Consider the following 103,907-nt stretch of genomic DNA (forward strand, 5'->3'; position numbering starts at 1 on the left):
GGCGGTGCGAGCCTTGCCCTAATTTGCCGCCGCCGCCGCCATGGTGGAGGGGCGGGAGGGGAGGAGGGCAGCGGCAGCGGGCGTCACGTCATGGCGGCCGCGGCCGCTGCGTCACCGCCCCGCCCCGCCCCGCGCGGCGGGAGCCGGGGGGAGGGCGCTGCCGCTACGTGACTTCCCCCCCGTCCGCCGCCGCCGCCGCCGGAAGCAGCTTCCGCCTCGGTAGCTGTCATGGCGGCGGGGGCGTGGCTGCCCGTAACGGCACGTGACGCGGGAGCGGGGCGGGAGGGGCCGCCGCCATGTGCGAGACTCCCCCGGTAAAACAAATAAATAAATAGAAACAAGCCCGGAAAAAACCCACGGGCATGACAAATACCGCCCAAGAAACTCCTCTGTGATGTGTTTTAATTTCCCTGGTAATAGTACAGGCAGCGCTGAGGAAGATGATTCTTGTTAAGAGCCAATCATGTTGTAGGTTGTGAAGACCACTTAAAATATTCAAATCAGTTGGGGAACAATGAGTGGTAATAGCATTCTTGAAGAATCAGTGCACTTTTGTTTGTTTGGGGGTTTTGGGTGTTTGAAAGTAGACCCAAGCATTTTGTGACTGTAAAGTGATAAAAGGTAATAAAAATAGGTTTTGCATCTCACAGTTTATTTCCGTAATGAAAAGCTAGGGCTGTAACTGTTAAAAACAGAAGTACAAAACCAAACTGAGTTGCTCATCACAAGACTAAATGGTTTCCACCTAAAAGTCCTTGACCTCCTACCTCCCTTTTATTATCCAGACTTTTCCCCTCCCCTTGCTGTTTCCTCTTTGTACTTTACTCTTCATCGTCCTCAATGCTGCCCCTCATCTCATTTGTGTGTTAAAAAAAGCAGTTTCATCACATGCTGCCAATCTAAACATGAAGAAAAAAAAAACAGTATTTTGCAGCCATGTACAATTGACAGCCAAATGTGACTTTGAGATACCACAGTCTCCTGTGACGAGGAGTCTAAGTCGCTAAGAAAACATCCCCTTTAAGGCCTTATGAGCAAATTTTTCTTCACATTTAACCTGAATAGCTAAACGCAACTTTTCAGAATTTGGCACACCGTGCCAGCTAAAGTCCTTAAAACTAACAGGGGAAAATTATTCCTTCTTTCACACTCAGCGCTCCTCAAAGCGCTCCTGACGCCAGCCTTGCCACAACGGCGGCCACCCGTGCAAGCCGAACCCTGCGCCGCCACAAGATGGCGGCCTGCGGGCCCGAGGCCCAACGGACCCCGCCGCCGGCCGGGTTCCTATTGGCCGGGAGGCGCGGAGGGGGCGGGGCGCGATGACGCAGCGGCGGCAGCAACAGCTGTGACCCGAACCGGATTTGATTGCACTCGCTGTCGCCAACGGTCCCAACGGTCGGTCCTCGAGCCGCCGCCGCCGCTGTCATCATGGCGCTCAGCGATGCCGACGTCCAGAAGCAGGTACCGCTTGCGAGGTCGTGCCCGGGCGGGAGCCTGCCCCCGGAGCGGGCAGCGCGGTGGCTGCTGCTGACTCTGTGTGCTCCTCAAGGCCCGGCCGGGGATGCGTGGGAGGGAGGGAGACAACGAGATGGAACCGAACCGAACCGAACCTGGAGGCTCCGGGGGTGGCGGCAGAGCTTCCCTCGAGGCCGCTTCCAGGATGTGGGCAGGGCTGTCCTTGGAAGAGGCCTGGCTGGAGGCAGAGAGATAGTGCCTTCCTTTCCAGCAGCAGTCATTGCTGGGAGCAGATCCCGTGGCTGACTACCGCATTGGCTGCTGAGGAGGGTCTGCTGCCATACTCCCTTATGAAGACAAGGAGAAAGAGGAAAGGCCTTTGCTGGAAATCTTTGGGAGAAATAAAGTCAGCTTCTGATGGAGTTGATTTTTCTTTCCATTAGTGGCTACACATGGAGGAACTTTGCTCATGCGTTTTGGTAATAACTCGTGACGGGCTGTAATGAAAGAGATCACGAATAGCCTTTAGGCAATCTGCGGCATTTAAGCCCATTTAAAGGATATTTAAGGATAAATATGACATTTGTACAGGCTGTTCAACTATCTTGAATGCCTTTCCCCCCCCATTTCTTTTGCTTGAGCAGCACAGTGCACCCTGGTTTCTTTGGCAATGGAAAGCTACAAGGCCAGAGCCTGGACTGTGATGCCTTCTCCAGTTGGGACATTCTGTCCTTATTGACAGTAAACAGTGTTTTTCCCTGTAAAAGCTGCTCTGAGCTGGGTTGAAGGTGATGCAGAGTGTTAAAGACTGCACAAATCCAGTGGAGGCTGGTCAGTGGAGTTTGTTGTGGGCAATGGGCAGATTGGTCAAGCTCCATATGTCCTCTGCATCATCCGTGCTTAGTGTCTCACTTTCTCATTCAGTAAACATAGTCTCTTGGCAAGGAAACATCACATTGAAAGTAAAATCAGTTGATTGCCTTTCTCCAAGAGGATTTGTGACATTATGTTCTCCTGTTCCTTATTTGCAAATGCAGAATTTTTTTTTTTCCTTTCTTTTCCTTGATGATTATAACAATAAAGCGGACTTTGGGGTGGTCTCACTCAATGATCATGTACTAGGCTAGGGTATACAGGTACTCTAAACACATAATGCAAATAGAAATGCACATCTGTGACCTTCCCATAATTGCTTTTCCATGTTGAAGCTACGAGGAACCTGGTAACTGGAAAAGAGAACATCGCTTATAAGCGTGCTCAGTTCTGCTTGTGTATAAATCCTAGTGTGGACTTGGCAAATGATCCTCTGTGACCACTTGCTTAGTGCTTTCAATAATTTTCACATTAGAAATTATATTTGACTAAAATATAGTTTTTCCCATTGATAGGTTTGGTTATTTTCTTCAGTAACAGTGGCTTACAGGTTCTTGTATGTAATCTGGCTAGTCATTTCTAGTTAAAGCCACTCTAACAGCTGAAACCTGCCATGGAAAGGTCAATCAAGCTAGTACATAACTTTTGCACAGCAAAGAGTGTATTAACTTCATTTGAAATTAGCCTCTCATTTAAAAATACTTTTGCTTGCCTTATTAAAATAAGTATTTAAATGTGAAAGTCTCACTTAGGGGCTCTTCTCATTCCCGTGAAAAGAAGGAAGAACATTCAATACAAAAGAAATGATGGTGTTTATTATTACAACACAGGCATGGGAAAATGGATGTCGTATTACTTTGTTGATGTCTTATTCCTCTAATTTATGCAGAGGACATATCTTGAGCATCTGGAATTGCTTGAAGTATTTTTTTCCAAAGTTCAGAAACGAACCTACCTGGAAAGTAGTATAAGGATGACTGCTGTAATTATATATATATATATATATATATATATATATATATATAAAACAACAAAAAACAGCAAAAAACAACTTTAGTTCAGCATTAAGCTAGTCAACAAAATAAATTCTCATATTTTATTGGCCTCTTTTATGATTTGTAAAATGCTTCTTGTCTGGTTTCTAAAGGTAGATCTCATGCTTGGATATACCAGGTATCTAATCAGATGAACAGGGTAAGAAGCTCAAATTGCAGGTGGACATACTTACAAAAATATTGCAAACTGGAGTTAAATAAGAATCTCTGACTTGATCTTAAGAATGGAGATATTTTCATTTACTTCATCCATTGTATATGCTTAAAATCTTTTACTTGTTTGCTAACTTCTGTTTTTTAGGTGGACATGGTACTGCTCTGCGTGTCTGGGTTATCTCCACATTGTCACCCCTTTCTCTCTCTAAAATACTTCATTTCAACATGAGGCTATATAAATAGGATCTTTCATCCAAGTTTGTTCAGATCAGATTGAGAAATATTTCTCCTCCCTAAGTATAAGTAAAAAGTCAGTAGGCTCTTATGGTCCACTAAAGGATAAAGTGTTAATGCATACTACACTTTAAAGCAGCATGTGATATGCCTGATGTGGTCTTGATCAAATAGCACATCTGTCTCTGACTTCTTATTCCCCAGCCCTTCCAAAAAGTATGCAACTACTTTGTGAAATCGCGTAGAGTTGAACTGAAGAATGGAGGTTGTTTGTGTGTTTGTTTTATTGAACGTTTGTGTCACAAGATCATGACCTTGTCGGTTCCTACAGAGGTTTTTACATGTGTCAAGAAAACTTTCACTTGCTTATAAAAGGTACTTGTTCACATCTGCCCAGGTTGGAGCAGCGGCCCCTTTCTTTCCTTTAAACACTCATCTTGCATGGAAGGCCCAGGATATTTAAACTACTGTCTGGCCTGGCTTAGAGCAGGGACTGCACATTTAATCTTCCATGTTTCATGTGAATGTTGTAAGAATTATACTACTTAATTTTGTTATGTGAGGATTTTTTTTTTAAACTCCTGGGGATAAAAAACTCCTGTTCTCATTCAATAAAGAATGAAATTCAATCTTGCATTTGTACAAACTGACTTTAGTTTATTTTGCCTAGTTGTGTTGTGCTTCTAATTAGATTCTTCTTAAGGTATCCAGTAAAATGGCATTGTACAGAATTATTAAAAATCGACTTTCTTGCAGCCTGTGCTACACTGAAGTAATTTTTTGACTTGTAAACTCAATTGAATTTCTTTGAAAGCAATACTATTATAAGAATTAAGGAATAGGTTTGGAGGAGCCTCTTGTGGAACAAAGGAAACCATGAATTCTCATTGAAATCCTTCACAATAGAAACTGTTTTCTTTTCTCTCTCTTCTTGTAGATCAAGCACATGATGGCTTTCATTGAGCAGGAAGCCAATGAAAAGGCTGAAGAAATAGATGCAAAGGTAAAGATGGTAGTTCAATGTCAGTAGGTGCAATAGGAGAGCTGTATCTGCCGTCCTATTTTGGTAACTGCAGGCAGAGTCGCCCTATAACACTTCTGAAAGGTACAACTTTGGGCTTAATTTTTTATCCAGCAAAATGATGCTACTAAATAAATGGGGTGTTTATTAGCTTCTGACAGATCAAGATAAATGAGTTGAAGCTACTTTTTGTCAGCTTTTATAGTGCTTAAATGTGAACTCGTATGCAGCTATATGCAGGGGTAAAATGAGATTTGAGTGTTCATGTGATACAGTAGATGAAGTGGAAGACCCTCTCTCCTCCCCCATGTCCAGTAGATAACTTTGCATCACTGATCTGTGAGCCAGTTCGTAGCTGTATCTAAATTTCTGTACCCATAGACTCAGTTCTAGATATGATTAATGGGCATCACAGGGAAGAAAAGCATAAATTTAAAATTAAGGCATGAGTTGAATTACTTGCAGAGTTGTTCACTTGGGATAGTTCAGAAGGGAATCAGCATAATAGGAACGTGGTGATAGAATACAGATGTTTACTAAAGGAGGATTAATTGTGCCCTACAACCCTACCAATTTGCATTATATAAAAAAACTAACTAGTATTTGACTCGGGATGTGTGTGTATTAATCTTCCATAAACATTTTGTTCTGGACAAATATCTAATTGCGTCTAAAGCAGGTATTTTTGACTATCTCCAAGTCAGAAGTTGAGATTGGATACTCGGTTATAAATATGAAAATTTCCCATGTGTTTTCAAATGTTATATAGCTAGGCTTTCTTAAAAGGTAATGCCTACACTATCACTCTTCTTCCTTAAGCATTGTTTAAAATCATGGAATTCAACGACACTAAGTAGCTTGTTTTAGGTAGGAACTTGTGTAGACTCTGTCTCCTTTATGGCTACAAAAAAAATAAAAATAAAATAAAAGTCAGGCCTGAAGATCAGATAAAAGAGAATTTAGTTTCTTAGCTCTATGCTAACATTTTAGCATAACATATAGAGTCAATCATTATATGCACGAGGACCCCAAAGAGAAACGTGACCCATCAGACACTGATAAAATAAATTGCTTCTTTGCCACAAAGGTTTTAGGAAAAACATACTGGCTTGAAATATTTTGTTTATATAGAACCAGGAATTTTTTTCATTCCATCTTATCTGTGAATGTGTTAAAGCATAGCCATTTCATTTTGATTCTTTTTGTTTGTTTGTTTGTTTCAGCCTGTGGAATCAATTTCCATCTCAGTTATTTAATTTTTACTCTAGGCAGAAGAAGAGTTCAACATTGAGAAGGGTCGCCTTGTTCAAACACAGAGGCTGAAGATCATGGAGTATTATGAAAAGAAGGAGAAACAAATTGAACAGCAAAAGAAAATGTAAGTTGCTTAAGTTAGATGGTCAACTTCAGAACTTGAGCTACCAGCTTGCAACTGATTATACAATAAACTGCTTTTCCTTGGGAAGTGGACAAATTGTAGCTAATAATTGGCTACTAATTTTATTTTTAATATTTCTGGGGGAACTATTAAAGAGGAGTTACAATAGTATAACTGCTAAGAGGTCTGGTGAAAGAATATGCTATTCCATATGCCGTTGCTGTATAAAGCTCTGCACTGGCGTGTCACCTTGGGACTAACGATCCTGTTAGGTTTTGTTTTTGGCGGGCCTTTATTGAAGGAGATGGTTTTGCCTTGTAATCATTTGTGGAAGTTCAGAAACAAATTCAGACAAGTCAACAGACTTGCCATTAAATATGTAGAATTGTTACCTTTAAATGCAAAGGGTGCAGTTAAACATAGTAATTCTAATACCAGTGTTCAGAGTTTGGTGGATTGATTCAACTTTCCCATGCATATTGCAGTCAGATGTCCAACCTAATGAATCAGGCAAGACTGAGAGTCCTAAAGGCAAGGGATGACCTTATTGCAGTAAGTATCTCTGAATTAAAGATACGGAGATTTTTTTTTTTCCTGCTGTGTGTTAGGAATCTTGGTCTTACCACTCTCCAAACAAAAATATGGTTTATGGTCGAGCAATTTGCTTCAATACACAAAAATAGCTTTCCCAGCCGCTCTGAAACTTTGTTAAATATTGGCCATCTTTTTAATCAACTTCAGCCCATCCTCTGTTTCAATGTCCTGTTCTTTTAGGCAAATACAGCTCCCTGCCAGCAGTGTGGCAAGTAGCAGTTATACTTGCAATTTGGGCAATAGTTTATTTCCTCAAAGATCAGGAACTCTCTTTTGCATAACAGTGTGTAGAACTGAAGTGCTGTTTGCCTGAAGTAACAGTTATGCATTAAAGCTAGCGTGGCATCACTTAAGCTGCTTAAGTAGGCTTAAAACATCACAAAGTAGTTGGTTCTACTTCCATTAGCAGTCACTAGTACCTCTGAAGTTATTTCTGATTCTTGCATGTGACAGGTATGGGGTGAGAGATCATTTACCAGTTCAGACTAAATGTAGTCTATGTTCAATGTTACTGTGTTTAACATGGCATGCAGCATATTCCCATTTTGCTCATGATACACTTGCAAGTTTTCCATGATCTCTTTTACAGCTTCCTTGTCCCATCTCAGAAGCAATGTAAATGTTCCCTGTTCTAGCTAGATGGTGCTGTTGAGCTATTGGAGAAGCAGAGAAAAAATGAAACTTAAAAAAAAAAGATTATTTTGTTCATGTCGATGTCCTTTGGGGAAAAAAAAAGGCTAGGAACTTGCCACTTAATTGCTCCTTTAAATCTGGTTTAATTTCTTTTGGTTTGCTTTTGTAGAGGGGAGGCAAGTGGGTGGCTAGAGTGTTCACTCTGTTGCGATAGTCTCTGCTGGGTAGTCTCTTCCTCATTTATCAGCTGACTCAACCTCATGCGTTCTGAATAATGCATAACACTCTTCCTCATTTTAAAACACTTTAAGTCACATGCTGCACGCTCATTTTTCCCTTATCAGATCTTTAGCCTCCTTCATGAACAAGAGAAGAGCATTTCCAGAAATGCCATGTTACTCCAGGAAGGACAATATTGCCAGATTTGACAGTGATGTGGATCAGTGGTACTCTTGCATTTAAGTACTGATTCTGTTAACGTGTCCTCTCCTCTTAGTCATCTGGAGGCAGGGCAGCTAATACTTTTTTTTTTTTTTTTTTTTTTTTTTTTAAAAAAAAATTTTTTTTTTTTTTTTATTTATGTTTTTTTTTTTTAAAAAAAAAAAAAAAGTAGGATTATAATTCCCTTTTTTTTCTATAAATAATTACTTTTTTTTTTTAAATAAACTTTTTTTTTTTAACCAAATAATGCTATTGTTTTGTCTGAAGAAGATGTGATAATAGTTCAGTTCTGGGAGTTATGTTTGAGTTGAATAAAATTTCTTCAAAACTCATACAGATTTCCTGAATAAAGATATTCAAATTAAAGGTATTTGAAGTTAAAACTAACCTTTCACATTTAGGTGTTCATTTACATTTACTTAGATTTAAAAATAAAATGCCTAAACAGAATGGTTTGGATATAAAGACGGGCTAGATGTCTTTGATCACAAAGCTGGAAAATCAGTTATTCAGGCAACTTTGTTAGGCAAAGATTTACAAGATATTTATTTTGTCCATCTGAAATAGTTTTATAAATACTAGGCCTTTACTACTGAGCTCTCACTTTTCCATGGAAGAAGGGATTATTGTCTTGTTACAATGGTCTCAAACCAAGATGAGGGGGGAACTTTCAGAAGAGATATTGTTGTGCACATAGATTAAGGTCTAGCTTGGATGAGCACCAGCTGGAGCGTACCCTTACGTGTTGGCAGGGTGTGATAGCCATGCTAGGAGTACAGAAAGTTGGTAGGCATGAAACCAAATGCCAACCAGATGGGCTCTACTGATCTGATTTCTTCTGAGTATAGGATTTGCTGAATGAGGCCAAGCAGAGACTTGCCAAGGTGGTGAAGGATACTGCCAGGTACCAAACACTGCTGGATGGACTCGTTCTACAGGTAAATATTTAAATCGTAACAAATAGTTGATAGAAGCCTTGGCCTCCTAAGCATCTGTCCTTAGTTGTCAACCAACTCTAGTGGTTACAGTTATTGTATGAAGTCTCGATCAAATATTCCTGGGGAGGTTAATTTTATACACCGCTCAGTTGGAATTTGCACAAGGAAGTCTGTGGCTGTTACTTTGGGTACAAAACTTGGTATAAAAAGCAGTTTGGCTTTTGATATAAGAACAATTGCATACATTGCAACATGCACAAACAAGACAAAATGAGAACACTTTAGGCTTCTATAATAAGCAGTACAAAGAGCTTCTCATACATATCTTTGTTAAAAGCTGTTTCTCCTAACATAGAAGTTGGTGGTCTTCTGCTTTTAAAAACTTTCAAGCATTTGAGACTTACAAGTCCCGGCTTTGACAAAACTCACTGTAGTACAGCATACATTTGCGATAGACATAGAAAACACAGAACAAGGCTTTACATGGACTTGGAGTACCATCTTCTAGTCCCCAAACTTAAATGTTGGCCGGAATCTTACTGCACTTTGTGGGTTTTGTGCCCGCTGGAGCCACCTTCTGGTGTGAATTAGTCCTTTTTCTTGGGACCACATACAAATAGGGCACGAGCTCTACCCCCTTCAGTTTGATGGCAGAGAATTTTTAATAGTGCTCCCTCCCAGCTTGTTTTCAAATTCAGTACTGTTGTTTCATTGCCATATTTAGGTCTGGCCTGCAGTGTTGCTGTGCATCAAACAAACCTGTCTGATCCTTGCAAGCTGGACCCATCTGTCATGGCTCATTAGATCTGATGCAATAAGGGATCAGCTCCTCTTTCAGTGCTTATGTGTTACCCCAGCAGCTGCAAGAGAGGGGTTATTAGAACAGACACATGAAAATAACTGTGTGCCTTAATTAAGGGCTGTTTTAGAGAATGTCAGTTTGGCATTTTGCTCAGTTGAGTTACAAAGCAGCGGTCGTTATGTATATGTGTATGTAACGTGGGCAATTCACTCCTAAGATCTATGCTTGAGCTCCAGGTTTGTAGCTAGTGCAGGAAATGCATCATATGTAATTATAGGTTCTTTTGGGTTTCCCAGGTTTTGGTGGTATCTCTGAATGTCTCTGTAAGGTGAACACCTAACCAAAGAACTAGAGCACCTTTACTAAACAAAAGAGGGTAGTGGTGGCACTCTTCAGTTATCCGTTCGGTCAGCTCCTGTCCTTTCTTGGGGTTAAACAATCCAAAGACGATGAAAATACGAATTTTCTGATACTGTAACGGTTATCTTGTGCAGGGATTCTATCAGCTGCTTGAGCCCAGAATAGCTGTTCGGTGCAGGAAACAGGATCTCCCCATGGTTAAGGTAAGATACTTAGAATAAAATGAAAATATCCATACACTGAGTGCCGAAAATCATTGCAAATATTTCCTGCCCAAATCCTATCTGTGTGATATGTAAATGAATAAAGGACTTTTGCTGCAAATACAGTGGAAGAGGACAAGTATGCTCTTCAAGTTGGGGATCACTTACCTGTTTGATTATTACCTAGGAAGTTTTAGACATTACGACAATATTGAGAATAAAAAATTGTTCAGTAAATAATGCATCAGCACTGAATTAGATGTTTATTTTGTATCTTAGGCTGCTGTACAGAAGAGCATTCCCATCTACAAAAACGCCACAAAGAGAGATGTGGATGTTCACATTGACCAAGACAACTTTCTGCCAGAGGACATGTAAGGAAAATGAAAGTCTTTTATACAGAGCACTAACTTAATGCCTCTTTTTAAGGCAAGGGCTGCTATTCTGGAAGTTGCAGAAAATCATGTATGGAATAATCACATAAAATGTCTAGCACAGTTTGGCACTTCGTGTGAATTCTGCAGATTCTGCAGCTTCCTATAGACAAGTACCCTCTGTCACAACGTCAGTACAGGTTTTGTGCAACCTGTTATGTGAGTTAATGTGAAACAAGCCTGTTTCACATAATGAAGCAGACAGTGAACAACTGTAGGTAGAAACCTTTAACTACTGGAATTTTAGAGCGGGAGAAGACAGATGTAGCTATGTGTTCAAGTCATAAGGAGGAATATATGGTGTTTAACACCATGTTCACTGCATGAGGTTTATGCCACTAGATCTGCAAGGCTTTATTCCCATGTAGTATAATGAAGAACATAGTTACTTTTAGAATAGATACCTTTGTTCTATCTTTTCTTTTATGTGTGAGGAAACAAAACATCTTGCTGGAAATTTTTCATTTCTGAAAATTTGAAACCTCCAAGTCTGAAGTTTTCTTTTGTAATGACAAATTTTGTAGCTCCACTTGTATTTTGAACATGTTAATAAGGACCTTTTTATGCAGCTGTGGTCTCTAATAACTTCTAAGGATGCTTTGCAGTACTGCTTCACTGTATCTCTTTGTACCATCTTACTAAGATGTCCTTTATTTAAAAAAAAAAAAAAAAAAGGGTTCTAACATATACATATATATATATATGTATATATGATGTTCCCTTAAGAAGGGATTTAGGATAATGTCTCTGTTACACTATGGCTTTGAGATGTATTATGCTTGTCGTTTCTTTTATTTTCTTATTTCCTTTCTAGTGCTGGAGGCGTTGAAATCTTTAACAGTGATGGCAAAATTAAGGTTTCCAATACCCTGGAAAGTCGCCTGGATCTTGTAGCCCAGCAGGTGAGTTTGACTCCTGACGAAGGTAAACGAGAAATAATTATTTAGTGCTGTCTTACAGTTAAATGCTGCTGTTGCCAGTGTAGCAACAGTCCCAATACCATGTGGGGTCAGATTTCAACATGCATGTCAAGAAGTTTTTTAGAAAGAAAGGAAACTATCGCCTGTGTTTTTTTTATCACAAATGCAACTTTGCCATGTCAATTTTGAACGCTAACCTAGTTATCACACAGTTATCACATGCAATAGAATGTGCAACAGTTGTATTGCACATTAAATACAGCTCAGATTTACTCTCTCTTAACAGATGATGCCAGAAATCAGAGTGGCACTCTTTGGTGCTAATGCCAACAGGAAGTTTTTGGACTAAACCTCTAGGAAAGAAGGTGGGCTCTGTTCCACTGCCATACTGAAGGGATGCAAAAGCACCTGCTGATTTAAAATCTTGAAGTATAACATTACTGTGTCATCCAATATCTGTTTATCAATGGAATAATTTTGCATACCTGCTGTGCTTAGCCTCTCCACTCATGGTTCATTGCTCAGAGGACATGAAGACATACATACTCATCCAGAAGTGACACTAGAAGGTGGAGGGCTCTTGGCTTGCCTTGCACTGTTGTGGTGCTATAAAGACAAGTGGTCCGCTTAGGGTCACTCTCTTAGCTTTGGCCACGTCTTTCTCAAATTGTCTAATCTGTGAAGTAAATTGCTATGCTGCCCTTGAGAAGTCCCTTTCCAGTTAAGGTCTTCGGTGTTACAGAAGGTGTGCATTCCTTCCCAAGGTTAATAGTTTAATTCATGTAATTGATCAGGCACAGTTTCTGTTCTGTATATGTGATTTAAAGAAAAAAACAAAGCCTGAGCGTGTAAAACTTTATTTATTAAAATAAAAATTCATGTGTGTATGGAATTCTTTGTAGCTTCCATGTGGTTGGTTGCTAGTGACCTTGAAGAAGGGTCTTGTGAGTATAAGAACTTGCTATTTATGGGGTTTGTGTGACAGCTGTTCTGTGAAGGTGGAATTGAAAAGGAATGAGTACTGCCACTGCTCTTTGCTCAGGTAGGTTTAGAACTTAGCTTAGCACTCTAAGTAAGGGACTCCAGGATGAACTTTGTTCTGTGCTAAAATGAGTATGTGACTTTCTATTTAATTCCTCCACTGTCTTTCATAAAATTGTAATGCAGCTGTACTACTTAAAATGAATTGTGTTTGTTGTTGCATCTCCACTGTAAGTTGGTTGCCTCAGGGCAGGAGATCCCAGCCATACTGCTCCAGAAATTGTATTTTAGGATTTGAGGAGCAACAGCAACCTCTTGCAGCTATTCTTTCATCATTAACCTTTAACACCTTAAAGTTTAAGCAAAGCAACTGTTTTCACCACGTAATCTGTTAAGATGTGTGAACACTCCTCCTTTTCCTCCTCCTTTTCCACTGAAGTGTGGCGATATTGTCTCTACCTTGCATGGCATAGGAGTGAGAAACTCCTGAGGTGACTTTCCACACTGCAACTCACTGCCAGAGTACTGTAAGTCCTACTCTTCAGCTCTTTAAAACAAACAAACAAAATTATTTAGTGCTTGAGTGTATTTTAAAGACTGTGTCTGTAAGTACCACAGTCAAGAGCTGGGTTTTCACATTGTGCCATGAAGAATATATGCTACTTGCTACAACTAATGGGCAGTGTAGTAACATTGTGTTACACTGTTTTTAACCCCAGACCTTTTCTTTTCAAGCTGAGGTGAACATTCCTTTAATTGTTAGATAAACCTTTCACTAGCTGCTTAGTCTAAAATGGAGATTAACAGCCAAGGAAATCTCAAATCGCAAGTAATAAAATCTGTTTCTAAAAGAAATGCATTCAGTTCCCTCTTACAAACTATTCTTGCTTTCTACATACATATGATTTGGTATTTTTTTTTTTTTTTTAGTGACTTGTTTTTCCATAGCTTGTTTCATGACTGGACAACAAGTGTACCAGCTGAAGGTTCTACTCGCTCTAGACTTTTAGTTACTGTAACAACCTCCATCACTGCAGGGGCCACTTACCTGGTAGCGTCCTGCCTCTACACAGGATGCTGCTTTGTGACACTGTGGGGAAGGAATAGCCTTCACGTGTGCATGTTTCTGTGCTGTTTACAGGCACTAGCCCTTTGAAATGCAGCTGAACTTATCTGGGAACTTATTTCCTCTATGATTAGGGTTATGTACAGGAATTCTGAACGAGTGTACTGTCTGTGCGTAGAAAATTGAGGGAAAAGACAAAAGGAGGGTCTATCTTTGGTAGGTCATATGCGCTGAGAAGGCTTCACACAAGCCATAACGCCACGTGCTTGTGGTACTGCTTCACTTGGAAGACTACTACAGGTAATGGTACCAAGTATACTGCCAAAGTAACAGAATAAGTTAAAAGCAGCCTAAAAAAAGAGATGCATGGCTCAATCTGATTCCCTTGTAGCTGATTTTGCAATGAGGGGCAATATTGCAGTATAATCATCCAGTCGGTTTAATTTAGAAAATATTTGTGTTCGAGATTATCAAGGCTTTCTCTGGTGTCAGTAACATAAGCCTGCTTAGCTGCCTCAGGGGGCTTCTTTGTACACCGCCTGAGGTCTTGCTCCTTGAAGCTAGAAAGACCTTCACAAAACACATCTTGTGCATTTTTGAAAAGCAAAATAAAAAGTAATGGAGTGTTTGACTGTGGAGCTCACGGTGAAGCATATTGGAGTTGCTAATTATTATATTCCATTCATCTTGTGAACACTTCTTTTGAAGCATACAGGAAGCAGGAGGAAATACCCTCTGTCATCATGGTTCCGATATAAAAGAGCAGCCTTGAGACAGCTTTCAGGTGAGGGAGGATGAAGTTTGCTAGTTAACCACTCGAGCGGCAGTACCTCGGAGCAGGAGAGGCCTCGAGAAAGGGTCTGAGCAGCTCATGTCTGCTGCAGTCTCTGAGCAATGGTGCGGTATCGTCCGCACACACTAATAAAAGCACTTTTGCTTAGTCAGGTGATTAGTGAAACTGCACACCCTCTCAGCTTGAGGCACGTCAGCTGTGACAGGAACACGCTCCTGGGCCAACAATTCCTCTCAAGAAAGCAGTGATCAGCTTTAATGCGGGATGCGCAGAGCAACCAGATGAGAGAATACGTCTGAGATACGGAAATGTGTCTGGGTTGCCTGGAACATCCTTACCCCTCATCCTGGGTACCAGAGGCTCTTAGCAAATTTTTATTGCCTTAGAGATGCAGAGAAAAAGTGGAATATGCAATCCAGGCTTAGCCAATATGGTCAGTGAACTTGCTGTGTCTTCATCCAAGTCTGTCCTCAATGCTAGGACACAACTTTTTATAAAGGATGAGAAACAAAAGGAACATTTTGGGAGGATTTCCTAGTTCCTTGTTAGAGGCACTAGTTCCTAGGAAACTAGTTCCTAGTTAGAGGCACTATTTTGCTCTTCAAGCTGCACTGCTCAAATAAATAAGATGCAGAATTTTGGTCGCCTTTGATTCACCTGATGTCCTCTGCAAATGACTGAGCCTCTTGGTCCTTACCCACCATTTTGCAGGGCTGCAAGTTACTCTGGATGTGGGCAGTACACAAACCCTCAGCCCGACCAGTGCGATAAGAAATGGACCACAAAGCAGAGGAGAACGAAGGAGGCATTAAATCAGGTGAAAGAATTAAGCTGTGGTGGTAGAGGCAGGACACCACTGATTAACGGAGTGTACAGGGTTTGTTCTGTCTAGTGCTGGAGAAGAAATCAGGGAATTGGATAACACCGCACTTGTTCTGCACAGTTGACACTGGAAAATCTGGGAGCTGGTTTGGCACTAAGTAATCAGTAGTAGAGGACTTAAAACGTTACTGCACATGTGAGTCACAACTCCGTTTTTAGCATTGAGTTTTCACACAGGGAAGTATTAGTATTAATCGGAGAGACACATAACTGTGTGAATGGTCCCTGGAGGTGCACACAAGTGTCAAGGTGAGAGAAAGACAGGAAGAAAACAAGCAGAAAGTTCATGAGAACTGAAGGCTGCATAGCTTTATTAGGCCACTGATGGCTGATAGAGCTGTAAGTTCTGAAACAAAACTCTGAACAGGCTGTTGCGAGGCAAGTGCTGCTCATCAGAAAACTGGTACCAATAAAGAGAGTTCTCGAGGAGGCTACCGAAGAGCTCAGCTTGTTTCTCAGAGCCAGTCTGGGATGAAAACGTAGCCGGGTCTTGTTGCGAGTCCACCGTGGGGCTGTGTGTGGGGAGGAGGCCTGCGGCTGCCCGGCGAGGAAGCCCCGAACAGAAGGACGTTGCTCCCAACGGCGGCGGTAGCTGCGCCCGGAAGCCGAGGCCTCAGGGATCCCTGGCAGCCGGTCAGAGTCTGAGGGAAGAGGGAGGGGAAGAAGAAACCATGCTGAGGGTAGGTGAGAAGGGAGTTAAGGGCAGCTGTTGGGAGCCTGGTGCTGCCCCACGTCTGCGTGTGCAGCGAAAGCCTGGCTATGGCCGGGGGGAGGCCCACGATCCGGAGCAGCCACAGCCAGCGAGCAGCCAGCGGTGGAAGGGGACCTTGCGCCTTGTGGTCTGCCTCCGTCCTCAGTGATGACACCAGAAAGAAGTAACAGAAAAATACAATCCCTGTTGAAAATGCCTATAGAAAATATCTTACACGGGCATTATAGGCATCAAAATAAATCCAGAGACATCCACCTCTGCAGAACCAGGGGGATACCCTGAGGGGAGCCACAGCCTAAGGGGAGCCAGGTCGTGCTCCAAAAATAATCTGAGAGATTAAGAGAAAATTATCCTTTCATACTGAAGAAATTGCAATGAAAGAACAGAAATAAAATAAAAAATAAAGAAAAGAAAAGGAAATGGGAGCTCTGCCCAAGGAAACTTCAGCCAAAGAGTCTTCCTTGGCTACGTGAACCAGGGCTGACTCGGAGCGCTCTACAGAGCTCTGTAATTTGTTGAACAGTGTGCAGCCTGGAGCTGGAGCCCGGGCCGGCTGCAGCCTGGCCTGGCTCTGTTCGCCGTCCGCGAGCGGCAGCTCAGAGGTGGAGCAGGGACAAGGGGCAGCCCCGTCCTGTGTTTCAGACACGTCTGCAGGGAATGGGCTGCGACAAGAAGGACCTTGGAGGACAGGGAAGCTCCTTCCCATCGGGGAAAACCCTAGAAACTTCTGCTAGAGGATCCTATACTGCTTCTTTGGTTTTGTGATAGATAAAATAGGAGAAACACTTGTAAAGAGGCGTTTTTCAGGTTAAAAATCATAGTGAACCTACACCAAGCAAAGGGCATTTTGCAGCCTATGTTACACTATGGGAAACAAACCCACCTTGCTTTAGGTACCTTGCACCCAATGTATTGTGAAAGGTTTGTTTTATATAGTGAAACTGGTAAGGTCCCTAGGTCCTTTCCACCATTTCCAGGCCCTGGAGCATCTATTTGCACGAGGCCAGCTCCTTTTCCAGACAGTCCCTGGCCACCGCGGTGCCTCCGTAAGCACCCAGTGACTGCAGAGCCTGCTTACCTGGCATTGCACCCATTGCCAGCACCGTGCCTGGCCAGGATTTTAGATCCCTACCTACCACCTCCTAGTGGCGGAAACATCCATAGTTTTTCAAACGAAAGACTTCAGATACAGACTCAGCTCACAGAGGGATGGGGAGCACAACTGTTTTATTTATTTGAGCAACTCTGGCTTTATAGCATTAGTCTCTAACTCGTCCTGCTCCACAACATTAGTCTTTGGCAGAGCATTTTCCAGATGAGGCTGGCATCGCATTCAGACCTTCCTGTGCAGATGGGGAACCAGGGGCACGGAGCAAAGCCGACAGCAGCACGCAGGCCGTCCCTTGCCGGGTGCCCCATTTCCCTGGCCAGCTCTTCCAGCATGTTTCAAGGCTGCCGGGCGTGCAGCTCCTGGGGGGACACGTGCACTCCGGAGGTGCTGAAGGCACAAGGGCTGCGAAGGGATCCCAGCGCTGGGCTGTGCTGAAGGCTCCTGCTGCGGGATGCTGGTGGCCCACACAGGCTCTTCAGCACGGTGCATCAGCGGGGTTCCCACTCACCCTCCTGCCGACTGCTCCCTGCGGTGGAGTCTCCGTGTCCTTCTCCCCGCAAAGGGCCCTTTCAGAAGGAAAATGGGCTCTGTGCTGGCTCTGCGGAGCTGTCCTGGCACAGCAGCTGGAGCAAGTGGCTGCGTCCCGCTCAGGGCTCCCTAAGAGCTGTGGAGCCCCTCACCGCTCCTTAGCCGCAGCTCAAAGCTGCAAGCTAGGCCCAGCACAACTCCGGAGCAGGAGCACAAGCTTACTAGTCCTCTGGTTAAACGTGACATGGGTATTTTCCCAAACGTACACATGGTTGAGCCAAGAAACATTGCAGCCACTCCTTGCACGCTCCTGCCCAGGGAGTTTTGCTCTCACCTCCGAAATCTGAAAGCAAATGGTGGTGACTCTTGCTGGGACAGCAGGAGCCTGGTGGCTCCTTTTGGGGCTGTCTAGGTCATGTCCCAGACAACCCTCCTGCTGCCCTGAGGCCCTGAGAGTGGCGGGGAGCTGCAGAGACCTCCCTGGGACACAAAGGCCTTATTGAGGGTTGGATCCCTGCACCAGGGGAACTTGTGACCCGGCCCCAAGCAGCAGCCTGGACCTCCCTTCACGCCTCCCATGTCGAACCAGGTCTCACTTAACCCTCCTGGAGGGTTTCCAGCATCTTCAGGGGGCAGCAGCCACCCGCAGCAAGCCCTGTGTAAGCTCCCAGGCACCAGCTCCCTCTTTGGCACCAGCTTCTTGCACAGGACCGCAGGACGGGGAGCACCACGGGGCACAAACACACTGTCCCGGCCACACAGCGCCCTGGCCCCTCTGCTCCCCAGCTCCTCGCCCGCAAGCAGCCGCCCTTATGTTGGAAAGGAGCCTCCAACAGTGGCCTCTGCTGCCTCCGGGCATAAAAACATCCCAGGCTGGTGCTGCTGCTCCGCAGGACTAAAGGAAACAGCCACCCCACTGCAGCTGGTGATCAGCTTCAAGGCATGAAGCTGGCAGAGTTTGTGTTAACGAGAGCTGGGATATTATTTCATGCTTTTCTTATACACAGAAATACTTTCTTGTCAAAAAAAAAAAAAGAGAAAAAAGATATTTCAGTGGCTTGAAGGATCTCCTTACACTGAGTTCCACAGCTTGCACTCTAGTTAGAAAGGCTTCCTATTAGATAAGTCTATTGGGATCACATCATTTTTTTGACATCAGCTTGAGTCATTTAGCAACTATTTAGTCACTTGCTCACTAATGAGTATCCCCTTCCCTTAGCTGGGTTGCTCAAAGGCAGGAGCCACCCGACCCTGTGTGCACAGCTGCCCCACACAGTCCTGCCTGTGCCGTGTGCCCACCAGTGCAAGGAGGTGCTCCAGGGGGAAACCCAAACTTCTCCACGTACCCTTGGCTCCACAGGCTCCAGAAACATGACAAATGTGTGGGGCGCTCTGCTGCTCTCCCCTGGATGTTTGCTAGTGTCAGAGAAGTCCCTGTTATAGGAATTGTCCGTAGGAGGAGGCATGATGTCAGAACGGCAAGGTCCAAATACAACCACTGCAGTTTTGGGGTGGGAACATCCAAACTGGCTAATGCCACTGGGCACTGGTGTCCTGCCTGCCGCAATCACCTGCAAGGAGGGAGCTCTGCTGCAATGTGTGAGAAGAAATTGCCCCTGACCTAGAGCGATGCTCATTACATCACTCAGGGGATAAAATCTTTGCATTTTTCATTTTTTTTTTCCCAGAATAGCTGCAACTACTGCTACAAGCTAGAAAAAAAAGTACTAATCTATAAAAAGAAACAATTTAAAAGGTCCTTACGCCAGCTTTGCCAATACCATCGTGCTGCAGCAAGTTCCCCAGACTCACCTGGGCTATGCAGGGAGGCATGAAGTGTCTGCTGCCATCCCGTTTGAATTGTTCATCTCTTGTTCCCATTGAGTGGCTTCTTGCTGAGTCATCTGGAGTGGTAAAGTAAATTGGAGCAACCAGCCTCTCGCTGTAGCTTATTTAATAGATCACTACCATGTCTCCCTGCCTCTAATCGCTTTTACTGCTCTTTATTAATCGCAGCTTTTTCATCCTGTATTTCCCTTTTCATTAAGTGCCAGCTACGTGGGATGACTGGACGCGATGGCTTCGCGCACCTGAGCACCAGCCGGGTGGGAAATGGGCCTGCCTTTCTGCCCGGGAGGCCACGTAGGGTTGACATCAGGCTGGACTCCTTTCCCCGGGCCATGGCAATGGGAGAGAGCCCTTCAGGCTCCCTGCAGGGACTGGTTGGCCAAGTACGGTGATCTGGATATGGAGTTAGGGGTCCAGCAGGCTGACAGGAAAGGCCGCAGGACCCTCTCCTGACCGCAGATGGGGTCTCCCTGGAGGGCAATGCAGGTTATAAAATGTCCCTTGTCCTCCAGGGCAGACAGGCTGTGTGCATGTCCTGGGGAAACCTGTCCTGCAGGGAGGCATCGGAGGTGCACAGGGACTCCTGAGGCAGCAGAGGAGCCTCGGCAGGATGCGTCCTGAGCTGCTGGGGCTCAGGGAAGGGCTGTGGAGAGGAAAGCCTTTGCTTTTCCATGCTCTACAAGCACCATATGTCTGATGGTGACCGCTCTTCTCCTGTACCAGAGGTTCTTTCTGTAGTGCCAGAGTCCCCAAGGCACCTGCCACATCTCGCTGGGCATTCCCACTTCCCCCCAGTTGACCACAGAACAGGGTCATCCCTCATCTCCCCCTCTCCTCCTGGGCCAGTCCCCAGCAGAGAGGATTGCCTTCCACTCGGCTCAGTGCCCTGCGGCTCATGAGAGCCTCCTGCTTCCTCAGGAGACACTGCCACTAAGGAAAAGTGCCGGGGGAAAAACTGGTGGAGCAGAGTAAAGCTTGGCATTTTTCGTCCCCCTCTACACAGCCCTGGTGAGGCCACATCTGGAGACTGTGTCCAGTTCTGGGCTCCCCAGGACAAGAGGGATGTGGAGTGGCTGGAGAGAGTCCAGCGCAGGGCTACGAGGATTATCAGGAGCCTGGAACATCTGCCCTATGAGCAAAGGCTGAGGGAGCTGGGCCTGTTCAGCCTGGAGAAGAGGAGGCTGAGGGGGCACCTGATCAGCGTGTATAAATACCTCAAGGGAGGCAGTGAGGAGGAGGGGGCGGCCTCTTTTCACTGGTGGACAGCGACAGGACTAGAGAAAACAGCCACAAGCTGAGGCACCAAAAGTTCCACAGGAACTTAAGGAAACACTTCTTGACAGCGAGGGTGACAGAGCCCTGGCACAGGCTGCCCAGGGAGGTTGTGGAGTCTCCTTCTCTAGAGATCTTCCAAACCTGCCTGTATGCCACCCTGTGCTCTGGGTGTCCCTGCTGGAGCAAGGGGGTTGGACTAGATGATCTCTGGAGGTCCCTTCCAACCTTAACCATTCTGTGATTCTGTGGTTCACTTCAGTAATGCAGCATCTGGGCTGAGCTACTGGTAGATGGACATCTCCCCTTGCTTTGGTTTTAACCTTACGACTGCTGACTGAGGTGACTACAGAGTTGCACCAGGAATGCAAACCCTTCCTACGGCCAACACACCAACGCTTGGTCTGTGGCTGGTTTGCTTCTCTTCGCCTGGAAAGGCAGTATCTCCTATTGCCCCCAGGAGGTCATCTCGTGGGGACCCCACCACCCTACTCAGCAGCAGATGCTGAGTGAGGCACCCCCTGCCCCAGGGGAACATTTCACAGCGGAGGGCTCCCATCACCAGGAAACACTTCCTTGTGCTGCTCTGGGTTCTTCCTTATGGAGAGCCTGTGCTCTGCTCTCCTCTCCTTCTCCTAACTGAGAGATGTGCCTCCCGCCTCAGCCAGTGCAAGGATTTCAGTTTAGGAGGTGTAAGAGAAAAGCCCCGTCCCTCCTGCTCTTCCCCTTGCTCCTCAGCAGATCCTTGATCAGTGAAGAGTTTGTGGGTTTTTTTTTCACATTGTGGGCTGCCATGCCTGGAAATCAGCACAAAACTCCTTCTCAACAAATACGCAAAGAAATAGGGATGCTAGTTCCAGCACAAGGGCTTGGGCTAAGGCGGCTGTTTTGGATGTTGGAAGCCCATGCTTGGTGCTGACATGAGGTGCCAGATGACACGCTGCAATCCTGCCTCCTGACCTTACACCTCCTGCTCCCTGAGCTTGACCAGGGGCGTTTGCACAAGAGCGGTTTCCCCAGGGAACCTTTGTGTGGAAGCGGGGAAGTGCTGGTAGGATGCATTTCCCTAGGGAAGCGGAGACCAGCGGGAGGGGATTTCGGAGGCGTGCTGCCAAGGGGAGCGGGGCAGGCCGGTATGCACAGGCTGCGTTTCCTCGGGGCAGATGTGTTTCATATGCAGGTAGGTCTTCAAAGGGGACAGCCGGCCCCAAGGCAGCAGATGCTCTTCTCACGCGTCTCCCCACAGGAGCCCTTGCAGACAGGCAGATGCCAATGGGGGCTATTTCCCAGGGGATGGTTCCAGTTTGCAGCTGATTTTCCTAACAAAACGTAGCGGTGCAGGATCTTCCCCAAGCCCACACAAGTTTAAAACACCAGGAAGGCTCCGCAGCTGGGGCTTTGCAGGCATAGGTCTGCAGGCGTCTCCTGCTGCAAGCGAGAAGCTCTGGTCTGGTGCTCCGGGGCTGGCTTTAGGCACCAGAGAAAGGAAAAATCTTTTATGGCTGCGCTGGTGCAGCAAGCCTCTTGAGAAGGAAAATTAAAGTAGATTTTCTCTCCAATGTCTCTGGCAGGAGCAGGCCAGAGCCAGCAGTTGTGCTGAAGATCTGAGCCCCAACATGCCCGGTCCCTGCCAACTGCTCACCCTTCTCTCACCTCTTCCATGTCCTGCTCCGAGACGGCCGCTCCGCAGGGTCCCGATCCTTTAAAGCCCCTCGAGCTGCACCCGGCACCCGGCGCTGGCCGGGCTTGGCCGAGGCGGCCGCCGCGTTGATGGATCGCGCGGCCCCTCCGCTACGGCCGAAACAGAGGTCGCGGCCTGAGGAAATTGCAAACGACTTGTGCCCACTGGCCCCGGAAGCGTTGGCGCGTTCGTGACAAGGCAGTGAACTTTTTACGATCTCTCCATGCTGGCAGGCTCTTAGGAAGCGGAGTTGGGGAAAGGAGCAGCAGGAATGTGTGGCTTCCAGGTGCTGGCGAGGGAGGAGGGGGCAGCCCTGCCCACGGGGAAGGAATGAGGCTCCGGGCCTGGAGTGACCCCCTGGCCCCTTCCCGTGTCTCACCGCTCCAGGGCAGCTGTTCTGCAGGCACTGGGAGTCCTGGGCCTTCAGGACTCCAAATTCTAGGTCTGTTTTAGGGTCCAGAACAAGTTTATAATTTTCACTGGTGCGTGGGAGACCCAGCCATCTTCAGCATGCAAAGCAAAACCTGCATCGTTCACTGGGCACATGTACCCACGCAGGTGCCCCCGTCCACCACGCTGCACCTTCAGACTGGGCTTATGGCTGGGAGCAACATACCTGGAGAAATACTAAAACCTTAACCTTGAAATTAAGTAGATATGTTTGTTGGTTTGCTTGTTTTCTCTGATTCTCACACCCACCTACCCCACATTTCTGCGAATAGAGACGATTTTGGTCTCTATTTTGGGTCCTCCTGAGCTGTCCTAGAGTCCTCAGCCCTCCTTTTCTTTGCTGGGGGCTCATGAGGTGATGGAGTGACTAACCTCATAGTGTAACTCTGGAAGCCTGTGAGCAAGAGGACTTTGCTGGCAAGGAGGGCATCAAGAAGTAGCTCTGACCCCGTGATGCGCTGTACAGCTCTTCCCCCAAACCAGCCTCAAACAAAATCCTATCATGGTCACTGACTGTGGTTTTGGTTCCCAAGAAAAAAATAAAGATCTGTATAGGTATTCCTGCTGTAAAATTCAGGATAGGAATTTTCTCTGCTGGAATCTTCTCTTGGTGAAAAGAACTGCCTCCCCACTGCACACACACACCAAAAACTTCTCCCAAAACACTGGTGGGTGCCAAGCGGGGTTCAGGCTTTCCCTCCATCCTTTTCCTTCCATCACACCCAAGGTTCGTTGCCTCCAGCAGAGCCCTTCCTATGAAGGCAGCAGGTTGTTTCCTTGCAGCGGGGGAAACCCACCAGCCTGCCCAAGGTGGTGCTCTGTGTTGCTGTAGCATCTTCTTCCGCACCCAAAATGGGCACTAAATCATCTATTTAAAACCATCCCATCCATCCCTTCCCAATTCAAGCTTTTGCAGATGAGCTGGTATCGCTGGACAAAAAAAAATGTGGAGGTCAGAACGCCCTTGGGAAAAACAGGCTAGAAACAAAGTTCACAGTTTAAAGTCTCATTTTTAAGCACTCAGGAAAGCCCCTTCTTTCTTACCACAGCTGAGCAGATTTCCCAATTCAGGGTGGAGGGCAGAGAAACAAGAGTTGGTCCAAGCAGCGCGAACCACAGAGGTGAAGGCAGGGGGGACAGAGGACCTCACTTGACACTGCCTGTTGTGCTCCCCATAGCATCTTGTCAGGGCTGGGACGTGGCATTTCCTACAGCACAGATAGGCTTTGTCTTTGCCTCCGCTGCTGAGGAGCTCCAGGAGCAACAGCTCCCAGCTCCTATTTTCTTGGGGACTGGTTCCAATTAGTGTCAGCTCAGTTCAGCGCCGGTTTAGCCCGAGGATTAGCAACCTCCCCCTGCCCATCCCCTCTGACCCAAGCACTTCCTGGGACTGAAGGAGCCACCAAATTCCTCCCCTTCCTAAACTGGGCAGCTCGCTCCACTTTGGATTGTGGCCGATGCTTGGAGCAGGCTGGGAGAGGGGGAAGGGGGAAAATCCCTGCCTGAGAGCAGCCCTTGGGCAGGACTTGCCTCGCTCCCACCTTGGAGGAGCAGGATCTGCCGGAGGTGGCAGCCCTGCCCGAAGCTCCCGCACGGCCGCTGCTCACTCCGCTTCCCCGGCCCGGGCTGCTAGAGCCGGCTCGGAGCGGCTGCTCAGCCGTTTTGCAGGATTATTTGAGGGGTGAAGGGGTGGCAGGGCACCTCGTGGGGTCCTCCGAGAGTCCCGGGGCAGCAAGGTGTCAATGGGCGCTCTCACGGGCTTCACACGGGGCCTTTGCATGAACGTGCAGATCTAGGGTGCAGCGAAGCCGTTCTCAGACCAAACCATTAAGGCTACAAACCAGCTCCAAGGGAAACCCCGCAGGAACTGGAGCAGCAGAAAAGGCCTGGCTGAGCTGGAGATTTAGATCAACTCCCACCCACTTCATTTACTTGTTTCCCAACTTTATAAAATACCAAGAGGATGAACTTGCTGCTTGGGGCACACAAGAGGGAAAGGAGACCTGCACGGACAGGACGGGGGCCAGCAAGCAGAGGGTCCCCTGTTGCCCACACACATTTGTGCCCCTCTCTTTGCAGGGGCGTCTTGGGTGTCCCATGGGGCCTGGGTCAGCCCCACAGCCCTGCCTCTCAGCAGCCCCAGTGCCAGTGTGGGCAGATGGGCCCCAGGGCCACAAGCTCTGGGCTGCTCTAGGAGGCTGTTTTGGCAGGCCAGCAAGCTGTGAGCACCAGCATCTGCTACTAGCCCTAAGGAGACAGGGGAGGTTTCACCAGCTACAGCTCAGGAGGAGAGGGCGGGAGCTCGCAGCACATCCCCACAGCCTTCCTGCCCTCTGACATTTGTCCCCAGCCTTCTCGTTTGCTGACACCATCTTCTGAAGAAATATCATCAATTTTGTGCTGAAGAGAAGCTGCTAGCTCAGCAAGACGCAGTTATTTATTCAGGGACTGGCCAAGCATGGGCCGGTGAAAGCTGCCTCCCCACCACCACCCCAGCCTATGTCTTTCCAAAACAAATAGTAAGGCCACTTCGCAGCTTCAGTGCCAAAACCTTCATGAGAAAGTGCCGTGTTGTCTCCAGAACGCCTATCTGCTCAGAGACAGCAGTCACCACTGCCTCAGTTCATGTGGGAAATCTAATAACTAGCAAAAGGCAACTGCCTCTTTGGGTCCGCTATGGATTCGGGCCACTGGACATGAGTTTGAAAGGCCTCCTAGTCCTCTGGCAGCCCGTGAAGGTCTTCATCCCCTACACTACCTAGCATTAAAACAGCAGAACACGGAGCCAGAGAACTACACTCAGCCCATCCTTCGCAGCAGTGGGTCACCAAGGCCTTTACTCCAGGACAGTGACTCTTCCCAAACCAGAGAGAGGTTTTGGGTGGAGATGAGGGAAAGGGCTAACTGAGCACAAGGACCATGCAGTGTTTGGGGGGAGGCAGCTCTTCCAGTACACACAACTGCAACCAGACTGCAGAAAACCTGCAGCCTGCCAGCAACGTGTAGCACATGGGTGACACCATCTCACGGCCACTTGGTTGTTCCTGCTTCAGAAGGGACAGAAATCCCAGTTCGTCCTCCAGTTAGTCTTCTGCAAAGGGTTTTCAGGTGGCACAACCACATCAGTTGGCAGCCCAATGCTTTGTCTCTCCAAAAAAGACCTCTGTGTTCCCTTCCCTCCCCTTTCCGCTCACCCTTTCCGAAGGAAGAGGAAGACCATCCAGGAGACAAGAAAACACACATACAGCAAGCGTGATTGCTATTTTAAGAACGTACTTTATACAAAATAACCAATTCATATGGAAATAAAATCTACAGACCTCCAAGGATCAAGCTTTTAAAAAAGTTCTTTAAAAAAATTACCCAACACACAGTATTAAACTAACTATTGAGGTAACTGTCGCTCTTGGGGAACAAAGGTAATCAGCAGACCAAGACAAAATATACACAATATAAAAATAAATAGCATTCCCCTTTCCAGTATTGACCAGGAAAGTTCACATAACTTTGCAGCAGAAGCAGGAGAGAGAAGAGGATCCCTGACACTGTGCTCTAAGGATGGGGAGGGAGCAGGGGCTATGGCCTGGGCTCCCAGGAGGAGGCTGGTGATGGTGCCCGGTACCTGGGCCCTGTTGGGAGAGGAACCCAGCTCCAGCAGGAGCTGTTCTTGCATTGAAAACTCAGGCCATTGAACCCAACCTTCCCTTTGCATGAGGGCCAAGTGGCACGGGCAGCTCACCAGCTCTTTCTAACAGGGCTGCAGACAAGCAACCCCAAGAGCAATGTCCCTCAAGAGCAATGTCCCACCACCGAACCGAAGGCCCTGGTGCAGAGCCTTGCTCAGGCCCGGTCCCCCCACAGAAAGATGCAGGCAGGGTTTGTATTTTCACAGCTTGGTGCAGGAGGGCTCTGCTGCAGCATCAGCTCACCAGCCTGTGGACGGGGCATAGTGGCAATGAGAGTCTCACAGTTGGTTGACCGAGGACAGGGTTTTGCCCCCATGACTGTTAAGACGTGCTCCCCACCCAACAACAAAAACCACAGCAACAAAACAGCAGCCCGGCCCAAAAAGAGAAAGGCCCTGTTTTGTCCTTATGCCCCCAACAGACAGACTACATTCTTTACAAACTTACAATAACACAAAAAAAAACAACATTGACATCACCCAACTTCAGAAATATGGATGTAGTGTTGTAGGCTCTCCTGCCACCTCCTCCATCAACATGAAGCTGAACAGCAGCGGGTCACTCTCCTGCCCTCAAATGTACAAAATCAGCACACTCCAGCCCCAGGCACCCCTTTTCCACGTGCTTTGCTCGGGGCCCAGCTGAGGATGCGCCTTGGCTTCCCCAACACTCCTGCTTCGCTCTCAACCTGCCCAAAGCACAGAACAGGCACGAGGGCTCTCCTGGCTCTCCCAAGGGGCGCGGCGGCCGCGGGGAGAGCAGAGGCATGGGATACTCGTGAGGTTAAACATGGGCCACGGGCAGCACCGCTGTGGAGCCCCAGGGTGTGTTTTGCTACTCGCCTCTCCCTGAAACAACAGGAGGAGGAGAAAGTCGCAGCGCTGCGCGTTATTATTGCTGAGGAAAATCAGGCAGCCGCGTTCGCCGGGCTGTCAAGGAAGGGCAGGAACAGCTTTCCTGGCTGTTCACGATACACATGTAACCTAGGCCACCTTGGAGGTAGATGTGCCAGGATGAGGGGCCCCAGCACCAGGGCGGGAACGCTGCGTGGGGCCGGGAGTGAGCACAGGGACACGGAGGCAGACCCCAGGCACACACACAGCACAGCACCAGCTAGCCAGGCAGAGCACCTTCCTTCCACAAGGAGCAACGTGGACTCCCCACCTTCCTGCTGCTGCCTTGTGCCAAGGAGACAGCGGCAGGCTCAGGCTCCGGGCTGCCGGCTCGTGGAGGCGAGCAAGCCTTCACCTCCGCATCTGACAGCAGCTCCCTGCGGCATGGGGAGTAGAGACCTGACCATCAGGAAGCAAGGAGATGGAAAGTGTTGGTGCATAACACAGAAGGGGGTCAGAGGGTCCTCCAGGCTAGAGGTTGAGGCTCAAGCTCCTGCAGCTAGCTGGCTTCTGAGAGGGGGATCGCTGCCCTGACCTGCCAAACAGTGTGTGAGCGCACTAGGTGCCTGCTTGCCCGCCACCAGTTTGGAGGCCAAACGAGTCTGTAATGGCCACCTGGTCTAATTCTTGTCCACACCAAGGGAATTTTGCCCACACTGCCCAGAGTCAGTTCTGCTTTTATGTAAAAGATATTTCAATTACTACCCTTCTGCTAACAGCCACATGTTTCAAAATAAAAAAGGGCAAAGGACAGAGAACTTGCTAGAGCTGGTGACAATCCCAATTAATCCTCAGCCCCCATTAATCCTTCATCCCCTCTTAAACGATGAATTTAGCTCTTGCTCTCGTCTCTCTCCTTGCACTGTCCTTTTCTCTTTGACATCCATATTTCAATAACAGGAAGACCTTTGCCAAAAGAAATCTAGGCCACTGTTGCACAGCAAGTTGACACACGGCCAGCAGTGTTAGCTACAAAACACTCCTTGGTTTCTCAAATACTGCGTGCGAGAACAGCAGAGGCAGGGCAGATCACTGTCAAAAGGCTTTCAGCATCACACAGCTCGTTCCACCTGCGCATGCTATTGCCCAGCTTCAAAGGCAGACACCCTGTCACGGCTTCCATTGCTCTAGGGGTGGACTGAGCCTTTGCTCTTGCCATCCCATAGCTCCCATTCAGAGACAGCTGGAATGGATCCCTCCCTTCCCACCCCCTCAGCTCTTTCTCAGCGCAGCGGGCCGGAGAGGGAGGTGGGCAGTGGGAAGCGAAAACCAGACCGCCGAGTTCATTATGTGCTGCTTAAAAGCCCTTTCCTTCCGCACGGGCAGCAGGGGTCCCGGCGAGGCAGATCGCGCCTTCCCCCCATCTGTATGTTAAGCAGGTACAGATGGGCAAGGGCTGGGAGGTCAGCCTCGGAGATGCTCTCTCGGCTACAACCCGCGCGCTCCCAACGCCTGTCGCGCCCTGCAGCTGCACCGCTCCTTCCACAGCTCCCACCTCGAGCTCGGCCTCGCCGCGAGGGCTCCGCCGCTGGCACCTCGCTTACGGCACACGGGAATCCTGCGGGAGCACCTCCTCTCCCGCCCGTGCCCCGCGGTGAAAACTATAGTGGGGTAGCTCTTGTGAAGAACAGACCCAGCTGCGTGGTGGCTGTGCAGTGAGAGGAGGCGGCAGCAACTGCACCGCGGTGGGTTCTCCTGCTGGTCTTCCCCAGGCTGCCCCTTGGGATGGAGGTTGCTCGGCACTTAGTTGAGCGTCTCCTCCGAAACTCCCCGTCAGCGCCCTGAGGTCTCTCCTCGGCAAACAGAAGGGCAACCAAGCCACAACCCTGGCTGATCGCAGAGGTGTGCACGAGATCGATGAAGATAAGCAGGGGAGGAAAGCGAAGGTTATCTAATTAGGCTTTCACTTTAAATGGAGAATTGTTGGGATGCAGAAACAGACAGAAGCTCTGGGAAAACTGCCTCAGTCAGCAGGATGGGAGACAACCTCCGTGACTAGGTTTCAGATAAGACATAGAGAAGCTGATAGTTCTCCAAGACCCCGAGAAACCACACTTACAAAAATACACACCAGAGATTCGCTTCGGAAAGTCTTGGGAAAGGCATTTGGCAGGGCAGAAAGAATTAGAAGCTGTTCCAAGAAAACTGTCTTCGTATCCTTTAAAGTCACAAATCAAGTAGTTGGGCCATGTAACTTCAAATTTACTTTCCTCTTTTGTCCTCTTCATTGCAGACTGGTGCCTTGGATTGCTACTGAGTGGTTTGGTGGCTAACACTGTGCAATTTATAAACTCTAGACTTCTGCTGGACATAGCTAAAAATCAATGTGAAGCCTCAGTTACTGGTCTTCTGAAAACACTTGGTGCAACTGCCAGGCCCTACAGTGATTATGGTACCCAAAACTACCGGAGTCCCATGGGAAGTTAATACAATGGCATTTATAAAGGCAGCCCAGCATCTAGGCAGCTTGAAAACACACTATACATGACTTGCAAAGGAGGAGGCTCTAGGGAGAGCAGGCAGCTAAAAAGCTAGAGTAGCACACAAAGCTTTTCTGAGAACATGAGAAACTTCTAGCTGCTCAACCATGGGCAGAATCTTATTTGTTCTACATATTATATAGTCCTGTTCAACAAGAAATCCATAATTATAGCAAAACACATCCTCTGTATAGGAAAAAATAGCAGCTACAAGAAATGTTCCCAAGTCACTAGTTCAATACGGTTTTTGAAGAAGGACCAACTGGTTATATGCTATATTACAGCAGTGCTGGGGGATGTAAGGGAGGGCTTCTAATCACAGAGTCCAGAATTTCTCTGTACTGTGTTAAAATATTAGTTAAGATAGTGACATAAGTCTTGACAGCCAAAAGCCAGGATATTTTAAAATGCAGCTATGTTTTGCCTGCACGTATACCAAGCCAAGGGAAATGCAACACTCTGTACATAAAGAGCTGCCATCTTCTTCTCTTCTAAATGTCTCCTTAAATCTCTCTGTCACGATATCTACAAATCAGTCCTGCATAGCAGGGGTTGGAAAACCGTGAGCTGTAAAACTCACGTTTTCTGCTTCTCTCTGTACATTTCTGTTGGACTCCATCTTAGCAACCCATTCCCAGCCACTCGGAGTCCTCACTGTGAGGGGCAGGAATTTTTGTGATTTGTTTAGATTGTACCTCGGCTGATGGAGCTCTTGATTTGAGGGGAATTCCTAGATGTCATAATAAAAACCAAAATGAAACAACATCCCCAAAAAAAAAAAAAAAAAAAAAAAGAAAGCATTTAAACATTTATGAACAAAGCATTTGAAAGTCTGGAAACTCAAGAGCTAAGATTCCACATGCAGCGCTCTAATCCCAGCAAGTCCTATCCCTACAGCCCAGTCATGGTTCCTACTACACTCTATTAGCAGTTTTCTAATACAAACCATGTATTCTCACAGTAGCAGCTTGTTAGTCACCGTAATGAGAAGTACCAATTACAAAAGCCATCTACTCAGAAACCCTCCCCGGAGCAGAGGTCACTACTCTGCATTTCGTCTACCATCTACAAGTCAAAACTTTCCCCCAGATCTCCATTATGTTGCATAAAAGATACCTTCACATTTCATATTCCATACAGGATCCTCAGGACATCTATCGCAATCTGACACTCCACTCCACTCTTTTGGTAGAGCACAAGCAATTCTTGCCTTTCTTATTGCTCCTCTGGTTTGATCTGGGCTTCATACTCATGCAGATAACATGACCACTAGAACCAAATGCCAGTTCTAGAGGAAGATTAGAGGAAGATGTTTCAGCTTGGTTTTTTTTTTTTCTTTTTCTTTTCTTTTTTTTTTTTTTCGTAAAATCTCCTGTTCCACAGAGTTCACAATAAGCTGAAAGGCACTTCAAATATTTGGGTAACTGTGATACAGAAGACACAGGCTATAGTGTGACAGGGGTTGCGTGCAGAATCTAATTAATGTTTCCAGAATTTCAAATATTTTGCCACAGGTTTTATTTTAGATTTCCTCCATTTTAAACGTACTTTTAAGAAGGAAGTAATTGTCTTCTTTTTTGTCTGAGGTTCATTATAATGAATAGCAAATATTTTTGCACTGCTTTTAATAAATACGTATTACTTGTTTCAGTACCTCCACTCAGTGAACGGCACTAAAACCTATATTCACATTTGCATTTCCTGGCGACTGGGGCACTTGTGAAAACCCCTCGCCAGCCAAGGGGCAAGCAGAGGACCCACAGCCTTGCTCTTGGCGATGGAGAGCAGTTCTCTGCCTCATCTCAGGGACAATCTTCTAGATCATGTTTTCTAGACTGCCACAATCCACCAGTGACAGCTGCTCCCTGATTGAGAAACACAAATGAAAAAAAAAAAAACTTTGAAAATACTCCCTTTAGCAATTTAATGGCATCGCTAACTATGTATTTTAAACAACTCACATTATATTGCAGTCTTCCTTTGGGGAGGAACCAGTGAAACCAGGCACTCCCTGGACTAAACAGAGCGCAGCTACAGCTTACAGGCTGATTGCAACAAGGTGTAAGGAGAACTGAACTGATGTTCCTCATCTTTTAGGTTTTTTGAGTTTCCAGAACTTTAGATCAGGAGGAGTAATGGTGAATTGCATCTGACTGGACAGTTTGCTCCACTTTGCCTATGCACGATACATGTATGCAGCATGGCAAAGCCCTTGTGGCAGAGCACGCCAGCAATCCAGCTAGTACAGGTGAAGGCACCAGTCAACACAACAAAGTAGCCCCCAAATTCTCCAGAAACGTGGAGATGAAGCCTCTCCTCTAGCTGGCAGCACAGAGCGAACGGGATGCTGCTCTGGCCTCACCTCTGCTGATACTTGTGCTAAAGTGAGCACAGTTGGGCTGGCACATCCATCCTGCAGCACTGTCTCCCCAGTCCAACCTGCAGCTGACATGCAGGCTATGGTCCTGATAGATCTTGCTGCTTAGTCTTACAGTGGAGCAGCTCCACCCTGCTTTACTCCTGACTTTATCCCCAAGAAAACTCGGCTGTGTTTGGTTCAAGATGTGCATAAATATGCGCAGACTTTGACAGAACCCACTGGTCAGAGATATGTTTGTACTCCAGAGTCTGGTCAAGAACATGAGTTCAGGCTCCCCAGTTGCAGTACTGCTGTCGAGGAAGGTCCCTTCACACTGGTGACAGCCCGCAAGGGAAGCTGCTGCTAGCCCTCTAGTACCTGCTGCCACAGCATCGATAACAACAGACCTGGTCAGTAAACCCACAGCCTTGTGCACTCAGCTCAAGCACACAGCCCTCTCCTCGCTGCACTTGCTGAGCCGCTGCACCTCTCCCTGGGATCTCCAAGTGATGCTTTCCGATTCACCCTTAACTCACAAACACCAAGGCCAACACCACAGGCCAACAGCTGGCTTGCACTGCACCAAACAAATCATTCCCACCAAGCAGCTTCATGCTCCTGCTCCCCGTGCCAAGTAGAGGTGGTGTGGGTATCTGGGGGTACCTTCTGCTCTGCTGCTGCTGCTAAGAACAAAATGTAGGCAGGGGACAGTGAAAGAAAAACGGGGACTCTGCTCCGCTACCAATGCAGCAAGGGATTACGGATTTGCACAATGCTTGTTCTAATACAGACAGGTGCTGCTCCATACTGTAGCTGTCCTGGTTTCACGTAAAGAAGTCCAACATGACCCATTTCGCCATTTTCCGGTGTCTAGAGCACAAATTACTGCTATCAGAAAGGTAGGGAGAAGGGTACTGCACTAGCAGAAGGGACAGTGCCATGAGGGTCCTGTCCTGGTTTCAGTTCCTGGTCCTGGTTTCCTTGTTCCCCCATGATGACAGGAGCTGGAAGTGCACTCAGGCCCTGGATCTGGGGGGCAAAGGTGGGGGTGAAGGAGAAAGGAAGAGAAAAGGAAAGAGAAAGAGGAGGACACATTATGCTCCTGAGCAATTCCTGCTACTCAGTCAAACAACTACTGGGTTATGTTCTCAGTTGCAGAGGACAGGGAGGAGGAAAACAAGTTGTCATCACACATTCCCTCATCTCTCCCCGCTCACCCCTCTCCTGAAAGATTTCAGTGTGACATGATTGTAAACAGTTAAGGATTCCTCCAGTGCTAAGCCCACTACAAGCTGGGCCCACCCCCTCCCCCATTATGTACAATACATTCACCAACAACAGAAATTTATTTAAAAAGGCAACAGGTTAAATTCTGTAAACTGGATCCAGCTCCAAAACACACGCGTTAATACTACAAGTAAAATTCCATCATCGTCCTCTTCCACCCTGAAAAATATACCTGAGTTTAGCAGTCAATGAACGTTCCAGTCCCCACCCCCACCCTCCCACCCCCAAAAAATTCCCTCAAACCCTGAACGAGACGCAGTCTCCAGGCATGGAGAGCCACCAGCTTGGGAAGCGTCCCCTGTGGTGGCGAGCCAGCCGCCTGGCTGGCCGGGGCTCTGTCACTGTTCCGCTTCCCAACGCAGAAGCGATTGCGGCGCCGCGTTCCACGGCCCCGGGAAGCTCCGTGCTGCTCGGTGAGGGGAGGGTGGGAGGAAGGTTTGTCCATCCTCCCCCCTGTCCAAATCACATGTGGCTTTTGTCTTCTTGAGGGGCTTCCTTCCTTGGACTAGCTCTGCAAGGGGAAGAACAAGAGTTGGGGAGTTTAGTGGGCAGTTTTATGAAGAAATAGCCTCATGATTTCATACAACTAGATAGCAGTACACTGCAATATTTGTCAGCCCAGGCTATGCTTTATAGACAGCTATGGCAAGAGAGATACCTCCAATTCCTCTGCATACCAGTGACTTGACTTTCCAGCTTACTCCAGTGCTATTCACTCTTAGAGAAAATAATTTACTCCTTTAAATGATAGAAAGGGAAAGGAACCTGCTCTTTTTGGTGGCCCTTACTTGATCCAGAGGCAACGCTGATGGTTTCTGCGGCGTCAGCTCTTCCCGGGACATGGCTGTAGTAGGCATCTTCGGGAAGGGAACTTGAGCCTGATGCATTTGCATTCTGGAGCCAGGTTGAATGGAGAAAGAATTTTAGCACATAAACTTCAAGAATAGATCTCACCTGCTCGGCCAAATGCAAGTGGTTTGTATACAAGCATGCATTTCATGAGCATACTCTTCTCTCTGGCTTTTCCCCAAGATTTTTAAATCCATTCCCATCTCTTCCAGAAGTTAACGTAGTTGTAAGCCACATCTCCCAAATACTGGGAGAAGGAAATTCATTTATCTCCTTTTTCTCCACATCTGCCTTAAAAGGGAACATCTGGGGAACTTACTGAGCTTACTGGGGAACAGCTTACTGTTCAAGTTATGGGGGAACTACAACAAAACAGTGGTAGTATATTTATATAATCTGAACATGGATTTTTTGGTATAGTAGAATTTTCCACTTTGGAATAAAACATGCAAAATCTCACTGAGAATTAATTTGCTTCGAGAGGATTAATTTTTTTGAGGGAAGTTTGAAACAGAGAGCAAGAACAAAGGAAGAGGAAGGGAAAAAGAAGGCAGCATTGAAGTGATCAGAGTTGATCTCAGTAAGCTAACTTCAACTTGTGTTACCTACTCTGCTCCATTTTGAAAAAGATTACAGTGAATTTCTTGCAAAACAGAAAGAGCCCACGTGCTTAAATGTGCAACACTAGACAACACATTAAGAAAATACTGTCAGACACAACTGTGGTACAGGGATGGACTGGACAGGCTAACAGGTCTCCACACTGGCTAATGTTGCTTGTTTGAAAAAGCTGCAGTGAGACTCTCTTCAGAGTCCTCTTACCACATGGGCCTACAAGTAACACGTTAGCATTTCAACAGCACTTGCCAGCTTCTCCCAAGTCGGACCTTCCAAGGATATCCAGCATTTCTTGTCACCACCCCTCCCACCTCACCTTCTTGCCCAAAACACACTCTTACCCCGACGATCTATACAAGTCCTGGGGTGGCCCCCCCATGCCACCTCCACTGCCTCTCTGCTCCATCAGCAAGGCCTGGAAGTGACCTATGTTCTCCTCTCGGCAGCGGTACAGGGGTCCCTCCTGAGAGAGGCCGTTGGCCTGGCCAGGGGCTGGGTGATGAGACAGGTGAGCATTCATGGGTGATCCATACGTCCGGGGCTGGAAATGACTGCTGGGATGCCGGGATGCGTAAGGAGAGCCAGTCTGTAGCATGACCCCGTGAGGAGGGAAAGCCGATGGGCCAAATCCCATGCCCGAACCCAGGGGCGGCGGGGGAGCTCCATAGAGGAACTCTCCTGCTGCCACTGAGCTCTGCCTTTTCGTGGCCGCATTGTGGTTGTCCAAATCAAGGAACTCTTTGGGACTCTCCGGCCTTTCCTGCGATTCGTCGGTCTTCTCATCTTCAGGCGCCAGATCCTGCCCGTCACTCGGAGGAACCTCTTTGGCACTCACTACGTCCACGCGGTTCGGCGAGGCCAGGGCAGCGCTCAGGGCCTCACAGGCCTGCAAGCCGCCCCGCTCAGGGAAAGGGGGTCTCGCCAGCGGCGGGTGGGCAGGCGGGTGCCCGCTGGGGCTGGCCTGCGCGTGGAGAGGCCTCTGCCAGTCCGAGTAGCCTTGTGGACAGGCATAGTAGGGAGGTCGCTGGTAGTGGTGGTAGGAGGGCTGGGGCTGGGGCTGGTAGGGGTAGGGCATGCCCTGGTGGGGCCGGTACCGGGGAAAGACGCCGGGATGGGCGTTGCTCGGCTGGAAGCCCCGCGGTGGAAAATGCTGCGCGGGAGACACCGGCGGCGCCTTCCCACCCATGACAGGGCTGAACCCCTGCAGGCCCGGGTTGATGTGGTAACGGGCGGCTGAATTTGGGTATTCCAAGCTGGGCATGTAGAGAGGGTGGAACTGGTTCGGGGCGGCCCCCATGGAGCCCGCATCCATGGCGGGGAGGCCGGTGCTCTGCCCCATGCAGGGCACGGCTGCGTCAGGCAGCGCCTTCCCCGCGCCGCACAGGGGCTTCTCCATGAGGTTGGCTGCCAGCCCCTTGCCCTCCGTGCCACCCGAGGGGGGCCCGTCGCCCACAGCCCCGTTCTCGGCCACGGGCCCTCCTCTCTCAGCAGCGGGCACGAGGTCCCTCACGCAGCCCTGGGCGCCTGGGCTGCCGTAGGAGCTCTCGGCCGGCCACGCGCTCTTGTTGGGCATTGCCTTCAGGTCGTGTTTCGCTCCGGAGCCGTCTCCGTCCCCATCCGGAGGCAAGGTGCGCCGGGTGCACTCCATGGGCAGCGGGGCTTTGGGATGAGGTAGGAGTTTGGCGTAGGCCCCGTCGGGAATGCCGATGCACTGAGACTTCTCATCCACACTGGTGGGTGGTTCTACTGGAAAGAGAGAAGGGAAAAAGTTGCTCTTGGGTCTAATTTTGGACATTAGCCCCCCGTGCCCAATGCACATGTGCTTACTCATGCTCACCCAAAACAAGTTTGCCAAAGAGCAATGCCTGTCAGTTTAACCAGCTATACCAAAATAACCTCACAACATCTGCTTTTGGTGGGACAAGCAGCAGCCTCTGTCACTCTTGAGTCTCAACAAAAAATTTTTAGGCAGCGTCGTCTGACAAATCCCTAATATTTTGGATGGAGAAAGCATCCTCCTTTCTTAACTGGGTAAAAATGGAAGAGAACAAGAATAACTTTCAAAAAAAATCATTTTGTTTTCCCTAAAGCCCATGTAAATACTAGAGGGTCTCTGATAAACCATCCTCTACTCAAACATCTCTCAGGGGCTGTCAGGGCATGGCACTACACAACTGCTAGACAGATTCTGCGGGATTATGGCCTCCTCCCGCTTCTGACATAATTTTTTTCTTTCAGAGTTCCTTAAGGATTCTTGCAAAGTCAGGGAACCTTCAATAGCTAAAAATTCTCCTAAGGTGGCAGCTCTGAATCCACGGTCTGAATCCACAGCATTGCCTTACGATACAGATCCACAATGACTTTGCAAACCACCAGTTAATGGCACCTCCACCAGACCAACATCACACAGGTGGCTTTGGTTTCACACACGGGTGTGCAGAGGCTGCCTAATGGAGAGGAGGATTAGGGAGAGACCATAATCTCCATGTAAAAGCTAAGGAGTGGAGGTAACAACAGCTTGACTTCGGGCTCTGTAGACCTTTCTGGTCTACAAACCCTGCCTGCCCCCAGCTTGGGCAGAAGCACTAGCACATAGCAAGATCCTGCAGAGCCACCAACTGCCATCTTTCAACCAAATGTGATTTGGAGATGCAGCTGCTGTGCCCTGTAACCACTCAAAGTCCTCCCTCTGCCTCTGTTCTATATCTAGCACAGTTATATGATAATGAGCTTTAAGCAATGCCACACAAGGAAAGAGTTTCCTCTTAGTGCAAGGCACACAAGGGATCGATAAAAGATACGACGTTTTTGATCTCTAGTTTACCAGTTAAAATTAATGAAAAAAAAAAATCTTTTTTTTTGATCTTTGGGGTTTTTTTGATCTTTACTCTAGGTTTGTTTTATTTTTAAGGTTTTTTTGATCTCTAGTTTACCAGCTAGAAATGAATGAAATTCAACTGGAAGGAAACTTGTGGTGGCACACACGACACACTGCCATAGCATCAAAACTGACAGGGCTGTTGCATGGTTCTGACACTTCTCTCTTGAGGATTTTGAGACGTTACGCTCATGAGGCCCACGTGCATTTCAAGGGGATGCCATACTGACATATACCAAAATCCTACCTAACTCTTTGCAGATTCAATTTTTATATTAATGCCAACTGATCCCTAGAAGCATTACAGACTGTGCTCTGCATTTGCCCCCAGTGGCAGACTGAAAACTGCCAGGTATAACACAGAGAGGAGACCTTTGGCAGGCTACTGCTGGTGCCCTGGCAGACAAACAAAAAAGCCTTGGAAAAGTGCAAGTCCAAATAAAATCATGTTGGCAGAGAGCGCTTTTGTGCATCTACAACACTTAAATTTGGGGCCCTCAGAGTTTAGAGGGCAACAGCAGGCACGTATTCCCCAAGAAAGCTGGTCTGGAGGTGCTTCCTCCTCCTCTGCAGCCCAAAACACACTGGGCACAACCCGCAGCCTGACAGTGCAGCTCCTTGCTCCCCGAGGTGCATGCGTGGCTCCTTGTGGAGCCCTACTGCACGTTCACACACAGTGAACGTGCGCCGAGCAGCACAAGGATCCAGGCAGCTGCTCTTCAGCTCCTGAACGAGTCCCGGCAGCAGCACGGACAAGAGGAAAAACCTCTTGACGGCCTTCAGCCAACGTCCCTCTCCAGCAAGAGAGGATCCGTGGGCAAAGGGGGAATCAAAGCACGGTGCTGCGTAGCGGGGCGAGGAGCAGAGGTGCGGGGCAGGCAGCGGCGAGGCGGGTAACACACACAGGCTACACGCAGGCAGGGGCTGCCTGCGCCGGCCGAGGGGCTGGCCGTGCCGGGGGTTACCTTGGCTGCTCTGCGGCTCCAGGGCCTGCCCGGGCTGCTCCTGCGAGCTGCCGTTGCCCAGGGCGGCCTTCGGCGGCTGCGTGCCGGCGGCGGCGGCGTGCGGCAGCTGCGGGAAGGGGCCGGGCAGGTGCGGCGGCGGCGGCTGGCGGGGCTGGTAAGGCACACCCGGCGGGCACACGCGCGACGACAGCTGCTGCATCGCGATCATCTCCGGGCTGTCCAGCATGGAGTCCCCACCCGGGCACCCTCTCTGAACCTGAGGCGGCCCCCCAAACAGGGAGGCTGGTGGCTGCGGCATCCGCTGGCCGGCGGCTTTTCCGGGCGGTCTGATATATCCTGAGGGAGGAACTCCATGAGGTAGGAAATTCGATTGCTCAGTCCACTGGCTGGGAGGCAGAGGGGGCCTTATGGCCCGGGGGTCCATCATGTGGCCCAGGGCGCGAGGCTGGAGAGAAGGCCCGGGTCCCAGGGCGGGTTTCTCCTCAGGCGCCAGGGTGCCCTGGGTGGCAGCACCGTGGCTGCCGTTCCACAGCGCCGGGTGCGCACGGTTCAGGTACTTGTAGGGCCTGTACATATGGCCTGGGGGGACGTCCGAGCTCTCCGGCGGCCGCAAGGGAGGCCCGTTGTGTCTCGGAGGAAGAAATCCCTGCTGGAATTGCGCCGGCGGGTACACAGTGTCGGGAGGGGGGCCGCTCATCCGCCCCAGCTGCAGGGCTGCGGGCCGGGGGCCCAGGCCAGCGACGTGTGTGGGTCCTGCACACCCCTGCTTCTCGGGGGTGGCCAGCCTATGCCCTCGGTGCTCGCTCAGCCCCACGGCCGGCTGCAAGGTAGAGAGAAAGGGTGGGTTTCAGTGAGAGCCACAACAAGAAACAGGAAAGGACTCGTGGTGCCAACTGCACATTCCTAGGAGGAGTGAAGCCACCAGTGTGGCCTCTTATGAAAACGGACCGCAGAATTTCTGAAAGGTTTTTACCTGCATGGCAAAGTGCTGGTGCTGCTGAACCGGATCTCCAGGATGGGGTTCTGGGACTCGTGGTGAGCCATACAACTTAGTGGGATCTGATCCACGCAGAGGGCCAAAAGTCCCTGGCACAGCTGGTCTCTGGGAGAGGCGTGAGGAAAAGAAATGAAACCACTCTTGAGATGCAGCAAAGCAAAGGAGCAGCAGTTATACATAAGGACAAACTAGGACTGAAGGAATGTCACAGAAAAGCAAAGAGGCATTTTGGAGATACCATGATAAACCTGGGGACATCCCTACGAGACAACACAGCTCCCTACTGAAGAGTCACCCTCATTCACATCCCAGCCACGTGTCTCTATGCTCAGGCCTCTGTACATCCACCTCTCACCTAACTAGTTGGAAACAAGCAAGAAGATTGGAGAGGGCAGTAGCTTGCTCCAAGGAGAGGGGCAGATCTCAGGGGTATGGATTCATCAGAAAGTGAGCACAGCGAAGGGGGAACATGCTGGATGTCTTGCAAAATACTTCTAGGCTCCACCTCTCATGCTGGCTACCACTATTTGCATCACAAGGGTCGCTCTAATAATTTTGCTCGACTTCCACCTTCAAAAAGGGAGTCGATCGGATCTCTGAGGAGCAGCTGATACCGCAGGCCACACATCACTGACACCAGACGTCACTGGATAAATGGAAAAGTCTGTAAAGGATGGGTGAGGAGCAGCCCGTAAGGCAGGCGGAACAGGTGGCACTCAGAAGAAATGTCAGGCTCAACAGAGGTCACTACGGCTGTCCAGGGTGGCCTTGTGTTTAGTTTTGTTTACTGCTTTTATAAATACTCAAAGCACGAAGTGCAGTAGCACACAGATGGCACAAAGTTACCAGGCAGCCGTAAACAATCGAGACAAAAGACAACTGGCTTGTTCAGCATCATAAAACGGAGGCTAAAGGAGGGGATGGGACTGCTTTATAGGCATAACAGGGTAACTTGCCAAGGAGAGGAAAAAGGTGGGGGACAGTGCTGGCCCATGCACACATGGGCGCACGCTGGCTAAGCAAGAAGTCAGAAGACTAGTCTCAACTAACGAGGCATGGTTTTAGAACTGCCTCCCACTACCCTTAAGATGGAGTGTATTATTCCCAATCCTCTTTTCACCATAAAGCTACTTGAAGACCTGGGAAGACTGAGGTGAATCAGTGCAAATCTAGGGGCTGAAAAGCTTAACTTCTAAAAATTAGTTTTGACTCTCAATCCCTGAGGAAGGACTCTTGTCACACAGTGGGGGAATCTAGAGGAGAGAGCTTTATTTTCCCTCTCTTTGCCAGATGGATGCAGAACAACAGGCACCACTCCTTACCATCTGCCCGGGATGCGGCACGGGGCTGGGCATGCCGCCGTACTGCAGCGGGCGAGGGAAACCTCGTCCATTCGAAGGGCCCACTTCCCGAGGATGCTGCATTGTGTTGCCACTGGGATCCTCTGCAGAGGACGAGGAGAAGGACGAGGAGGAAGAGGAGGAGGAAGCAGGAGCCCTGGAAGTAGCTCGATACGGCGGGGGTTTCCCTCCGTTTTCCAGGCGTTGCTGCCGCTTGCCTGGTCCCTCGGGATCGCGCGAGCGAGTCCAAACGCTGCCGGCACTGGAGCGGCCAGTCCTGCGGCTCCTCTTCTCCCGCCTCCCATCCTCTCTGATCCAGAATTCCTCATCGGTGTCTCCATCTTCCCCAGGGAAGTGCTTCATCATTGCTCGGTGGAAACATCTCTCCAAGTTGTAGGCCATTTTGGTATATTCTATAGTCAAAAAAACCCAAACAGCAACATCAGAGACAGCATCTTACATAGAGAAGCCATTACACAACGTCAGACTTTCCTCATCTCTAATGGTCCTCATTCAGCAAAATTTGTAGGAGCAGAATATGTTTTTATCTGAGAAAGACTTCAACCCACTTTGGTTCATGTTCTCAAAGTCAATAAGCAACACTCAGCACCAGATCTGTTCAGTAACCTCAGTGGAGGAGAGGCACTTAGGCATGACAAAATAGCATTAGTGGCCTGATTTGCACAGTCAGCATTAACCTATTGTTCCAGAGCTGTGCCAAGATTTACACTATGATAAACACTGCCTCTGTTTGCAGAGATGCATGACCTGCACAGTTAGCCAGCCAGAGAGCTGAGAGAAGAAATGTGAATTTCCAGCAATGCTATTTGATTATAGTCAGGGGCTTTTCTTGGGCTGGTTCAGATCTCCATCGTATGCTACAAAATGGAAAAATCAGAGAGATTTCTCTGTGTGCAGCTTCTAAAGCACTAGCTGACCCTGACACAAAAGCTAGTACAAATGCTACTGTCCCCAATGTGTCATTTCCACCGGACAGTTCTGCTCAGAGAGGCTCACGCTTTTCACTGAAGTGGATAGGAAGGAAAAGACATGTGTGATGTGTTAATGACAAGGCCTTGAAACAAATGACTTCAGAGTTGTTTCCACTGAACTATCCCAGAAGAGTCTCAGCAAAAAAAAAGTAAAAAATAAAGAAAAAAGAAAAAGAGAGAGAGCGAGAGCAAAGAGCTCTCCTTGTGGCAGCACTGGAATGCTTTTGCTTGGGGCCCACTCTGACAAGCTGTGTAGCTCAAACCACCTTCCTTTTCAGGGTGGTGCTGGTGAGACACAGCCTGCAATGATGACCCACCATCTGGGGATTGATTTCTTACCTAAGCAATACACAGAATTTTAATTGGCAGAGCAATTAAAGCAGGGTTTCCCATTAGCAGGCTCATGCTGTTCATCCAATAGCCAAGGAATCCAAACCCCACATTTTCCATCCAAATGGCTACATGCCTGGTGTATTCCTCACTTTTTTTTTGTGTGTGTGGTATTCAACAAAAATGGGGGGCTAATCATGCTCCTATGCTCCATGAAGTCTGCATTACTAACATATTATTGAGACAAAGGAGCACACAAGACACACGAAGACACATAAAGGAAAGAGCTCACAAATAAACAGACTTCCCTCTCTTTGCACCTTCTGGCTTTCTCCACCTACCACCTTAACATGCCAGACCCAAATTCAGCACAACTGTACTAGAAACCTGGCTGAATCCCCAGGTCTTCTTAACTGAAGAGCCCCTAATCTCTCTTCCCATCACAAACATCCTGAAAGATCAATGCTTGTGTTGAGTCACTGCTGCAAACAGATAAACTTAACTTAGCAGTCTTACCGCTGCCTTCACCATTGTATTTTAGACAGTTCCTGAACATGGTCTTCATATCACCCACAAATTCCTCCTTGGTGCAGTACTGGCCTCCATTCAACTTCTTCTCCATGCTGGAGATGTCCATAGGGGCCTGAAACACAATAAAAGCTCTTTTCAGTTACAGCAAAAGCAGATGAGCTCACAAAATTGCATATATTACTAGTTTTCTCATAGAGATGAGAGCAGCTTTTGCTCACCATCCAAGAGATGCAGTCTCTTGCCTTGCATTTACTACATTTGTAAGGCCAGAATGGACTTCTGGAGTTGTGCATGTTGACTGTGAGGGTAACATACTTCCCAAAACATCAAAACACTACCCAAATAGCTGCACCCCAGTCAAAGAACATCAGCCAAGTTGGCTGCACGAGCCCTACCTTAATGATCTGGTAGTAGTTTGGAGCATATGATTCATCGACAGGTTCCAAGAAAGGCCAGGAGTCCTTGTGAGCCTTTACCACATCTAGAACTGGCAGTACCAAGAGAAAGGCAAACCATTACACATTGATGCCCAGGGGATTATCGTGCTCTTGAAGACTCATGCAAAGCAGAAAGCTGGGCTAGAAAAACTGACCTTTATACATGGCTGTGAACTCATCATCCAGTTCAAAGCTGTAATGAGAAGTGCAATATTAAAGATACCAACTTAGGACATATAAGACATATCCCTCTTACCTCATCTTCCCTTCCACCCCATACAGAGCACAGACCGGCCTTACCACAAAGGCTCCTCTAGTGTGCATCAAACCCTGACATTTCTCAGCCTCTCCTCTGTGCTTTCCAACCTTTCTTTTAGCTCATTCTCGTGAGTGACCATACTCCTGTCTGCCCCTACCCACTGCCCAGGCTTCAGCACACAGCTGTGCTGTTTATCCAGCTGCATACTCACAGGTCCTTGGTCCTTCGCTCCTCCCTGGTAGGAGAACTGGGATCTAAGTGGGAAAGCTCTGGGGGAAGCTCTTTGCCCTGTGCCAGCAGCCAGGCCCGCTCTTCACGAAGCTTCCTCCTCCTGGCCCGTTCTGCAGTGGGGAAGACAGGTGAGAAAATGGTTCAACAATCCTTGTCAGCAATATCCTGCAGGGAAAACTAACTTAGCTCCTGTAATTCTCAAGAATACCACTGAAATGTTCTTATTTTTCCAGCAAAGAAACAGCAGCTTAGTGTAGAGTGGACAATAAACACGTCTCTTTACTCTCTCTTGACCCTACCACCAGCAATGTTGGTGCATTACTGCGATACAGCTGCTCGTAGCCAGCTTCCAGAGAGATTCCTGCCCATGGTGTGGCACAAAGAGGGACATTCAAGGCACAGAGCAGCACTATGGAAACAGCTGTCTTGTTACACGACCACCCTTCAGCTGCTTGCTGTGCAGCTATAGGGCATACGCACTCGTCAGCCAGGTGAACCCAAGGCAGCTGCCTCCGTGCTGAAGCGGATGAGGAGTGGGATGGAGGGAAGGGTGAAGTACTTCCACCAGCTTGGTGACAATGAATAACAGGGGTCATTAACATCTGCTCTCATTAGCCCCAGTTTTGGAAGATTTGCTCAGGTAGGCCTTCTAGGCCAGCGGCCAGAGGGAGGCAAGTTGCCACCCAAGAGGGCCACTGGGACAGCTCTGGTTTAAGAGGAGAGAGACAGGAAGAAGCAACGCTAGTAACAGAACCTGTAGCTTGCGACCAGGCAGCTGGCTAACAGATTGCTTCAAAATAGAAAGTTTATGGGCTCTTATGAACTTCATTTCCTCCTTCTTAGAGGAAATCAGAATTCATTTGAATCGCTAAACACCTGCAGTTGTACCAACTTTCTGTTGAAGTCGGTGGAAATACAGCTCAGGAGGACAGATGTCGTAAGAGTTACAGCACAGAAAACAGATCCCAGCAGGGGAACACCCAGAAGGAAAGAAAGATGAGGGAGACTCGGCTGTTACCCTTTAACTGAGGCTACACCTCAGAAAAATGCCAGAGATTCAAGAGGCTCCAGTGCTAGTAGGAGATTATTAACTTGCTCTCTCTGCTAGTCAAAAGTAAGTGGCTTGGGGGTTGAGTGGAGAAGGGCAAGAAATCTGGGAATGGGCACTTCCAAAATGTCCCCATCTGCATGCTTTTACAGTCCTTACTCCTACATGAAGGCTACCGCTCACATAAGCCTTCTGCTTCTAAAGTCTTCCAAGCTTCTTTCGTAGATACTAAAAACATGCAGACACTCCTTCCTTGCAGAGGAGTTGATGGCCACACCTTGGGACCAGGCACAAAGCAAACTGATCTGTATTCTGGGAGGGAGACAGTTATGTTGCAATAATACATTGACGTGGCCACCAGCAGCACCACTGCGAATCCTGGTTTGACTCCACAATAACTGCTTGCTCCTAAAGCTTGCCCTGACAGGATGAGGGACACTACCTAGGCATAGCTACAGAGGGGCCATTTCTAGAGTGGTCCGTGGCCGCATATGACAAAGACTGGTACAAGAAAGGACAAAATCCCTTTTACAGAAGTCTGGGTAGCACTGAAGTTGGGAGGAGAGGGCTCGCATCTCATCTGCCTCTCAGTATTTGTCAGCATCTACTAGGACATTTAGTGAGGAGATGTACAACATAATTTTTGCTATCTGCAGTTTTATTAGAGCCAGTGCAAGCACAAATCCACACTGCATGCTTCTTTGGTAGAATTAGCACTGTTTAGATGACACTTTTATAGATGGCTATGTGAGAAGCTGAGAAAATCTTGCGACAAGGATTTGGGTGGCAAAAGTCACATCTCATGAAAACAACCACAAAGCTCCCTGAGGTAGATTTTAGAAAGCCATCAATGCCTGCTGAGGACCTGGCAAGGTAAGCTGACATGGACAGGGAAGTGCTACCACATTACCAGGCTCGAGAATCACTGCGGTTACTAGTAGGTCTCTCTACCACTGCAAGTAATTAAAATATCGTGTTAAGATCACAATTGGCAGAGCTCACTCTCATGGTGGCCTAGGTTGGTTACTCACCAGCTTTCAGAAACTAATCAATACCCTAAAAAGGGCCACAAATAGCAAGGAAGTCGTATGTGTGAGTGGTAACATTATAACAGCATCTGGAAAGAGAACTGGAAAACTCTAGCTTGCCAATCTGGTAGAAATGGAGAAAGCTGCTTTAATGCATAAATTCAGGCAGTAGAGATGGGCCCTGCAGCAGTCTCACTACCCAGGGCATGCACTGGAGTGGGGGGAAGTGAAATCCCAGACTGAAAAGAGGAACATGGCCTAAAAACAGACATACAGTCTAAAATTCAGGAGCAGGTGAGCACTGATGAAGTCTTACCGAAAAGCACAAATATTTCACCCTGTGTTTCACATCTACCCTCTTACAGAGTATCATAAAAAAGTGATGCTAAACCCCAAACAGACCACGAAACACAAGAAAATCTTTGCAACCCTAAAACCTCTATTGGTGGATGTCCAGTTTTAACAAGCCTAACAAATGACTCAAATCACTTGCTGTCCACTGCCATCAAAGCAACTGCTAATGGATGGCATGTTTTATATTAAAGCAAGATGGTTAAGTCGTCAAAGTTTAACTTGCATAATTACTGATTAGAGGGATGAAAACTACCACACTGATCTAACAAAACAAGTCAGCCATTTAAATAAACTTTCCAAACAGCTTTTACACCAGGTTAAAAGCAGAATTCTCCTGATTAGCCTAAATCGACTGGAGACAAGTTTAGCTGAAACTGAAATAAACTGTTCAAACGAAAATAAAAGCATCCCTGCCAAGAAAAGCAGTAACGTATGCTGAATTGGCTTAAAACAAAATACTCCAGTGCCAGTTGCTTGAGTGGCTCTGGCAAGCGAGCACGCAGCAACTGCAGTGTAGTGATGCAGTGACTGTCCTCACCCAGAAAAGGACATGGCTGAGAGCAAGCAACACCTCAGCAAGTCTGAATAATAGGATTTATCCTTTGAGGCTCTTCTGAAACTTCGAAATTAATTTTGTCTATACACATGAGGAACTAAGTGCAGGGAATAAGCAATTTGCTAAGTGAAACAGATATCTGTGGCAGATCTGGTTTTGAGTTTCTGAGTTTATTGCACCAGATTCTGAGTTTAAAGCACCAGATTAGCCAGGACTGGCAACCAGAAATACATGAAGGCCAGGCAAGTAATTGGATTTTCTAAAGGTTAGGAAGGTAAGCAGGTAAAATAAACTATTCTTAGATCACATCTGCTATCAAACATCTGGTGGCAAACTGATTTGTCTTGGAAAGTTTATGGGGTTTATATGAACTATTTTTTTTCCCCGATTACTTATCCACTTACAGGTTCACAACACTGATACCCTCGTGCGTTACCAGGACGGGCTTCTGAAGATGTTCAGTCTTTTCCTGGAACTGCAACAACCCACCAGTTATGGTGGCCAAAGCAGCACATAAAGGAATCCCTGTACAGGAGGCTGACAGAGGGAAGGTGGTCAGGAACAAGCCTTCTCTTTGATATCAGCCCCTACAGGTACTGGCTGAGTGCCTGGTGTCCATGAGTCAACACGACATATTCAACACACCAGGAGAGTTTCTTGCACAACGCTTGCACAACTTAGCGTTCAATGTAAAAACAACAAAACCAGGCCTAAGCCCTGAAGTTCTCACTTTCCTGTGCTCTAGTTGGCTCAGTCTCCTCACGTCTAGTTCTCCATCCAATGAGGGTGGTAGTAACATGAAAATACTGCTCTTGCTATTCGTGTACCATTCCCTTCCCTTCTTCCCCCCAAAGAAGTTCTCCTTTCACCATGTATTGGGTCAAAAGGACCAAACGTTATGCAGCATGAGCAAGGCCAACAAAACCTGCACATGGGAAAATCCACGAGGACCCAAATGGGGAGAGGGGAGGTACGAGAGCTGAGGAACAACATCAATATGGTGACATGAATGGCAGGAGAAAGATAAAGCTGTGGAAAGGGAGAAAACAGGGATGATATGAGGAAGAAGGCACAGCTGAAGTGCACGCCACACTCAACACTGAGGGAGACGGACAAGGAAAAAGAAACTACACGCAGGGCAGCAAGGCCAATTTATCTGAGATAAGTCCAAGAAAAGATATTCTCGTTAGCACATCTGGTAAGTGAGAACACAAATGACAGATCTTCATTCAAGATCTTAGGCCTGGCTCTAGGACTCCCACCTCCGGTTCACACTGGCTCGCATACCTTCCACTGCTTTGACCTTCTCTTCCATCTCTCTCTTCCTCTCCTCCTTGAGCAGCTGCTCTTGCTCTCTCTTTTGCACTGCTATGAGGATTTGGCGCTCCTCCTCCTCCTCCCTGCGCCTTTGCTTCTCCATCGAGCTCAGCACGTTCGGGCTCACCTGTAACAAAAGAAGTGCGCGGAGAACTGTAACACGCTGGCTTAATCAGGCCTGAGCAGAGGCAGGCTTACTTTGGGAAGTTAACAAAACGCAGGTAAAATGAATGGCTGGAAAAAAGAAATGACTTGTACAAATGTGTTCTCAGATGAAAAAGCAACATGTAGAGGAAAATTATTTGTGATGCAGTGAAACAGTATTGATCCAGGAGGGGAAAAAAAAATTAGTTAGCCAAACTGTCATCCTGCCAGGAATGTAACATGGAGATTTGCCTTCCAGGCAAAGGCTCCGGGCTGTACAACCCCTATATGCCTTCCAGCTAGTTGAGTCATTGTCAAGTGTGAGCAGAAAGGACTCCCCTACCAAATCTATCTTTGCTATAAAACACACAATACTTGGGAGAGGAAAAGAGACTGGTACTGCCTGAAGTCAAAGTATCCTTCAGTGTTTTCTTTTCTTATTCAAACTAAGGCCTATCATAATTTTGTGCACTAATCTGTCCTGAACGGGCTCTTACTTAATTGTTTGAATAGTCTTCCTGCTGGGACACCTGACCATTTTTCTCCTTCCAGCACGTCTGCTCCTTTATTGCCACATTTCCTTACCTCCCTACTGCCAGCAGGCTGTAAGTGTGGTTTTGATCCTACTTAGACCACAGACTTCCCAGACCAGGAATCGCCTGCATCTATTTCTCCAATAAATTGCTCAGTTTGCATATGGTTTTGTGGAATTACCTTTATCAGATTAATTTAATTGTAAGACAAAAGAGGCAGGCATTTGCCAGCCACTCCCACCTCTGACTTGTGCAAAATCAAGGTATATGTGTGTCCTATCAGCAGGGAATACCTACCAGAAAAGAACAATGTGCCTATAGTTTTCTCCATCTACATTTTCAGGGAATAACCAGCAACCACCACTTAGGCAAAAGGCATTTCCTGAGGATTAGCAATCAGCTGGGGTCCCTTGGTTGCTGCTCAAACCATCAACCTCCCCAGGCCCATTATTAATCCCTAGGAAAAATCTGGCACCATGATTACTATTTTGTCCCTGTTTCATTGCCTAGGAGTGGAACCTCAGGGCGTTTTGATAAATGCCCAGAAATGTTTTTGGGTTTTACTGTAATTCATTCTCTTTCTGCCTCCCCTTCTCCCCTCACAACACCACCCAGCTAGATCTTACTGCAGCTCTCCAAGGACAAGCACCATGTGCTATTTCCCTGCCCACCACAGCAATAATGTCAGAAAAATTACTCTTCAACCACCAACAGGTACAGAGAAGAGCCCAAGAGAGGACCATGGGATTATTTACAACATAACAACCACAACCCACACATAGGGACAGACAGGGCTGCAAGAACATCTATTTTGCATTCACCTTTCTAGGCAAAACCCACAGCATGATCTCCTCCTTTTTAAACCTTTGCCAACTATTAGCACTTCACTCTTCCACTGCTTCCCTGGGTAAGCTGTCCTGCGAGTCCACACTCCTCTAGGCTAGCCGGCTTGTCCTCACATTCAGTCTCAAGTTAATTTTCTTCCCCTCATTCCATCCAATTATTCCTAGTTACGCTCTTCAGGGCCACCATAAATTCTCTTCTTCTTCAGTCACATTCCAGCATTTACGGGCTTCCTCAGACGCTTAAACAAAACTCCTGTGTTTGTGCAATTAGGTTAAATGTTTCCTTACAAAGCAATCCTTCCAGCTCCCTAATCATTCCAGTTGCCTTTCTCAGATCTTGCTTCCAACTGATCAATAGCCAAATACCAGGATGCCTAGGACTGAAAACTAGAATGCCAAGTACAAAGGATCAGGACTTTACAGAAGTGGATTCTACATTTTTGTTTTCAAAACAAAATCCCTTCAACATCCTTTTCTCTTTTGGCTCTACCATCCATCCTACTTTCCACTCAGGTATTCCAAACCTCATCCTTTCTAGTCTGACCCAGACCATCAGGCAGTTTCCCTCAACTTTATTGTCCAACCTCTAAATTACATTAGGAAACAACAACAACAAGTCAAATTCTGCAGCAAGTGGGAAGAGGAAAAGGTAAGCAGGAACCAGGCACCAGAAGTTGGGATGTCACAGACTTTATTTATGATGTGACCATCAGCCTTTCAACTCTGCAGGCAATAGATCTAAGCCAGCCTTAGCATCACACTATTCTCTGCAAGTGTTGGTACACCAGCAAACTTGTTTTCTTGGATTCATACAGCTCCCACCATTCCCATCCTGCCAGGACATGAACACAACACCCAAGTGGCAGTGCTCACTCCAGGACCCCTCCAAGCGTGCCGGGTGCATTGAGCACCCTATGCAGGAAGGGCATAATAGAGAACCCAGAGCATGTCTTGCATTGACTCACCACAAATACAGCAGTGACAGAACGAGATAGTTTTAAATCAAAAGGGACAGTCTTCACAGCACATCTAGCAAAAAAAAAGAAGACAGAAACCACAAACTCGGGACATGCCCACGACATAACTGCATTTGCTCCCTGCAACGCTTGCAGGGCTGGTGGCAGTGCTCAGATGACTCTTCAAGACTCTTGAGATACACAAATGGCCTGATTGGCAGAGGGACCTAGTGCTCAGTGTCCCCCCCGAAGCCCATATGGGCTGCTCTCCATTGGCTTTCATCTCAAGAGCTACTAAAAAAACCTCCTACTAGATGTGGTAGAAGCAGAGATCCACTAGAATGACAAAAGGAAAAAGGCAACACAAGTAAAACTTCCTTCCCAAGTCAAGAGCTGGCAAAGGGACCATCCTGCAGCTTCTCCGTGGCAGCACAAAACCACCCCCTGGCACGCGCTCCATCACCGCCTCCTTCCCTCCGCCAGGGAGCACTCCAGGACACCACATCGCTGCCTGCCCCCAGGCCCCCAAAGAGCCAAATTTCTCCTTTTCCTTTGCTCTTCAGACACCGGGTATCCAACATTGGGAGCTGCAGTAGAGGCCGGGTGCTCCAGCTCTACCAGCCACATCCTCCAACTCCCTGTCCACCAAACCTTCCCCACTTCAGTTTCCGCAGCATTGCCCTAATGAGGGTGCTGCTCAGGCGGCTCTTTAATGAGGAGCTAATCTGAACCACCTGTTGAGAAATCCCCCACAGCATTAGAAGCCTCCGGAGCAGTTATATCCTGGACTGGGGCAGCATCCGATGCGTGCAGCCGGCAGGAAGGGGTCACTCCTGCTCCAGACTGAGGCCCTGCTCTCCCCCTCTGGCTGCAGCTCGCGGCTGCTCGCTCAGCACACAGCCCCTCAGACATGCTGGCACCTTCCCCGGCTCCCCCGTGGCACTCTGGCTGCCGCATCCTGCTGGGCCACCGGCACCCGGCCCCGCGGGCCCCCCGGGAGCGCCGCGCCGGCCCGCGGGCTGCAATTAGCAGCGCGCGGCCCCGCAGCACCTGCGCTGCTGATTAGCAGCGCGCAGGCTCCATGCGCTTCCCGCCGGCCGCCTCCGCGGGGACGCGGGCCGCCTGCCCGCCAGCACGTGTGCCCTCACCTCCGGGACGGTGGCCTTTGCGGAGAGCAAACCCTCCGGCCCCGCGGTCCTGTTTTCCTTTCGGCAGCCTTTCATCGGCAGCATGATGAGAGGCTCTTCCTTCCTTTTCTTTACCTGTTCTAAGGAATTGTATTTATCACGGGGAACTCCACTTTCTCCTTTGTTTTGCAGGAACCGCTGACCCTGGCTCACGTGAGATATTCCCTGCAGTTTAATTTTCCAGGGTTTGGCAGCATTCTGGGACAAAGCACCAGTTAACTATGTTTTCATTACACCTACAGCGAGCGACTATGCCATGGCTGGTTTTTTTTTTTTTTTTCCCTTTCCTCCAAAGCTAATCCTGTGTTGTCTGACCAACTTCTTTTGGCAGTGGTTGCCAGTTCAAAGACCCTCCCAGCTCCGCTGCACTCTGCCCCTGGCTGTGCCAGAGTGACCGCCGGGGCCTGTGTGGTGAACCGGACAGGAAGACTGACCTGGGTTAAAAATAACCCCTACCAAAGGGAAAAAGTTATATTTAACTCCAGTCATTTTCCTGGGTCTGGTTCAGTGCACAGAGCCGCCAGCAACAGTGCTGATGGGCAGAGAGGAAGTGAGGGTGAGGAGGCAGGGAAGGAGCCGTTTCAGCTGGCGGCAGCGTCGTTTTGTAGCGTTTCTTTAGGTAGCCTGAACTGTGCCTTCCAATCCCATCTGATCCCCTCCTCACTCGCCTCTGTGCTGCATCAAGTCATTCTTCCCTCTCCCTCTCTCTGCACACTATCTGCACCCTCATGTGTTTGCAGCCTCACGTTTTCCCCTTGGCTGAATTTCTGTCATTTCCCTTTGTAAGCCAGTTCTTCTGGCCCTCTCATCCTTCTTCAACTTTTCTTTGAACTGCCTCAAATGTGCCAGCACTTTCATTGAAGTGGAATTCCCCAGGCTGAGCACAGATTTCCATATGCAGCTGCAGCAGGGCTTGCGGCAAGGCCCGTTACCTCTGCGATCCAGAGGGCAGCACCTCCCTGCTCGCCATAGAAACCCGGAGTGTCAGCCTGGGTTTGATGGGCATTACCACCCATCTCTCTTTCAGCACAAGCACTTTCAAACGGCTCCTTCTCGCTGAATAGCGATGCTGTGGTTTATTTTTTCCCCCAGGAGGCATCTGCTCTCGCCTGCCTCCGCTGTCCTCCCCCTCACACCCCCCCTCACCTCCTGCTGGATTGGTTTGATGGGCTGATGGTCAGACATCCACCTGGGAGAAAACTCTGTCCGCTGCAGACGCTTCTCCTGAAACACGGTTGAGAGTTGAGGGAAGGAAAAAGAGAGTGGAGGAAATTAGGGCACAGTGGTGATACTGGTGGGAGAAAGTCTGGGGGCTAGAAGTGACCATGAAATCCCTAATAGCTTTACAAGGGTAGCAAACAAACAAACTGAACTGGATCCAAGAACATCACGCTGCCTGCAGAGCCCGTTCATTGTACCAAGCCATCTATCAGGAGGATCCCGTTCCAAATCTGTCCTCCTTTAAAATATCCATTTGATAGGCAATATCTTCCTTACTATCAGGCTTAGCTAGGACAGCTGAAGCAAGTTCTACTTCCCTTCAGTAGAACCATCTGAGAAACTGCAGTTAAAAGGAAATCAGTGCTAGTTTGCATGGAAAAGCCAGGCTGTAAAGTGCAACAGTTCAAGAGCAGACAGAGATTCCCTGCTAGCAGAAAAGGGAAAAGAACAGAGCTGAAGACAGGAACCCCTTCAGCCTTCCTGCTGGCAACCATGAACCAGACCCTCATGTGTTGACTCAAGCCCTGTTGCCCCATGACAGGGAGTCTTTCTCCTCAACACGCAAGGCCTAACAGCCCCTGTTTCCACAGCGCTCGCACGCTGCAGCAGGGTGGGGTGGCGGCTGCCTGGATTTAGGACTCCTTCAATCAGCAAACGTCCATGCTCTTGGAAGTGGTCAGGGAGAGGTAAACAGGATGTCATGTCTCCTCACCTTCTGCGCAATCATGTTGCAGATCTCCGGCAGGAAGTCTTCACTCAAGAGTTTGTAGAGCTGCCGCTCTCTAAGGGAAGTCCTCTCTCTGAAGCTTTCTGTGACCTGCCTCCACTCCTCTTCCGTCTGACACAGCAGCCACCATGTCCCACGGCCTGGCCCTTGGGACCCTTCAACAACACGAAAGGATGTTATCTCCATGACAGTTATGACTAACAACTTTTCCCTGTCCCTTCTCTTCTCCTACCATCATGGCTTTGGAAAGGGAAAAAAAAGCTACTGCTGGTGGTCACGTTACGGAGAGCATGCCCAGCAAGGGAAAGCCTTGTCAGTGTGCAGAAAAGGAGAAACTGCACTGCTCTGACCAAAGCTTTCTTGAGTGATGAGAAGTTTTGTCACCTTCCCCTAGTCACACTGCCGGAGATGCAGAGCAATTACATAGGCAAAACAGTAACGGAGGCACTTTGCAACACATGGGTAGTGGGACATGCCTACAGTAAAGTAACCCTCCATCCCAGTTGCGGCTTTCCATCACTTTGCATGATCAAAGGGTACCAGATAAAAGGTTTTAATTTGTTCCTTGTAACGAAGGCTGTCAGCCAAGGCAGAACGTAAGGTAATGCAAATGTCTGATTATTCTAGTCTGGCAGCAGAATAAAAACATTGAAAACAAACGTTATTTTGGAATAAGCCAAATTTTTAGCACTGCAGACCTTTACTGTGGTGAATAAAAACCTTCCATTCTACCCAAATGAAACATTTTGTTTGCAGGCACTTGAAAGCAAAGAAGAGGAAGTGAAGCACTGCGTTCATCGGGCTGCCAGATGAGGGGGAAGTTCCAAAAGTTCACATCCCATCCCTGCTTGATCCAGAGTCAAATCTGAAGCAGATTTCCCACTGCTCTGAAGCATGTCCTAACTATCAAGACATTCGGAGCTGTTCCGCTTTGTGTGAAACATTTGAATATTCATTGTGAAGGGCAGACTCTCCAGCGTGGTGGTTAGAACACCCACCTGGAAAGGGGGAATGCGGCTCCTGTTGCACAAATGTTTACACAGAGCAGAGAAGCCTCCTCAGTTGCAGCTTGCAGGCTTTTGCCCCAAGACAGGCTCTAAGCAAAAGGGTTATGGCCCACTGCTGCGGAGCGGGAAGATGCTGGTTCAGATCCTTTCAGGCTCAGGGGTTCCCAGCTCCTTCAAGTAAAAGCATGCTAGCCACTGGCACCAGAAAGAAAGAAATGATCCCCACCCCCCTGGTAGATGCCATGCAGCTTCTCACTGCATTTTCAAACAAATTTATTATGTAAAAGACAAAGAACATCCCCTTATCCCGCAGGGCCTTCTCTCTCAGCCCAACCCTGGGCACTTTGTGGGCCTGAGCTGCTGGTGGCTCTGCCACACAAGCCACCACATGAGCCCAGCAAGACCTTTCCACCCTCCTCCAGGCACCTGTCCTCTGTCAGAAACCTCCACGCAGCAGTAGTGACGCACAGCAAGCATGTGCTAGGCCTCAGGTCACGGGCTAGCGTATTAGCTGAGCCCACCATTAGTTTCAGTTCAACTTAAGGTACTGGACTGTTAACTGGGATGGTGAAGGACCAGCCACATGTTTATTTATGTCATCCTGACCGCTCTTCTTGGGTAGAAGGAGGCAGCAGACAGCTGGGGCTGTAACACTGCAAGCTATGGGAGCTAACTCTGTGGTGGAGAGCTTACCTGCCCCTGGAATCTGCCCCTTCTTTTTCCCTTCCCTTGCAGCTGCTTTATGGCTGACTCGTTTCAAAAGCAGCCAGGAGTAACGCACTGCTTTGTGCCACCAGAAGATTACTCCACAGCTGAGGTGACACAATTTACTAGAAAACAATGATCTGATAAAACCCACTGTCTCACATGTGTAGCTTCAAGCTTTGCCTCCAAACTCTGGAGCAGCAGCCAGGAAATCTGATCACAAAGGAAGAAGAGAAGGAGGCACAGGAAAGACAATGCCCCAGTTGCCTTTTATTGTGGAGGAATGGGCAGGCTGAGCCCATGAGTTATGTGGAAGCCAAGGGATTCTCATGTATGACAAATGAGTCCCAGCCCCCTCAGACTCAGTTTCACATTATGTTGCCAACTCTGTTTTTCTGCTTGCCTCATTAACCCTTAGGTGGGTATCCCCAAGTCATCATCCATGGAGGATCGAGTCTAGCCACCCAACAGCCACCAAGAGAGAGAAGTGAGGAGAACTGAAAGCCTCTTCTCTGTCTTGGCATCACTAATCCTACTCTCCCTTCCCAGGATGTTTGGTACAAAAGGAAAAAAAAAAAAAAAAAAAAGCTTCAAACGGGGACTTATATTCACCTCATCCCCTGAGAAGCAGGGACCATTCATTTCTATCAACTCTAGTGAGTAGGAGGGCCCCTAAGACCTAGTGTAACCCAGTACATTGTATTTCTTCATCCCAAACTAATCCATGATAAGATAGGAAGCATGTAGGTACCCCAGCTCCCAGCTGCAAAGCAGTCTGTAATGCTAACCCCTCTTTCTAAACTAGTTAGGAAAGACTCTCCCTTTCCTGAGAAACACATCTCTCCAGGCTTTGATAATTTAAGAGCTGTGTTAGCTGATCATATCAACCCTGACCCCACAAACCCTCTTTACCATTTCTTATCTGTGTCTCACGGATTAGCAAGTTCTCTTCTGCCTTCTCCCTACCAAAAAGAAAGAGAAGGAGTGATAATAATACATTACTTAACATCACTGAAAGACTGACTGCCATGTCTGGGTAGAAGCACGGGGAACACAGAAATTATTTGGTGCATAGCAAAACCATAAAAAAACCAGTGTGCAGAACACACACTGTCTATGTATCACAGCTTCATAACATTTTGGAAAGTGAAGTATGCAGATTGCCATTTGGCAAGAGCAGTACTTCAATTCTTAGGGGAAGTATCCCAAAATCTACACTGGCTCAAGTGGGCAGGATTTTGGCTTCAAGTGCTACACAGTGAAAGCCGCCTTTATCAGGACCATATTCCCTAGCACTGCATCGAGCAACTGCATCAGAAGTTCAGGCAGTGGGAAGAGTGATACCCACTGTTTCACCAGACTTGGCTGCCAGCTCTGTCAGAGTTTTCTTTGGAGAGTGATCAAAGCAGCTACCAAGTCTAAGCTTGCTTCATTTCAGAGATACATTGAAATTATGGCTGCACGAGATATACATACTTATTGGGGGAACCCCAGAAGTACATTATATTATTAAAGGCAAGAAATATCAGAGAGACTTCCCTCTGGGAACACGTGCATTCTACAGCTATTGCAGGAACAAGCTTTCCATACCTCAGCAGATTTTCTTCCAGCAGTTTTTTCCGCTTTGGGGGTCGCCCTCGTCTCTTGCCTGTTTTCCCAGGAACGTTCGGGGTGTTTGTCTGCCCCCCACCGCCCCTGCAACACAACAAAACCACCATGAAATATTTGCTGAGCAAAGGGGACTGTGGCCAGCAGGAAGAGAGAAGGGTAGGGACATTGAAACAGCTGCTAGGAACTAGACCGAAGGCGGGATTAAACCAGAGCAGCAACAGGATGGAGCGGGAGGAAGCGCAGGAGAAGCAGCATTCCCGCTCGCTGGGAGCCCGGTGCGAGCGCCGCCGGCACGGTGCGGGGCAGACAGCGAGGAATGCGGCGGGGCAGGCAGCCCCCTGTCCCCAGCAGGTTCTCGTGGTGCCACAAAGGCTGCTGAGCGGCTCCGACACAATGCGCCGCGCGGGGCGGCCGGCAGCCCGCCTGGCAGCTCCCGCCGCCGCCTCTCCCAGGCTCCCCCCTTCGCTGCCCCGCGCGACAGCAGCAGCCAGGCGGAGAGCCCCTTCCCGCGGGGCTGGCGCCACACGGCCCCCGTGTCCCCACGCACCCAGGCACGGGGGAAGCGCAGGGCCACGAGGGGCTGCTACCTGTCCGGAGCCAGCTCTCCGTTGGGTGTCGGCTGCACCGGGTCCTCCTTGTACATGCGCGTGCCGTAGAAGTACCAGTAGAGCGCCCCGCTGCTGTCCTCGCCCAGCGGCTCCACGCGGAGGCTGTCGGCGTCCAAGCCCTGCGGCGACGAGTCGAAAAGCAGCCACATTGTCACACAAAACAGGAGGACACCCCTCCACACACAGCTCCCTCCCTCCCTCTCTCCCGCCGTGGCCTAACAGCAGCACAGCTGCTCTTCCAGGCCGTTCTGGGAAAACGCGGCTCCAGGGGGAAAGGCGCCGTTCGTGCTCTGCCCGGGGAGGGATTTAGATAGGCATCTCTAATTTGAACGGCCTCGCTCGTTTTAACATTTCATCTTTGGGGCTCCTGACAGGGAAGGTCTAATTAGTGCTGGCGACAGCCAGGCACAGCCTTGGGAAGCGCCCTGGAAACTCCCTCCCCGCTGCTACCCCTTTCCCCCAGCTCTCCCAGTACATCTCAGCCCCGTCCTTTCATCTCACACCATCCCAGGGCAGCACAGTCTCTGCTCCTACAGCACTGCCAGTGGCACCTCCAAATTCAGCCTGCTCAAGGAAGGGCGGCCAATAAAACCAATTTACTTAGTGACTTTTGTGTCAGAAACACATCTGTAGGAGCCCAGTGCCCCCAAGACAAGTCCCATGCACTTGCCCCGGGTCTCCTGCAGGTGAGGGAGCAGGGAAAGAGAGGACACACTGTCAACGCCCTGCAATGCCACCAAGTACCTGGTGTTAAAACATGCTTCTCTGGGTGGAACTCACAATGCAGGGAAGTGGCCTGGCTTATCAAAAGCACAGCTTAAAACCCATGAGCAACCCACAACTCCTTGAGTTAACAGGAAGAGTATGGTGAGCCCTGGTCACCAGCACATCAGGAAGGGACAGGGAGCAAAAGCCAGAAAAGGGCCACCAAAGATATTAGCATTGGGGAAGTACCTCTGACCTGTGACCTCAACCTCACCATGCCCTGGCCTCATGCCCAGCATGTGCCCCCCCATGTGTGTCCCACCACAGCCCCGTGAGGGAGATGGGATGTCCCTCTGCCCTCCCCAGGAAGATTTCTGAATCCACCTGAGCTCCTGCAACTGCACCACCTCCTCCCTGCCCATTCCGGCTGCCCAAAGCACCTTGAGGAGGTCGAAGACATCGTCGGCATCGAGGCGGTAGTCGCAGAGGCGGTGCAGGATCTCGACGCGGGTGCGCAGGGGCAGCTCCTGGAATGTGCATTCCCGCAGCGGGTTGGGTTTCCCCTCTTCCAGCTCCCAGCGGTAGTTGATGATGTCCTCCAGGTAGCTGTGAAACGTCTGGGATCTAGCAAGAGAACAAATCCCCGCCCCCAGGCTCACTATAGTTTTACCATCCCAGAAACAACCTAACACAACAAGGACAGCCTAGACAAACACTGGGACACAGAGATCGCAGGACAGCTATGCCCTGGGACAGAGACTGGAGATTAAGTTTCCAAGCTCTGCTGCCAACATCGTGCTCTGCTTGCAACGCTGGGATTTCACGTTACACACATGTAGCTTACAGGACTCTGCACTACTGTTATTTTCTTCCAAGCTGCAAGAACAGGCTAAACAGGATGTCATCCCACTCCATTCCCTTTTTATTCCAGTGGGCAGCAGCTTGCGTCACCACAGGCACAAGCCTTTTATAATACAATGCAGCAGATAGTCTGATCCCACCTGCCTCTTTCCATTTCAACCGACTCTTACCTTCCTCAGCTTCCCATTTGCTTCCTACCTCTGCCACTGTTAAGCTCTGTTCTTTCCTCCACCTCTTAGGAAGTTTTCCATGCCCCGGGCCAGGAGCCCTGAAATGTTCTGTAGCCGATCCTCCCTGCTGTGTCCTTGCCTCTGCACTCCTCTCACTGCCCCTGTCCTCCTCCCCTCACGCTCAAAGCTGCTCTCACTTTTCTCCCACTCCACCACCGGTGTCTCTGGCAGGACATTCACATCCACGCCAGACGCTTGGGCTCGGCTGCACAGCAAGGCTCATTCCTAACACTAGAGCCTAATAATTAGAGCTCAGCCCAGGACACGCTCTCCTCCCCTGACTCCCAGAAGCTCAGGCTGGATACTTAAGTGCCTCTTAAATACTACTGCTAAACATTTACTTACCACTTGCTTGCTGGACTGCCCTAAGTACCCCTTTCTTTGCCAAGAGTTCACCACCCAACTCAAGGAAACACATTTCTTAACCTCACTTGTATTGATGAGCATTGTAAATGGTTCCATCTGACACCTCTTAGACTGCTGATGAGGCTGAAGCTTAGAAGAACCTGTAGCTGTATTTTAGGGAGAGCTTATTCTGACTATCAAAAAAGAAAAAAAAAAAAAAAAAAAAGGAATGGAATGAAGAAGGGATGGTGAGACCATGTATCCCTAAAAACAGAACTTCCTAGAGAACAGTCCTTATCGCTTAGGCTCTTGAGACTTCCCATCTCTCTCAACCTGCTGGAATGAAGTCCAGAGCACAGAAGAGGGGCAGCCCTGCTCTCCTCACGAGCCAGCCACGCTTACGCACGCAGGAGGCCCATATGCCTCGAGGAACACCCCTGGGTGCACATTCCCACCAGCCCGCCAACAGGCAGCTCCACTTGATGGGTTTTTGGCACAGACGGATTCCTCGGTATGATTAATGGAACTTTGCCAGCACTGCAGAATTGCATGTGCCCCAGAAATTGCTAACTACTACAGAAGCTATTATTTTTTTTAATGACGAGGCAGAGAAACGTGATCTAACTGGAGGACGATTTTTTACGAGTCAACAAGAAGTTAGTTATTAGACAGGGGCCTTCAGACATTTGCTGAACGCTGGATAGTGATGGGGAGAATTGAGATGCAGATGACACGTGATTTCCTCAAGCCTTATCCACCTGGCAGCATTTCTCTTCCTTCCCAAGTGGAGGGGAGCTGATGCTGCCACCCTGAAGATAGCTCTCTCTGAGCCCCTTTCTTCCTGCGTGTCAATGAAAGCTGACCTCCACGAGCTAACTCCTTGCACTCCATGAGTTTTATCAGTCTCCCCGTGGCATTCAACAGCTGCCTGAATGCATATGGATCTGGTGGTTTCTGCAGCCTCCAAGCTTCGTTCTTTCCCACACGGCACAAGCAAAACATCAGGCATTTCCAAGGGTCCATGTTTTGCCGTGCTGATACTAGCAATTAAATACATGAAACTTGAAACTGCCCCTTTATATCCAAAATGTTCAGTCAACACAAGAAAGGACAGTTTTAGGAAATGATTTGTGTTGCCTCAAGTAAAATTTTTAAGGTAAAAACTACAAAAACATCCTTTCTCTTTATGAAGTACTGAATGCAGAGACAACCTACCTTATGTTTCTTATTGCACGTTCCCACATCATACACCTCAAGACCCAATCTAACTTTCAGCAAGGATTCCAACTTGGCAAAAAGCACAGAATTAGATTCATTTTATAAACTCTATTTTTAGAAATGCTATTTGATCACACACAACTTAAATATCAGGAATTTCCTAAAGTCACCAATTAGGAAGAAAAAAAAATGACTAAAGCTTTTAGAATAGAAATAATGACATGAGTCTTCTTTCCTGAAAGCAGGCCAATGCCTGCCTTGATCATTAGACGCTTCTTTCATCATGGAAGGGGATGGAGAGCATCCAAATTCCAGGAGCTCAAGTCCAACGTCTTGAAACTCCGTCAGAACTAAGGCAGAAGATTGCCAGATCAGATCTGATATACAGGCTCTGGCCATTGCCAGCAGAATTGACCAAATAGTTGATTTTCCTAGTTCTTTGGAAACCAATGGTAACACAGGATACTAGGATGAGGCAATAGAAATTACATGGCTTTGTCTACTCCTATTATTCCTGCTAAAAACCAAAACCTACAAATAAAGGGGAAAGGCATGCATCAGATAGACCCTCCTACCACTTGTACGAGTTCACTTTATCTTTCATTTTAGTAGCACTCCAAAAAAAAAAAAAAAAAAAAAAAAAAAACTGATCCAGGAAGCCCATCTGTTCCAGGAGATCACCTGAAATCTTTGCCAATACAACACACATTCCCTTTGGGGCCCATCTCTGTTGACTTAACCAATTTGGTTCAAGTCTGACTTCCACCTAAGTGGCTTACACTAAAAATTTCCACCGTCCAGCTCAGTGCCCAATACATTAGAAGCTCTGTTCTCCAAAGTACTTTGAGTTTCTACCCCATCAATTTTCAAAGACAGCTACTGTGCATTTGTCGCTTTGAATAAAGATAGAAATGAGAACCAGAGATGGGAACCAGATGTCTCAAGGCATTCCCAATCACTCTCAGCCCCAGCCAATTTATATTTTCCGTCTTCAAGAGGGCTGGTCTCATTTTCCAGACAAATATGGAGTTCCAGTCTTCAACCTGTCTGCCTCACCTATGCTTAGTCTCTCTTGCCCTGCCTCTATTAAACTTTCATTTGCAAAAGGCTTCTCAAACAGGCGGCCCCGTTCACAGAATAAAATTGGTATGGACTCGTACATTCTGTTTCTGAGTCTGCATCCCAAGCAAAATCCTTTGTCCTGCCATCCTGTACCACTATTAGCAAGGGCCACAGATGTTTAACTTCTGAGATGGAAGGGTTAGGTTTCTCCAGAATAGCTTTTTCACGTGGAATTAGATTGCTAGCTCCAGAGGAGAAATTAAGGAGTTCCAAGTTTTCTCAACTGTTCCCAGAAGCAAATTTGGGGCTCCTTGTAACAATGAAAAAGGAGAATTTGGGAGCATGGACTATAGCTTCCCCTTTCCCACAGACAGCTTCTCTCTCCATCCCTACTTCACTAGCCTCCGTGCCATTAAAATCTCCTTAAGCATACACTGTGGGCCTGTCCCTGGCTAAAAAGAAACCTTTTTAGGGGGGGGAGGATGGGATCTAGCACACCCACGTCAAGGGGGAGAAACGAGGGCAGCCGAGCCCCAAGAGCACGAGCGACGCTGCAGCTCAGCTTGCGCCGGATCTTTGGTGGCAGCTGCAACAGACACAGGGCATAAAGACGACGGGAACGAGCCGAAGGAGGGGCTCCTCCCCAACGTGGGTATCAGCGTCCAGAGGAGTGATCAGCGTCAGAGAAATTAGAGACCCTCCCGAGAACTGAGCCCGGCAGCGCGGCCATCTGCCGCACGGCTGCATCCCAGGAGCAGGAGGGTTCCCGGAGCTCCAGGGAAGCGGAGCCGAGGCCTCCTCCCCCGCCCCGGGATCCCAATCCCGGTCTGGCTCCACGGCAGCTTTCCCCACGCTCAAAGGAACCCTCCCTGAACACAGGGGTTTCATGTGCTGGTCTCTTCCCATCTGAGAGAGGTTTGCCAGAACCTGCAACGAGCTGGGTCTCATTCCGTGGACCTTCGCTGGAGGACGTCCTCTGGAGACCTCAGTGCATGGCATGGATGGAAAGATGCATCCGGAGCCTCTGCTGAGCACGCTTGGGAGAGGACAGCTGCACCCCAAGCACCCTGGAGGGCGACCTCCATGGGAGAGCCCTCTGAGCAAACCCAGGACTTGCAGTCAAGACTGCAAGGGTTTGTGCATTGTGTGTACTTACATATGCATACATTTTATACATGTAAATATATATTTTATATATGTATATATATGTAAATGTATATGTACACACATACACAGTCACACACTCTATTTTTCTGCTGAAGCCCAGGAGAAGCCGAGTCGCTTGTGCTTTTATTTTTCAAGCTCCAGAGCGCACCAAATCTTGGCTCAGCAACTGTAAACAAAATGAAGCCAAAAAAACAAAGGCAAAAACAAACAGTGATTCAGTAAAAGGGTCCCTGTGTCAATCTGCACTTCCTGCAGGCAGGATGCCATGGCCCAAGGATGGAATTATTGTCACCGCATACTTCCCTACGTGGCCTATTGCTGCCAGTTTTGTTATAAACTCCCCCTCCTTGCTCCCCTCAAAAAAAAGTAAAAATAAAGAGAGAAATAAAAGGCACATACCCAAAAAAAAAAAAAAAAATGCCATGAGACTAAATACTGGATCAAAAGAAATATTAGGAGCGAAAGAATATCGGAGCGAAAAATCTCTCGATGATGCTCAGATACTGCTGGTGCTCACAGATAGGCCTTCTGAAAGTTCACATGCCAAATAATTGCCTGGACCTAGCAGCTAGAATATCTATCATGTTGACAGTGTTTTAAGTCTCTTGTTTCATTTAATTTACAAAATGCAATGGTAGAGCAAATACCGAAACACTCTTTTAAGTAAAGCTGCTGGGAAAACGGTGAGCCTGACCTATGTCCTATCCCAGCCAGTACATTGTTCTGTACTGTAGATTAAAACCAAGAACCCTGACAAAACCGAAGGATGACAGAGAGCAGGAACATTAATAGATCTCCTTTACCTTCTACCCAAGAGACTTTCAGAGCAGTGTGAGGGAGGAAAATGGAAAACAAGACTGCGAGAGCTCAACCTTTCTCTCAAAGACTATTTAAGTCCTATTTAAATAGGATTATGATTATTCTCATAGTTCCTTTGACAGAGTTTGCCAGTAAGAAGAATAACAGAGGTGATACTTCTGGTCAGTAAAAGCTTTAAAAGATGAGGAAGAGGTGGGTTAGTGAGGCAAGCAATAGGGAAATTACAGGCAATAATTGCCTTTGCAAGGGTCTCAGTAACAAGTGAAAAAAGATTTCTTGGGCATGTAATTCACAGGGCTCCGGAGAAGGCTCTGGAGAAGGCCTGTGTGACCTCTCTAGTTAAAAACAACAACAAAAAAAGTCTAATCAGAACAGATGTTTTATCATAGATATAATTTTATGGACTAAAGATATTTCACCTTATGGGCTGGCACCTTTTTAAGTTCTGAATTGGCCAAAAGGCACCAGCTTGGTGCTGGGAGCCACTCAGGTGTTAATGAGAGCATTAATTGACAGATGGCATTCAAGATATTTTCCTCCCTCCAACGCAGCCAGCTTCTTTGCAGTGGCCGAGATGAGGAAAGCTTAATTCTTAACAAGCATACAATGCTTCAGCACAAAGGCAAGCCCTCTGGAAGGTAATGGGAAGGATTCAGGGTTTGCTGGGATGACCTCAGTCAAACATCATTAGCAGGGTCAGGAGAAGCAAAGCCTATTTCAGACGAAAAAAAAAAATAATGTAAGGGCCCCCATGATCAATCTATCGTGGCTTGTCAGAAAGAGAAAGCATAGGCTGACCTTAGAAGCAATATGAGTTACTACTACCAGTCTGACCTTGAGCTCTCATGTAACAATGGAGACCTTTTTTTTTTTCCCTTTTTCTTTACTGTATTAATGAGCTTTCTTATCTGAGGTGGGGGAGGAAGGCTTATGGACCAGCTTGTGCTTCAGCTTCCAACACCTTACCTTACTGGGAAACTAAGTCAGCCACGGAGCAGTTGAAACAAAAAAACCAGCTCCTGCTGCCGCGGGGAAGAGAAAGGCCGGTGAGGTGCATTCCTGGTTGCCTTGCAAGCCCTTTGTGTGCAGCTCCCTCGGAGGACAGGCAAGGCACCACAAAACACACATTCCTCAGGCCACAGGCCAGCCTGCCACCCGGGCAGCCAGACTGGCAGAGACTCAAGGGCAACAAGTGCCTCGAAGGGCCTTGCAAAACACAGAGAGCAAAGTGACCGGGGTGCTGGAGAGCCAGAATCTTGGCCTGAAGCTTTAACAGCCACATTTGGCTTCCAATCCGAACAGGTAGTATCCTGCATTGCCTGCAGGGATGGACTTGAAGACCTTCCAGCAAGGGACAGTCTTGAGGGAAGAATGACTCCCATGGAAGCCACAAGAAAAGCATGAATAGGGTATCAAGCTGGTGACAGAGCTCAGCAGGGACAGAGCCTGAGAGCCCTTGTGATGGGGGGAATAAACACCTGGGCTCCTGCTGCTCTTCAGTGCCCTCTTTTGACTCGTGTGTGGGGAATATTGCCTGATCTACAGTGAGCTGTGGGCAAAATAAGGCTCATCTGTATCAACAGACTCTGAAAGAGACCACAAAATGGGAAAAATAATAAGAATAAAGAAAAATCAGTCTGGGCTGATTAAAGCTCCTGTATGCACTTTCTTCTCCAGAATAAGAAAGGCAGCAGAAATTGCTGGAGTCTGAGGCCATCAGCAGCCATATACAGGCAGGCCCCTCATCCTCTGCTCTGATCTGGACTGGCTTCCTCAATGCAGACACTGCCCAAGCCTCACATGGCTCTGCCTACGTGGCCTTTCGGGAGCCCTGGCAGTGCTGGAAAGGAGAGAGAGGCTTCAAGAGCCAAAGCACAAATTGCACAGGGCGCTGGGCACACTAGTTTGTCTTCTCACTTCTAAGCATGGGGAGATATTCTTTCTACCATATAGCCATGCTTTTGGTGTAAGCTGTGGTTAATATATGGTAGATACCAGCAGTTCTGCCCTCAAACAGCCTTGCCTAACCCCAGGATTTTGCAGTCTGAAATAGGAGTGATGAGATGTTTCCACACCCTGGAAAGGTGCACCCATGTCTTCCACCCAAGCGGAGGAAAGCAGGGTGAATTCAGCAAGCTGGCAACTCCTGTTCCCTGCCACCCATCCACCCACCCCACAACACTCCTCCAGAGCCTGAATGGGGCACTGAGACAACCTCCAAGAGCACAGCAAGGAGACCACATAGCAGGAGAAGATATGAGGGTACTGGTATAATTTAGGGTCCTCTCTCCACCACGGCAACACAAAGGTTGGACAGGAGGTCTCCAGCAGAAGGACTGCTTCATCTTGCTACGGAAATTTGATTTACACAGCTGGGTGCTAGAGAATCCACTGCCTTCCCAGCTGAATTCAGACACCATTCATATTTAGGAGAGGAAAGAAATCTCTGAGAGAAACCAAGTTTGTCAGGCAGCTAAGAACACTCCAGCCGTGGCTCCTCATCTTCCTCCTCATCCTTCATCTTACTTCCTCAAGCAATCTTCCATACACTACAATCTGGAGAAGCTGGAAGGGGAGCTGGCAGATATGCTGTATCCCACAGAGAAGGAGAATAGGAACAGCTATGGAGCGAGACAGTGTCTCAGGGGACGCGGAGAGAATGGAGAGCTGATGTGGGCTGTCTAGTCTAATAAGGGATCACACCACAGGAGCATGTGCTGGCTTGACAGAAGCAAGTGCAGCCACTTAACCTGAATATGACAGCTGAAGTGGGAGTATTGCTCTGCTACCCCCCAAAAAGGGGAGCATAAAGGAAGAAGGGGAAACCACACAGGCACCACAGCTGCTCTCCCTTCAGGAAGGCTCCACTACTGCACATGGAGACTTCTCCCCGCGTCCCAGGAGGAACGCTGAACTGCCAAGGAAGCTCCCAGATTGGGCTCCTCAAACTCCAGTAGGCCACACTAACCAGCTCAGGAATTGAATGAGGACACTGTTTTGCCTGTTATGAGCCAGTACTTGTTGCCTTCCACTTTCTACAGACTCCTCCTCCTTCGCATGAGCAGCACAAGCTGCAGGTCCACTCTTCAAAAGCAGAAAGTCGCTGCAAGAACTGAACTTATCTCATAAGCCAGGTGCCTAGCTGCTGATGGTCCATGCTTTTTCCGTGATTCTGCCTTTATCTAGCAACCACCCTCCATAGGACAACTCCTGGGAGTCACTTGCTTGTTGTTTTTCTAAAAGAGGACAGAGAAACATCAGAGATACTTCTGAAAAGGTTTTTCCCTTAGGCTGGCAAATGCCAGGGGCAGGCGGGAGGGCTGAGATAAGTGTCTATTTGATCTTCTCTCCCCCATTCACCCTGGATTTTTCCCTGCTTTATGTTCACAAAACGCCGAGGCAGCTAATCGGTGCTCTGTGACCCCTGTTAATTGGGCTGTGTGAGAGAAAGGCGGCACCGGCAGGAGAAATCACACGTACCTGTTACTTTGAACTCGCCTGTCGTTTTCCATCTCCCTGCTTGCAGGAGCTCCAAGCACCCTTCTGTGAGCCGTGGCTGCTCTGTTTTCATCACTATACTCAGGACCAGCAGGAGAGGCCACAAGTTTTACCATTAGGTTGTCCTACTTCTGCTATGCCAAGATAGCAGGAGACAAGAGAGGCATCTCCACCCACCCCAGCTCCCTCCACACGAGGAGACAAACATGATTTTTGTTGAGGGAAATGAGTAGCCTGAAGACACCAATGACCCTTCTTTCACCCAAGCCAAACTGCTCCCCGCTGCCCTGCCTGCCTCTTTATTGCTCCCTATTTCCTCCTCCTGCCCTGCAGGACCAGGAGGAAAGGAGCAGGGGCCCAACATCCATTTCCTCGTCTCAAGAGCGCAGCAGCCTATTTGGGCAAGTAAACCAGAGACAGAAGCCAACTGATGTGAAGAGGCAAAGCATGAAAGAAAAGGGGTGAGATCTGCCAAGTCTGGTGGATTACGCAGGATCTGGAGGATGTGGAAGATGCATATGGTAAATTACAGGCACATTGGGCAATGAGTCACATTTGATCTTTGGGTAGAAGCGAGGGTTGCCTGCATATTTCTGTTGTTTGGTTAGGGAGTGGGAAGGGAAGAGACAAGAATATGAGCAGCAATAAAACCAGAGCAGCCAGAAACATCCCAAACAACAGCTGAAGACATATGGTAGCATAGGAAGAGAAATTCCCTAGAAGCAAGAGCATGCCTAAGATCACGGGCTAGGCAGATTAAGAGAACATTAAAGGAATAAAATAAAACTTAAAAACGTAAGGGCTTCCTGTTTGTTTTTCACCCCTATTTCAACTCTTTTCTCTAACTCAAGCTCCAACTAGGCAAGATTTGTGCTCTTAATGCACACAGGATTTGGGGGTGATAGTAAGATGAGAGAAGCAGAACTCTCTCCCTTCTCCCCACTCAATTGCAGATGCTGCTTTCTGAGCAAAAACTGATAAAAGACAAATCAATGGCTTGGAGAGCTGCATTAAAGGGAAAAAAATAAACAAACAAAAAATCCCAAGATTTTCCAAATGACCCTGGTACATCACTCTGGTCAGCACAGAGCACTGCTAGATATTTGTGAAAGCATGAAGTAAGGTAGAAACAGATGCACAGAAGTGAACATCTACCCTGAATGAATGCAAAACAGAAATGATTTGAGACAGCTTTTAAAATTGTCTTTTAGGATTCCTTAGTTACAACGCCGCATCAGTATCAGTTAATTAAGTGCAATCACATTATTTTCCACAGACATTGTTAGGATTGATACAGGATGATCGTGCTCCCTAGCTGGTGTGTCAACACACTAACCCCGCAGCTCCTCTGCACTTCCCAGTTTATGCAAACTTACCTTTAGGACACTACCCTGAAGCCACGAGTCCAAGGGCACACCAGCAGATCTCTTGCCATCAGCGTGACGTGCAACGAACGAGCGTGGCAGGGAATGGTTTAAATTCAAAGAGGAAACCAGCTCTGTAACCAGCCACTGGGATGCAGGTTCCTACCATCGTGTTGCAACATGCTCCGCGACTCCAGCGTGGAGCAAAGCAGATGATTTCGTTTCCTTCTCTCTTAGAATTACAGACTTTATTTCCTTGAGATATGGCTGAACTTCTAAAATACTGTGCATCTGGAAAAGATACGGGAACATCCAGGAAACACGTAGTTAAGGCAGTCTGTCACATATCCTGCCTGTCTGAATGGGAAGATGACTTGAGAGCTTATCACGCACGTGGAGTTTCTGCTGCTTTATCAGAGAGGGAAGATCTGTGAGCAAAGACTCTTGAAAAAGAGCACTGGATATTATAAAATAACAGCTATCAGCAAAGACTTCTAGTATTTGACAGAGGAAGAATGTAAGTCTTTGAATGACATGGGACACTCACTTTAGTGGACAGTTCCCCAGTCACGGAGAAGGAGACAAGCTGCATGACCCAGCAGGATCAGCTGCTCTTTCCTGCCTTGAGGAACCAGTCTGCTAAGCCAAGAGAGCACAAGAAAGAGGCAACATTGAAGCCCTGCCTAGAAATGTAGGCAGAGCTAGGACAAGAACAGGCTGGTTCTAGTGCAGATGCCAATACACATCGTGTCCAAGGTGGAATGGAGCAAGGAAAGAAGTTATCTCCTCCCAAGCCCCCACAGTAAATTAATGATAGACTTGAAAATTTCTCTGTATCATGGCTGAAGAAAGTTTTATATGAAGGTGATAGATGATACTAAGGGATATCTCAGGGGAGATGTATAATTATACGTCAGCTCTTCCTACATGACAACATTGCTGACAGTGATCTTGCCTGTGGAAAATGACTTTCATTAAGCAGTGGATTCCCTGGCATACTAATAAACATGGCTGGTGAGCTGAACCCAACCCAGCCCTGTCCCAGGAGATCTACTACTGCACCTAGAATGGGAATAAGAACTTTCCCTGACAGTGTGCTAAGACAAAGCAGTAAGAATCTGAGACCCTAAATGCAGAGTTTTCTGCAAGGTCCAAAATCAGAATGACAGAAGTTGCTGGCAAAGGGAGAACGGCAGGAAGCAGAACGGAGGACCCAACACCAGGATTTGTACTGAAGGCCCTGGAGCATCCATTGGTAGCAAAGGACAGGAGGATAATGGCAAGGAGACACAGTTACCCATGATACTGAAGTTTGTGATACTGGTGCACCAGAAAGAGATACACAGCAGGAGAGCCAGCTGAAGAAAGAATGCATTAATCCACAGGGCACAGCTGGTAAAATATTACATCACCTAAAGAAGATTAAGCAGTACTGATGCCAAACTGGAGACTTTACAAGCACATCGGCAAGCAGCAGTCTTGATGACACTGACAGACTTAATGGTATCAGTAAATTACGTCACTTTTTGGATGCAGCTGGAAAGCAAAGAGCCAAGGTTCCCCTCAGAACACATACTCAAAAGGCAATAAATCTGAGACACAGCAGTTCCCGGGGCCTATTTTAGTACTCGAGGAGCCATTCTTGGGCCTTCACACAAACCCGTCTGACCCCAACCTTCCCGAGCACAACAGAGAGGGACCCTCCTTCCTCCGACAGGAGGCCAGATCTTTTTTTCAGCCTTGGAAGGTAAGTCACAAAGGCAGGAGGGTCCCCAGGCAGGGTGAAATGTTGACCATGAAAGGCCCTGATGAGTTGGCAGCTCCTCCAACGATGGAGGCCTCCCTCCCAGCCCAGCTGGATGCCTCCCCTCCGGGTGCTCCTCAGGAATTTGCAGAGAGAGATTCTTCTCTGGGCCCTTCTTCCCCAAGGCTTATCAGACAGTGAGAATGGGAATCACTTATGGGCATAAAGATCCCAGAGCCAACACAGTGTTTGAAGCCTGGAGGCTTCTGCATTGCTCTGGGTCCAGTACCTTGGGCTTTGAATAACAAAAGACAATCCCTTGAGGGATTAAAAAAACAACCTCCTCTCACCCCCCCACCCAGGTAGAGTTATTTGTTAACTAATTCAAGAACTATTTACAGGTTGCTAGATACAATAAAAAAGAAGAGGGAAGGATTTGAGCGCTGCTCCTGCCTTGAAGGAGAGCTGCTAAGGGAGATTTTGACTCCTGAACATTGGGCATGTGGTGGGTACACACCCTTCTGGCCTGGAAGGGACATGCAGTGCTTAAAGCAGGGAAGGGCTGCCCTGCCAACTGAATTAGGTGTGAGGATGGATCACTGCTGTGGCCCTGCTCAGGGCACTGTTTGCCGGCCCCTCTGCGGCCGCAGCGCGCACAGGTCGGCGTTCAAGGCATCAAGTTCTTTTCCTGGTTCTGTGTTTTATTATGGGTGATCTTGACAAGCAGCCACACGCAGCGTATGCCCAACAACAAACCACTCCAGAGGTGATGAAATAAAAACCAAGCCATGGCAGCCAGTATTTCACAAGGAGAGAACACGGTCTCCTGGGTAGTCCAGGACAAAGGGCCTGTGACCTTGCAGCTTGGTTTGATAGCAAAGGCCTTGCTATCGTGATGGCATTTCCCTTCTCCCACGAGTCACCCTCACCTGCATCTGACCCAGCTTCAACCTGTGCTAGCTGATTTTCACCCGTATGATTCTTCCTTTCTGTTGCTACCTGATTTTCACCCACGTGATCCTTCTTTTCTGTTGCTCTTTTTGGGTGGTGATGTCCTTTTCTCAAGAGAAACAAATCTGCCCTGCGAGTTGGAGCCAACCAAAGTAAAGCCCCAAATATAGATGTCATATTCTGCCAGAGCGAATAGGAAAGAGTTTCCCTGTGCTCCCCCTTCAGCCAGGGACAGGACCATTGCTTACTAAGCATTCCTAGATCCTTTAAGCATAAGTGAAGCCAACTTACTGCTGCGTTGTTTGTTACTAGCGCCCATCAACAGAAAGCATGCTCCCAATTCATAGCCATGAGGAAACACAAGGGCATTAGGGCACCGCCAGCTCCTCTGATTGTTCAGAGGCTGCAGAGAAGACCTTAGGGCATTGCAGTGATGATGAGCTCTGTGGGGAATATGGTATTGTGTTGAGGATGATTGGGAAACAGGAGACATGCATGTGTTACAACACAAATCCATAGGAAACAAGTCCTTATTTGCCTTGTTGTTCATGGGAAAATAGGCTCCATGCGGGAGAAGAAAGTCTCTTCTGAGGCAAAAAATACCTAGCCTGAGGTTGCGTTAAAGCCCCAAAAACTTAGCAAATTCATTACTCAGAAGCAGCCCCACAGATCCTGACTTGCTTGGGACAGTGTAAAAGATGAAGCCTCTCTCTTCAGGACTGGATTCAGAGCAGGCTTCTTCCTTTCTCTTCTCTAAGGTACAAACTGCCTTTGCTGGTGAACCACGAGGGAACTGAGGAAGGATGGAAGGTAAAATGAAACAAACCAGAACGTATACATGCTCAAGGACAGAGATTGATACGACACACAAAATCACTGTAGCAGCTTAGCAGCTGGCCAGCGCCCAGACCAGCTGTTCATCAAACTCGCTGGAGCTAAGGAGTCTCCAAGAAAATAATTTCTGAACTTCTGTAATGTTCTTGGGCTAAAAATCAGCTTCAGAACGTGGCCAAATTTCTGGACGTGGTCTGGAAAAAAAATGTAGAGAAATCCTGCACTAATGGTCTGGACCATCACTATTTTGAAATATAAGGCTTAAAAAATAGGGCAAAAATTTTACATGGAGAGGACTGTCTGACCGCCCCTGTATCCGGTCCCTCTCTGGCCAGTGCACCTTCTTTGCCTTTTTCCTTGTCTAAACAGAAGATGTTTTAACTTGCTTTCGCACTTGCTTTCTTCATTACTGCTTTCATCTTTGGAGTATCTGATTTGCAAAATCAAGAGCTCAAAATATAGCTGTCCATTTCATATGTCAAACTCTGTCAGCAATAAGCTGACATTGCAGCCTCCCAAGACCCTTCAGTGACTCTTGCTTTATTCATCCTTTCAAAATCAGTCGCCTTCCCTTCCACCCTGTTAATGTTTTGCCTAACTTCCTTTCCCTGGTTATCCAATCTATTTGTCTCTTATCCATCTGCCCTGGCAATAACAGCACAGCTTTCACACTCCCTCTCTGTTCTTCCACCGTTTGCATTCTTCATTCCCTACCACACACATATGGAATGGTACTTGCAGGACATGCTACCAACTTTTCCTCAAATTCTTCTTTAGAGATTCGTTTTATCCATTTGAGAGGCAAAGACATTTACTTAGCTTTATTTATACTTGAGCTCTATAATTTTATTCCACTGTGCTACTCATTAATCTCTGAATGACCGTGTTATTTTACTGCTGTAATCTCATCCTTCCTTGCCCAACACCTGCCAGCTGCCTCATTTTCACTTTTTACCCTTTAAAAGGCTCACCGTGCACGGCTTGGTTATTATTATAATAAATATTAATACTGGATTCAAGATGAGCAATGTAGCCACCTCATCTCCCTTGCCCCCTCAAGATACCTCCTGCATTGATGATACTGGGTTGATTCCAGAGGCCATACACCAATCTGTGTGATGTATGCAAGGCAGCACTTGTTAAAAGGCAGACTGTAAATAATGCTGATCTTGTTGATATTCATTTGGCATTCATGAATATAATCCAGAGTTAGCAAGGTGATATGTGACTGAGCCCTGAAAGAGTTGTTATAATCAAGGTCACTGGCACAACTGTAAGTAAGTGTCAGCTGTTAAACTCCTTCCCAAAGCTGCTGTTCCCCAGCTCGGCTTTGGGTGAGCCTACCCTGTCTGCCCCAGACATTACACACTGACGGACCTGCTGAATCCCTTCAGATTAGCATGGTACCTTAGTTTAGTTATTTCCACAGGCTGGTTCATTACAGTATCTGTGAGACTGAAACCTTGGCACTGGTTTGCCAGCTGTCCCAGTGGACCTGCAACTTTATTCCCTAGGCGAGACCACAATAAAGCGGTTGCTGAAAGGATACAGCTCACACAGACAGGTGCAAAAAGGCAATTTTAAAACTTCCAAGCATTTTATTGTGGATGCTTTCCCAAAACAAGAGACCTGGGTAACCACCAAACTGCACTTTAAAAAGAGACAGTCCATACAGAGTAAAGAACAAAGATGAACGAGCCTGACAAAGCAGAAACAAGAAGTGAAATACTCGGAGCTATTAAACACAGTCCCCCAAAACAGCCATTCTGCCCTGATGGGTTAGAAGATTTCGGATTCTCTCTTACCTCTTTTGGACAAGAGCTAAAACAAGTGATGAAAGAACAAGCATTAAGAAAAAAAATAGGGTAAAGGCTGTATTCTTAGCTGGCAATTCAACATTCAGGGAATACAGCTCTTCAGATACCATACTGGGAGTATTTCTCAATGCCATAACGAAGGGCATGAGAAAAATAATTAAGGCTGTATTGGTGGGGAGGGACGAATGAAGGAATGTCCTCCTGTTACCCACATTAGAACAAAAAAGGCAGGTGCAAACAATAGGTGAAAGATTCCAAAGTTGTTTTACAGATCCTGAAGGAGCTGAAGGCAGGGGCAAGGGAGAAGATCTACCCAGGGAAAAAGAAATTCCAAGGTGCTAAGTGAAGAAATGATAATAATAATAATAATAAAAAATGAGGTTCCTAAGGCAGCAAAAGCCTCGTGTGATGCCAAGGAAGTCAATTAGATCATTTCTAGCTTGAGTGATGCTCCAATCTCTTGAGATGAAAGAAAAGAAGAAAAGAAGAAAAGAAGAAAAGAAGAAAAGAAGAAAAGAAGAAAANAAGAAAAGAAGAAAAGAAGAAAAGAAGAAAAGAAGAAAAGAAGAAAAGAAGAAAAAAGAAAAGCATCTCACGGGGCATAGATGAGAGCAGAGATATTGTTTTTGTTATTGCCACCTTCTGACACCTTTGTCCACTTTGAATAAATAAAAAGTGAAATATGTTTTTAAGAAAAAAAATGATTATAATGTTTTTCAAGACACAACAACATATAGTTCCTGATGAGAAATAAGATAAAGTCATTGAAAATTGTTGCCCTATCACACGAAAACAAACAAAAAAAAGTAGTAAATCTGCTATAACAGAGTAGGGAAGAACGAATTTTGCCTAAAGAAATGCAGAACAGCAGGAGCTTTTCTGGATCATTTTAGCTGAATGTACCCATCTATGTCACACCATCACTTCTTACTTAAAAACAGCTGCAGAAGGCTCCTGCTGTGGCCTTTGCCGTTAGCTGCAGCTCTGATCTTCCTGTCTTGATACAAGTCATCAAGTCGCATTTCCTGTTGGAATTAAAGTGGCAGCCCCTAGGGATTATGCAGCTGCCCAATTTATATCAGAGCAGATTCTGAAGCGAGCACGAGTGTTTTTTTCAAACTGCTTTTTCTCTTTTTTTTTCATATTATATTCCATATTCTATTAAGAATTTTACTCCCTTGTCGCTCCTCACTTTCCAGGCAGTCGCATTTTGAAACCTTTAAAAAACACCCAGACATTTCAAGGTCTCTGCACAAAAGGTAGTGGCAGGAAAAAAAAAAATACAGGGTAAGCTCTTGGCATCAAACCAAATCATGCCTATAACATAAAATGGGGCAGTGAGATCAGACAAAAAATTCTTCAAGGATATTAGTCATTACATGGTTAGTAGTTATATGATATGTATGGTACGTAAGTGCTATGCATGGTATTTACTAGGATCATAACGAAAAAGAGGAAAGACCAGGGAAACTGCTGCGACCAAGTGCTCTAATAGCCCAGTGTCAGACAAGATCATCTTAAAATGAAGCCTATCCTAGCACAGAGATGCAGACTATCATCCTTTTCTGTTCTCTTCTTCTACAAGGCTTAGCACAACGAGATTCAGCTCAATGAACAGTTCTGCTGCTGCTGTGGTTATGGTAAACAACAATTTGGGGACTGTCATGTGGCATCCCATTAAGTAATCTTGGTAGTTAAACACAAACACCCACGACTCGAAGGAAGTCCCTAGGACACCTTAACCACCAAACAAGCTAAAAAGCAATTTGTCTTTCATAGTTAACTCCTTTAAAAAGCTGTCTGCCAAAGTGTATCAAAACCAACACAAAGTTGCAAACCACACTGCTCTTCCTGAAAATCAAGAGTCATGAAAGGCTACAAAATTAATAATCTTATTTTTGTCAAATACCAACAAGCACATCACACCGGAGCACGCTAAATTGTGCATTGCGAGGGCTCTCAGCTAGGTTCCACTTCCCAAATTACTTGAGAGCACATTATAATTAGCAAAGGTATGCGACAGTTTTATACCCCTTTATGATGCATGATTAAAGCCAGGCAACCCAGCTCAGCCCTCAGTTCTGCATGTCCTCAAAACAGATGTGACAAGAACTGCAACCTCCTCCCACACAGGCTGTGAGAAAGCGTGGACAGATAACGTTGGGGCCATCAAAGAGGCAGGACGCTGTGCAAAACTAATTAAACCTCAAAACTCTTCCGAGAGGTTGGCAGACTGTGGTTTACACCAAGTTAGATGCAGTGTCCTGTGCTTGGGCTGCAGAGCTGCAGCACAAGGAGGAGAGCAGCTACCTTCCCCTCCGAGGTACAACTGGCAGCAAAGTTTATAGCCTCCAGGTTAGCAAGGCTTGGCATGAGAGAGCAGAGCACACATGGCTGTAGAAGTTGTTGCAATAACGTAGCTTAGTCCAAGAAACTGATGATATTTTCCTTGTATGGCAGATTCCTTTGACTTGCCTTCAGGCGAGGACTAAGGAGCCCTGGGTCATCATAAGAAGTCAGATCTAAACTGCCCTTTCTCAAAAATTGTGCCTCTCTCATTCGTGCCCCTCTACCACTGAGGAATCAAGCAAAACTCAACTGGAGGTTCAACTTCTTGCCATTAATGGGGGATATATTAACAATGGCGAGAAAATTCTGCACCAGCAAAGGCCTGTGCTGCTTGAAATCAGGCTAGAGACATGTACTGGAAATAGTTGTATAACAAACAATGAGAATATTAGGTTTCAGGAAAACATTTATTTTTGGATGAATGCTTCATGGCTGGCTTTGTTTCTGAGAAATGCATCCAAGCCATCGTTTGTATTCACGTTTCATTCCTAGAGTAACTCTCAATGTTTCTTCCTTCGTGCCACCCCGCTGCATACAGCACCCTTCTGTTTCCAGCTAGCCTCCTTATTGCTTCCTCTGCAATGCTTACGAACCCATCTCCCTAAAATTCCAGCAGCTATGGTCACTTGATTTATTCCTTCAGCCATTGGCACCACACAGTTCCTGCTGTGCTGGTCTCCCTATCTCCTCTGCAGAAAATGCTTCGTTTCTTATTCTCCTTCCAACAAGTTGGCCCCCCTATGCAGTACCCACTGCTTAGGTGGCCACAGATTTGACTGTCCAACTGCCCATTTCTCCTTCAAGCACCTCATGCTTTCCCTAGCACCACCTTTTGGGTGAGGTACAAGTTCCCACAGCCTCAATGCATGACTTTGTCCTCCTCCAGTTCCTACAGCACCCTCTCGAACATGCACGGACATACCATTAACAGCAACATAGGTACCAACCTATGCTCATAAGCACCCTGACTATAGACTACACAAAAAGGCCCTTGTGTTGCCCTCCCTTCCTTCTGCAGTGACATTACTTCCTTCCACCGTTACGTCTCAGTGTTCATCGGGGTGGTATTTGCACAGGTACACACTGGGACACCGTGGAATAACTGCCCCTTGTCGAGGTGGCCGGTGAGTCACGCAGCCGGGTGCGAGCGTGGCTGCGTGCCCGCGTGTGAGAACTGCCCCCGCACACACCGTGCCAGGGCCTAACAGCTCACACATGATTCATCTCTGATAGTTCGTTAATTAACACAGCTGAGAGGCGGAGGCAATTAAACAGAGCGAGGCAGACGCTCTTAGATCTGCTCTGCTCGTAGATCTGGAGGATTTGTTGCCTTTGGGGGCTATCTCTTGTTTGGGCACCTGAAGTCTAAACCACACAGTACAGTGGAAAAGAGACACACAGGGACAAGTCTTCCACTGCTTGCTGTTTGCAATGCTTGTCAGATGAGTTGGTTAAGGGCAGCAAAACATTTAAACCACTATTTTCTAGTGTTTCTGTGTGAAGAAATAAATTGGCCACATATTTATAGGCTAGATGGTATTGCTCTGAGGATATTTAGATGAAGAAGGTGTAGATGACTGCAATTGTTTTACAATCCAGCTTCTCATCATTACCATTCAGAGCTAGCAAACGCAGCTGCCTGGTTCCTGACACTGGCTCATGCTGAATGTCAACCCGGAGATGCAAGAAATCCTACTTAAAGGACAAATATACAGATATCCACACACACTATAAGGTGGTTTTTGTTTTTGTTTTTGTTTTTCTTTTTTTTTTTTTTTGGTTGAACAATGTCACGTTAATCAGAAATAGAGACTTCAATGCAAGCTCTATGGTTAGGCCCACATAGCAGCCTAAACACTCTGCACAACAGGGGAATCTTTGCTTAACACCTCTTCTAAGCAACAGTAACAGCTGCCAAGACGTCCTCATCTCCACATTTATGTTTTGCTCTTAGCAGGATTCACAAGAGAAGGACAAATAAGAAGCCCTGCAATAAACCCTCCTTCTCACTGCAAGCACATTTCACCGTGTGAGTGGCAATCCTCTAGAATAACGTTTTCAAAGATCTTCCATTCAGGGAGTGTCCACTTAGGTGGGCATTAACAAAGTGTTTCTGCTTGCTGAAACACCAGGGCAACATTTGAAAGTCCTTTTCAACATCCTACAACTGAGCTGATTTCAATGCTCCTCTTACAACTTGTCCCTCTGAAAAGTAGTGGAATCTTCCATGAAAATTGCAGAGCAGCAATTTTTACTCTTTGCAATTCAGAAAAAAAGTGTTGAGGCCTATGTGATGATTTAAACACTTACTGTGCTGTCACAGAACTGATCACATAGATGCAGAGAACAACAGCAGATGTGAATGTTCTCTGTATGTGTTGGGGTTACAGCAGGGTACCAGATCTGAACACCGTGTTTTCTTCCACAGACATTTGCCTACCCACAGGTCTGTAAAATTAAAACCCTGCAACTCAAACAGAGGGGAGCTGGAATTCCCTTCCACTTAGTGAAGAATCTGGCCTGATTGCTGGTGACTGCTGATCCCTTCCATGTCATCGCTCCGAAGCTGTGAAACATCCCTGCGACTGTGTTAATTAGCTCCCCTTGCAAAGTGGTTAAGCCCACGGAGCGAGGTTACTCACGTGATATCCCTGCGCTGATAGCAACCTTGAAGAAGGCAAGCGATCAGGTCACTGATAAACTCCACATCATCCCTGTGAAGAGCAGCTTCCAGTTCCTAATGAGCAGAAAAGGAGAAAAAAAAAAATCCAGTCATCAAACTATTTCCTCCAAATACCCCTGCTGGTTGACTAAGACCAGAAAGACCCAAGAAGTACTTGCACAGCAGCAGAGCACACACTGGGTCAGCCAAGCCCTCCTCACCATTAAAAAAGACAATATAAACTATTACATTTGAAACTGTTTCATTTTACTTTTAATTCACCTAGCCTCAGCTTCTGCTAAAATTGCCTCCTATTACCTCTCTTCATTGCCAAAGTTTATGAGAAGACCTTGAAAGGCTTTTTACTGAATGACACTCTCTAGCCAGAAGACTAAGGTGTTTTTTTTTCTGGAAGCAGGAAAATAAGGTTCAGCGAGGCTGAAATGCTGCAGTTTAATAAGAAACCCATAATCTCTCCTATGTTCAGGTGATGGGCAGGAATTAACAGGTTCATTCTGCTGCTTTGTTTTCCATTCACTAAATAGCAGTAGTGGTGAGTTCAGTTAAAAGACTCGTTCAGAAAATGTGGCAGAAAAGTAGCAATTTCAGATGGACATCCAGAAAATGACGAAGAAGCTAGAGAACACATGCCTCATCCCCACATCTTGCTCCCCCAGGAATTTTGATTTTCCTTTTTTTTTTTTTAACTGGGAGAAAAAAATGGGATAGAGAGTTGTCAGGTAACATGACCTGATCCAAATGCTCAAGCCCAGACAGAACAGTGTATTACCACGTATATCAGGATCCATAAAAAGGATAAACCTCCAAACATTAGTATTTTAGATTAGATTAACACATATCTTACAGCTTTCAGAGAAAATATTTGCCTTTGACAGGCATTTTCAAGTGTTGTTTTCAAAATGTTACTAAGTTAACTCAAGATAAATTGTATTTATAAGCTAGAAAATCACTCACGGCAAGAAAATCCACTTTCCATACGAGTGATCATCACAGCATACAGCAGTTAACAAGATTTAATATGGATAGATAACATAGCCATAACAGCCTATTCTTTTTGGGTTTCAGAGTAAATAATGGATTGAATACAAATTCCTCCTTGAATGTTACTCCACAGACTGTTATACAAATGACTAAGCTAATGGCTAAAGAATAAAGGTTAATGGCCAGAGAATAAAGGATAAATGTTTTGGCACTTATCCAATAAAGAAGAGGAAGTGCTTTTTTATTAGACTGCGGTAACTGCAGTAATAAAGTTATCGATAATAGATTGCAGATTAAATGCTGCTTGCAGTATTTTATTGGAAAGGTATTAATGGCATATTTTCATTATCAACACTACTCCTATTTATTTCTTGCACGATATCCAGAGAAGTTCGTAAGCAGAAGCCTGACACCTGCCCTGCGAAGTATATATTAAAAACATTTATCCTATGTGGAAACTGAGGCAAAGAAAGGCCAAAAGGCAGCCAAAGGCAGCACGGTGACCATGACAGGGGCTTCGAGAAGGTCCCAAGAACCTCTGTGCTGGCCTCCAGCTGACTACTTTGCTTAATGGTAAGTTAATACAAAAACTGCAGCTATTGCTCACCATATCTTGGATGGAGTGATAACACTGCTATTTAAAAAGAAGTAATTAATAGCAGTGATAAGTCATGAGATGCATAAAACTGAGTTCACTAAGTAAGCAGCTAACATACTGCAGGTGTTGCTTATTTTTAGAGGACTTTAGCAGTCACCTGCCTTCTACGAAAGTAAGTGAGGGGGCCAGAAAGGATGGGACGTGACAAAACGTAAGTGTTCAGGTAAGTTACCACAACGAACTTGTGGCTTGTGAAAAATGACACATTAGGACTCACAGTAAAAGGAGGGAGAAAGTGAGATCTCTGCCTCGGGAGCTCCTTTCCTACCCACCCACCCTGCACTCAGTCTCTCCCTTTCCCTCATCCGCAGTATCCCTGTGCCTTAAAACCATCAGTCAACAGCCTGCCTTGGCTGGGACATGACAGCCTTTTGTAGCCAGGAATATTTAAATTGCTTCCCGTGAGCCCTTTCAGCTGCTGTTTGACTAATGCTCATTAAACAGTGGCCACAACCCGCCAAGATAGCCCCGTATCTGCTGGGATTGTTTTCCAGGCCCAGGGGCGACCTTTCACATTTTCGCAGCTCGCAGGTCACTGCGGGAGGAGATACGGGGACATTCCTCGGCTGCTGGGCAAGGTGCTGGTCCCCAAGCAGCACGGACATGCAGGCTCGTGCCAACCCGCCTCCAAATACCTAGTGTGGGACCTTCCTACCTACTGTCCTCACTGTCCTCCTGTGGGCTGGACCCACAAGGTGCACCCCTACGTGTGGTCCCTGCCACAGCCGGGGGGCACGCTCAGTTAAGGGGTGCTCCCTCGCCCCAGGATGGACAAGGACAGGCACTGCATGGGATAGTGAATGCGGGCACGAGGTTGTGGGGTCCCAAATGCAGCCCTGCGTTTGCAGCCCATTCCCCGGGGCTGCACACGTGCAAGGGCGCTGGTCCCTGCCCTCCACGGCACACAGCGTCAAGGCTACGTTTAAGGCGCAGTCAGAGAGCTGTTGTGGTTGTTTACCTTGGAAAACGACACCGACCCATCGCCCTGTGAAGTTCTGGCCTGCTTCTTTTCTGCTCCCGCCTGGGATAGGATAGCACTGAGCGCTGGTTTAACTTCCCCGTGACGGGTCCCCTTGGCTCTAACTTAACATGACAGTTCTCCATCCAGAGAGATTCTCTGGCTTTTTGCCCCAAAATATTGGAATTCTAGAGGTTTACATTTTTTTTTTACCCAGGCAAATTCTCTGGCTTTCTGTCTCAAGACATCCAAACGCTGGAGATGTCCCACATCATGCCTGGAGCACCGCAGGAGTTGTGGGAACGGTAGCTATAAGAGGACACCATGCATGTTTTAACATCTAGGGACCACGAAGAATTAGGATCCTCTAATATTTCCACAGCGTCCCCTAGCCCACATTTTTTAATAGGGAAGAAGGATCTTGGCTTTCCCGATCCTCACTCCACAGCCCACGAAGCCACACGGTGCTCGAGCGAGGGGCGCACTGAAGCAGAGAGGCGCCGGAGCGGCGTGCGGGATGCTCCTAGGAGGAACACCACGATCCAATAAAACAAATAAATAAATAGATAAACGAATAGAGCAGCATCCCGTTTCCTGGGGCGAGCGCTGCCCCTTGGCACCCCTGCAGGCCCGGCCGCAGTTCGGGCGCCGCGCGCCTCCTCGGCCGCCTCGCCGCCACCATCCCCCCGACGCCTGCAACCCTTTTGTTTTTCCCCCTTTCTCTTTGAGCACTGAGCTGTGAGCGCAGAAATCTGAACCTTGCCAAAACGCTTTGGGGACAGAACAGAAAGGAAACAGAAGAGGCAGCAAATCAGCAGAGGAAAGCGAGAGAGGGGGGGAAACACATCTCCTCCTCCTCCTGTAGCTGGAGAGAGCAACAGACAGGAGAAAAGCAGGATTCTCCCCCTCTCCAGCTGGCGTCACACCTCATTAGGGAAAAGCCTGTTTAACGTCTTTCCCTGCCCCCATCCCCGGACTAAATCCCCTCTGAGTGCAGCGGTGGCTGTCGGGAAGGGGCGGACGGGGCAGGGTGACCACCTCGCCTGCCCACCGCAGGGCAGGGCTGGCCCGGGGCGAGGGCCACACACTGGTCCCACCACCATTCCAGTGAAAATAGCCAATTCCAGGGAAAGTAGCCGGCATGGGAACACTGGGATGCCCCACAACGGGCAGGTACGATTAGCCCTGCGGGTGCGCAGCTGAAGGTGACCAAGGCTCGAGTCGGGAACGAGCGGTGCTCAACTTCTCCCGCTAAACAGCCGTGGGTATCTGCTAAGCCTGGCTCTTGCCGGCGCCTCCTTGCGCGTGCCGCTCTCTCCTCCTGCGCAGCACACAAGCGCACAGCTGGTGCCCGAGCGCCAGAGCACGCCGCTTTTTCAGTATGAGCCCAGATTTGGGAGAGCAAAGACTGTCAGCTTGGCAGGGAACTGCAGAAACATGGGTCCGCCAACACGACAGCAAGCGCAGAGCAAGTTACGGGCGCTGAGCTGAGGAAGGAAACACAAGGGTATCACTGCACACGGTGGCTTTGTGTAAATAGCGGGGAGACCCCAGCAAGGTGCCTGCTCCGAGGGCGGCACCACGGCCTCTGGGGCCGCACGGCCGAGCTGAACGGCTGCGGCACCGCCCGGGCCCGCAGGCCGCGTCACCCGCAAGCCGCCGTGAGGGACGTAACCAGCCTAAGCACCGCTAAGCCGTGTCCAAGTTAGCCGCTGGTCTAATATCCCAATCCGTTCGGCTCTATTTCTATACGGCGGCTGTTCGCAGCTTTCCGCCGGGATACGCGGCGCGCTCCTGCGGAGGCCTTCAGGAGCGGGCCCAGGGAGCGACCGGCGGCCATGCCGCACCAGCCCCCACCTGCTGGCTGAAATTCCAGCACTGCCACTAAGTTCAGGATTCCCCTCCTGGATAATGATATTAACCTCCCCTCCTGGATAATGATGGGCAGGAGCCTGGCAATTTCATGCCTTCTGGAAAGCTAACAAATACAGTTTACTGGGAGTGGGCAGCAAGGCATGACAACAGGCACTGCTCTGAAACACTTCCAGGCAAACACCATTCCCCGGAGCGCTCCCTCATGCCGCTGCGTGTGCTTCCCACCTCCGGCTAAGCGCTCCTGCTCCCCTCTTTAAATATCCAGCTGTGGCCAGCTATGCACAGAGGCGGCCAGCGGCAGGAGCATGCAGGGACGCCGGGAGGGACCACCGACCACTCGGTGCGTTTGTTGCGGTGTTTGTTACGATATTCCACACAGATCACGGAGGAAAGGGCAGCACCTTCCATCTCAGTGCAAAGCGCACCCAACAAACTCGTCAGGAATAAAGGCAATGCAACGAGGAACAAGGGGCTTCGATACAGTGGGCTGCCACGTAGCTGCTTAGCGAAGAGGATGGGAAAACTAGAGCCACAGGTAAACAGCAGCACTCAGGTTCAAAAGAAAAGGACAATGCCCTCAAGAGTCCACTTCTGAACTACAGTCAGAAGTGATCTAGCTTAAACTCTTAATCCAGCTACCCAGCCTCCCAGACTGAAGCTTGGAATATATCCAGGCATCTCCAAATAAACCCAGGAGCCAAGCCATTCGCCTCAAGAGGATGCGGCCCCAACGCTGAGGTGAGAGCATTCAAACACCATGGGTTGGTTGCAATGTCAACCCACACGCTGCCCACGAACCCACCCCAGCAGCCAAAGACCGCTCTGTGCAGCACAGTGCCACCCTCCCCCTGCCCGTGGGTGCTGCCACCACAGCAAATAGCTTTCAAATGCACAACTATTGAAATTGCCCAGCATGGAATGACAGGCAAGGAGGGCGATTCCAAGGAATTTGGGGCTCTCCTAAGGTATTCCTGATGCTTTGGGAACACAAAATGCTGCCAATTTAGATCACCGGGATAAAGTCATAGAAAGAAGTTACGGCTCCTGATCCTAATGGAGTCTCCAAGTCACAATCGCCTAATTTAGTGGCTAACTGGAGACACCATCCATGATCCTAGTATTTGAGAGGAGATTACACTCCCTGCCTTACACACAGAGCACTATGGTCCCTCATGCCTCCCAACCTTGATGGACCGCTTGGCAACACCATTCAGGGTTGGTCACAGCTGCTCCGTCTTTCTCAACTTCCCCATGTCCTTGTTTCCCAAGGCCCTGCGGGCCATGGCACTGCAAGAGCCTCCATACTACCCTGGGCAGATTGCTCTAGGTGCCCCTGCTTGAGCAGGGTGGTTGGACTAGACTATTTCCAGAGGTCTCCTCCAACCTCCCTCCCTCTCTTGTCATTCTGTGGCAGCCTTTCTATAGCTCAGGAAGCCATAAAATGCTGGAGCACCTTATGAAGTCAAGATAGGCTACTACTCCCAACTCCTCCACAGAGAGGAGAGGTAATCTCCTCCTGGGACAAGCCCAGAGGTAGCAATGAATCCCTCTCCCTGCCCTCCTGCAGGTAGGGACCGAATTGGCAGCTCTCCTCAAGCAAAGAGCATCTTGGGCACCTCAGCCCCTGGAGACCGAGGACTCGGAGGGAGACGAGGTGGCCAGTACAGTCTCAGGGGCACCAGATGAAGGGCTTTAATAATAGCCAGGGCTGTAGCAGTCCAGTGGGTCTTATCTGATCTGTTGGACTGCTCTGTACAGGGTTAGTAAGTGGGAAGAGCAGCTCTTGAGAGAAGAAAAAAAGCTGACCTGTAAGAAAAGAAATATGATTGGGGGAGGTAGAAGCAAGAGCAGCAAAAGTCTTAAGGCCCTTAATATCTGTCAGGGCCTTTGGAGACCTTGCAATCTCTGCCTCCCTCCCGTAGCTTTCTCCCAGCAGACTTTGAAGGCTATTTCAAGCGCGTTGTAAATAGGGGCATAATGTTACGCCAGAGCTAAGCAGAGGTTTGAGATGACAGCTTTATATTAAGGAGATGGTTATAAACAGAAAGCCACAGGAGAATCTGTCACGTTGCCTCCACATCGCTGCTGTTTGCAAAATCCCCCGTGCTCCTCCATGGGGCTGGAAGTGTGACGGACAACTCCAGCCCTCCTCTCCTCCAGCAGCTCTGCGAAAGGGGCTGCACAAACACTGAGCTTGGATTAGCTCAGTCCCAGCAGGTTTGAAAACACAGACTCTCTCCTGCACTCCTGAAGCTTTTGGGTCAGGCTAGACTTTGAGCCTTGGTTTGGAAACACGCTTAGGGTTTATCCTTCTTCAGCCTCTCTACCAGGGCACCTAGCGACTTGGGGCAAACACCAGGCTGCTGGTGCTCTGAGGCCCTGCACCCAACCACATTAAGCTGCTGGCTCTGCCATTCCCTTAGGACAGAGACCCTTCCCCGTTTGCACAGCACATGGAGGCTTGCTCTCCGACTGGAATTTTTCACTGCTGTGTAATGCAAACAAATACGAGCAGCTCACACTGGGTGGCTAAACTGTATTGAAAAGAGATTTCAGAATGATCAATCTAGTCTCCCTCCTGCCCCATAGCAGTGTACAGACGATAATAATGCGCGCTCTCCTTTGAGCCTAGTTCATCTTGTCTGCCGCGTAAGCGATTTGGGACAAGAACCACATTTGTTACGAATTTTATGCATTGTCAGCACTTAAGAGATATAAAACTGCTGCTGGCTCATACTTTCATGCCGCTGCAAAGTCTTTTCAGATGGACAGCGGTACATCTGAAGCTCTGAAGTAACAAGTGATTAGTTTGTTTAATAGTAAGACAATAACACTTTACTCCTCTGGAGTAGCTTTCATCCTAGAACATCAAAGCATTTTAAAATCATTTAATGAAGCTTCCCAGCACCTGTGAAGTAAGAGGAGGCACACAGCCACACCAAGAGCAATTTTACAGATGGAGAAGTTAACAAAACCCCAGCCTCCTCACTGGGGGCACACTTCACACTTGAGGCCACTGCCATGTCCTCTCTTTCAACAATTTTATTAGTAGCTCAGGCACTTGGAGATCATGCTGTTTCCCTCCAAAAGATCATTTCTCCCTTTCAAAATAATCCCCTCTTCCTTCAAAGCAGATAATCTATGCCATTTACCCATAAGCCAGTTATGCTGGCAGTGGGGCCAGCATCACACCAGCCACTGAGCTGGCTTTACATGACAGACGGACGGAAATTTCAGCCCCGACATAACTGCATAGCCCTGTGGGCTGCAGACCTGGTGTAAAGGCTTCCAAGAAGCCTGGGAGAGACAATTAAGAAACGCAAGTTCAACCTAAATGCATTTAAATGTCTGATCAGGTCCGTGTCTTTACTGCCAAAGTACCAGGGTCATGCCCTTAAAAAAACATAAGGACAAAACACTTGCAAAGTGAGAATGAAGCCACCACTTGACCACTACTGCCCAAGCTGCAAGTTCAACTACTCCAGCTGCAAATAGCCTCCAAGCACAACAATATGAGAGGAAGCAAGGATTTTGAATTGCATCCTGTTTACCTCCCTGTAAGAAAGATATCATTTATTGCCCATAAGTATTCTCCCAAGCCAGCAGCACTTGTGTGGATTATCAGTCGAAGTTTGATTAATTCAGGTAATGAAGCTACTTCTAGAGCCTGTGGTTTCAGGCTTCCCCCCCATACCTTTGGCAGTGGGAGGACAAGCTGAGGAACGTGGTGAGAAGGCAGCTCAGCACCAGTTGTGACCAGCTACTGGGGCCATTCAGAAACCAGGCCACGCTGCATAACAGCATTACACATTGTGGAGCTCTCACAACCCAGGACATCAAAACCTCACTGGTAAAACTAAAACAAAGCAAAGCAAAAAAAACCCTGCAAGCCCACTCTTCACAAATGCCAGATTCAGTAATGAAAATGTAAGCACTGACTGGCTAAATACTACCCGCAGCTGAAGGCTACACATTTTAGCAATGTTTTACAAAGCACCTCGGTTAAGTGTAATCACAGATGCAGTAAGAGCATCAGCACAGCTACCTGTCCTGGCTGCGGCTTCAGGAAACAACATCACGGGGAGGGTTATGGTGCCTCCCCAGACTATTCTGCTGCACGATAAATAAAGAACAGCTGATCCTGCAATGTCACCATCTTCTGTGGTAAGAGGCTTCCTGGGTACCTAGTGGGAGCTCTGCTAAGCCTTTAAGCCCATTGGCAATGTGGTGAACAGTCTGTAGCTCCAAAGCCAAGAGGCTCGAAGTAATAATCCGATTTCAAAGCTCCTCCTCCTCTCCAGCCAAAGGCAGCAAGGGAGGATGAGATCAGACTGTAGATGCTCTTCATTTTAGGCCTGGCCCTTGCACTCATCTGCTCAGCGTGAGCACGGGGCAGAGGAAGGATGAGCACCAAAATCTGGAATGGATCGCCTGGCTAAAGTTTCTGCAAAGATTTCAAGGCTCACTGGGGGAAGTAACTTTTTAAAGGGAATTTTCCCTGCTCCCTGCACATCCTGGACATGCCTAAGCCAGCTTCCACTTTTCTGTTTCTCACACTGCCCACACTCCTGGGTCGAGCTTTTTGCCTCCGCGCGCTGCTGGTGCAATGTGGTATTCGAGCTATGTGGCCGTTTCACCCTCGCACCACGGCAGTCCTCCGGTGAAGGCAAAGAGCAGCTCCCCAGCCCTCAAACCGTTGCCCCCCTCCCTCCAGGGTGTTATTAGCAGCCGCTTGCTAAGCCAGTCAGGAAAAGCTATCGTCTCCTGTGTGCTGAAACAAACATCAAGCACGGAGCGTCCTCTAAGAATGAAGGTGATTCCCTTCTATCTTTTTTTTGCCCCTGTAATGAAAATGAAGGCCTGGCTTTTTGAATGGGGAAAAAATCCTGCTCATCCTTGCCTGAAAAAAAGCAGGATGAAGCGGTAAAACGCATTGAGATAAAGGCCGTAAAGCCTTGCTTTTCTCCTTAATCTGATCTCCCCGGCCGGCCATTCTTCTAACTCCCCTTCAGCTGCTGCCTCCAGAGCAGAGCAGAGCTCCGTGTCCACACCCGGGCCCATCACAAACAAACCCGGCCTGGGGCTCAGCGGGGAGACGGGTTTTAAAGCGCTACCAGCTCTAAAGAGCCCTCTCCCTGGCGCGGGGCCGAAGGGAAGCAGGGCCGGCCACAGAGCCTGCAGCCACACACAGGTAGCCCACACATTGCTGCTCGCAGCGCGTGGTGAGGGATGTTCCACAGCAGCGACACACCCAAATCCATGTGCCTATATATACATATATATACTTTTGTTTAATTTAACAAAGAAAAGTCAGAGAAGTACGAAATCCACGCCTACCAACACCAACCTGATGGCACAGTCAACCAGTCCCTCAGAGACAGGAGTGAATCTTTGCTACAGGCTGAGTTGCAAATAAGTCCAAGAAATAGTTTTAAAACTACAGGTCCATTCCACTGCTTATCAGTCTGTAGTGCCAAAGAAACCCGTTAGTTGCGTCTCCCTTAAACCTGCTTTTGCACTATCCTGGAGAGGGAAAAGCTTTGCTGTCAGCATCTCTGTATTTGTCCCGAGCTTACGCAGTCCAGCCGCACCCCGGTGTGAAAATTGATGGCTTTCACACAGGTTTCCTATTATTATATGTTCGGTGAAACACCGATGCTACCATATTAATGAGAGGTATATGCACTAGAGGATAGGAAATGAGGTTTTAAGTCTGGCAGATATGGAAAGGCGAGAGTTCTTCACACAGCCATCCTTACAGCACATGCTGTTACAGGAGCCAATGCAAAAATTAATCTGAGGAGAAGTTACCTCTTTGAGAATCCTTAAACCCGACCTTCAGTGCAGGTCGAAACTCTGTATTTCACTGCATGTGTAAGAGCGCCCCGAGCACTGTGGCCCTGCGGCCTGCAGCGCATCCCACTCCTGGCTGCAATCCCACACATCCTCGGCTCTCCCGCTGAGCTCGCGGGCCGTGCTCTGCTCCGCGGAGCCGTCATCTGCCATGGGATGCTAGTTCAGAGAGGGGAAAGAAAAAGGAGCAGGGAGGAGATGGAAAGAAAGCCCAACAGGACCCACCAATGTTGCCAAGTGACGGTGCGGCGGCTGCGAGCACGCGGAGCAGCTGGGAGCAGAAGCGGGAACCTCGCAGGAATCCACATTCCTCGGATGGCAGCTGGGGGAAATTTAGCAGGGAGAAGGGTCTGGCTGGAAAAACAACGCGGTTTTGTGACACGCTCCGAGTGACGGGACGCTAAGGTTAAGGCGCAGGCGGCCAGGGAGGCGCCGCGGCGAAGCCCCCCTGGCTCGGCTCACACGCGTGGGCGCCGTGGGGCAGGGCAGAGCGCCCCGCGTGGGGCTCAGCAAACGGGCACCCCGTGCTCCATTCCACATCGGCCAACGCTGCTCTGCAGAGACGGTGAACAAAAGCGCTTCCAGCTCTCAATCTTTCCATTGCACGGGCTGAGTATCTTCTTGGACATACTTTCCACAGGGGAATTTTCCTCTAGCTGAGCTCCGTATTGTTTTTACAGCCACTGAGTTCACGGGGTGCTAGAAGCATTCAGCTATTTCCGCAATAATAGTTATTTGCCAGAAACAGCAAGTTATTACTAATGTTAATAACAATAATTATGTCTGTAAATGTTAACGCTAACTGTGCTCATAAAACAGGTATTATAAACAGGGTCATAATTTTAAAGAGGGACAATAAAATATTGCCCAGACACGGAGGAAACTAAGCCTACTGCTGTAACATTTGTTCTACAGACGTTATTTTAGAGGACCTCCCCCTCCTCCTCTGCTCTCTCCCATTCATTGTTTCACTATATTTTAAAAATCAAAATGCAGGTTCATTGCATCCTGTATATTGTAACGGCCAGCTTTGCAAATCAGTGCACAAACGATGGCCCTGGGTTATCGGGAGATCCGCACAAAACGCTTCTGTTACACGGAATAGTTGATCTGCCTGAAGCAGGAAAAACAGTAACAGCTAATTATATAACCAGCTTGTAAAAGTGTTATTTATTGGGATCGGGAAAGCCCTGGTTTTTATTCTCACTTCATGCATTCAGTGATGAGAGCTAAACTTCTCCCTCTTTCCTCTCCTCCCAACATCCACTCCCCAAGTTGGATGATTTTTACCTGGGGCTTTATAGCACGTGCAATCTTTGGGGGCAAACAACGCCGGGAATCGTGTGTTAGCAAAGTAGCAGCACACAGATGCTGTTCTGTGTAGATAACAGAATAAAACTGGAACAATTTTCCTCTCTACGGCATGTTTAGATAAGGCAGCCCAAGGACTCAGGGGTAAGCTCAAAAGTTGAACATTTTACTTTGAAAGGCTATTTCTAGCTGTTGGCTACTGGAACTCAGATCTGCACCTCTCAACTAAGTGATAAAATGCAATAAAAAGAGCTTGGCCAGAAGGTGCCTCTCCCTTGCTCACTCTCTCTGGTTCTTTTAAGGAAGAAACGGGAGCACCGGCCATTCTGTCTACTAACTGAGCGTAGCAAAAAAGCACATGTGGACCTTGTTCTCATTTAGTTGCAACTTGATGTCTCCGGAAATCTTTCCTCAGGAGTACAGTTTTCCCCGTTTCTCCAAAAGGCTGGAAGAGGAGAATCCAAGCGGGAGAAAAATTAAACTAGTGGCAACAGACCTTGAAGGTCTGACAGTGACCTGCAGCACTAAGGTCTTTGAAACTGCTCTCATTTGCCAGAACATAAATTAGATTCCTCACTAGGTACAGCACCCGGGTTAATGGGAGCTTTATAAAGCCTTCTTTGAACATACAGATTATCCTTTGCAAAAAAAAGACTAATCTTGTAGTTTAAAGTACAGTACTTGGAGCCAGGAAACCTACTGCCAGCTTTGTCGAGCTGGGTGACTTCAGGCAATGCACTTGAGTGTTCTCTGCTGTTTTTCAATAGACACAAAATATAAATACCTCAGTCTCCCATGCAGCTTAATATGTGTGGGACAATGAGCGGCCGCTTTGCGATTCAGGCCTCTCAGAGCAGGAGGGGATGCCTGGCCCCCATCTAAGCACATTTGCTCCAAGCTCCCCTAACAGTCAGTCCCACAATGACAGTGGGCCCAGCGGCCCCAGGCAGTTCACAAAGTCCAGAACTCTGAACTAGAATATTAAAAAATAAGATTTTTCAGCAAAGAAGTATCATCTCATCCTGTTCAGTGCTTATGATCCAAGGAGGTGCTCAAAAGGGGCAAAACAGTATTAAAAACAACTGAAATACTATCACAGAAAGTAAAAACAAAAACAATCAATCAAAAAAACACAGGAATTTCAAAGGTAAAATACAGAAAAGTTTCAAAAAGTACAAGACAAAGGGGAGCATTCAGCATTCCGCACAATCACTACCACTTTGTTTTAAAGGATAAATTCATCCTTGACATGTCTGTTGTAAAAACCAATATTGGTGCAGAGTTTCCTCTCGGAATACGAATTCCATTCCTCTCAAGCTTCCAAGTTCTTCGTATATCATCTCTTTTGAAATTTCAAATAAAATGAGGGACTCTTCAAAGTCAATCATAAACCTGCTCCAAATAAATACCGGTCCTTATCTTGGCCAAGGCATTCACATGCTGTCACTGCTCAAAAACACCTACTCGCCCACGAGCACAGGTGACTGAGACCTAGTCACCCCCAGAGAAGAGCTTGACAGGTCTCAGTAATAACAGAGCTTTAGCAACACTTCAGCTCCAAAGGCTGTTCCTGACTTATTCCCTTCTAGCACTAGGAATCCCAGGAAGACATTTCAACTTTGTAACCTCCAGGCCACTTAAAAAAAAGAAAAGAAAAGAAACAAAAGAAACAAAAATACACCACCCTTCCACATTGCACCCTAGGCTCCAAGATTTCCTCAGTCTTGGGTTATATGTGCAGAAGAAAGTGATCAAGTCACAATAATGTCACCTTGTTTTCCTCTAAAATAAACCTGGGCATCGGGAAAACTCTCCTATGAAGCGCAGCAAAATTCCACTGGGGCATTTATAGCAGACACCCTTAACGAGCGCAGAGGCTGCAATCAGGGAACTGCACTGACAGAACTGCAATCTGCAGATTCAGGGAACTGCACTCATATATCCATTTCTAGTTAGGGTAAAAGCCAGGAATTTGCCTTTTTTTCCCCAGAAATGCCCTTGCTTTGAAAAGGAGGAACTTTTTTCAGAAATGCCAGATTGACTTTCAGGTGAAGTATCATGGTTATTTTTCAAATAAAAAAAAAGCAGCTATTTTTCCTTGGGGCCCTTGCAAAACAGCCATAAGAGTTTGCTCCACTGCCATTCACTCTTTGGAGCGCTCATCTAAGGTCCCAGTTGCCGTGGGCTCCAGGCTGCCCAGAGGTGAGGGATTAATTCTCACAATAGAGCAGCCAAGGCAGGAGCCCCAGCTCCTGGGGGGCCACGGCAGAAGGCTGGGCCTGCAGAGCAGGCTGCCTCGCCAGCCCCTGTACTTCTCACCGCCATTTCGTGCTCTCCCTAAGCTTACCTTGAAGGGCGGGAATTTCGTTTATTCCCACGGATGGGAATTTCGTTATTCCTGCAAAAACCGCGTGCTGGGGTTACACGTGAGCCAGGTGCCAGGCCTGGCACAGCAGTGGGCAGCCCAGCGGCCCCATCCGCGCTCTGCTTGCTGGCAGTCCTGCACAGGCTGAACGGATTCGTGATTTAGGTGTTTCAGTGCTGGTTTACACCAATTAGCTCAAACTCGGATAAAATGAGAGAGTTATTACGGTTTCGTCCACCCACAGCCCAGCCCTCGCATCTCCTCCTGGCAGCAGGGGCACCCAATTGCTTCTGTCCCCCTGTACCTTTTTATTTTCTCTTTTTTTAATATTAAGAAAGGCTCTGAGCCACCTTTACTACAGAGGCAGATCACACTCTCAGTGTAATCCAAAACACGGGATTCAGCTGTTGACAATTTAAGTGCAACCTCATTTATTCAGATACAGCTTGTGAAAGTATTCCAGTGAGATTTGGTTATAGGTGAATTTTTAAGTGTCTGTTTTTTTTCCTACCCACAATCATAAAAATCATCTGGGACAGAGAAAAGGCCATCAAAGAAAGGGCCATTTCATTAGTTTTATCTTCAGCCTTTATCTAAGCCAGGTAGCAGATACACAAGAGGACCCCACGCATCTTTACAGAGTTTCACCTCACTGCAGCCACGTGGGCTTCGCACAGATAAGCTATGTGACTTGCCCAAGATCACACAGGAAACACGACGCAAGGCGCTAAAACTGGGCCTAACAAGTACCAGACTAGACCTCTGCGGCATCAATCCAGCTCTAATTTGGACGGGATAACTCAACGCTCAGCTAGAAGATCTATTCCAAAGGACACAGTGTGGAGATATCCATGAGAAGAAGAGATGTGGTGTTTTTCTGCGAATCTCACCTCTGTGCTTAAATTCAAGGACACAACTTAAACGAGAGTCCTGGGTAGCACTGCCACAGTCAGGGGCCTGAGGTGCTGACCTTGCAGACTGCGCCACTGCTAGACGTGCTGGGAGAGGAGGCCAGTGGTGGGTTTATCACAGATCACAGAATATTTAAGGCTTCTAGAGATCATCTAGTCCAACCTTCCCGCTCAAGCAGGCACGCCTAGAGCACGGGGCACAGGGTGGGACGTGGTTTACGCTGCCCCCCTCGCCCCATCACAGAACAGGTACCCAAAGACCAACACACTTCCTAAGTCCGCATGGGACTTCAATTACGTGACCAATTAAGGGACCTCAGCACAAGCACCAGTTCTCCAGACACTTAGAGCCCACAGCCTCCCACTTGGGCAGCAAATCTGAGGCTCTTTGCTCTTTCAGGGAGCCAGAGTACGTCTAAAACCCTCACAGTTCGGCCTGCTGCCAGCCCCGAGCCCCCCTGTTCTAACTATCCATGCTGGGTTTGAAGCAGGCGGCGGTGGCAGGGCCCGGGCAGGCCTTGCTCACCCAGCACAGCTCTGGAGCGAGGCCTCCCTTGGAGCAGGCCCCTGGAGCAAGGCGGGGCACAAGGCGCAGCCTAAGAGGCAAACACAGGCGCTCGGCGCGTCCCCAAGCTCGCGTGTGTCCCCAGGCTCGTTGCACACAGGGCCTGCACACGACCAAGAGTGCCCGGAGGGCAAAGCACCGTTCGGACACGCGCGCCTCAGCGGCGCCCAGGCCGACAAGGGCAGCACGCTGATCAGGTGCAACGCGCACACATCATCTGAGCAACGTCGGTGTGCCCAAAAGCTCCCAGGCTGGAGTGCAGGAGGCCCCAGACTTCCCTAAATCATTTCTTTAAAGTTTGTAATACCACTTTTCCTTCAGCTTTTACCGACACCACGGTGAGATTAAGCTCCATTAATGTGAGACGTTTTTAAACACTGGAAACTGGGGCTAAACTTGGAATTATCTGCGCTGGTGTAAAATTATACGTTAATGCACACAGAAACCAGATTAGAAGACAGATGGTGAAGAGGAAAAGAGAAGAAAGGAGAGTGGATTGGATATACATATGTGGATTTACATTTCTGTGAGCTTGGCACAAATCTTAAAGGCATTTTTTCCTTCTAGCATATTAGAAAGTTGCCTGTCTGCTGGTACGCTAGATAAGAGAAGAAAGAGCAGATGCTTTTGAAGGGCTTTGTAGTGCGAATCTTTGGCAGGAATTTGGAGATCAAGGTGGGTAGGAGCACTGGAGGAAGGAAGCTCTTCCAGAGACAGTGGAAGCGTAAAAAAGGGAGAAGCGAGAGGAAAAAGGAAATTCTGGTGAGGCAAGAGGAGCTGGCAGAGCTCAGGCCGCAAGCAAGGGTGGGAAACGGGCGGCTGAGCCTGGGCAAGAGCAGCACACAGAGCTCTCAAAGAGCAGGAGCAACGGAGTAGCTGTCAAAAATGAATTAAAATCTGTGGGAAGGCCTAGGAAAAGAACATGAAACTTTATTATGCTCCTGCACGAAAGTACAATGTATCTGCACCTTGAACACTACATACAGTTCTGGTCCCCACATTTGGAACAAAATAAGTAGAAGTGGAAACGCAAGAGCAGGGCAACAACAAAGATCAAAGGCATGAAACAGCTTCTGCGGGGAAAAACAATTATGCGGGATGATAAAGGTCCATAAAATCGGGAATGGCATGGAGTCCTCGCAGTCCTTCTGAGAAAAGACATGGAGGTATCACAAAAAATTATCGGGTTAAAAACAACCAAAAGGAGATACCTCTTCACACAAGTAATTCAGCTGTCAGTCTCTTTGTTACAGGATATTTTGGACGCCTAAAGCATATATAACTTCACAGAACAAATTCATGGAAGAAAAGAACCTACCAAGGGCTTTTAATACAAAAGGAAGTCCTTGAGCTAGAGGTTGGGAGCCCAGTCGGGGGAAGGATCATGGCTGGATTGCCCTGTTCTGACACCCTGCCCTGGGTATCCGCTACAGAGCAGGAGACAGGATGCTGGGCTAGACAGACCTTTGATCTGAGCTCGTACATCCAGTCCTGTCCACCAGGCAAAAAGGGGGTTGTGTTTCATGAACAAGCGGGACAGGGGGTAGTGAAACTTGAACAGGAGACAACACAACTCACAGGGCAAACACTGGAAATACTGCTTGCCTAGAGCTGAATGTCACAGAGGAGCTCCCTTGAATGCAGGCCTTGAAGAATCTTGTTAGAACATTAATATGAAGGTTACGGATGATTTTTTTGGCAGCAGGTATATGTATAAACACAGAAGAGTGTTTCAGATGTAGAAGGGAACAGAGACTTAATTTCACGTTACTTGGGATATAAGGAGGGAGAGAAAAAGGAGGGGATAAAAGAATGGTATTGAAGAACACTTCCAACATGTAAAAACTGCACTCTTCTCCAATGCCTCTAGCTATAAGCAGAAACGAGAGGGGGAGATGAAAAATGCAGCTTGACATGCTTGTTCAGCTTCAAGAGACAACTTTCAGATGAGGCAGTGGAGATGATCACGTAATTAAGGCGCTAGACAGACACAGGGAGATCAGAGTTCATGTCCCAGCTGTGCCACAGACTTCCTTCGTGATGCTGGGCATTTCACTTTGTTGTTTCATAAAACTGAAAAAAAACAAACCTATTTTGTTCATGCACAGGAAAGCTGTGAGGCCTGAGACGCGCTGCAGTGTCTGAGGAAGCATAGTTAGAATAGCAAAAGCTGAATACTTGCATTCCAGCACCAGGATTCACAGGATCCTGGAGCCAAATACAGGACTGAGCCAAATACAGGGATCTAACTGAACTGTGGAGCCCCAAGTGAGCAGGAAATAACTTTATCTCAGGAAAGCAATCCAGGGAAATTAAACCTGTTAAGGTACGAGTGGAGGAGATATTGCCTGTCAAATAAGACACGGAAAGCGCATTTAAGGAGGTAAAAAGCTTGCAATGCTCCTGCAAAACAACACGGCCAACTCTGCACAGGAGTTAGGGTGGCCCGGCAGGGGTGGCAGAGAAACAAGCTTGCTGGGTACAATGGGCAAGCCCTGTAAGATCCAAGTCCACACCCAAGATGCATTGAATTCTTAGAAATACAGAAATAATGCTTGACCTAAATTTTGCAAAGATATAAACTGTCTGCTGAAAAAATAAATCCCAACACTCTGGAATATAAACCTTATATCATATGGATATAGCTATTTCATGAAAGGACATATAAGCTGACTGACCTGGGATACCACGGTCACCACAAAATTTTCAGAAGCAGCAATAAAAGGCTGTTTTCATCTGCTTGGATGTTGCACTCAAATACTTAAGCCACTCTGATACCTTTAGATTTATACTTATCTAAAGCTAAATTTGAACAGTGGCAATAGCCAGGAACAACGGAAGCTCCTTCTGACTTATAGCAGTCATTTAAGATATATTTCGAAACACGCAAAACAAATATTTGCCAAAAGGTGCAAAACAACTCAGCGACCGAACTGGCAGAAGATACAGAGAAGAGCCCAGAACAGACCTTACTGATAGGATAAATTAAGCCTTGACATGTGTGGCTCCCATCTGCGAGGGCACAGAGGAATTCATAAACTTGGTTTCTGTGTATTCCTTGGGCTGTGAATGAAACCTCGTGTCTAACTTCGTAGTGTTCGAGCTAGACGTCAGGCTGACACCACGCGCCCCTGCCCGTGTCCCCTCCTTGGCCCCCAACACCTCTTGGCCCCAGCCCCACAGCAACTTCTCCCCCTGCACTGGGGTCACCACGTGACGCATCCGGATGGGTTTGCAGTCTCCAAAGGGGCCGGCTGGTCCAGGTGTCTTTGCTGGGTTATTTTGTGCAGGGATCAGCCTTTCCATGGCCAGCACAGCACGGGGCGGCGGAGGCGGCAACTGCGGGCGCCGGGCTCGGCAGCGCCCCTCGGCACAGGCTGCTCCGGGCTGCGCGCCAAAAACTGGCTGCGGCTTCCACGCTCTGAAGGAAAACTGCACGCGAGAGCCCCAGATCTGCATTTTCCAGAGCCCCCAAGCACCTGAGGATTAGCAACAAACCCGGGCACAGAGGCACAGAAGCGCTGAAGTTGGAAGGGACCTCTAGGGATCATCTAGTCCAACCCCCTGCTCCAGCAGGGACACGCAGGGCACGGGGCACCCAGTCCCTGGTCAGCTAGTGGCAGCAAGACATTTTTATGTGCAAAACTGGCCATAGTAACAGCCAGCTCTTTGAACACAGCTCAATCCTCACCAACTTCACCAGGGCAGCTCGAAAAGTTGTAGTGCACTTTAAGTTGGATTCCACTTTTTATCCAGAAGCACGTTAATACCGATCCCGAGCAAATGGTTTATTCTGTAAATAGGAGGGAACAGTCATGATTTTGTATCATCAAATATTAAATTAAGAATCCAAGGAAATATATATTAGAGCCATAAATGGCTTAAAGGTTTATAGAAAAAAAAAAAAAGTATTGAATTTAGTATAAAAGCTGAACTTTGTCTGTAAATCTCCACATCTTAGCAAGATCGAGCGACAATCCACCTTTTACTAAAAGCACAACTGGCAAAAATTAAAATCAGATTTAAATGAAAATTTGCCATGGATTTTCACCTTCCAGTTTAAACAAACAAACCCATTTAAACTTCCTTGAGGTTCAAAGAGAAGGGATGATCAGAGCATTCAAAATACCTCTTTTTCAAGCGGATCCACACCAACAACCTTACAAGAGAGGCTGAATTTACTGAAATACCGAGATGGATATTACGAGGCAGTGCAGATACCGAGAGCCTAAGGATGCTCTGCTTTTTGCTTTGGCCACCACGTGTGCGAGAGGCATCTGCAACACGCCGCGCTGGAACAGGTACTGTCAAAACACAGAGCAAACCTTCCCTGTCGCCTTAAGTCACATACAATTAATTCAGACTAGAAACAAGCTGGCCCGGGTAGCCCTTGCCTCGGTGTGCCACGTAATGGAAGAATGAAGTGGCATACTGCATATTTTGCTGGCAGCAACATCATTGAGATTACAGAGTAGATGGCAAAGCCCTGGGGGAGAAAATACTGTAACGTTGTGAACAAAAAGTGGCAGTGAACCTTGTAGTTCCAGGTACTTCTGCGAACCTTCCTTCAGCACCAGGCAAAATGGTTCAACTGGAGAGTTATGGAAGTTAAGACTAAGGGCTACAGGAGGCACAGATTAGCATGGTATTTGCTGAGGAAAAAATAGGCACCTCCGCGTTTCCTATAAGGGAAGTCAAGCCAGCAGCTAGCGAAAAACTGGTAGATATAATTAATTTGAATTTTCCAAAGCCTTTGGTAATATTAATCACCGCAGCCTATTAGGGAAACCAGCCATGGGGTGAGAGGTAAACATCTGTCAATAGATTAAAGCTAATTTAGAAAAAACGAACAGCATGAATAAACGGCCAGTTTTCAAGAGGGTTAATGGGGGAAGTCCCAGGGGCGGATACGACGATCAACATTTAATATATTAAATGATCTGGAAAAGGGCGCATATACTGGGAAATGGGGGGAAAAACGTAGATAATGCAGTTCGAGAGGTAAGTTAAACTGGAGAGTGTTCTGAAAAAAAAATATCTGAAGCTTCTGCACAAATTACACCAAATAAAATTGAGTACGTACGAGCCCAAGGTTATGCAAATTGACATGAAGAGTCCGAACTAATTGTGGACGCGGATAGGTTCTAAATTAATTGCAGCTATTTGGAGAAAGATCTGAGTGCCCTTTTGGACAGCACAGGGAAAACATCTGCTTAGTGTCCAGTCATTGTCAAAACTGCAAACCAGATGTGTAACTGGTATTAAAGAGAGATAAAGAATGATATGGCAAACAATTTCAGCCATGAATGCTACACTCAATTCCGCTCTGTCTCTGTAACGAAAGGAAATATCCAAAACTTGAAAGTCAAGAAAGGATTGACAAAAGTTAAAGAGTACTAGAAAGAAGCTTGCCAAAGAACCCATTTACAAAATACATACAATTATGGTTATGATCAGACTCTTTGCAATCTAGTTAGCATGAATTTGGATGACCAGTGATTCAGGAAAAATAAAAAAGGTTTGCTGAAGGAGAATTCTAATGATTTTCCAATATCTGGGCTACAGGCTACATTTGAGGCGAGATGAGTATAAGAGGTGAAACGATCAAGTATATAATACATAAAGCAGGCAGAGAAAGCCATCTGGATGCACTTACGCTCCATTCCCACCCTCTTTTTCTCCCAAAGAGACAGGAGTAAGGAGTGGTCCAACAGAATAAAAGACAATAGATTTAAAAGTGATGAAAGAAAATATTGCTGCACCCATACATTATTAACCCACAGAACTCTTTTCTGCAAGGTAGTTATTGAAGCAATAACCCTAATAAGATTAAAAATTACAATGCATCAACAACGTCAGCGACAGCAGCAAAGAGAATTCTGCAGTTTTCCCACTTGTCTTTGCGGGATTTTACTCTTTCTTCTAAGGTATCTAATATTAGGTATGACTCAGGACGGGAAATGAGAACAAGCTGGGCCATTGGCCTCATCCAGGACCTGCTCAGGAGGTTCAATGTGAAGAGGCAGACAAACCCTGGACATGAAAGTATCTCAACATGAAAGAGGAAGGAAACGTGGAGGACATGATCTTAACTTCATTGTGTGGGATCCATTCAAGGAAAAGATGGTTTAAGCCGGCACAAGAATAGGCGAAATAATGCTGAGAAACAGGGCTTTTCATGTCTAAAATTATTCATTTTTCGGCCTTCTCTAAAGAGTGGAAGGAGATGATATCAACTCTGCAGTTACTGTAACTGCCTCTTCCCACCCAAACCAAATAGGAGACAATTTCTGCCTACGTTTTTCCTATCCTCAAATATCCATTTGGATCACAACAGGGATTTAAAGCAGAGTAGCTGTTGCTGAGCGATCACATGCACAGACAAAACCTGCAGTGGCCATTGAAAGCAGCGCCAGATAAGACAGGAAGGAGGGCTGCACATCTACTCTGATGGTCCCATAGTGCAGTCCACTCTGTGCCCCTGCGAGCAAAGAGAAAGGTGGGTTTAAGATGATGACCTTGACAGCCATCCAGCCCCAAAGAGCAAACAAATTATCTGAGGAGGTGCCGATCATCTCATGGTAAAAGGAAATCTTCTCATTGAAAAGTATCTCCATCAAAAACCGAGCACAGAGCACAGCCAGCCAGCCTGTGTCCTTCTCAATGAACCCTGGAGCACTGACTCACACAGCAAGACCGCCACCGTACATCTGGTGTCTGCTTCCTCCTCATCCCTTCCCGTAAAGCCCCGAGCCACTCGCTCAGTACTTCAATTTTGCCCAAAGAAAGCACGTCTCAAGAGCACAAAAGCGGCTTCTTTGTCAAATAATCACACATTGGTTAATGGGAGGAACCCACTAGTGACTCATAACACTAACCAAGCACCATCTTCCAATTCACTGCATTGAGCGTGAAATATGCGGAGGAGCAAAAGGCATGTCAGGTCCCATTTCTAAGCCTGGACTATTTGAGAGATGTTCTCTGCCACCTCTTTCTCACCGTGACGTATTCTAGTGCAAATGCTCAAAGAGTGGAATTTCCTTTATTTGCTCAGAAGCTCTTGCTTGTATTCAGGACCAATTTTCCTCCTCCTACAGCTTAGGTTGTTATTTCTATCACCCAGTTGCCTTGGCTCTGCTTTAGTTACAAGCAAACATCACATACATTGGATATACTAAGGTCTCCCCACCCTTCTTTACATTAGGATCATCCTTTCACTGTTCTTACTGGTGACACTCTTGACTTCCTCATAAGTTTAAAATCTTTTTAGTATTCAGAAACAAGAACACTTGCAAACACAACAGGCAGTTTTAAACAACTGTTTTGCTTAAGTATTCCGAAACATTCAAAACAAGATGTCCAGCCCACAAGAAACACAACCTGGTGGAGTCACAATTTATTTTTTAAGGTGATAAATATTGGGTTCATTTAGATTCTCTGATTTGGTGGCATACTTAGATCATATTTTCCAAGCATCTTCAAGAACTGAGGTTTTAAGTAAAATCCTCGATACTGAGACTGTGGCCACAACCACAATACATGATACTTGTTCTCAAAACTCAACTGTTTCCACTGAGTAGCTCTGGGAGAATTTATGTCCAGTTACGACAGCATACAACTTCCAACTTGAATTTCTTTCTCCATGCATTTAATCTCTGCAAGCTCTTATCCTAATGAGCAGTACTCCTTTAGCATGTTTAACATCCAGGAATTTAATTAGTACACTGCTTATTTCTGTCTCTGGGTCACCAGTGGATTTAAGGCAGATTCTCACTCTGTTACCTATAGCACCCTGATCCCCATCCTCTCACAGTACCCTGCACTTTACAATCACAGTTTTACCTAGAGTGGGGACACAAGACCTGTTTCTTTGTGGGGGTGGTTTTTTTTTTTTTTTTTTTTGTTTGGTGTTTCTGTGAGAATTTACCTGTAGCAGGTCATGTGCATTAGTGACTTCTTTTATCTTCATGCTTTGAGTTCCCAAGGATTAACACAAAATGATTTGCCCTTAAATTGCACTCTTTTTTTTTTTCTTTTTTTTTTTTTTTTTTCATTTGTTTGCTTGTTTGTTTTGCTAAGCATTGTAAGCAAAGCAATATTACATCAACAAAGTGCTAAGCATCATCTGCTCTGAGGAACAGCACTGCTATACAGTCTGATAACAGCATTGCTTTGCTTAAACGTCTCAACCCACGGAAGCTTCTGAAAGCATGAAACTGAAGGGGAGGCTAAAAGTCATGTTATTTCCCATCTAAAGCATTACTTTGCTCTATGCATCTACATAGACTACTGTCTACATGACACTACTAATCAGCATTAAGTCTTAATTTAAGTCCCTTATGAAAGGCACCGCTTGTGTATTGAATGCACTGGAGAAAGCAGCTGGCAGAGGAGGGCAAGTTACTGGAAGCCAGGGCTCACGCAAGACTTTCTGGAAGCACGTAAAGCGCCTGGCACGTGTCCACAACCACCACCCCGCGCGCTGGGGCAGCGCCACCGCGACTGAGCAGCCCCCTTCCCTTCCCTTCCCTTCCCCACCGCCTCTCCTTCTCCCTGCTTCCCTCATGAGCACAGAATGGGACACGCTGCATTGCTCTCAAGCGCAATGCAAGAACAGAGTCCTCATGCCGGGTCAAACCACAGGTCCATCTAGGCCAGCATGCTGCTTCAGGCAGCAACCAGCAGCAAATGCTTCAAGAGTGCGTAGGAACGGGGCAAGCAAACCATGAGGCTTCCCCACTACCAGCTTCCAACAAGCTGTGGCTTAAGGCTTCCTGTGCCAGAGATCCTATCTTTGTGTTTAATTGCCCTCGATGAACTTCTCTTCCATGAATTTGTTTAATTGCTTTTTGAACCTATCTAGACTTTTGGCACCCACAACATCCTGTGGCAATGAATTCCAGGTTAATTATGTCTTGCATGAAAAAAAATACTTCCCTTTTGTGTAGGAAATTGTTTCCTTTAAAAAAAAAAAAAAAAAAAA

At 47.7% G+C, this 103,907-nt stretch overlaps 2 protein-coding genes across 2 annotated transcripts; one reads left to right on the plus strand and one right to left on the minus strand.

Annotated features, from left to right (window-relative positions):
• Positions 1–1,340: 1,340 nt before the first annotated feature.
• On the plus strand, positions 1,341–12,338 carry ATP6V1E1 (ATPase H+ transporting V1 subunit E1). Its single transcript, XM_026052138.1, has 9 exons — positions 1,341–1,461; positions 4,711–4,776; positions 6,063–6,172; positions 6,658–6,724; positions 8,689–8,778; positions 10,075–10,143; positions 10,423–10,517; positions 11,392–11,479; positions 11,784–12,338. Exons 1-9 carry the CDS (start codon positions 1,429–1,431, stop codon positions 11,844–11,846), a joined length of 681 nt encoding a protein of 226 aa, XP_025907923.1. The 5' UTR covers positions 1,341–1,428; the 3' UTR covers positions 11,847–12,338.
• A 21,530-nt stretch (positions 12,339–33,868) lies between these two features.
• On the minus strand, positions 33,869–79,497 carry LOC112958335 (cat eye syndrome critical region protein 2). The gene is made up of 18 exons (XM_026052156.1): positions 79,407–79,497; positions 58,946–59,129; positions 57,780–57,919; positions 57,172–57,276; positions 56,494–56,543; positions 53,855–54,024; positions 53,068–53,145; positions 48,227–48,383; positions 43,934–44,063; positions 43,619–43,656; positions 43,422–43,513; positions 43,012–43,138; positions 41,156–41,586; positions 39,810–39,938; positions 38,837–39,656; positions 35,335–36,739; positions 34,315–34,420; positions 33,869–34,037 (listed from the first exon to the last, which is right to left on the minus strand). The coding sequence occupies exons 3-18, from the start codon at positions 57,833–57,835 to the stop codon at positions 34,032–34,034; spliced, it is 3,900 nt and encodes a 1,299-aa protein (XP_025907941.1). The 5' UTR covers positions 57,836–57,919; positions 58,946–59,129; positions 79,407–79,497; the 3' UTR covers positions 33,869–34,031.
• Positions 79,498–103,907: the final 24,410 nt, after the last annotated feature.

Source organism: Nothoprocta perdicaria, unplaced genomic scaffold (assembly GCF_003342845.1).
Source record: "Nothoprocta perdicaria isolate Ctin4 unplaced genomic scaffold, notPer1 scaffold_84, whole genome shotgun sequence".
Classification (NCBI taxonomy): Eukaryota; Metazoa; Chordata; class Aves; order Tinamiformes; family Tinamidae; genus Nothoprocta; species Nothoprocta perdicaria.

Excerpts from the sequence above, each read along its gene's own strand:
- ATP6V1E1 (XM_026052138.1), top strand. The coding sequence starts at position 1,429 with ATGGCGCTCAGCGATGCCGACGTCCAGAAGCAG. Across the intron at positions 1,462-4,710 it reads ATGCCGACGTCCAGAAGCAG|ATCAAGCACATGATGGCTTT; the intron begins GTACCGCTTGCG and ends CTCTTCTTGTAG. Across the intron at positions 10,518-11,391 it reads AACTTTCTGCCAGAGGACAT|TGCTGGAGGCGTTGAAATCT; the intron begins GTAAGGAAAATG and ends TTTCCTTTCTAG.
- LOC112958335 (XM_026052156.1), bottom strand. The coding sequence starts at position 57,835 with ATGTACAAGGAGGACCCGGTGCAGCCGACACCCAACGGAGAGCTGGCT. Across the intron at positions 48,384-53,067 it reads TCAAACCAATCCAGCAGGAG|GTGAGCCCGAACGTGCTGAG; the intron begins GTGAGGGGGGGT and ends CTTTTGTTACAG. Across the intron at positions 41,587-43,011 it reads ATACAATGGTGAAGGCAGCG|AATATACCAAAATGGCCTAC; the intron begins GTAAGACTGCTA and ends TTTTGACTATAG.